Genomic DNA, 114092 nt, shown 5'->3' with positions numbered 1-114092 from the left:
ACCCACTTAGAGAATAAATTATTTTATAGTGCCCCCTTTGAGCAATCTTTTAATTAATATTAGTTGATGTTCACAAGTTGTAGTCGAGAGTCCTTATAGATTAAATGACAAATCGCCCCCCAAGCCTCCATACAATGCCACCATTTTTTTTCTAGGTCTTTTACCCTCCTTTGATACTTCAGCGCCCACTAGTGGGCGTTATCACTCACTTTGGGAAAGGCTGCCATAGAGCAACACGGAGGTATGAGTATCCATACAAAGCCGTTTCCCTCTGCCAAGGTATAAGTCCAAATGGTCCTACGCGTACAATAAAACTAGTTGCAGCCACTAGATTAAATCTAGTTGTGCGATTAAATCAACGTCCTTTAGAAAACGCTGCATTGTTCTATTTTTGCTGCAAAAAGAGATCTGAGAGCCACATCAAATTGTATTTGTTTCCAACATAGGCCGCTCGCCCTCATACAATACGAGGATCGGTCGAGCGACTGATCCGAGTCTATTTCCGAGAAGTTGCTGTCGCCGAGCGATAGTGTTGTTACCGGTTTGTTTGTAGATATTTATCGATAAAAACGGCAAAGGCAAAGGAGGAGACAGATGTATTTGAGATTCTGATTTATTTATAATATAATATTGCGAGCTTAATTTTAATATACATAGTTTTATAATAAAATTTCATTAAATGTATTACAATACGAAGACAGGGGGGAAGATCTGGAGCTTCTTAAAAGCAGAGTTTAAGCCATCGTCCCCAGTTATAAGGCCGGTTCTCAGTGAGTAACCACTGAGCGAATCTGAGCGCCTACAACTGAAAATAGCGGCACAGAGATCTCACACCACCAATTCCGTGACCGATAGCAATAAGCAAACTCTAGATACCCGCTTGGTGGCACTTTTTAATGTGTGTTTTTTATTTAGTATGTGTGTGTTTTGTAGTGACAGACGATTATTTTTGTGTGGAAATTAAATAAAGTGTGCGTGTGTGTGATTTCCCTCCGCAAAAAATGACAGACATCTTTGTATCGGTAAAAAATGCTATGCCTACTCCCCTCCGTGTTGCTCTTTATTATATATTAATGTAATGAAATGATTGTCTTATATATAAAAATGAATCGCAAAATGTGTTGCTAAGCGCAGAACTCGAGAACGGTTGGACCAATTTCGCTAATTCTTTTTTTAAAATATTCCTTGAAGTACGAGGATGGTTCTTATGGAGAGAAAAATTCTAAAAAAAAAAAAAATGTTTTTAAATTTCCTGAAAAAGTCTAAAAACAACACTTTTCTATACTCCCATACAAAAGATTTGTGATAATACTTAAAAGTCAATTTGAACTTTAATACCATACGATAAAGTTTGTGTTAGGCGATACGAAGTTCGCCGGGTCAGCTAGTTGTATAAATAGGCTACAAGCAGGACACTAACTTTTTGAAGGTTTAGTATGAGTAACTCATAAAGTGCGAGATGAACTTTTTGGTAAACTGGGTTAATAGCTTGACGATATAGTAGAAATCATCATTAACCGAATGTATCCTGGATCTTCTTATAACCAGCGCCATTGTTATGCTTCGGCCACCAGTGAATCTTATTAATACCTTCTCTTCTCCTTGTATAGGATCTACCTATACCTACTAAAAGCAACCTAAAATATTAGTTTTTTTTTTTTTTGTCTATTCTATAAGACTTTCCTGCAGTATAAAATAGTTATATTATATAGGTGTATGCAATCTTTTTATAACTAAATGTCATTACTTAAAAAAAAGTCTTCGCATATAAGTCAAATAAAATAAAACGTGTTTGTTTGTGGTGATATCTAGTAGTAACTTAAAAAATGAATTTCTATGTGTTTCGTTGCATAGTAAGTTACTTTGATTATGTTCAAGAGAATCAATTTTTTACGACCACTTGTATGTAAAATTTGTATTTCACCTGTACAGTACAAGAATTTAATACGTAAGAAATTAAATTACCTAATTTTAAATTTCTTTGTATTTAAATGATAATATATAGTATTAATGTATTTTGATGTTTATTACGTAAATTAACATTTTATTCAACATTCTAAGAAAATAATTACAATTCCAAACCTCTATTTTCGTGTTTTTATAATAGTAGACAAAATAATTTAAATGGCTCATTTATAGTATGAGAAATTATATTGGATGGGTACGCCACATTTTTTTTATTGAAAAGAAAGAATAAGACCAAAGAAAATAATAATTGGTGAAATAGCTATTTTATTAATATAGAGTTATAGACATTAAAAAGTTAAGAAAGTGTCTTCGAAAAATGCTAGTGTGGAAAAGGTCTCTTAGTATTTATAAACGTAATTTTTGTCGGCACGTCAGACAGTGATTAGGAATGACAGTGATAGTTGTTCGGCTACTATAGTTTTGATGTATTAAAAAGATTTACGATAAATTCCTCTTAGTCCAATCACTAGTTCCTACGTGACTTTTAGCCTGGATTGGATACCATGGCAGGTGTGTATTTTTTTTTTTTAAATATTCATATCAAGAAAATTAGAAAGTTTACCCATATCTGATAAGAACTTTCAAATGACTCTAATCTAAGTATAAAATATTATTTACAAGTCTTAAATTCGTATATTTTCGTGTTATAAATGGATATGATTGCTATGTATGTGTAGAAAAAGTTAATTTTATGTTTATTTAACCTTTGATCTTATGCCTTCGTTTGGTTATGATTTAGGAAGGTAATGAAATTTGAAGGTTATAAAGATGTAAAAAGTTTTTATATGTTATAGGCACTTTTTTTGGAGTAAAGCTTACATATATATGAGAAACAAATTCTTTAAAATTTGATTATATTTTATTGTTACAGTTATAATTCTATTCAATTGTAATATTATACAAATTACGGTAACCTTCCGACAAACAGAATAGTTCATGGATTCACAAGTTGAATTATTGTAACTATAAGCAACAGTAATAATATTTAATACGGTAATATGTACAATCTCGGCGAGAAATTTATGGGGATTTTAATACTATAAAATAAAGGTGTAAAATACCTATTATTAGTTTTTAAAACAAAAAACGTATGAGTAGGCATTCAGACTTGAACTTAGAAGGTTCTAAGCCTTCTATTGATGAAACAAATTTGTTGAAATTGTTCTAAACAAATCAAAAATGTATTTAAGTACACACCAAAAGCACTTCTAGATCGCCATTTTATTAAAAAAGTAACATTCTTTAAATAATTAATTACAGTAGTACGTGTGTTGAAGAATTCAAAGTAACTACACATCATCTTCCTGCCCCTATTCCACTTATGTAGTGTCGGCACATGTTTTTTTCCTCTTCCATTCCTCTCTATTCATCACTTCAGCTCTTTGTCATGTCCTCTTTTTTGGCCTGCCGATCACTCTTAGTCCTTCGACATTCATCCCTAACATTCTTTTACCAAAAGTAACTACATAATTAATCTTTTAAAAAGATATAGTGTTAAACTTTAGTATCCTGCTTTCTGATTCATGATTGTTTGTTACATTTCCGTCATGAATGTGGGTTTAATTTAAATTTAAAAAAAAAGTATCTAGCAATGTCAGTCAGATTTTTTTTACATATAAACACAAGTATTACTTTGATTATCCAAATAACACAATTATGTGTTAAACATATTTGAACATAAAAAAAATCATCATCATCGTTATTACAAAACATTTTTTAATATCATATCAAAAATCAACCATCATTCCATAGCTTAATTGGCAAGAGCACCGACACGGTCAGTCGGAGACGCAGGTTCGATCCCCGCTGGAGCGGTCAGTTTTTGATATGATATTCAAAAATGTTTTGAATTCCTAATGTATGGGTAACACAAAAATAAAATCGTACATATTAATATATATTCAGTCATATATTCGGACTTAAAGACACGTTAAGTCATTTATGTGATTTTATTGTATCTGTGAACAATTTTATCTTATGTTTGGAGCACTTGAATGCTTTCGTTATTGATTCCGAATGTTGGCTCTCTTTGCAATCATTATGTGGATCCACTATCTTCTAATATATAAAATTCTCGTGTCACAGTTTTCGTTGCCATACTCCTCCGAAACGGCTTGACCGATTTTGATGAAATTTTTTGTGCTTATCCGGTATCTATGAGAATCGGCCAACATCTATTTTTCATCCCCCTCAATGTTAGGGGTAGTCCACCCCTAAATTTTTTTTTATTTTTTAGACAAAATTTTTAATTTCTATTTTTTTATGATACAACATTAAAAAATACATACAACCCTAAATTTTCACCCTTCTACCACCAACCCCTATTTCTTAATAGCGTTTAGCGGCAAGACAACGTTTGCCGGGTCAGCTAGTCAATAATAAATTTGAGATCATTAAGATACATGGAACAACTCAGCAAATGTCGCAACATGCAAAATGCTGTTCAAATAATTGTAATTTGTTTGCAAACAAAAATAAAAACAACTTCCATTTTCGCTATGCTAAACTTCAGCCTGTAATATCCCACTGCTGGGCTTAGACCACTTTCCCCATGTAGGAGAAGGATCAGAGCTTAATCCACCACGCTGCTCTAATGCGGTCTGGCGGATAAATATGAATTGTTAATGATAACTCAAAAAGTAGTCATAAGTAGTAGTCCCATTTAAATTTGATCGAGATCTGACGACTACTTTTTGAGTAATCTTTGATAACGCGTATTTACTCGACTATTTTTTCGTCTACTTACGTTGTATTACTTGTCGATACAATTGAAGTCGTTTTTTTTTTCATTTGCGAGCAAACACAATTATGATATGATAATATTATCACTTCAGCCTATCGCAGTCCTCTGCTGGACATGGATGGTCCACTGATGGCTTTCCCAAGCTATAATATGTAAGATATGTTGTGTTCACTGTAATAAGAATGAACATTGTAACCTTTCAAATTGTTACACACATAACTTTCTTATATTGTATCATTCAATTTGTGAATCTAATAAAAAAAAATAATTATAATATATTGTTACTAAATTTAGAGAAGAGTGAAAATTTAGGGTTGTATATATTTTGCAACGCCAAATCATAATAAAACAAAAAATAAATAATTTTTCTAAAAATGAAAAAAAAAAAATTTGGGTGGACTACCCTTAACATTTAGGGGGATGAAAAATAAACTGGTCATCAAAAAAATCGGCCCACCTGCGTTTTTACCGATAATCACGTTTTTTTTAAACAAATCACAACAAAACTTTTTAGTACTGAATAATGTTTTATTGAACTTGTTTATTTACAACAATTTAATCACAATTAAAACATCAAAATGTTTTTTTTTTTAAGATTTTGATTTAAAAATCAGAATCTTTAATTTTACACGATTTTTTGATTAATTTTTAATACGCTCTAGTTTTTTAGTCTTAAATGGTATGCATACAATTGTTGCAATTTAATACTGCGTATTCCCTCCTCTTGCTCGAATGACGGCCTGCATCCGCCGTTTTAATGACCTTATCAAGATTTTAATGGTCTCTTGAGGGATTCGGTTCCATTCTTCCCTAATGGCGGTTTCCAGGTCTCCTAATGTTGTAGGGACTGGATTACGGGCTCTAACCTTTTGTTTTAGGGTGTCCCACATATGCTCTATAGGATTGAGATCGGGGCTTCTTGCTGGCCAGGACATTACCCGAATGCCAACCTCTTGAAGGTAATCGGTGGTGATGCGCGCTACGTGTGGTCGTGCATTATCATGCATTAATTCAAAGTTTTCTCCAATATAGCCGGCATAAGGCATCACATGGTCTTCTAAGATCTCTGTGATATAGCGTGCAGCAGTTAAAGCACCTCTTCGTATGAAAACCAGCTCCGTCCGTCCAGTCAAAGATATTCCACCCCAAAACATTACAGAGCCCCCACCATAACTGACAGTTTCCCTTATGCAACACTGGGTATAACGTTCACCTGGCCGTCGCATGACATTACGGCGTCCATCAGAACCGTGTAAAGTCATTCGACTCTCATCACTAAAAAGAACTGACTCCCATTGGCCTATGGTCCAGTTGATATGATTACGTGCGAATTGAAGTCTGGCTTGTCGATGAGCTGTGGTCAATTGTGGTCCTGTTGCTGGCTTATGTGGTCTTAAATTCTGCTCACGAAGTCTCCTTCTTACAGTACTGTCACTTATAGCCACCCCCCGATCTTCGCGTAAGCGTCGCTGGAGATCAACACCAAATAGGTGTCGATTCCGTAGAGCTGATAACACTATAAAGCGGTCATCTCTTTGAGTTGTCACTCTATGTCTTCCAGATCCAGACCTTCTTCGATACTGCCCAGTCTCCAGAAACCTTTGGTAAACTCGCCGAACTGCAGAACGGCTCAGATTTAACCTCCTGGCCACGATACGTTGACTTATGCCTTGTTGCAGCAAAGCCACAACTTGGGCCGCCTCAGCTTCTGTAGTGTTCATTATTTTTAGTCAAAATGAATCAAAATACAGCCACAGTAAATAAACTTAACGTTATTAACAAGTAATCCCTACAAAGGGCTCTTCCGGACTCAAAGAACGATTCGAATTTGTTACGATGTAAAACCATCAAATCAGTACTCAACAGTGTTTCTGTATAAGAAATGGTTAAGTACCTTCAAGTTCAATAAGATTTACGACAAATAAGATGCCAAACATCGTAACCGACCCTCAAAATAAAAAACAAACGTGTGAAACAGCTTATCTGTGAAACAATCGATAAATATTAAACAAAAAGTGGGTGGGTCGATTTTTTTGATGAACTGTGTAGATGTTGTTCCATTCTCAGACCTACTCAATATGCACACAAAATTTCATGAGAATCGGTCAAGCCATTTAGGAGGAGTTTAACTACAAACACCGCGACACGAGAATTTTATATATTAGATTTTGAAGTAGTGTTATGTTCCTGTGAGTAATGTGACCAGAGACCGGGGATGTGGTCCGTGACAACAGTGTAGTGTCCTGGGGATGCAAGCGTCCATAGACCACGGTAACCGCTTACCAGCAGGCGGAAAATTCGCGTGTTTGCCACCATGGTGGTATTAAAATCTTATATATAAAATTCTCGTGTCACAATTTTAGTTACAATACTCCGAAACGGGCGACCGATTTTTATGAAAATTGTTTGTGTATATCGGGTAGATCTGAGAATCGGCTAACATCTATTTTTTATACCCCTAAGTTATAAGGGTTATAAGGGGTCGCCGCGTTGGCGCAACGGTCACAGCCATGGGTTGCACCTGTCGCGCTGACGGTTGCGGGTTCGATCCCGTACATGACAAACATTTGTATTAGCCATACAGATGTTTGCCGTAGTCTGGGTGTTTTTGCAGTCCTTGTTGGTCTCACCACCGAGCCTCGGAGAGCACGTTAAGCCGTCGGTGCCGGTTGTTATCATGTGTGTACATGACTGTACTGATAGCGATCGTTACTCATAGTAGGGAACATATCCGCCAACCCGCATTGGCGTAGTTATTTAGGCTCTGATCCTTCTCCTACATGGGGAAAGAGGCCTACGCCCAGTAGTGGGATATTACAGGCTGAAGCTTATAAGGGAGGGAATTAAGGGGGGTTCATGACATATATGGCAAAACAACGTTTGCGGAGTCAGCTAGTTTTGATATATAATTTTCACATTGTATACGAAAAAAAACGTTAAAATCACATTAAAATACTTTATCGAAACAACGTATTTTAATAATATGGTCGACGTGCTGAAATCTATTGAAAATAGATTGAATCTATTAGAAAGTGAAATCTATTAGATTAATAGAATTTTGCTTAATGATTTACGTCCGTCAAGCATAAAAGACGCTATAAAGTCTGCAGTAGTTCACGCCTTGAATATAAATGAATAACTGTTCAAGAGTATTAACTCTTATTACATTACTCTTATTACATTATTATATTATTACATTAGTAAAATGAAAGAAATGAATGCTTTATCAAACACATATGTGTAATTGTTGATAATTTAGTGGATTTAAAATGAAAACTGAGGTAGGGCACAGCAGAAATTTCCTGCTCAAAATATGGAGCAGCCCGACTGGGGTAGTACCTCGACCTTACAGAAGATCACAGCAAAATAATACTGTTTTCGAACAGTATTGTGTTCCTGTTGGTGAGTAAGGTGACCAGAGCTCCTGGGGGATTAGGGATTGGGTCGGCAACGCGCTTGCGATGCTTCTGGTGTTACAGGCGTCTATAAGCTACGGTAATCGCTTACCATCAGGTGAACCGTACGCTTGTTTGCCGACCTAGTGGCATAAAAAAAAAAAAAAAAACTGTTTAGAATACAGAAAAATTGTCGGCGTGTTTTATTGAGCAACTTATCGGTACAATAGGAAGTAAGTAAAAGGGAAGAGAAAAAAAAAATGTTGCCAGCATAATACACAAAAAAATAATAACAGTTGCGTTCTCAATTACCAACAATAATCTTAACAGAATGCAAAGGAATTATTATTATTGAGTTTTTATAGTTTTAGAATAGAATAGAAAAAAAAACGAGTGTGCTTTAGACCACACGACTGAAGTAAAATTTCTTTAGCTCCATTTAATTTATATCTCTATCTCAACTTCCGTTCGCCTCGCCCGATCACACTTTTCGTAACGCACTCGTCACGCACCAGCTTACTCCCCAAATCAAGCGCGTGTAAAGAAGTTTTACTTAAAAATGACTAGTGTTCTTTATTGTATTCAAGATTTTTTGTAAAGATGGTAATCGCTTACCATCGGATGAGCCGTATGCTTGTTTGCTGTCCTAGTTGCATAAAAAAAACAACTTCTAAGATATTCATTGAAGTTTTTCACACACATTTTTTATTTATTTACAAGGAGTAATTTTTTATTGCAAATAAAAAAGTGTGTGTTTTATACACATAGCCTTATAGTAGGTAACAAATGTTCAGTTAAATACACAACTGGAATAAATAAATAAGATACAACCATTCTGTTGTAGTGGTGTGAGTGCCTAAAACCGACGGTTTACGGGTTCGATTCCCCGCTCGGGATGGATATTTGTAATTATACAAATATTTCCTTCCGGTTTCGATGTCTGTCATTGTGTGTCACCCCACCGTGTCTCGGAGAGCACGTTGTCAGGGCTGGTCGTTATCATAAATACCTGATAGCGATCGTTACTCATAGAAGGGAAAATATCCACCAACTCGCATTGGAGCAGCATGGTAGATTGAGCTCCAATCCTTCTCCTACATGGAGAAAGAGACCTATGCCCAGTTGTGGGATATCACAGGCTGAATCGTTAAATAAGATACATAGATAAGAAACTTTTCTTCTGACAGGATAAGATCCTCTGCTAGTTGTGTTTAATTGTTTCAGCATCGAACAACCCGTTCAACAGCCTGCTGAAGACGTTGGAGGTGAACGGGAAGAGCTACAAATACTATGATCTTGCGCAACTCGGCGATAAATATGGTGAGTTAGCGTGCTTTTACGCTTTGTGTGAATGTGCATATCGAAACCAGCAATATAAACTAAGCTAACTCATAAAAGTGAACTTTACAATAGAGGCTTATAAAAGGAAAAAACGTGATACCTTTTATATTAATTAAGATACTTATTTGGAATTTTGTATCTTTAATAGTTAATTTGTTCATTGCATTTTCATAATTTTTTTATTACATATAAAAGCACATTTTATCAAGTTGGCATTAAAAAAACCAACATTCATGTTGGCGTACTATAAATTGTTGGTGTCGATATATTTATGCCTAAATATTATAAGGAAAAAAATAGGTAAAAAAACTTTTTAAGTTAAACGGTTTTATGTTAAACATACATTGCAATGTTTAAGATAAATGTACTAAAAACCAAAAAATAATAAAATAGATACAGTCGTGGGAATTATAAACATATGCATAGACTAGACTAAAATAAAACCGTGGGGCACGTCAATTGTCTACAATCGTTGATTAAAATGTTTGTTTTGTAATGTTACACTATAATTAGGCAGTTGTTCAACCGACAACGATGGACGTGTGATAAGTAGGGCTAGAATGTGGAAACAAGCTAGCAAGCTCGATTATAAGCGAGTTTTAGGGTTTCATAGTGGTGAGCGAGTAGTACTTTTATCATATGTTTTGTCGATTAAAGACAAACTACGAGCAGTGAAACGATTCCTCGCCAGCCAGCAGTGTGAATGTCCAACGATAAACTAGTTGAAACATCTCTTTTATTTACATGAAGTGTATAACTATTGGAATTTCCATGAGCAAGAAAATAGTAAGTAATTTCCTCACCGTCTGCGGGCCAACTGCCTATTTTAACGACGAATTAAACGATTCTTCTATCGCACATTAAGTCGATAATTTGTAGACAATTGACGTGCCCCACGGTTTTATTTTAGTCTAGTCTATGCATATGTTTATAATTCCCACGACTGTATCTATTTTATTATTTTTTGGTTTTTAGTACATTTATCTTAAACATTGCAATGTATGTTTAACATAAAACCGTTTAACTTAAAAAGTTTTTTTACCTATTTTTATTTTCTAGTTTTTAGTTTTTATTTCGCATTCTGTTTAATTCATTTAGTGCTTCATTATTGCAAGGCCCATCTTAAATATTGAGGTTGTATAGTGCACTGTATTCTTCTTGTCAAGCCCTTTTATTTGATACCCATATTGGTGGGATTGATAAAAAATTGTTATCAGACATTTGGTACTTGTTGAGACCTTTCATTTGATACCCATGTTGATGGGATTGATAAAACCTAAGTTATCCGCCATTTTGTAGAGGCCACCATCTTGGATTTTAATTTTATATAGTACATTGATTATACTGGTTGAGCACTTTCATTTGATACCCGTATTGATGGGATCGATAAAACCTACGTTATCTGCCATTTTGTAGCGGCCGCCATCTTGTATTTCAATTTTTTATAGTATATTGTATTCTGCTTGTTGAGCCCTTTCATTTGATACCCATATTGATGGGATTGATAAAACCTACGTTATCCATCATTTTGTAGCGGCTGCCATCTTGGATTTCAATTTTTTATAGTATATTGTATTCTGCTTGTTGAGCCCTTTCATTTGATACCCATATTGATGGGATTAATAAAACATAAATTATCCGCCATTTTGTAGCGGCGGCCATCTTGAATTTATAATGATAATGAATAAACATAATTGTATTGTCACCAAAATCCAAAGTGTATACAAAATTTCAGATTAATCGGTTGACAGGAAGAGGGTGAAATTTGAATTACTAAATTTGACCCAAGAATAAAAAATAAAACAAACGGGGTGAGCTAAATAAAACCGTTTAATGACGTGAATTTTAAATAAAAGTAATGTATAAATCAAAATCTTTAGTAAATACAAAGTTACAAAGCCTGTATGTTTAGAATACTGACGTGATTCTTAAATTAAAAGTAACGTATATAGTTTTACCAACCCATAAAACATAAAAACTTAGTATAGCCAACCTTAGCTAAATGTAATAAACATTGCCATATTCAACAGAAAATAATGAAAAAAAAAAAAAAAAAACGTACAAAGCTTAGAGAAGGTCGCTGATAAGCTTAGTCTGTTCTCAAGTAATGTTGTAGGCGGTCTTAGACTACAGTAAGCGCTCACCAGGCTGACTGAAATGATTGTTTGCTATCTTTAAAAAAAAAAAGCAGCTCAAACGGCTTACACATTCCATCGATAGATGTCAGTAGATGTATTTTAAATTGACTAGCCCGTTGCCGCAGTTTGTAGTAACCCTATATTTGTCAAAAAAAATTGCTTGATGTCAGCTGTTCAAAGCCACCTTTTTTTTTTTTTTTTTCTCTAAACCCCCGATATTGTGGTCGGAGCCTGTGTCTACAATGTTCTCTTTCATACCAGTTCTATCAATCATGCCTCTCGTACTTTCATTCTTCATACTATTTTCTTCTGACATTCATCATCTTTCGCCGATCAGGGTGAGTTCCCTTACTAATTTACCTAATGCTACTCTATCTTTATTACTATATCTATTAAACACAGGGTGAAAGAAACAACTTTTTGCTGGCTTATTTCTGTTTACAATTTTCTTATTTGAATACTTGGAGTATTGGAGTAATTTTATTTTCACATTTCCCGTCGATATATACTATCGCCGTGTAAAACATTTCTTATACATTAGTTTTGTTCTTATTTTAAATACTTATCTACTACAATTTTCTTAATTCTAGATACTTAATTTTAGTGTTTTACAACTTAAAATATTTACAATTATCTAACAAGCTCTTATTCTATGTACTTATTTACCTATACTTATTACCTTATATACTACTATATAATTGTAGCATATTTGCTCGCCATTTTAGTCCGAGACATTTATAATTTCTACTATTTTAATGCGACAAGAGCCTTTCGTTCTCCTCTGCCAGAGTCCTTCCCATACATCCTTTCATAATTCCTTGCACATTATTCGGAGGACGCGCGTTATATCCCTCTTGTTCTACAGGAACTTTGTTCTGCAACAAGCTATCAAGTTTCTTCCAGATACAGAGTCCCTGCAGACTGTCTCGCGCACTCTGTGCCAGGGATGTGGAGACTTCTTTTGGTAGCGCCACTGCGTCGGCCAGCACGCCCTTAGCAATACACAACGGACGATCTCGCCAGCTCATCCCACCTCCTTCTAACTGGGCAGGAATCGCTAAAGGCATTGTGCCCAACCTCGTCGAGCTTCGCCCTCCGACAATTCCTGCAAGAAGGCGGAATTTGCCGCGAAGTCCGTGCATTGTGCCTTGAGATGCGGGCCGCCACAGCGGCTACACGCGTCTGCCGATTCTATACAAAATTTCCGGCTATGGCCGTAAGCGAGGCACCGCGAACACTGGACCAGCGGGGACTGGTCCTCGGCCTTTACCCTCTGGAGGTCAATATGTACGTACCCCGCGCTTGTGATCCGTGTCCAGAGGGGTGGCGATGTCTCCAACACCACATGAGCCGTGTGCGGGTTCCTCGCCTTACGGCGATACCGGACTTTCACCCTGCAGGTCTTCTGGTCGAGGCCGTCGAAGAGATGTCGGTTCTGGTTCTTCAGGGCCTTAAGTATGTCTTCATCGGTGTTATCCGAGATAACGCCCCGAAGAACCAGAAGCAAAGCCACCTGTTGAAATACACAGGCCGAAGACGGGCAGCAGCATCTTCGGTGTGAGAAAGTCAGCCCTGCGGTCACCAACCCGCCTGCCCAGTGTGGTGACTATGGGCAACACACGTGAGTTCACGCCATTTTTGGCTCGAATTGTGGAGGCCTATGTCCAGTAGTGGACTGCGAAAGGCTGATGTGATGATGCGATGATGATGAGTCACTTGTTACCTATAACAAGCAGTAAGTTGCTTAATTTAGGGACAGACGGTCGTGTGTGTGTGTGTGTCATCTAAAAAAATGTATTTTGACAGATTTAATTCTAAATTTCATCCCATTTCTTCCAGTTCGTCTCCCGTACAGCATTCGTGTCCTGGTCGAGTCGTGCATACGCAACTGCGACAACTTCCAAGTACTCGAGAAAGATGTCCAAAATGTCCTCGACTGGGAAACGAACCAGAACTCTGAGAACGGCGTCGAGATAGCGTTCAAACCGGCTAGAGTTATACTACAGGTAAAAATCTAACAAAATTAATAAAAAAAATAGTCGGGTTTGTTATCAATAGAAAAAAAACGAGTGTGCGTTAGACCACACGACTGAAGTTAAACTTCTTTAGCAATAGGCCTGCACTGTGTCTTAGATATATGAAACGTAACTGGCTATGAGAGGAAGGGAGAAAGAAAATGTGTGCTCAAACCTCTCTCTCTTGCTGCGTTCGCCTCGCCCGATCACACTTTTCGTAACGCTCTCGTCACGCATTCACCAGCTTACTCCCCAAGTCGAGCGTGCGTAAAGAGGTGTTACTTTAAAAAAAAAACTGTTTTTAATTCACGTCGACAAGTAGTAAAATAGGAACTTGATCTAGGTATGTAATCGTAAAAATACTCAAAAATACTCATTAGGGATAACTCGATATTGCATGTCAGAGCTTCACGAACCTTTCCTATATGGAGAAAAAATAACTATGCCGGGTAGTGGGACATTACAGTCTGAATCACTCAAAATGTGGTAGCGTGTTATTTAAGCTTTTTAGTTTTCAATTTATATGTTAAAATTGTTATTTTAAACTATTAATAATAAGAAAATTAAAATAAAAGTAGTGGACCCGGCAGACTTTGTCCTGTCTGGAAAACAGCTACCAAATTTGATTGCTTACATACCGATAGCAGCGCTACCTACCGGGTCCAATTGAGATAAAAACTACCCTATCTCCCAAGTTGGACCAAATTACAGATGCTAACAAAATGTGATAAAAAGTGGTTCAGTAGTTTCGGAGTTTACTCGACTACGACCCCGGAGGCGAAGCCCCGATGAAGAAAGCCTGGCTAAAGAGGGTAATCTCGAGGCTCGTACCCGGACAGACCCTCGGGCTTGTCAGGAAGACCCACACACACACACCAAGTGGAACCAAATTAAAGATGCTAGCAAAATGTGATAAAAATTGGATGCTAGCAAAATGTGATAAACTCTGGTTTAATAGTGTGGGCACTGCGGTGCTCGGGATGGATGTTTGTATTTTTACAAATATTTATTTCTTTTAATGAAACAACTTTTTTCGGATTTTATCGCGGTTTATTATTATCTTTTGATTCCCGACGTTTCGGATACTTTACAGCAACCATGGTCACGGGGGGACTGAGGTGTCAGACGTCCCAACGTTACAAAGTTATTCGAAACTACCCGACATACATCAATATCTTATATAGTCCTATCTACGCAGAATGTGCTAATTGAGTCTTTAATCTGTGGTGAATTATGCTTGGTTTTTGATTTAATTATATTAATAATGGGGTCCCAAGCAGGTGGTAATTGCCAGCCATCTTCTCTATTGAAATTTGGATGTTTTTTAATTTCAATAGCCTCACGGATCATCCTTGGTTGGAATCGGTGTTCTTTTGCGAGGATCTGTGGTTTATCGAATCTAATATAATGGCTAGCTGTGTCTAGACTGTGTTCACAGATTGCGGACTTAGTATAGCGACGATGTTTTAAGTCAGCTATATGTTCTTTAACGCGAGTTTTGATCGATCGTTCCCCCGTGACCATGGTTGCTGTAAAGTATCCGAAACGTCGGGAATCAAAAGATAATAATAAACCGCGATAAAATCCGAAAAAAGTTGTTTCATTAAATGAGTAAAATTCGCGTAAACATTAGAAAACAGTATATTTATTTCTTGTTTAGATGTCTGTCTTTGTGGATCTCGCCACTGTACCTCGGAGAGCACTTTAAGATGTTTTTCCCGGTTGCTATCATAAATACCTGATAGCGATCGTTACTCATAGTAGGAAACATATCGGCCAATCAGTTGTGGAAAAGCGTGGTCGATTAAGCTATAATCCTCCTACATGAAGAAAGAGGCCTATGCCCAGCAGTATGTTATAGGCTGATCGATCTAAGTTAAAAACATCTTTTCCAGGATCTCACAGGTGTTCCAGCGGTAGTAGATTTCGCTGCTATGCGTGATGCTGTCAAGGATTTGGGTGGTAATCCGGACAAGATCAACCCAATCTGTCCAGCTGACTTGGTCATCGATCATTCTGTGCAAGTCGACTTTGCTCGATCGTGAGTTCAATTTGAAATGTGCACAAAAATATTCTGATGATGATACCATATCTATAACCGACTTAAAAAAATAGAGGAAGTTATTTTTTTGTGTGTTTTTGCTGTGTGGTTACGGCAATGAAGAATATAACCACCCCCTCTCTTCCCGTGGGTGTCGTAAGAGACGACTAAGGGATAACACAGTTTCACTACAACCTTGGAACTTAAAAAGCCGACTGATGGCGGGATAACCATCCAACTGCTGGCTTCAAAAAAAACACAGGCCGAAGATGGGCAGCAGCGTCTTCGGTGCGACAAAGCCAGTACTGCGGTCACCAACCCGTCTACCCAGTGTGGTGACTATGGGCAACACACATGAGTTCACGCCATTTTTGGCGCGAACTTGTGGAGGTCTATGTCCAGCAGTGGACTGCGATAGGCTGAAATGATGATTATGATTTTTTTTGTATGTTACCTCTTAACTTTTTACTGGGTGTACCGATTTTGATTATGTCTATTAAATTTCATTTCCCAATGCGATAGTACACACTAAAATTAATTTCACATAATTGCGTTTGTCTGCAAACAACACAACCAGCTTCCGTTAACATATTAGTAACTAGCATCCCGACCCGGCTATTAGCAATCTAAAATATCTTTAATGAATAAAATTGGAGCTGTTGATTGATTATAAGTATACGAGTATATGTATGACCTTCGTTTTCAGATCTGATGCCCTCGCTAAGAACCAGGAGCTGGAGTTTACAAGGAACAAGGAGAGGTTTCAGTTTCTTAAGGTGATTGTTACAAATGTATTTGTATTTTTTGACAATTTATAAGATGCATTAATTACGCCTTATTCGCGAGAGTTATATTACAGCCTTCTTGGGGGCGTGCAATTAATCGCTGAATGTGTCGATAAACGCAGAACTCGAGAACAGCTGGACCAATACAATTATCTATACAAATAAATAAAATTGGAGTGTCTGTTTGTAATATTAAAACAACCGCTTTTTACTGAATGCACATGGATGTATACACGGTACATTATATAATAATAATATTTTTTACAATTTTTGTCTGTCTGTTTGTTCCGGCTAATCTCTGAAACGGCTGGACCGATTTCGACGGGACTTTCACTGGCGGATAACTGATATAGTAAGGAGTGACTTGGCTACTTTTATTTTAGAAATTTATTTTTGTTAAATGCCACGACGCGGATAAATTCGCGGGCCCTGCTAGTTCTTTTATAAGTTTTGTCATACTTAGTAGAATGTTATTATGAGATGGAAAAATTAAGGGAATCAGGCAAAAATTGTACAATATCAAAAAAAAAAAAAATTTTTTTCTGCAGTTTACAAGACAGAATAACGTCTTTTTTTTTAACCGACTTCCAAAAAGGAGGAGGTTCTCAATTCGACTGTATTTTTTTTTTATGTATGTTACATCAGAACTTTTGACTGAGTGGAGCGATTTCGACAAATTTTCTTTTAATCGAAAGGTGGTGTGTGCCAATTGGTCCCATTTAAATTTATTTGAGATCTAACAACTACTTTTCGAGTTATATCTAATAATGCGTTTTTACTTGACGCTTTTTTCGTCGACCTACGTTGTATTATACCACATAACTTTCTACTGGATGTACCGATTTTGATAATTCTTTTTTTGTTGGAAAGGGGATATCCCTAATTTGGTTTTCGTACCATGATAAGGAAACCAGGATCTGATCATGGGATCCCGGAGAAATTGATGGAAATTCTTGAAAATCTGCAATAACTTTTTACTGGGTGTACCGATTTTGATAATTCTTTTTTTGTTGGAAAGGGGATATCCCTAATTTAGTACCATGATAAGGAAACTAGGATCTGATGATGGGATCCCAGAGAAATCGAGGGAACTTCTTGAAAATCCGCAATAACTTTTTACTGGGTGTACCGATTTTAATAATTTTTAATTTAATCGAAAGCTGATGTTTGTCATGTGGTCACATATAAATTTTATTGAGATCTGATAACTACTTTTTGAGTAATCTTTGATAACGCGCAGTTACTTGACTATTTTTTCGTCGATCTACGTTGTACTACTCGTCGATGTAATTGAAGTCGGTTTTTTTTTTCGTTTGCGAGCAAACACAATTATTATATCACTAGTTCGGCAAACAAGCGTACGGCTTACCTAATGGTAAGCGGTTACCGTAGCTTATAGACGTCTGCAACACCAGAAGCATCGCAAGCGCGTTGCCGACCTAATCCCCAATCCCCCCAGGAGCTCTGGTTACCTTACTCACCAACAGGAACACAATACTGCTTGAAAACAGTATTATTTAGCTGTGGTCTTCTGTAAGGTCGAGGTACTACCCCAGTCGGGCTGCTCCATATTTTGAGCAGGAAATTCCTGCTGTGCCCTACCTCAGTTAAACGTCTAACGTCTATTAGTTTATCTACATAGTTATATCTAAAATATATATATTATGTATTAAGAGCAGTTCTTGAAATAATATATTTAATTAATTTCCCAGTGGGGTGCTCAAGCGTTCAACAATATGCTGATAGTTCCTCCTGGGTCTGGAATTGTTCACCAGGTGAGTGCAAATGTTCTGTTCTTGTAATTGAAATGAAATGAATTGAAAATATTTATTTCGCCATAAGGTCAAAATATTACATTGACTAAAAACTAAAAGGAAAAAAAAAACAAGGTAGCGAAACATACGTACTTTTTTGATTGGGTGGAACGATTTCGGTGATATTTTTCTAATCGAAAGTTGGTGCGTGTCATGTGGTCACATTTAAATTTACTTGAGATCTGACAAGTACTTTACGAGTTATATCTAATAGTGCGTATATACTTGACTATTTTTTCGTCGACCTACGTTGTATTATACCGTATAACTTTTCACCGGATATACCAATTTTGATGATCTTGTTTTGATCGAAAGCTCCTGCTTGTCCTGTAGTCTCATTTAAAGTCATCGAGATCTGATTACAACTTTTTGGGTAATCTTTATGTGTGTGTACTGTGTGGCTACGGGACTAAAGAATACAGCCACCCCCTCTCTTCCCGTGGGTGTCGTAAGAGGCGACTAAGGGTTAACACAGTTCCGCTACCACTTTGGAACTTAAAAAGCCGACCGGTGGCGGGATAACCATCCAACTGCTGGCTTTGAAATACACAGGCCGAGGACGGGCAGCAACGTCTTCGGTGCGACAAAGCCAGCCCTGCGGTCACCGACCCTTTTCTTTTTTTTTTTTTTTTTTTTTTAACGTGGGGAAAATCCATCATGGACACCCTCCGGTAGGGGGGGCTCGGAGGGGATTCAGACTCTTACTGAATAAAAACCGCCACGTGTGTTCTGCCGTACGCCAATGTGGCGGGGTCACAAGGACGCTGTTAGCTCTTTCGCAACCCCGCCGGCGCTTGCCCTTTCGGGCCCACCGCGGTGCAGAGCACCTCGGAGGGCGCACTCGAACACGAAGCGCACCCTCCCCTCCTTGGGGGGACCGTGCAAGTTGGACGACGAATCCCCCGACCCATCGCCCGCGTGCCCCCCCCCGCGGGCAGGGGGACACCCCCCGCCCGCATTGCGCCTGTGGGTGCTACAATCCCGCGCCGCCCCGGCGCCCCAGGCCTAGCCCGGCGTTTCGGCTCGCCAGGCACCTAGCCCGGGGCGGACAATGTCAGCCCGACGAAGCCGACAAAGGCCAGGGTGGCCGCAGTCAAGGCCCTCCAGCCGACCGCAGCCTCGGCGCGAGAAAGCGCCCTCGCACGCCTTAGGGCGGGCGAGCGAACCCGCCCACCCCGTCCTCCGCGTGGGGGAAGGAAAGACCGACCCCCACGTCACCGCGCCGTCTCAGCGCCACACACACCGCCGCGCCTCCGCGCCAACACACCCGCGCTCGCAGGACCACCCCAGTACTAGACCAGAGCGGGACCCGGAGCGCATCGTCTGGTTTTGGTCCGCGGGGATCCGAAGACCCCTACCGCCCGCAGTCGTGAAACCGCAGGCGGCACTCCCCTATCCGCCACCCGGGGGACGCGCCCAGTAGAAGTCCAGAAACTCCTCCCCTTGGAGCCCAGGTCCCAAACCTAAGTCTGGGGCCTGGGCTCCAAAGGCCTGGGGCGGTCACCGACCCGCCTGCCCAGCGTGGTGACTATTGGTAAAACACATGAGTTCACGTTATTTTTGGCGTAAACTTGTGGAGGCCTATGTCTAGCAGTGGACTGTATAGGCTGTAATAATGATGAGTAATCTTTGATAACGCGTATTTACATTACTAATTTTTCGTCTACTTACGTCGTATTACTTGTCGATGTAATTGAAATCGTTCTTTTTTTTTGCTTTCGTGAGCAAACATAATTATTTTTGTGTACAATCTACTGAACGAATTACCTCGTTACGTTTCTCGGAACGCCATCTATCGGAACCTAATAAGATTCTGATTGATGGCGTAACGACGTTTTTTAATAACGTTCCGTTAGATGGCGTTATTTGATTAGTTAATTTACCATTTGATATGGTATTAATCTGTTTCTTAGACTAGTAAGCCTTTTTTGTGCCTATTTAGAGAGTCGATCTGAAGGAGTAAACTCCAGTTGTGCGTCGGAGCTGACACACACTTTTTTAATAATATATTTGTTGTGTACAATAAAGTATAAAATGATATATAATATTTTCAGGTGAATTTGGAGTACCTAGCCCGCGTGGTGTTCACCGGTGAGCTCTTGCATCCAGACTCGGTGGTGGGGACGGACAGCCATACCACAATGATCAACGGTCTCGGAGTTGTCGGATGGGGTGTGGGGGGTAAGTATATCAGTAATAATAATGATACCAATAATAATCTTAATTTCGGAACTAAAGCTAGTACAAATATTATATAATGTTTAAAATTTTTGCATTTTTATGTTTACAACTTTAAATAATTCACTGTAGTTGATCCGAAAAAAATCATTAAATGTCAGTATGATGAGATCTGAGTTGTTTTTACAATATTGCTTAACAATGAATTCTGAAAATTTATATATACGGCACATAAAAAAATTACACATAAATTTTGGGTATGGGGGGGCGGATAGTCTAAAGCCTCGCCACATATCAAGTGGGGTCACCGATGGGGTCAAAAAGTTGGTAAAAAAAAATCGCGGAATTAATGATTGACCGCTTATGATAAAAATGTTTATTTGACAGGTATAGAAGCAGAGGCGGTAATGCTGGGTCAAGCCATCAGCATGTTGCTACCGAAGGTGGTGGGCTACAAACTGGTGGGAGAATTGGACCCGCTCGTCACCTCAACGGACTTAGTGTTGACCATTACTAAGGTAACAAGGGCTTATTATTTTTAGTGTTTTTCTTATAGGTCGGCAAACAAGAGTACGGCCCATCTGATGGTAAGCGATTACCGTAGCCTATAGACGCCTGCAACATCAGAAGCATCCCAAGCGTATTGCCGACCATATCCACGATCCCCCCAGCAGCTCTGGCCACCTCACCCACCACAGGAACACAACACCGTGACCTTCTGTGAGGTCGAGGTGCTTCCCCAGTCGGGCCGCTCCAGCTGCACTCCGGCCCAGTAATGACAGTTACAAGTGCGAGTGTGGCCCAGCACCTGCGCTCGCTGGGCGTGGTGGGCCAGTTCCTTCGGCCCAGTAATGACCGTTACAAGTGCGAGTGTGGCCCAGCACCTGCGCTCGCTGGGCGTGGTGGGCCAGTTCCTTCGGCCCAGTAATGACCGTTACAAGTGCGAGTGTGGCCCAGCACCTGCGCTCGCTGGGCGTGGTGGGCCAGTTCGTGGAGTTCTTCGGGCCGGGCGTCGCGGCGCTGAGTATCGCCGACCGCGCCACCGTCGCCAACATGTGCCCCGAGTTCGGCGCCACCGTCGCGCACTTCCCCGTCGACGGCCGCTCGCTCCAGTACCTCCGGCAGACGAGTAAGTTAAGGTCGATGCTCCCTGCCAAATATCCTTTGTCAGCACTCCCACTACCAAGGCAACGTTAAGCTGACTATACATTTATAATTACTATAAATAATAGCTGTAGTCTTTGTTTCAATAAATAATTATATTTTTTAATCTCCGTGTTCTCAATAACTTAATTAGTACGTCTATGCTTCATTATTGCTTATTTATTGCTTGTCTATTTGTTGCTTATTTGTTGCTGTCTTGTACTGCGGTCACCAACCCGCTTGCCCAGCGTGGTGACTATGGGCAAAACACATGAGTTCACGTTATTTTTGGCGTAAACTCGTGGAGGCCTATGTCCAGCAGTGGACTGTATAGGTTGTAATGATTGATGATGATATTGCTTGTCTGGGGGTTGCGTTTGATTTGTAGCATGTTGTAGTGTTTCTGTGGAATGTTAGTCTTAGACTGATATCACGTTGTAGGAAATAACAAGCTACGTATTTTTTTTTTAAATTCTTTTATTGATATTTAGAAACTTTTTTCCTACATGGACACGCCGGTCCCATTGTACCTTTTACAAAACAATCGCAACACGCAAAAAAAAGTTAAAAAAAAATACGTCAATTACTAAAATCTAGTTACATAAATAAACAAGGGATAATTTAAACTAATCAAAAATCATTCTAGCAGATTTTGATAAGGGCTTCTATAGAATACTTTGCACCATCCCAACATCGAACGAACAAAGTTTTAAAGCCCTGAACAATACTTGTCTTTGAGTCTGCAATTTGACACATTCCATCAACAGGTGATATAAATCTTCTCATAATTTTTTTCATAAGGAATCCAAAACTCTTTGATGGAACATGTCCCAACTTAAAACGATGAGCTGTAATAATATACAATCTATTAATTTTGTAATGGTTAAACCACTTAATTTTGAATTAGTTCACTTTTTTGAAGAAAAATACACTAAAACGCTACTAGATTTTAGGTATTAGAGAGACTGCACATTGTTGGTTTTTGTACTTCTAGTATTAGAGAGACTACACATTGTTGGTTTTTGTACTTATAGTATTAGAGACACCGCACATTGTTGGTTTTTGTACTTATAGTATTAGAGACACCGCACATTGTTGGTTTTTGTACTTATAGTATTAGAGAGACTGAACATTGTTGGTTTTTGTACTTATAGTATTAGAGAGACTACACATTGTTGGTTTTTGTACTTATAGTATTAGAGACACCGCACATTGTTGGTTTTTGTACTTATAGTATTAGAGAGACTGCACATTGTTGGTTTTTGTACTTATAGTATTAGAGAGACTGCACATTGTTGGTTTTTGTACTTATAGTATTAAAGTGACCGCACATTGTTGGTTTTTGTACTTATAGTATTAGAGAGACTGCACATTGTTGGTTTTTGTACTTATAGTATTAGAGAGACTGCACATTGTTGGTTTTTGTACTTATAGTATTAGAGAGACTGCACATTGTTGGTTTTTGTACTTATAGTATTAAAGTGACCGCACATTGTTGGTTTTTGTACTTATATTATTAAAGAGACCGCACATTGTTGGTTTTTGTACTAATATTATGAGAGACACCGCATATTGTTGGTTTTTGTATTTATAGTATTAGAGAGACCGCACATTGTTGGTTTTTGTATTTATAGTATTAGAGAGACTGCACATTGTTGGTTTTTGTACTTTTAGTTTAAAGTGATCTCATGTTGTTGGTTTATTGGTAGATTGTTAGTGAAGGTGAAATAATTTACTTTTTAATCGACTTCAAAAAAATAGGAAAGATCTCAATACGAATATTTTTTTATGTATGTTATCTCAGAATTTTTGACTGCTTGGACCGAAAACACTGTTGTTTTTTTTTAACATTTCAATTCGCAAGAGTGCAGAGGCAATTGCATGAAAATAAATTTAAAGTTACAAACTAAAATTTTTCTAAAATTCGGTGCAGGATTACATAGTTGATAAAGATGTGTGGACTTAGTGACGCTGTATTTCATGCAAGATATTACTAATTGTGTACTAAAACACAGTATTTTTTCTTCAAAAGAGTAACTGCTGAGTTTCTTGCCGATTCTTCTCTGCGGAATCTACATTCCGAATCGGTGGTAACTTTACTTTTAACGATGATTAATTATAATGACAGTACTGTGTGGCTACGGTACTAAAGAATATAGCCACCCCCTCTCTTCCCGTGGGTGTCGTAAGAGGTGACTAACGGATAACACAGTTCCACTACCACCTTGAAACTTAAAAAGCCGACCGAAGACGGGATAACCATCCAACTGCTGGCTTTGAAATACACAGGCCGAAGACGGGCAGCAGCGTCTTCGGTGCGACAAAGCCAGCCCTGCGGTCACCAACCTGCCTGCCCAGCGTGGTGACTATGGGCAAAACACATGAGTTCACGTTATTTTTGGCGTAAACTTGTGGAGGCCTATGTCCAGCATTGGACTGTACAAGCTGTAATGATGATGATGAATTATAATAAAATAAATTAGTTAAAACTTTATTTTAAACTGTAAAGTTATAATAATATAATAAAGTTGCATCAGTTGCTACAGGCGACCTTATCGCTTAAGCAGCGATTTCTTTTCGACAATCTTTGGGCAAAGGACCAGAATTGTTAGTAGGGCTGTGACTATTTTAAATATAATATTACAGATCGCTCGGCGGAGAAGATAAAAGTCATCGAGGAGTATCTGAAAGCGACCAAACAGTTCAGGAACTACAGCGACCCCTCCCAAGATCCCGTGTTTTCAAAGGTATGATTTTATATTGATATACGTTTTAAGTTTTCGACTCTATATATAAATATTTAAACGCCACACACTAAACACCCCCTCCCCACTATAATTCCTGTCTCGGGGGTACGGAAGCACGCAATACACAAGCAAATACGCGCAGACAACTACAAACATCTCATATGGCTAATATAAATGGTTTGCTATGAGCGGGTATCGAATACAGCTTACCTGTTTGTAAGCGATTACCGTAGCTTAAAGATTTCTGCAACACCAGAAGCATTGCCTACCCTATCCCCAATTCCCCCTCCCCCCAGGAGCTCTTACTCACCCAGTAACGCAGCACTTCTTGAAAACAGTATTATTTAGCTGTGATCTTCTGTAAGGTTGAGGTACTTCCCCAGTCGGGTTGCTCTAGACTTTGATAATGATATTTACTCCCGTCTCCTACCACAGTTTATATAAAGATCACTCTTTATTGAATTTGGAAACTGCACGTAAGAGAGACTACTGCAAGAGGAATTCAGATGTCATCACATCATGACAGATGAAAATTGTTGGGAACCTATGTCATGTATAAAATATTCTGCTTCTAAATAATTAAACTCATGCCATTTTTGGCGCGAACTTGTGGAGGCCTTTGTCCAGCAGTGGACTGCAAAAGGCTGAAATGATGAAATAATTAAATTTCGACCCGATATTTAATTCAATAAATATAATTAAAACTCGACCACGCAAACGTTTTTTTGCCATATATGTTATTAACCCCCCTATAACTTAGGGGTATGAAAAGTAGATGTTGACTGATTCTCAGATCACGGGTAGATAATATGATATGCACACAAAATTTTGTAAAAATCGGTCCGGCCGTTTCGTAGCAGTATTGTAACTAACATTGTGACACGAGAATTATGTATAAGATTAATAAGTATTATATATTTTCTTTTTTTTTTCTCATGTCGTAAAAAATTGTAAAAATATGATATATTAACCATTCCAGGTGGTGGAGTTAGATCTGTCGACAGTTGTGACGTCAGTCAGCGGTCCCAAGAGGCCCCAGGACAGGGTCTCCGTGTCCGTCATGAAGAAGGACTTCAACGACTGCCTGAGCAATAAGGTCAGGTCTTTTCTGATTTAGTGGTTCGTGTACCGTGCCGGAGCCTACACACCGGTGGTTTCCCTTAAACTAAACAATTAATACTTGTATTTCTTGTCGGTTTGAATGTCTGCCCTTTTGTGTCTCCCCACTGTGTATCCGCTAATACGCAGTTGAGCAGCGTGGTGGATTAAGCTCTGATCCTCTCCTACATGCAGAAAGAGGCCAACAGTGTGATGCTACAGGTTGAAACGTAATTTTTTTTAATAATTTTTGTGGAAATAAATAGTTTAGATGTGTTCAGATGTATGGATTTAGTGCAGTAAAGATAGACTCGGCAAACATTGTCTTGCAGCTAAACGCTATTTAAAAATAGGGGTTGGTGGTAGAAGGGTGAAAATTTAGGGTTGTATGTATTTTTCAACGCCAAATCATAATAAAATAAAGAAAAAATAATTTATCTAAAAATTAAAAAAAAAATTGGGGTGGACTACCCTTAAAATTTAGAGGTATGAAAAATAGATGTTGTTCGATTTTCAGACCTACCCGATATGCACATAAAATTTCATGAGAATCGGTCCAGCCGTTTCGGAGGAGTTTAACTACAAACACCGCGACACGAGAATTTTATATATCAGATTACTACCTGGGTGACCGAGCTTAGCTCGGTATTTTTTAGTAAATCGTGTTTTTAACCGACTTCCAAAAAAGGAGGAGGTTCTCAATTCGACTGTATTTCTTTTTTTTATGATGTATGTTACATCAGAACTTTTGACCGGGTAGACCGATTTCGACAAATTTTGTTTTAATCGAAAGGTGGTGTGTGCCAATTGGTCCCATTTAAATTTATTTGAGATCTAACAACTACTTTTCGAGTTATCTTATACTATTAAACGAGCAATTCTTGTATATATATATATAATCTGAATCTCGGAAACGGCTCCAACGATTTCCATAAAATTTAGTATATAGGAGGTTTCGGGGGAGATAAATCCATCTAACTAGGATTCATTTTTAGAAAATGACGTTTTATCCCTGTTTTTAGGGAGTGAAAAAATAGCTACAATATCGTTAGAATACGAAGGTAAATTTCGCACTTGTCATTAAAGTTGTAATAGCTCGGTGGGAAATCGGCCGGTCGGGATCAACCGAGGAGATCATGGTTCAAATCCCAATGTCTCTGATCAATTATTTTTTTCCTTTTTTTTAATTGCACTCGTTATTTTAAAAAAATATTATTCATATTTTATAAATATGTAATTCGAATTTAAATATGAATTCCAAAAAACACGATTTACTAAAAATACCGAGCTAGGCTCGGTCACCCAGGTACTATCTAATAATGCGTTTTTACTTGACGCTTTTTTCGTCGACCTACGTTGTATTATATCGCATAACTTTCTACTGGATGTACCGATTTTGATAATTCTTTTTTTGTTGGAAAGGAGATGTCCCAAATTTAGTACCATGATAAGGAAACCAGGATCTGATGATGGGATCCCAGAGAAATCGAGGGAATCTCTTGAAAATCCGCAATAACTTTTTACTAGGTGTACCGATTTTGATAATTCTTTTTTTGTTGGAAAGAAGATATCCCTAGTTTAGTGCAATGATAAGGAAACCAGGATCTGGTGATGGGGTCCCAGAGAAATTGAGGGAACTTCTTGAAAATCCGCAATAACTTTTTACTGGGTGTACCGATTTTAATCATTTTTAATTTAATCGAAAGCTGATGTTTGTCATGTGGTCACATATAAATTTTATTGAGATCTGATAACTACTTTTTGAGTAATCTTTGATAACGCGTAGTTACTTGACTATTTTTTCATCGATCTACGTTGTATTACTCGTCCATGTAATTGAAGTCGTTTTTTTTTTCGTTTGCGAGCAAACACAATTATTTGGAAATCAAATATAAATACGAATTACATATTTATGAAATATGAATAATATTTTTTTTACCGACAGTTATAAAAAATATAAAAAAAAATAAACGAAAAGAATTAAAAAATAATAATGATAAAATATGAATAAGATTTTTCGATTTTACCGATATGATAATAAAAAATAAGAACTGACTATTTAAATAAAAAATAACGAGTGCAATTAGAGAAAAAAGGATAAATAATAATTAATCTGGAAACATGAGGTTTTGAACCTTGGTCTTTTGGGTCGATCGCGACCGGCCAATTTCCCATCTGAGCTATTACAACTTTATTGACATTTGCGAAATTCACCTTCGTATTCTAACGATATTGTAGCTATTTTTCCATTGCCTAAAAACAGGGATAAAACGACATTTTATAAAAATGAATCCTAGCTAGATTTATTTATCTTCCCCGATATCCCCTACATCTCCTATTCGAGATTCAGATTCTATATATACAAGAATTGAACGTTTAATCGTATAAGATTATTTAATACTATTAGTTAGATTAAAATAAAAGTTTAAAATACCGCCTTCAAAACGAAATCGTTGTTGCCGATTTTATTATTTAATTTTATATTTTACTTTTTTTTTGTGTCTGTAATAGGTTGTTTTGTAAACTATAGTAGGACTTATTTCTAGATTAGATCAGGTAGATTATAATCAGTCAGTTCTCAGTTCAGCCTATGGTAGCCCACTGCTGAACATAGGCCTCCCCAGGTTCGCGCCAGGCAGTAGGTTCCCCTAAAATAGCCGTACACTATGCCTCACCGGCAAAAAATGCTCATAACATGAAAACTACTCGGTCGAACTGAATTGATTTTTTACGGGACCAAATAACAACTATTCCGCATCAAAAAAAAAAAAAAAAAAAACAATTACGTAATTCGGATCTTAAATCTGTAAGTAATCGGTGAACATATCGACAAGTATCGTGAAAATTACATCGTCTAACGGCCGAACCCAATATTCAGTCTATCTCTGGTTATGTCCTACTAGAGACAGAAATATCTATCTATCATTCATTTTACTGACCCAATAAACTTGTCGACGATAGGCAATCCTATCCTTCAAAGCTATCTATCGACGAGAGGGAGGATAGCTTACCAGAGATAACAGTTCGTATGAATATGACAGTATATGCGTCCCAATAATAAGTTCTATCTGTCAGTAACGTTGGTTATCTTTAGTAACAACAATATCCGATCTATAGTTTTCGGGGGATAACTAAGATTTATTAATTGCAAAAGTATTTTCTTTGTTTAAAATAAAATTAATTTCGAGTGAAAAATAATGGCAGACTCAAGTTCAAGTAGCAGTTCAAGTGATATTGCTCTTTTGCAACAACTAATTGAATAAACTGTTTAATAAAATAATTGAATAAATTGTTACTTTACTCACCTTGTAAATAAAACAAACAATTTGGTGAATGATTGTATAATTTGCGATGATTTGTATAATTTGAATTTTGATTTGTTAAAAAAATTATACAAATTCAAACGAAACGACGATTCATTAAAGCGTAATGACCTCGTAGCGTCTTTTCGTGTCATGTTAAAACGTTCCGTTACTAGATTTACCATGCATTCCATATTAAAATAATATCATTTATTATAAATTAAAAAGTCTGTGTAAAAATTATTTTTGTCCATATTTTTATAAAACAAGATTACTTTAATATGAATAAAATTTGTATGACAAATTTAAATACTACAAAACATCTGTGTAACATTACTGAGGCCGTCTGTGACGCTGCGTATACTGGAATGTAAGGGAGAGCTCAGGTAGCCGGTCTATCTACAGCTAACTGGAGATAGTAGTCCCCTATGCGAATTATTGGGACAACTACAAAGGATAGATAGTTAGTTATTAGCAGTCGATGATAACTACCTATCTCTATCTTTAGATTGAATATTGGGTTCGGCCGTAAGTTAGCGTAAAATGTTCATAGAATAAAAACTACAGCGCTAAACTGAATTAAATTTTATGAGACCGAATGGCAATTATTCCGCATTGAACAAAAAGAAAAAAAAAACACGTAAATCGGGTCAGAAATCACAGCGTACACATAAAAAAAAAAAAAAACCAAACAAATTGAGTTTCCTCCTTTTTACTTGAATAAAAAAAATGTTTACAAAAATAAAAAAAAGAAACTTAAATCACATTGACAAGTAGACGATAATAAAACAAATAAGAAAATTTTGGAAATGATACCACAAAAAATAATAAAAAATAATGGTTTTTGTCATTCTCAGTGACAGTAATCAAAACCCCAGTGACAAAATTCAAACTTGTCCACTGAGATATCGAATACTGTACCCGAATATTTGTTTCTTTATAACTATAAAACTAATCATAAATAAAAAAAAAAAATCATCTTGTTCATTTCATAAATTTAGATGAATGTCTTCCAAAACCATATATGTAGTACCAAACCAGCACGACTCGTTCATCTTGTTGTTCAATTCAATTCTTCCATACAAGGCTGTTGTTGTCATTCCCAGTGACAGTAATCAAAACCCCAGTGACAGAATACAGACGTGTCTACTGAGCAATTGATTACTATACCTGAAAATATCTGTAGTTGTAGCTAAGAAGAAATAATTGTAGCTAAAAGTAAATAAAAATATGTGAAAAAAAGTCTTCAATGTTATCACTAAGTGCAATTCGTAATTGTATTACTGTTGAAATCATTCTCAGTGACAGTAATCAAAACCCCAGTTGCAGAATACAGACGTGTCTACTGAGCCATTGACTACTATACCTGAAAATATCTGTAGATGTAGCTAAGAAGAAATAAAAATATTTGAAAAAAAGTCTTGACTGTTATCACTATGTGCAATTCGTAATTGTATTACTGTTGAAGTCATTCTCAGTGACAGTAATCAAAACCCCAGTGGCAGAATACAGACGTGTCTACTGAGCCATTGATTACTATACCTGAAAATATCTGTAGTTGTAGCTAAAAATAAATAAAAATATTTAAAAACATGTCTTCAATGTTATCACTAAGTGCAATTCGTAATTGTATTACTGTTGAAGTCATTCTCAGTGACAGTAATCAAAACCCCAGTTGCAGAATACAGACGTGTCTACTGAGCCATTGACTACTATACCTGAAAATATCTGTAGTTGTAGCTAAAAGTAAATAAAAATATGTGAAAAAAAGTCTTCAATGTTATCACTAAGTGCAATTCGTAATTGTATTACTGTTGAAGTCATTCTCAGTGACAGTAATCAAAACCCCAGTGACAGAATACAGTCGTGTCTACTGAGCCATTGACTACTATACCTGAAAATATCTGTAGTTGTCGCTAAAAATAATTAAAAATATTTGAAAAAACGTCTTGAATGTTATCACTAAGTGCAATTCGTAATTGTATTACTGTTGAAGTCATTCTCAGTGACAGTAATCAAAACCCCAGTGGCAGATTACAGTCGTGTCTACTGAGCCATTGATTACTATACCTGAAAATATCTGAAGTTGTAGCTAAAAATAAATAAAAATATTTAAAAACACGTCTTCAATGTTGTCACTAAGTGCGATTCGTAATTGTATTACTGTTGAAGTCATTCTCAGTGACAGTAATCAAAACCCCAGTGGCAGATTACAGTCGTGTCTACTGAGCCATTGATTACTATACCTGAAAATATCTGAAGTTGTAGCTAAAAATAAATAAAAATATTTAAAAACACGTCTTCAATGTTGTCACTAAGTGCGATTCGTAATTGTATTACTGTTGAAGTCATTCTCAGTGACAGTAATCAAAACCCCAGTGGCAGAATACAGACGTGTCTACTGAGCCATTGATTACTATACCTGAAAATTTGTCTCTTCTATCTCGTCTATAGTCCAACTCTTCGAAGGTTAATTTCATCGTCGTTGTTCGTTACCAGTGACAGTAACCAGAGACCCAGTGATGATTGGAAACATCCGCTGAGTGTATGAAAACTGGCTTTGATTGCTGTGTTCTTTCTTTGATTGCTTCCATTGTCCGTACTTACGCTAAAATTATACACAAAACATGAACGTGTATTGTATAAATACATTATCTTAACTCTTTTACATAATTTACTTGATATCTATGGATGTAGCTTAGTATCAAGATACTTACAGACTCGCATTAAAAAGAATAAATAAGTAACAAATAAATAATAATAAGCCCGATACATACACGTGAGGAACTCCTTATTATCGGCACACGGCTTCACTTTCTGCAAGTTTGTGTAGAAATTTTGGAACAATAATAATAAGAAAATGTTAAAAATATAGTTACTATTAACTTTATTGAAAGTGTCGTTGTATTTCAAAATTTTCACAAAGTAAAGACGCGAGTTTAAACACAGTTCACAGCTAGTTTCAATTTAATGTCTACGATGACGTTAGTTACAACCCAGTGGTAAGCATTACTGCACGTGTACACTGCCATGGTTCAGATTTTTCTTTGAATATTTTCTTATCTTTCGATTGTATGAAAATTAACTGTCCACAAAAGAGAAGCATTTAACTAAACCACTCACACATATACACAGATAAACAAATCTAATATAGCGTTGAGTTCCTGTGTGTGAGTAAGGTGTTCAGAGTCCCCGGCTAGGGTGAGGGTCGGCAACGCGCATGCTTCTAGTATTGCTGGCGTCTAAAGGCTACGGTAACCGCTTACCATCAGGTGGCCTGTACGACGATTGTTATCCCCAGCGACCGTGATCAACCACCCAGTGATAGAATACAAAACATATCTACTGAGCGAATGATCACTGTCACTGTTGGACTACTGTTTGCGATGCTGTTATTGTTATATATATAAACACAATCAAATAAAAACAGTAGATTAAGTATAGTGAAAAAAATATCTTCTGAACCATTTATGCCCAGCGTGGTGACTATGGGCAACACACATGAGTTCGCGCAATTTTGCCGCTAACTTGTGGAGGCCTATGTCCAGCAGTGGACTGCAATAGGCTGAAATGATGATGATGATGATGAAGCATTTATATGTTTTCAGTCAGGTAAAATATGTATTCATCTGGTTGAAAGTCGCCGCTGGTAGTCCTCAGAGGTAGTATTCACACACCCAGTGACATATATAAAAAGACATGTATACTGAGCGAGTGAAAACTTCCACTGACGGATGATTCTTCTTGCTGTTATTCGGTCCCTGTCTCACTATTATATCTCATACCTTATAAAATTCCACACTTAAGTATAAATTCAACATAAATACGAGTAAGCAAAAACAGTTTTTGAAATCGGTATTTATAGAATAATAAAGCTAGCGCCTTCGAACAATAAATACTCGTCAAATGTAAAAATGTAGTTACTTTACGTTATTAGTGACGAAAATCACTCACCCAGTGACAATATATGAACTGTCTACTGAGCGAGTGAAATTTGTCACCGATAACTCGTGTGCTCTCATCTTCTGAAGTGTTCTAATTTTCTCATTCGTTATCTCGACGATGTTATCTACAGCGATAGTCGTCAATGGTCCAGTGACAGAAAACAAACGTGTCGACTGAATCAGTGACAACTGTGACTGTTAGATCAATTGAACTAAACTAGAAAGAAAAAAAAGGATTAAAATATTATTTTACATAGTAATAATAATAATAATAAATAAATAAATATCATATAGGTCGTCTGTTCCTATGGTAAGCAACTTAATGCTTGTGTTACAGGTAACAGCCGACTGTTATATCTTTTTTTTGATAAATATATTTAGAAATAATACATATCGATGCCTAACAGCCAAAAAGGGTTAAGCGACATTTTTTGAGAAAATGAGATATATATAGTTAGAATCGAATACAACTATATATATATATAAACTATATATATAACTCAGTTTCTCAAAAAATGTCGCTTAACTCTTTTTGGCTGCTAGGCATCGATATATAAATATATAAATACAAATATTATATTACTTACAGTATTAATGATGCTAATATATTAATTATTAAACAAATAAATAAACAGACTTTAAAAATGATAGCAATGTATGTAATTACTTGTGATAATTCGTCTTGACAAAATTCGAAATATAAATACACTTGATGACGATTGTTATCCCCAGCGACCGTGATCATCCACCCAGTGATAGAATACGAAACATATCTACTGAGCGAATGATCACTGTCACTGTTGGACCAGTGTTCTGTCACTGTTTTCCTTTACTGTCGTACGCAGTAGCAGTAATCACAAATCGAGTGACAAAAAGAAAATGGTAACTGAACTTGGAAAACTACTTATACGATATTCTTCTGATAGTTGATTTGAATTTGTCTTCCATATTGATTTTTTATCAACAGTATCAGCTATCATTAACCCAGTGACAGATATTTACGTGTCCGCTGAATACATGACAACTCTCACTGATGACATGAACCTTTGATCAGAAATACAGCACCTTTTAATACATTTAAAATAATAAAATAACACACAATAATTTTACTGTAGTACTTTGTTTTTAAACTAACCACAACAGTTGTACAATAGATGTCAGAGTCACCAGTGTCGATGAACATCCACCCAGTGACAGATACGAACGTGTCTACTGAGAGAATGGTCACTGTCGCTGTGTGACGTATAACTCGGATCTTGATTCTTTTGACTTTAATTTGGTCAAAAGAAAATTATTACGCGTTGGAGACACACGAATATTTGCGTGTGTTTATACACATTACATACATTGAAACAATTTGAAATACATAATTACATACCTCATTCGCCACATGATAAAATCAACAGAGCTACACTCACGAATTTATCATAATGAATTGTATTTAATGTTGATGGTACAAAATCCCGAAGAGAACTGATGGACATTGAAACAAAATGTTATTATTTATACAAATCAGGACAATAGGGATAGAGTAAATATCATTAGCTAACTATGTAATAATGATCGAAATGTAATGGTTTTTTTTAGTTAATGGTTTTTTTTTGGAAGTGTCATTATTTAATTATGTATTTATAAATAATTATTATTTTATTTTGTTGATTTTTCTAATGATTTTATTATGAAATATTATAATCTATAGAAATGAATAAAACTGGAAAGTCTGTTTGTAATATTAAAATAACCGCTTTTTACTAAATGCACATGGATATGGATGTACACACGGATATGGTATACACGGTACATATACCAAAATGACATTTTATACAATTTTTGCCTGTCTGTCTATATGTCTTTTTGTTCCGGCTGATACCAATTTTGACGGCACTTTCACTGGCACATAGCTGATGTGGTAAGGAGTAACCTAGGCTAATTTTATTTTTAGAAGTTTAGTTATTTTATAACTCTGAAAACTAAATAAAAACTTTTTTGTTAAATTTCACGCGGACGAAGTCGCGGGCACAGCTAGTTGTATAACTTAACTATGTAAGTATTTAAGTATATATGTATTTTATATCACAAATGCGCTTATGAGTCCCGCGATAACATTTTCTCTCACCACCATGGGTAGACTGGTAGAGATCTCTTACAGAGATAAGTTCGCCTTGCCAACATTTTTTGTAAACTTGTAATTATGTTTTTTTTTTAAAGTGCAATAAAGAATATATATAATAATAATAATTATATACTTTATTGTACACTATTAATTTGTATCTTACAAACAAAAATAGTACAGTTAGAGGAAGATGTACACAACACAGTTCTTCTTTGAAGCGGTGATAGTTTGATGTTAATTATAGATGATTAATACTATACAATTCAAATATGACTCGTGACTAGCCCGTTGGCGCAGTTTGTAGTGACTCTGCTGCCTGCTCCGAGGGTTGTGGGTTCGATTCCCACCCCGAGTCTGGGTGTAATATAAATATTTATTTATATATGTATATATGTATTATTTATAAGTATGTTTATCGAAAAAAAAAATGTAGATATACCAGTCGGCTGTTATCTATAACTCAAGCATTAAAGTAGTAAGCAACTTACTTTAGGAACAGACGGTCGTGTGCGTATTGTGTAGATATTTATTTAATACTAGCTGACCCGGCGAACTTCGTATCGCCTAACACAAACTTTATCGTATGGTATTAAAGTTCAAATTGACTTTTAAGTATTATCACAAATCTTTTGTATGGGAGTATAGAAAAGTGTTGTTTTTAGACTTTTTCAGGAAATTTAAAAAAATTTTTTTCTTTAGAATTTTTCTCTCCGTAAGAACCATCCTCGTACTTCAAGGAATATTTTTAAAAAAGAATTAGCGAAATCGGTCCAACCGTTCTCGAGTTTTGCGCTTAGCAACACATTCAGCGACTCATTTTTATATTATAGATTTAATATATTTTCACTAAACATGTAATAAATAAAAAGATAAAACAAAAAAAAAAATGCTATATGGTGTCGCGGGACACCAGATAGGAACGAAGTTCCTCATTATAAAATATTAACTTCTAGTTCTATTCGAGGTATTAAAGAAAATAATTATTCGGGTGTACATTTTTTATTATGATTTTTTATCGATAAAAGTAAGAAAAAAAAATACAATGATTTATAAATATACGTAATAATTATCGAATGATAGGATAGGATACCCCTCCACAGCGCCCCATAAGGAACTTCGTTCCAAAATTATTAATAACTTGCTGACCCCGCAAATATTGTTTTACCATATATATTATAAACCCCCTCCCCCCTATATCCCCCCCCCCTATAACTTAGGTGTATAAAAAATAAATGTTGGTCGATTCTCAGACCTACCCGATATGCACACAAAATTTCAGAGAAAAAGAGTATTGTAACTAACATTGTGACACAAAAATTTTATATATAAGATTTTTACTGATTTTTTTTTGTTCAATCACAATAAAATATAGCCTATGTCACTCCTGAATGGTGTAGCTTTCTGTTAGTGAAAGAATTTTCATGATCGGATCAGTATTTGCGAAGATTACCCCCTACATACGAACAAAGTTAGAAACTTTACCTCTTTATAATATTAGAATGATTAATATAATTATAATTCCTAAAATGACTATTAAATACGAGTGTAGTAGCTTTTAAAGCCTAGTAAATTAAATTTTCGTTTTCATTTGTTGATGATCACAAATCGGTGATTTAGTGAAACAGCTTTATGAAAACTAATCACTCATAAGCTGAATCACCAAATGACCGAAACGTGGAGCAGTTCTGATCACCTGATTCTTCTAACCTGAAAATCTATGAATACCAGTATATATGGGTATTCCGGATATAAGGCGGATATCTTTATCCGGTTCTTCAAATTTAATAACGGAGTGACTTTACATGCAAAATGAAATTGACACAAGTAAAGATTTACTTACATAATAAAAATTAAATAATTGTGTTTGCAGGCAAACGAAGAAAAACCGACTTCAATTATATCGACAAGTAATACAATGTAGGTAGACGAAAAAATAGTCAAGTAAATACGCATTATCAAAGATGACTCCAAAAGTTGTAATCAGATCTCGATGAAATTTAAATGTGACCACATGATAAACATCGGCTTTCGATTAAATTAAAAATCATCAAAATCGGTACACCCAGTAAAAAGTTATGCGGATTTTCGAGAGTTTCCCTCGATTTCTCTAGGATCCCATCATCAGATACTGGTTTCCTTATCATGGTACCATACTAGGGATATCTCCTTTCCAACAAAAAAAGAATTATCAAAATCGGTTCATAAACGACGGAGTTATCTCCGAACATACATTTAAAAAAAAACAGTCGAATTGAGTAACCTCCTCCTTTTTTTTAAGTCGGTTAATGAAAATAGGTGCAATAGTGGATCAATGTGGATGCCAAAATTGCTATTGTCTCATATATATTTGAGTACAAAAAGCAGAAAAGCGGTTTTTCGAAGTAATACTTCTGGGGAACGTTAAGAAAAGTGTGATAGGGCGAGGCGAACGGCGGTTGAGAGGGATATATAAGTTAGTGAACGTGTTACGTTTTGTATATTACTGTATCAACTACCGAAGTATTACTTCAGTCGTGTGGTCTAAAGCACACTCTTTTTTATTATGTCGTTACTTGTAGTAACAACATTTATCAATATTTATAAATTTATCAATCACTTCAGCCTAATACAGTCCACTGCTGGGCACAGGCCTCAAGTTCGCGCCAAATATGGAGTGAACTCGTGTGTTTTGCCCAATTTATCGATGTGTAAAGATATCATACATATAGGAACATTGTTTTGTTTACTATTTATACGATAAATATGTCAAAATCAAAATCAAAAACAGCTTTATTCAAATAGGCTCCAAAAGCACTTTCGAATCGTCATTTTACAAATTAAAACTTTAAAAATCAATTATTATATTTGTAGAAGGAAAGCTACCGCCGATTCGGAATGTAGTTTCCGCAGAGAAGAATCGGCAAACAACTCCGCAGTTACTCTTTTGAAATTAATATATAAACTGTGTTTTAGTACAAAATTAGTAACATGTTGCATAAAATACAGCGTCACTAAGTCCATATATATATGTACCTACATAGAAAAAATATAGGAATAGTTGACAACTGCATTGAAGACAAGCAATGAGAATTATTAATGAGCTTACAATTAAAAATTACCTTACATTATGCTAACCCATGAAGCACAATTGCTTTTAAAAATGTAACATATTAACCTAAATAATTTTAAAAAAGAACGAAATAAAATTGAAATTCTTAAAATCAAAAAAAAAAAATATCCAAAATTAATTTAAACAATGTGAAAAAAAAATAGGAATAAACTTTTAAAAATAAAAAAAAAAGTCTGGAAAAACCATTACCGTTATGAAGATCAGTCAAATCACACAAAATATTTATTTATTAAATTATTTCTGATGTAATATATAAGAAGATAAACTCCACTAATACATTTAAATAAAAGACATCTATTCCTGAATTCGATTTGAAGAATATATTTAAATATGTACAAAAATGAGAATATAAGTATGAAATACATTACTATCAATTTTTGTGGTTAGTAATTGGTCAACCGCGCGTTGCAGTATCTTTGGAATATAGGTGAAGATCGATTAGGCCGAAAAAAAATTATGATTTTATTAATATTTTTTTTGTATGAGAAAAAATGTAACTAGCTCGTTGGCGCAGTGTAACCCTACTTTGATTCCTACTCTGAATTTAGACATACTCGTAATAATAATAATAATACTTTTTACTGTACACAATTGTACACAACAATAATCAACACAGTAATATTAACAACTAATAAATTAAACGTTTTATCATTGTGTTTGCTCGCAAACGAAAAAAAAACCGATTTCAAATACATCGACAAGTTAACGTAAGTAGACGAAAATAATATACAAACGCACTAGTCGTCACTACGATTTTCGAGGGTTTCCCTCGATTTCTCTGGGATTCCATCATCAGATCCTGGTTTCCTTATCATGGTACCACACTCGAGATATTTCCTTTCCAATTTAAAAGAATTATCAAAATTGGTTCATAAGCGACGAAGTTATACCCGAGCATACATAAATATACATATACTGTCGAATTGAGTAACCGCCTCCTTTAATGAAGTCGGTTAAAAAAGAGTGAAAAGTGTTATTTCAAATCCACCTGGATTGGCTTAACTGAAGTATCATGATTTGTAAATCCGTGTGTTGCATTCAGCCTGTAACATCCCACAGTTGGGCATGCTTTTTTAACCGACTTCTAAAAAAGGAAGAGGTTCTCAATTAGACTGTATTTTTTTTATGTATGTTACATCAGAACTTTTGACTGGGTGGACCGATTTATATCTAACTAGCTTTGCCCGCGGCTTCGCTCGCGTTGAAATTAGTGTGTCACAAAGTTTTCCCGGCAAACTTCCAGTGAAACTCTCATCAAAATCGGCTTAGCCGTTCCGTAAACCTTCCTCTTGCCAATGGTGGAACCCTCTCTCCAATGGTAAAATCGGATGAAAATCCGTTCAGTAGATTTTGAGCGAATCGATCACATACACTTTTGGGGACTTTGTTTTATAATACACTAACTGTTGCCCGCGACTACGTCCGCGTGGTTATGAAGGTATGCATTACTATTAAGATGTTTAACGCAAATTATTTTTTTATTTCAGGCACTTAAAATTCTTATCAAACTGAGTAACTTTTTAAAAGGCATAATTAAGTATAATTTAATAGTTATTTTTATAAAACCTCTCTATACACCACATTTTTAGTTTTATTTTCAGGCTGTATATGTTTCATACAAACTATTAACCCCAATTAAACTCCCTTAGCGGTGGAATATCGTAAATCCGTTCTTAGCGGACGTCTGCTAACTATAATCTACCTCCCTGCCAAATATTGTCTTTGTCCAACCTGGATGGATAGACCATCCAGCGGTTTTTGAGTTCTCGTGATGGGTGAGTTAGTGACCTTTCTCTTTTATATATATAGATTACGATGCATTATTTAGACACCTCCTCACTATCTATAGGGCATACATTTTAAATTTTAAGTCTCTTCCTTAAAAACATAAGAATTTCATACAAACTTCCGATCCCCGTTTTATCCCCTTAGAGGTCGATTTTCGTAAAATCAGTTCTTAGCGGATGTCTACGCCCTATAAGGAACCTACCTGCCGAATTTCAAGTTTGTATTTGTTATAGTTCCGGAGATTTCGTGATGAGTGAGTCAATCTGCCATCTCCCGTTTTAACTCCAAAAAAGAGTTGCTTTCTAAAGATACATTATTTGGACACCTTCTCACCATCTAAAGAGCGTACATTTTAAATTTCAAGTCTCTTACTTCAAAAACATAGGACTTTCATACAAACTTCCAACCCCCATTTTACCCCCTTAGGGGTCGAGTTTCGTAAAATCCGTTCTTAGCGGATGTCTGCGCCCTATAAGGAGCCTTCCTGCCAAATTTCAAGTTTTTAGGTGTTGTAGTTTCGGAGATTTCGTGATGAGTGAGTGACCTTTCGCTTTTATATATATTATATTATAGATTATAGATAATGCGTTTTTACTTGACGCTTTTTTCGTCGACCTACGTTGTATTATACCGCATAACTTTCTACTGGATGTACCGATTTTGATATTTCTTTTTTTGTTGGAAAGGAGGTATCCCTTGTTTGGTACCATAATAAGGAAACCAGGATCTGATGATGGGATCCCAGAGAAATCGAGGAAACTCTCGAAAATCTGCAATAACTTTTTACTGGGTGTACCGATTTTGATAATTTTTAATTTTATCTAAAGCGGATGTTTATCATGTGGTCACATTTAAATTTTATCGAGATCTGATAACCACTTTTTGAGTAATCTTTGATAACGCGTAGTTACTTGACTATTTTTTCGTCGATCTACGTTGTATTACTCGTCGATGTAATTGAAGTCGGTTTTTTTTTTCTTTTGCGAGCAAACACAATTATTCTTAAGCTTAATCCACCACGCTACTCCATTGCGGGTTGGCGGATAGGTTGAAAAAAAAAATAATTCAATAACTTAGTTTTCAATTTTATGAAAACGTGATTATTATGTTTTGAATGCATTTATTGACGATATTTTTAATGTATGTTCCTTCCATTGTACGAAAACCTTATCCGAAACACACTGTAGTTCAGTAGTTTTCGCAGTATAATAGAACAAAAAACCAGCTATCCATTTATTGGTATAGATGCTAAACTTTATATTATATGTTTATATAACTAACTAGGTCAGCAAACAAGCGTACGGTTCACCTTATGGTAAGCGATTATTGTAGCTGAAGACGTCTATGTCTTCCAATTCCGTTTAGAAGTTCTGATCACCTTACTCACCAACAGGAACACAAGGTCAGGAGGTTTGTGTGAGGAAGGATGGATGCTGGAAATTCAGATGGAATACATATGCTACTTCTTATCCCGATATTCCCACGGGATCGGAAATTACGCGGGTGGAAACGCGAGGCACAGCTAGTCCTATATTTCTGGCTAATACTGGCACTTTTCATTAGGACCTCTTTCTAATATTACTCTAACGCAGAATTTTTATAATTTTTTTTTTAAATTGTTATCGAACTGCGGTCGAAGTTACGTGTATTTAATAGTTTTACAAATTAATATCAGTTTGAGATGGATGATGTAATAGTAATACACGTTATGTTAAAATTATTTAAAAACGAGATTAGAACAAGACGTTCGTAGATAAAGTCGAAATATCGAGATCCCGTTTTTAAATAAAATTTTAGTAATAAAATTAACCATTTTAATTTAAAATCTTATCTAATAAACGTTCTAGGTGACATTCATCACTACTCTGTGTACACTTCCCTACCGCTTTCACTACTCTGTGTCCTATATGCCCGAAGGTTGTCTGAAAGAGATCGCTACTCTAGCGATAAGACCGCCTTTGTACACTGCTTTTTATTTGTAATATGTTATTGTGTTGTGTACGATAAAGAGTATTATTATTATTAATAAACTTTGTTGTACATTTAAAACAGAAATAATACACAGCAAAGAATGAAAGATTTTAAAAATATATCATTATTTACAAAGGGTGATAATCGCTAAAAAGCGATCTCTTCCAGACAAACTTAGGGAAAAGGAAATGGTCTAAAATCAGCATAGGTGTAAAAGTTACAAGAAATTCGTAAAAAATATTCAAAAATTATACATATACATACATACATATCTAATACCTTTAAACGAACAATTTCTGTATATGTATGTATAATCTGAATCTCGGAAACTGCTTCAACAAATAAATAAAAAAAGTTTCAAGCTTCTAGCTTCAAAAATGACGATACTTCCATACAATTTTTCATCTTCACCTTTCAACCCCTTACAACCCTTTTTTCGCATTAAAAAGTAGCCTGTGTCCTTTCTCGGGCTCTAGACTATCTGTGTACCGAATTTCATTTAAATCGGTTCATTAGTTTTGGCGTGAAAGCGCGACAGACAGACAGACAGAGTTATTTTCCTATTTATAATATTAGTAAGGATGATTGATAGCTCAGGTGGGAAATCGGCCGGTACCGAAACAATAAGACCCAGGTTCAAACTCACATGGCTCCAGATTTCCTTTTTTTCTATTTTCACTCGTATTTTTTTTTAAACATCACTTAATATTTTTTATTATTATGTCGTTAAGGTCGAAAAATATTATTCATATTTTATCAATATTGTCATTCGTAATTAAATATGATTTCCAAAAAACACGATTTACTAAAAAAAAATAATAATAATATCGATCTAAGCTCGGTCACCCATACTTATAAATTACTTGTGTATTGTTGAGATTAAAGAAAAATGAGATTATTATATAATTTAAATAAATCGGTGGTAGCTGTACTATTAAAGATGATAATCACATAAAAATTTAATTTCTGAAATAACGATACCAAAGTGCTTTTGAAGCTTATTTAAATAAATTTATTGGTGATTAAATTTGATTTGATATCCTTTCTTCAAATTAATGCGTGTGAAGCCGCGGGGCAAAACTAGTTAGAGATATTACTCAAAAATTACTCCTTAGACTCTTAAAATATGTGATCTCATGACCTTTAATTAATAATTTAATTTTTAAATGCCAATTCGAAAGTTTAAAACTAGTGGTCGACCAGTGCTCGAAATTCGACCATAATTAAAAATTTAAATTAAAAAATAAAAAACGAAAAATAATGAAAATAAAGAACCTTTAAAAAAAAAATCAATTTGACCACAGACTTCACAGACTGACAATCAACAAAAGAGAGATAATATGTATGCGTGTGTTTGTTAAATAGGTACATGGTAGTGTGTGTAATTTTTTTTATTGATTTAATGTATTTTTATGCATTATTTTAAGAAAATATTAGCATTCGGCACTCCTTCTCTATATAAACTATAAGTGTACGAAATTTCATACTCCTCCGTCCGCGCGTTTTTCGTAAAAAGTGGCACAAAGTTTGCACGCACAAACGTACAAAAATAACACAAATAGATATTGACAACTATTGTAGTGGTACAATACAAGAACATGCCTTAGCGTACAATTTCGATATCCGTTTCTGGACAGACATTAGAATTTAAACAATATTCCATTATTTTATAGCGATTCAACGGTGCAATGCTGCCAGCATTCTTGGGGAAATTCCATGCGGACATGATTTGTACCATATCTGTAAATATTTAGTTCTTAAGTTGTGAATTGTAAATATGTATATAATGTTTAATATTTTTCTATTATATCACTTTTATCTATTCGATACCGTACATGTCGGTCATCTTATCAGCCGGTAAAACAGGATCTAATAAATGTAATTATTTACGACTTAAAACCCATTATAAACAATTAAGCAATGGTCATTATTGGTTGTCTCATTTAGTGGATCGTTTTATAACAAAGTACATAAGCTTATCAATTGTTTGAATGGTCGTTAGTTAATGATTATTATATTCTTGGTAGAGACCCTTATTTCGAAATAACGAGTAAATAAAAATTGGAAATTGAATCGTATGGAGTGTTTTGACCGTGAGTCACCGGTTTTTATTTTACTAATATTATTGTTACATAAGGCTCTTTGAAGTAAAACTTTACGTACGCTTGACTTGGGGAGTAAGCTAGTGGATACGTACGAGCGTTACGAAAAGTGTGATCGATTCCATGCAAATTAAATTTCATGAAAATCGTTGGAGCCGTTTCTGAGTTTCGTAGAATTGATTATATCGACACCAGCAATATATACTAAGCTAACTAGGCTTATAAAAGGGAAGAACGTGATACCTTTTATATTGATTAAAAAACTTATTTGAAATTTGGTATCATTAATGGTTAATTTATTCATTGTAATTTCACAGTTTTTATTATTACATAAAAAAAAACATATTTATTCAAGTTGCATTAAGAAAACCAACTTATCGAAAATTCGAGTTGGCGTAGTATAAATTGTTGGTGTCGATTATGGAAGAATTGCTCGTTTGAAGGTCTTAGATGTAGAGATTCATACGTCATTATAGATTGCTAACTTATCACCGAGTGACATTGGCCATATTTAAGAATGAGAAAACGGAACAGACTAAAGAGGAACCTTATATTTGATTTCGACTAATGCCCATGAAATTTTTATTCTAAAATTAAAAAAAAAATACGGTTCGCTTAAACCGAAAATAAAAAATCATCATATCAAAAATTTCGATCTAGCGGGTACATCGTTCCATAGCATAATTGGCTAGAGCGCCGACACGGTCAGTCGGAGACGCAGGTTCGATCCCCGCTGGAACGGTCGATTTTTGATATGATATTCAAAAATGTTTAAAAAAACACGTATATGCTTTTTAAAATACATAGACATCTAGAGGACATCTTGACTGTAATTTAGACCAAACGACTGAAGTAAAACTTGGAAAACTTAACACCCTCTCTTTCTATCTTCACTAACTTATACCTCCTACTCAAGCTCCGTTCGCCGCGCTCGATCACCACTTTTCGTAACGCTCTCGTCACGCATTCACTAGCTTACTCCCCAAGTCAAGCGTACGTAAAGAAGTTTTGTTTTATAAAAAAAATATGACGGTACGAACTTCGCCAAGGAGTATTTATATGTAAGTAGCTACAGTACACCCTGCGCGCGTTGCTAAGTTTTTTTTTTGTCGTACCAACTCAGAAATCTTTGTGGGATCACGCACAACACTTTGCTGAAGATCATGCATCACATGATCAAGCATGACATGATCAAATGCATAGTTTACGATTCTATAAAGGACATACAGACAAATATTCATTTATATATATATATATGTATATATATATATAGATCAAACATTAACTTAGTTTGAGACCCCTTATTTTTATATATCTCGTCATTACCACATCAAAACGGAAACAATTACGTAAAAAAAATATAAATATATCGAAAAAAAAAAATACTCACAGAATATTTCAAACACGAAATTATCCCAAAAACATGACAACACAATATAAATTAAACATTACGTGTATAAGTAATTTCATTTATAACAATATACATCAAAATCAGCTGTTTTAGTTCCTATTTATTATACATATATAAAATATTGACTTGTCTGTCTGTATATAAAAAAAAAATAATTAAATATTTAAGTTTTTTTGGCTTTATTAGCAACTTCCAAAAAGTAAGTGGGGGGGGGGTTGGGTTAATCAACTTCCAAAAAAGGAGGAGGTTCTCAATTCGATTGTGTTTTTTTTTAAATGTATGTTACCTCAGAACTTTTCACTGGGTGGACCGATTTAGATAATTCTTATTCTTATTCTAATTCTTATTTTAATCGAAATCTTAGTGCCTAGTTCGAGTTTTGTTGATAGAAAAGCGTTTATACGTGAAGATTTTTTTTATGGGAATTTAAACAGTACAGCCTAGACGATAAAGAATAGTATACGATACAATCGATACAGAGCCATCTAGCGGCAAACGCGAGAACTAGGTTGCAATGTTTAAATTTCCCATACAAAATGAAGTTAAAATTTACGTCCGTTATTACGAGGCGGATTAAACAAAACTCGCACTAGGCACTCTGATGCTTGTATTGTGGTCCCCTTTAAATTTGATCGAGACCTGATGCCAACTTTGTAAGTAATCTTTGATAACGCATATTTACTTGACTATTTTTTTGTCTACCTACGTTGTATTACTTGTCGATGTAATTGAAGTCGATTTTTTTTTTTCGTTTGCGACCTAACACGATTATATGAATACTGTGATGTAATGCAGCCTATATCTACTTCTGGTTAGTGCAGTACATTCAACTTTTATAAAGTTTTTACGTCCGAAAGTTATTGTGCGATGTAATACAGCCTAGATCTTCTGGTCTGTGTGGTTTACTCAGTCGTTCTAATAATTAACAACAACAACAACGATATACTTTATTGTACACCAATACAGAAATAATACATATCAGATTGATTTTAACAGAGTATCATAAGGTACAAAGGGCGGCCTTATCGCTGAAAAGCGATCTCTTCCAGGCAACCTAGGAGTAAAGGAGATGGTATTGTGTCGGTGTAGATGTACAAATTGTGACCTAAACGTGTGAATATATTTACTTAAACACATATACAAATAGGTATATACATACATACATACATACATACATACATTAATTAATACGTAATTAATTATTAAATAGAATTAAATTGACGTACTATAAAATTTGATTAAATAAATCAATTGTCTACGCAAGGAACAGACGACCGTGTATGTAACACGAAAAAAGTAAAAAAAAAAAATAAAAAAAAAAAATTCATTACACAACCGAAACAAAGCGTTTAATATTGTATCGTAATTTCGCTAACCTTGCAAGGTCTTACGATTGCTTGCAATGGGAACAAATACATACAAACGATAAATGATCTTATGACAATGCAAATAAGTGTCAATATTGTCTGTTTCTATATGCAAGACATTTTCCGTGTTTGTTTCAATAAATATGTCACATTGATATTGTTATTGAAAACTATATTTTTAACCGACTTCCAAAAAAGGAGGAGGTTCTCAATTCTGTATTTTTTTATGTATGTTACTTCAGAACTTTTGACTGGGTGGACCGTTTTCAACAATTTTGTTTTTAATCAAAAGGTAGTGTGTGTCATTTGGTCCCATTTAAATTTATTTGAGATCTAACAACTACTTTTCGAGTTATATCTAATAATGCGTTTTTTAACCAACTTCAAAAACAGGAGGAGGTTACTCAATTCGACCGTATATATATTTTTTTTATGTATGTTCGGAGATAACTTCTTCGTTTATGAACCGATTTTGATAATTCTTTTTTTATTGGAAAGGAAATATCCATAGTTTGGTACCATGATAAGGAAACCAGGATCTGATGATGGGATCCCAGAGAAATCGAGGGAAACTTTCAAAAATCGTAAGGGTGACTAGTAAATTTAATCATGTTTTCATTAAGTACTATAAAGCATTACTATTTAATAAAGGTCTGGAGTCGATCTGATGATGGAGAAGAAAGATAGTCGAGGGAACTCTTTAACAATTTATAGCAATTACCTGGTTTTTGAACTTAATTCGTTTCTGTTGATGAGAACTTTGCACCTGTATGAGTTATAAGTGCCATTACAGTCTGGTGATGGAGACAAAAGATAGTCGAGGGAACTCTTTAACGATTTATAGCAATTACCTGCTGTTTGAACTTAATTCGTTTCTATTGATGAGAACTTTGCATATGTATGAGTTATAAGTGCTATTTCAGTCTGATGATGGAGACGAAAGATAGTCGAGGGAACTTTTCAACGACTTATACCAATTACCTGCTGTTGAACTTAATTCATTTCTATTGATGAAAACTTTGCACCTATATGAGTTACAAGTGCCATTACAGTCTGATGATGGAGACGAAAGATAGTCGAGGGAACTTTTCAACGATTTATAGCAATTACCTGCTGTGTGATCATCTGTGTCGCAAGACCAGGTTTGATGATGGAGCCCATAAACACTCGAGGGAATTTCTCAACAATTTACAGCAGTTACCTGTTGCTGTTTGACGACCGCTTTGATATAATGGTGCATGTGCCGTGTCGGCGGCGCCTAAACACCGACGGTCGCGGGTTCTATTCCCGCTCGGAGTGGATATTTATGTTTATACAAATATTTATTTCCGGTCTAGTTGTTAATCCTTGTGGTTCTCCCAACCTAGCCTCAGAGAACACGCTAGGCTGTCAGTCCCGGTTGTTATTACGTACACCTGATAGCGAACTTTACTCACAGTATGTCGACGCCTTAGCGCAGCGGTCACAGCACCGGCTGTTGCGCTGGCGTTAGTGGGTTCAATCTCCGCGCACGACAGACATTTGTATTGGCCATATAGATGTTTGTCATGATCTGGGTGTTTGTACTTGTGTATTGTGTATGTTTCCGAACCCCCGACATAACAGAAAAAGCATCTTTGTTAGGTCTACCCATCACTAAAAATTGTAAAATAAAATAATTTTTAACAAAAAAAAAAACCGACTTCAAACACTAAACTAAAAAGTGAAAAATAAATTTACCTAGTACAAAGTAATTCGTATTTTGATTTAGTTAATCAGAAATGATTAAATAAATATTTTATAATTTTGAAGTTGGTGACAAGTAAATACTACAACAACCTGGCTACAATAACAAATACAAACAACACACACACTACAAACAAGTACAAAAAATATTATTAGATATGTTAAAACAATGACAGAATAATAACAGTATTCAACCTAATAGTCAATGAAACAAATTATGAAAGAAAACTGAATACAACTTACGAGTAGATATATTATAGTTATTGTTTTACTTGGCACCGACTTCAAAATTATAAAATATTTATTTAATCATTTCTGATTAACTAAATCAAAATACGAATTACTTTGTACTAGGTAAATTTATTTTTCACTTTTTAGTTTCCTGTTTGAAGTCGGTTTTTTTTTTGTTATACTTGACACTATTTTCGTCGACCTACGTTGTATTATACTGCATAACTTTTTACTGGGCGTACCGATTTTGATGATTTTTACCCGACTGCCAAGGAAGGGTTATGTTTTTCGCGCGTATCTTGTATGTATGTATGTATATTTGTATGTAATATTCTTTACTACCTCATATTTCCAGAACCACTGAACGGATTTACATAATTGAGGTATCGTTAGGTTCGTCTTAGCTGCCCAAGTGTTTTTAGATAGGTAACATTAAAAAAAAAATCAAACATGGCGGCTGCGCGAAGCCATTGTAGTTAATGAAAAAAAAATTTTTTCCCCAAAAAATGTCGATGTAGATGATAATATGCAGTCGGAGGCATGAAATTGAAGGATAAGTCAAATCATTCTCTCTTTGTGCATGTCTCCGACTGCATGTTATGTACGACATTGCATAAAGTTTCGAAGGACTACCGTATTAATATATTTTAAATGTACAGCACAAAATGTTTGATATTGTTTCTATATATTTCGCTGACTTTGTGTGCATATTGAATTTTTATCTTGTTCCAGCTTTTTCAGTTGATTTTCTATTAGTTGTTCTTCACGCAGGCGGGTTTTGTGTTTTTTTTTTAATTATTATTTTTTAATTTAATCGAAAGCTAATATATATCATGTGGTCACATTTAAATTTCATTGAGATCTGATAACAACTTTTTGAGTAATTTTTGATAACACGTATTTACTTGACTATTTTTTCGTCTACTTACGTTTTATTACTTGTCGATGTAATTGAAGTCGATTTTTTTTTCGTTTGCGAGAAAATACAATTATTTATTACGAGCTGAACGACGAATCAATTTGAATGTTGTTTTAAAATTTATCCCCAATAGGGAAAGGCAAAGGACTATAATCCATACAGCCGAATCAATTTGATTTTGCGAATAATTTTTTTTTTTAAATTTTTTTGAAGACTAGAAGAAGGCGAAGGTTCTCAACTCGACAGATTTTTTTTTATCTATGTTATCTCAGAACTTTTTACTGGGTGGACCGATTTGGATTATTTTTTTTAATTAAAAGGCGGTGCTTGTCTTGTCGTTTCATTTAAATTTAATTGAGCTTTGACATGTAATTTTCGAGTTATATCTAATAATGCATATTTACTTGATTATTTATTTCGTCGACCTACGTTGTATTATACTGCATAGCTTTTCACTGAGTGTACCGATTTCGATGATACTTATTTCAATCGAAATCTGATGCTTCACTTGTGGTCCTAATTATAATTCTATATATTTTTTTTACGCATAACTTAAAAAAAATATTAGCATTCTGCACTCCTTCTCTATATAAACTATAAGTGTGTGAAATTTCATACTCCTCCATTCGCTCAATTTTCGTAAAAAGGGGTACAAAGTTTTTTCTTCACGTATTAACATATATAGATATAATCTGTAATACGAATTGTTATTTTTGAAGCCTCTTTCAGTATAGTAATTTTTGACTTTATTTACTTTATACATATATTATTTTCAAAAGAGTAACTGCGGAGTCACTTGCCGATTCTTCTCTACAGAATCTACATTCCGAATCGGTCGTAGCTTTACTTTTACAAATAAATAATAATCACTTTAAAATTTTAATTTGTAAAATAATAAACTACTCATGGGGCCTATTTGAATAAAGTGGTTTTTAAATTTTTAATTAAAAAAAAATATTAAAAAAAGTAACACGAAAAAAAAGTTTGTAAAAAAGACGAGTCAAAAGTGCTCTTAAACCTTTTTTTACATAGTCTTTTTTTTTAAATTTTATATAAATCCATTTGTCAACAGGTCGGCTTCAAAGGCTATGGCTTGTCACCATCCCAACTGTCCGCGTCCGGAAGCTTCTCTTTCAGTGATGGGAAGACTTACACCATCACCCACGGGTCGGTGATCATCGCGGCCATCACCTCCTGTACCAACACTTCCAACCCTAGTGTGATGCTCGGAGCTGGTATGTGAAAATAAATTAAATTATTTCATTTTTTTCCAAATAAATATTCACTAGCTGTGCTCTGCGGTTTCGCACGCGTTAATCTAGACAAATAAATAAAATTGGAGTGTCTGTTTGTGTCTAGGCTGTGACTAATATGAAGATTTTTATTTTAAACATTTTTAGTTAAAAGTTTTATTGTACAAAGTTGCAACACAGGAAATTAGTTTTTTCAACTGGTAACAAAAATGGAGACACACACACACACACACGCACACACACACGCACACACACACACGCACACACACGCACACACACACGCACACACACACGCACACAGGCACACACGCACACACGCACACACGCACACACGCACACACGCACACACACACATATATATATTATATCTATTGATATTTTCAGGTCTCCTAGCCAAGAAGGCAGTTGAGAATGGTCTAAGCGTTCTGCCATACATCAAGACCTCTTTATCTCCTGGATCAGGAGTTGTCACCTACTATTTGAGGGTGAGTTCCTTTATTTATTGTTTGACATCACAAAATGAAAAATAATCTCTGCCTTATAACAATGTGCTTTTATTGTACACTAAAATAGAAATAATATATATCGGATTGATTTTAACAGAGTGTCATAAGGTACTAAGAGCGGTCTTGTCGCTGAAAAGCGATCTCTTTCAGGCAACCTAGAGGCAGAGGAGATGGTAGTGTGTTGGAGTAGGTGTACTAATTTTGGTACCAATTGTGACACTTAACATAACGTTTAAAGTGAGACATAAACGTGTAAATATACTTACATAAACACATATATATACAAATATAGATATATAATCTTATAGATTATTTTAGTTTACTAAATTTGTAAATTTGTGGCTACGGCAGTAAAGAATATAGCCACCGTCTCTTTTTCCGTGGGTGTCGTAAGAGGCGACTAAGGGATAACACAGTTCCACTACCACCTGAGAATTTAAAAAGCTGACCGATGGCGGGATAACCATCCAACTGCTGGCTTTAAAATACACAGACTGAAGACGGGCAGCAGCGTCTTCGGTGCGACAAAGCCAGCCCTGCGGTCACCAACCCGCCTGCCCAGCGTGGTGACTATGGGCAACACACGTGAATTCACTTTATTTTTGGCGCGAACTTGTGGAGTCCTATGTCCAGCAGTGGACTGTATAGGCTGAAGTGAAATTTATAAACGACTGGCTATGCCTCGCGGTTCAACCCGCCTTATTTCCGATCTCGTGAGAATGTCCGGATTAAAAGTACCGAGTTTTGTTTACAATCAGTGCAGTTATGCGTGAAAAGATGACGAACATTCATCCTCACAGACTGGTTTTTTGGAGTTACTTGGAGTACTCCTTAATAATCGATTTTCACATGAGGCACCCGCATTCTGCATAATAGGCCTCAACTTTGTCTTAGGTATACGAAACGTAACTGGCTATGAGAGAAAGAGGGAAAGAAAATGTGTGCTCGCACATTGCTCTATTGCTCCGTTCGCCTCGCCCGTTCACACTTTTCGTAACGCTCTTGTCATACCTTCACCAGTTTAGAAAGAAGTTTTTATTCAAAAATTAAAAGCGAATCACGTGACGCTAACGCTTGGTGATGCGTAACTTGGACATTGAGAGTGTCATTTACAGCGCTTTCAAATGGTTAACATAGACATAACAGTATACCAGCATTTACTGTACATATCCTAATAGCGAGCGTCGATTTCTTTTTTACTTTGGAGTTTTACTCTAAAAGAATCGATTTTCATATAATAATAATAATAATAATAATACTTTATTTCAGACTAGATTTTAAGTCCATATTGGGTTTAGTACAACAAAACAACATTTAGAATAAAAAACAAAACAAAATTAAATTAAAAAATCAATAAGTAAAAATAAAATTAAATATAGTAAAAGTAAAATCAAAAATCAATAAAATTCAAAAATCCAAAATTCAAAAAATTTAAAAATTAAAAAAAATTAAAAATGGTGTTAGTAGACAAAAAAAAAAAAAAAAAAAAACGAAATATAAGGCTCCCAGTATGAAAAAAATATGTGGAGTAAAATTTACTGAACGACGCCATCTCGATCGATAGATGGCGTTATTTGATTCATTTATGTACCTTTTGATATGGTATTAATCTTTTTCTTAGACTAGTAAGCCTTTTTGTGCCTATTTAGACAGTCGATCTGAAGGAGTAAACTCCAGTCGTCCGTCGGAGCTGTCACATACGTTTTTTTTTTTTTTTTTTAAATTAATAATTCTATAAATATGTTTCAAGGAATCCGGCGTTGTTCCGTACTTGGAGAAGTTAGGGTTCGACATCGTCGGCTACGGTTGTATGACTTGCATCGGTAACTCGGGACCCATCGATGACAACATCGCTAATACCATTGAAAAGGTAAATTTTTATCTGTTTTTTTTTCTTTTTTTTTTTGTATAACTAGGTTGGCAAAAAATCGTACGGTTCACTTGATGTTAAGCGATTACCGTAGCATATGGACGCCTGCAACACTAGAAGCATCGCAAGCGCGTTGCCGACCCAATCCCTATGGAGCTCTGGTCACCTTACTCACCAACAAGAACACAATATTGCTTGAAAGCAGTATTATTTAGCTGTGATCTTCTGTAAGGTCGAGGTACTTTCCCAGTCCTTTCCTGCTTTGCAGTACTTCAAAACGTTTCTCCTATTCTTTTGTACATTTATTAGTCAATCGACACTGTGTCCTCAGAACGAGCTGGTCTGCTGCGGTGTTCTATCAGGCAACAGGAACTTCGAGGGTCGCATCCACCCCAACACCAGAGCCAACTACCTCGCCTCCCCACTGCTGGTCATAGCGTACGCGCTCGCCGGAACAGTGGATATCGACTTCGAGAAGGAGCCACTGGGTGAGTCCAGAAAATGTTTCAATATAGCCTAGTTCTTAATACTTGCTCGTGCATTAATATTGCCTAGTGCGTTAATATAGCCTGCCAGTTAAGATTTTATTTGGCTAACAATTTTATTCTGTAAAATGTCTGTCGTGAGCGGGGATCGAACCCGTGACCGCCAGCGCAACAGCCAGTGCCTGTGACCGCTGCGCTAACGCGTCGTATTATAACATATTTATGTGTTATAGAGATTTGTATCATACGTATGAGTTTGTATTGAACATATTTTGCAATAGTTATTGCCGCTTATAATTTTTACCCGTTTGCCCTAATACTTGACTTGGGAGAATGCACCACTAAGCATAAAGCCTGCCTTTTGTTCCAACTTTTTTTATTGTTGTTAAATAGGGCTTTTAGGGATAAGTTAAAAGTTTTACGAATATTACAAATAAATAAATAGTTTCTATATACACATTTAAAAAAAAACGAGTGTGCTTTAGACCACACCGACCGAAGTCAAACTTCTGCACAATAGGCCTGCACTGTGTCTTAGATATACGAAACGTAACTGGCTACGAGAGAAAGAGAGAAAGAAAATGTGTGTTCGCACCTCTTTCTTGCTCCGTTCCCCTCGCCCGATCAAACTTTTCGTAACACTCTCGTCACGCATTCACCACCCAATTCCCCAAGTCAAGCGTGCGTAAAGAAGTATAACTTCAAAAATATATTTTTTTATCCGTGTTACATCGTGAAGGTAAGCGAGCAGACGGATCTTCGGTGTTCCTGAGAGACATCTGGCCCACGAGGTCAGAGATCCAGGAGGTAGAAAACAGGCATGTCATACCGGGGATGTTCAAGGAGGTATTTATTGGTTTAATCAAAATAAAATACTTTTTTTTATCCAGCTTCAAAAAAGGAGGTAGTTACTCAATTCGACCGTGTATATATATATATATATATATATATATATATATATATATATTATGCATGTGCCCGCGTATCTTCGTCGTTTAAAAACCGATTTTGATAATTCTTTCTTTGTTGGAAAGGACATATCCCAAGGGTAGTACAATGATAAGAAAACCAGGATCTGATGGTAGAATTTCAGAGAAATCGAGGGAAACCCTCGAAAATCGTAGTGACGACTAGTGCGTTTGTTAATTTTATTTATATATATATATATATATATTTATTTTTTTATATTAATTTTATTTAATTTTTCGTCTACTTACGTTGTATTACTTGTTGATGTAATTGAAGTCGGTTTTTTTTTGTTTTCAAGTAAACACTATTAATTTTTATATAAATATACTACTTATAAATAATACATATATAAATAAATCATTATATTACACCCAGACTCGGGGTGGGAATCGAACCCACAACCCTCGGAGTAGAAAACAGGGTCACTACAAACTGCGCCAACGGGCTAGTCGGGTAGATTATATTAAGTATGGTTCAAATGTTCGAACCGTCAATTTGTAAATTAGAATAATATTCGTTTTTAACCGACTTCGAAAAGGTTCTCAATTCGAATTGATTTTTTTACGTGGTCCTTGCAACTTCCCTACTATGAGTAACGATCGCTATCAGGTTATGATAACAACTGACACCGCATTGGTGCAACGGTCACAGCACTGGTTTGTGGCTGTTGCGCTGGCGGTTGCGGGTTCGATCCCCGCACATGACAAACATTTGTATAGGCCATGCAGGTGTTTGCCGTGGTCTGGGTGTTTGTGCAGTCCTTGTGGGTCTCCCCACCGTGCCTCGGAGAGCACGTTAAGCCGTCGGTGCCGGTTGTTATCATGTACAGCTGATAGCGGTGGTTTTCGGACCCAGGATGCACAGTTAGCTATTTATATATTAAGGAACTGCGGTGCACAGCTATTTATCATTAATACTCACAACTAATGCTATTATGATCGGCCCGTTGGATCGACGATCTACGTAAGATTGCCGGTGTAGGCTGGATGAGGATTGCGGAAGACCGGGATGTGTGGCGCGAACTTGGGGGGGCCTATGTCCAGCAGTGGACTGCGATAGGCTGAAGTGATGATGATGATGAGTGATGATCTGTCCAGGTGTACGCAAAGATCGAACAAGGCTCGCCATCTTGGCAAGCATTGGACGTGCCACAGGGGAAGCTGTACGGCTGGGACCCCAACTCCACCTACATCAAGAAACCACCATTCTTCGATGGCATGACCAAGGTAAAAGTGAATGAAATGAACGATTGAACGAGTGATTAATTGATCAATGTTGGGTTTAAAATTGCATTTTTTATTTTATATTTTATAGAATAAATGATTAAGAGTAGAGTAAGGCGATGTACCGTTACGAATAATGAACGAAAGATAGTTTAATACAATTTGTAAGTCGATTTACTTGTGATTCTCTGTACGAAATAATATGTCTGTTTTTTTTTGACGTCCCAAAACTGTTTTTTCGTTGACTAATCTGTTATGTATGTAATGTTTAAATTTGGAATATAAAAATGCGCTCAACAATATCTTGAACAAAATGAGGAAATGAGAGTATAAGAGTTACTTGTGTAAAGTATTTGCTAAGTGCGGGCAAGTTGACTCAATCTACACCGACTTCTCTAAAGCTTTTGATCGAGTCAATCATTCCATTTTAACACATAAGTTGGCACGATATGGTGTTCATGGTAATCTTTTAAGATGGGTGGAATCTTATTTAAGCAGAAGAACTCAGTTGGTTGCTCTAAAAGGTGAACTTTCATCTGTCTTTACGGTACCATCCGGCGTTCCTCAAGGGTCACATTTAGACCCATTGTTTTTTAATATTTTTGTGAATGATCTTACGTTGTGCTTAAAAAGTACTTGTCTTTTGTATGCCGATGATTTAAAAATTTATCAGACCATTACTTGCATCAACGATGCTATGAAGCTCCAAGGAGATTTAGATACCATAGCAAGATGGTGCGAAGTGAATGAGATGGACCTTAATGTTAAAAAATGCTTTGTTGTTTCTTTTACAAAAAAGAAATTCCCTATTAATTTGAATTATTCCATAAAAAAATTACAATTTATCCCGTAAAACTGAAATCAAAGACTTAGGTGTTATTTTTGACAAAGAATTAAGTTTTCGTACGCATTATGACTTTATCAACCAAAAAGCTTCAAGTTTACTTGGATTCATTCTAAGAGTGTCTAAACCTTTTAAAAAGGCTTCATCTTATTTAGCTTTGTATCATGCTCTCGTAAGAAGCATATTAGAGTACAACACTGTGATCTGGTCGCTAAATTACTCCGTTCATGTTAACCGCATGGAAGGAATACAAAAGCGTTTTCTTAAATCGGTCTGCTTTCGTCTCGACCTGCACCGCGAGCTCCACACTTACGAAGAAAGAATGAAAAAGTTCCAAATGATATCTCTAGCCTATCGTCGTAAATATTTAGATCTTATGACACTTTACAAAATAATTAATTACTTCATTGACTCACCATACTTGCTGTCTCAACTTAACATTAACATAAACTATCGTATTAGAAGGCCTAAGGTGTTCTCTCTTGACATTTATCGTAATAATACCTCTTATTATAATCCTTTATCTCGTATGTGTCGCCAGTACAACCAGCTTGTCAGTACGTGTATCGATATAGACATCTATCACTGTTCTCTCGCTTCTTTCAAAACTAAAATTTTAATAAATATAACTTGTTAAGCAATCTTAGTTTTTAAGTTTAAATTTATATATGTATATTGCATTCCATCCACTTCTGTTCTGCTTAGTGTATTATGTTACTGTATGTCGTACACATTAAGGGTTTCAACCTAGATATAATGTTATGTATGAACTATTTCTGTATCTTTTAATGGCTGTAACCTGTTCTGTACGTAATTAAATAAATAAATAAATAAATAAATGATGAAAACTTCATAATTATGTATATTATGTGTAGTTGAATAATCGGATTAACACATATACTTTCATCCCAAAGTCTTTCCAAGATCAGGACTCAGCCGAGCAAAATCGGGGTCCATAGCTAGTAATCTCTTGATTTTAGTCCATTTTTAATACAATTTTCAGGATCTGTCACCAATGAAAAGCATATCGAACGCTCGTTGTCTACTTCTTTTGGGTGATTCCGTGACAACTGATCACATCTCGCCCGCCGGTTCAATCGCGAGGAATTCTCCGGCTGCGAGATTCCTGGCTTCTAGAGGGTGAGTGGAATACTGATGTCTCAGATTACCCAGGTATAAAGTTGAGTACGCCTGTTTCACCAGGTCCTGGTAAGGCTATAAGTTATAATGAACATTTCCGTTACACTATCAAGCTCCACATTATCCGTCAGATAGTTCTAATGACCTGTGAAACTAAAATTTGTAGTCAGAAGTTATTTAATAATCGAGGTGAAACAAGGCTTAAGATTCTATTCCATTTTTTTTGCTGATAAAAATGTTTAAGTAGAATGACAAATACATACAAACATACATACATATATTTGCACCGTGCTGGAGTCGAACCCGAGAATGAAAAAAAATATTTTTAGATGAAGGTTGATAACATCTCTGGTCTGGTCTGGTTGATAACACCATCGAACATGGATTCGATACCCGTTTCGAATAGGTATTTGTATTTATATTATGTTTGTATCCATTATAGTTGTCAGTCTCTGTGGGAATCCCCCCCACGCCTCGGAGAGCACGTTACACTATCGATTTCAGCCAGTAAATGCTACTTCCACCATTCTCAAATATCCCGTTTTTCCAGGCTAACTCCCCGAGAATTCAACTCATACGGTTCCCGACGCGGTAACGACGCGGTGATGTCCCGCGGGACCTTCGCCAACATCCGCCTCGTGAACAAACTGGCGCCGCGCCCGGGACCCCAGACCACCCACCAGCCCAGCGGGGACGTGCTCGACATATTCGATGCGGCTGACCGGTGGGTCATCATCATCATCATCATCATTTCAGCCTATCACAGTCCACTGCTGGACACAGGCCTCCACAAGTTCGCGCCAAAAATGGCGAACTCATGTGTGCTGCCCATAGTCACCACGCTGGGCAGGCGGATTGGTGACCGCAGGGCTGGATTTTTTATATAACTAGGCGGGCAATAAAGTTTACAGCGCACCTGATCACAGTCCACTGCTGGACCCAGGCCTGGCCCACAAGTTCGTGCCAAAAATGGCGTAAACTTATGTGTTTTGCCCATAGTTACCATGCTGGGCAGGCGGGTTGGTGACCGCAGGGCTGGATTTTTTATATTACTAGGCGGGCAATAAAGCTTACAGCTCACCTGATGGTAAGCGATTACCGTAGCTTCTAGACGCCTGCAACACCAGAAGCATCGCAAGCGCGTTGCCGACCCAATCCCCAATCCCCCCAAGGAGCTCTGGTCACCTTACTCACCAACAGGAACACAATACTGAAACTTAGAAGCTGAGTACTTGAAAGCAGTATTATTTAGTTGTGATCTTCTGTTAGGTCGAGGTATTTCCCCAGTGAGACTGCTCCAGATTTGAGCAGGATACTTCCTGATGTACTCTACTTCAGTTGTTGTGTGAACTGTCAAACATATAAAGCTAAAAAGTAATCGTTGTTTTCTGAAATTTTGTCCATTTTTGAAGTTAACTCCTAAAGAAATGATGTAAGGTGTCAAGAAGAAAAAAAATTATGGAGGGAAATTTAATAAAAAAAAAAAAAACACTAGTAATGCTAGAAAGTGCCGCTTTACAGCGCTTTTCGCTGTACCGAGATATAGGTATAACAGTATACCCGCGTTTACTGTATTGATGCGAATAGCAAGCGTCAAGAGCGTCTTCGTGTGCAGTGACAAATTATGTTGCGCCGATTGTGTTTAGTATCGGAAATTTCGTATTTAAATTACTAATTTTTTCGACTACCCGCGTTTTTTTTATTGAAAAATTAGCAATGCCCGCGACTTCTTCCGAATGGAATTAAAAAGAGAATATTGTTCAGTTCGCAGTTACAAAATAAATAAATTTCTAAAATAAAAGTAGCCTAAGTTACTCCTTATTATATCAGCTAGCTGCCAGTGAAAGTCCCGTCGAAATCAGTCCAGTCGCTTCAGAGTTTAGCCGGAACAAACAGACAGACAGATAAAAATTGTAAAAAATGTTATTTTGGTATATTTACCATATCGTATCCGTATGCATTTAGTTAAAAAGCGGTTATTTTAATATTAAAAAGAGTCATTCCAATTTTATTTATTTATATAGATTTACATCCACGGGCTCTAAAATGCCCATGCCTTATGCTATTTATTACGATTTATTATTCGAACTACAAATCGACTATCCTGTGACTGCCTAGTAAAGCTAGGACGTGATCCGACGCTGATGGATTTTTTTTTGACAACTCTAGTTGTATTACTTGTCAATGTAATGTTGTAAGCAAACGCAATTATATTATGTAATAATTTATTTTTTAATTTACTGCGAAATTAAATACTTTAATTTTTGTATTTTCTCTCGCCAGTTACGCGAAGGAAAACGTACCCCTAATAGCGATAGTCGGCAAGGACTACGGCTCCGGGTCTAGTCGGGACTGGGCCGCCAAGGGACCATTCTTGTTGGTGAGTGTTGGACACTGTTTGTTTTAGAGTTAACTCCTTGACAATCGAAATTCATTAAGGCACCCGGTATGAAAAACACATGAGGAGTAAAATCTAGGAACGAATGACCTCTACGTTTCTCTTAACGCCATCTATCGGAAAGATAAACTACTAAAAAAACGTCGCCGTCTATCGCAAAACTTTTGGGACGACGTTTTCTATCTACCATCGATCGATAGATGGCGTTATTTGATTCATTTATGTACCTTTTGATATGGTATTAATCTTTTTCTTAGACTAGTAAGCCTTTTTTGTGTCTATTTAGACAGTCGTGCGTCACACACACACTTTTTTTTTTTAATTTCAAGATGCATTTTTCGTAGTAGCAGCTTAATTTCAATAACCACGTTATCCTTTACCTTAACTGACTTTCTCTGAGCGGTATAATTTGGGAGTCTTCAAGCGTCGAATTCAAATCAAAAATATAAAATTTACTTCATTCAAATAGTCTTCTTCACAAGTCCCTTTGAATTATTAGTTTTAAAAATTAAAGTTGTATTGATTTTAATAAGATAATAATGATGTGAAGTTACCACCGATTTGGAATTACTATTAAAAAAAACGAGTGTGCTTTAGACCACATGACTGAAGTAAAACTTCTGCACAATAGGTCTGCACAGTTTCTTAGATATACGAAACGTAACTGGCTATGAGAGGAAGGGAGAAAGAAAATGTGTGCTCGCACCTTGCTAAAAACCTAATATACCCTCGTAAACACCCGCAGGGCATAAAAGCGGTGATAGCGGAGTCCTTCGAACGCATCCACCGTTCGAACCTCGTGGGTATGGGCATCATGCCGCTCCAGTTCCTCGAGGGGCAGAACGCTGACAGCCTGGGTCTGATGGGCACCGAGGTGTACTCCATCGACGTACCGGAGGACTTGGTGCCGCATCAAGTGCTCACTGTTAAGGTTGGTTTCGTTTTAAGTTTTTAAAACCCCACAGATGAATAAATCATTTCATTTTTTAACTTATCTATTTATACTATTTATGCTGTGTGGCTACGGCACCAAAGAATATAGCCACCCCCTCTCTTCCTGTGGGTGTCGTAAGAGGCGACTAAGGGATAAAAAGGTTTCACTACCACCTTGGAACTTTAGAAGCCGACCGATGGCGGGATAACCATCTAACCGCTGGCTTTGAAACACACAGGCCGAAGACGGGCAGCAGCGTCTTGACTATGGGCAACACACATGAGTTCACGCATTTTTGGCGCGAACTTGTGGAGGCCTATGTCCAGCAGTGGACTGCAATAGGCTGGAATGATGATGATGATAATGATTTATACTATATATAAAAAAAAAATCAATTGCTATTGGTTTGTCTCGCTTAAATTCGAGAATTTGGCTAATTTTGGTCATGAAATATTTGTGGAAGTTCGGGGAAGGTTTAAACGGCGTGAAACATAAATAATAAGTAACGGAAAATACTAATTATGACAATTTAATTTTCCAGTACATAATTTTCCTAGCTGTGAAACGTTTGATATCTTGTCTAAAAAACTGTCACTTGGTTGTCAAATATTTACAGGTGCGTTCAGAAAGTTTTTTGTCCATATTTTTCACAAATTTACGTAGGTGACCCCGCAAACGTTGTTTTGCCGTATACGTTATAAACCACCTTATCCCCCTCACCCTCCCCCATAACTTAGGGGTATGAAAAATAGATGTTGTTCGATTCTCAGACCTACCCAATTTGCACACAAAATTTCATGAGAATCGTTCAAGCCGTTTCGGAGCAGTTTAACTATAAACACCGCGACACGAGAATTTTATATATCAGATATAAATATGTAATAATCGTACTTTTCAGGTTGACAACGGGAAGTCATTCCAGGTTATAGTACGTTTCGACACAGAAGTCGACCTCACTTACTTCAAGAATGGAGGAATCTTGAACTACATGATCAGGAAGATGCTATAATGTACTTTTATATAAATAAAAAAATTACAGAACACCACAATTTATAGATTTTCCTATTAAATAATATTGAACTATATAATATATATGTACTGTTTTTCGTTATACTAGTATTGATCGATCGAGGATCTTTATCAGCAGATTGTAATATAGATATTTATTGACATACAAATTCGATTGATAAAAAATGACCCTAAGGGCCTGTTTTACCAGTTATGGGTAACGCTATTTGACGGATGACGATACAAATTGACTTTGACAGCGGGAGGTAGAATAAAGTAAAGTAGTAAACTGCAACTTAAAGATTAATGCTGCGAATAGAAATTTCTCTTAAATATGTTAGAATTAGACGGTAAAAGAGAATATTGAATTAAAACCTTTTTAATTAATTATTCTGACGCTTAATGGCTTTCAGTTGTGCCAGGGCCACTGTCATTTCGGCAATGTCACCTGTGATAGAAAAGATACGAAAGAAATGATTAAAAACTTTTTACTGTCGCTTACTGTCATCTGTCATCCATAACTGGTGGAGCGGGCCCTTAATTTTCTTAATGTTGGTATACTCATACTGAGGTGTTGACAAAAATGTTTTAATCTGTGGTGCTAAATTTTTTTAATATATCTTTTTTAATATTTAATTTAAGTCTATTTTAAATTAGGGGTTGTTTCGGGAAAGGGTTGTTCAGGGAATACTTCATTAGTTTATTATTAAGGTCTGTTTAGAACAATTAATAATTTTTATTATTAAGACTGAAGGCCCGTTGCAATGGTTTTAAAGTTTATAGTAAAAAAAGTTACGAATAAAATTTAACAGCAGGAATAGACCATTGGAGTCTGTTTCACGTCAATTACAAATTACAAATTTTAAATTTACACTTATAATAGAAATATCCCAATTATAAGTAAACTAGAGGAAGGGGCTTTGCTTTATACTATGTAGTGATTAGAATTCGATAGTAAAAAAGTAAGATACACCAAACTTTTATCTGTTGGATACGTCGCTCTTAAGATAGCTTTAATGGCAAAAGGTGAAACAGGGCCTAAGTAAGTTACAATATCTTATATTCTTTTTATATATTATTTATATTATTGCGATAACTTTATATTATAATAAAATAAATATTGACTATTGTGTTTTATTTTTGAACTATCTGACCCACTTTGCTACATTTTATTTCGGATAAATCAGTGTAATGTTGCTTTCTTTCGATTTGGTTTAAAGGCAATTTTTAAACGAAAAAAAAAAAATTTATAACAATTAAAAAAGCTCCGATAATTCTCCTAAACGGAGGAAGAGGTTTATGTCCAGCTGTGGGATGTTACGACTGAATCGTAAGAAGAAATTGAAAAAAAAACTATTACATTTTTTTAAACCTATATTTGACTAGTATTATGTAAGGAATTTAGGAAGTTTAGGAGTTTTCTTGATTTAATAACAACACATAAAATATACATATGTATTACAAATTAGCCATGCGAAGTTTATGTCACTGAAAAGAAAAGAGATATATATATCATTTTGATCTTAGGATATATATCACTCATTTAGCTCTTCAGCTCATTCAGCTCAGTGAAATAATTTTATAAATGCAACCAAAATGCAACCTAACATTGTCAACAAAAAAATACTTTTTCGCTTGTTCAAAGCAAGACGATTGAGTCTATGACCTTGTGACATATGAATAGATACAGAGCCATAGCTAACTATCTCTCTCTTTCGCATGATAAACGCCATCGTCCGATCAAGAGGCTCACTAGCTCCGTCTCGTTTACTTCCGCTCAGTACGTCAGTCTCTCGAAAGTGAATCATATGCCTAGTGAGCTGGAGATATATTTGAAACGCAAGTGAGCTGGTGAGAGACTAGCTCACTTGAAAAGATATGTTTCATTTTTACAAATAGTTGTAATTAAAATACCAAATAACAGATAAAACAATAATAATTTTTATTTATTAACTATTTTATTATTTAATTAAATAAAGGTTGTTTACAGAGCATACTGTAACAATTATCTCAAACTTGCAATACATGTGTGAATTAATAATTATCACTTTACAAAATTACAATTTTTTTCTTAAACAAAAGCAATAACATATTTTTTAGTTATTGATGCCGGTAGAGCAAGCAATTATTTATAAAATGATATATAATTTATGTGGAATAATTACGAGGCTTTTTCTAAAAAGGGAGGCAAAAATCTTAAACCTTAGCGTATTAATATATCTAAAATAAACAGACATTATTTGTTCCATTAGTAATTGCAACTCTCAATAGAAGTAACGACTTAGAAAACCTTAAAATGAAAGTCATTTCTTAATTATTTTCATATTCATAATCAATTATAAAAGTTCTTATTTGCTGCGGAACTAACAATATGGCTTCGTTTGATTTAACATCTCTTACATCATCTAATGTGTCGTTAGATAATACAGCAAGATCGTCACCATAAAAATTATTAAAATTCTTAACAAAACTGTTGTTAGTCTGCCAAAGTAATGGCGTCCAATCCTTCAAATTCATATTCGCTGATAAAACCGTTTCCGTAACATTTTTCAACTTGATATTCTCTAATAAATCATTTAAATATAATTTCTTAATTCCATCGTTAATAACATCGATTTTTTCTAAGTAATTTTCTAAACGCAGTAATAATTGATTAGCCCGCCATTTTTGTAATGTCAAAATGTGTACACCGAATGGCAATTTCGTTTTTAAATTTGTAAATTCATTTTTAAATCTAATCCAATTATTTTTATCGGTTTTTCTATTGATTTTCGATGTTATTATTTGTGGTTTGAGTTCGATTTCTTTTGAAAATTTCTTTTCGAATAGTCGATTTTTCTTATAATTTGATTTTGTTAAGTATAAGTAGTGAGTGCCTCGTACGAATATGCTGACCTCATTTTCCGTTTCATTCAAAAATGTTTGTACTCCACTGTCGTCTGTTAGTATTCTTCTGTGAAGCATCAGATCTATAGAACCATCTAGAAGAGACGTACCGCCTTGGGGACGATCGTTGAATACCGAAAAACGAATATTTTTCTGAATATCTTCTATATAAATTCTTGATGTGACTGGATAATAGTTTCCTAAAAATAGTACATATTATTTAATTATTAAAAACACAATATCATGAAACGCAAAATAAAAATATAATGATAAATATTTATTTTAAATGCATGTAATATTTTTTTTTAAAAGTAATAATTAGTTTCGCGCCAATTCTTTCCCGTAAAATCTACATTTATAATTAGTTGCTGCTTAACCACTATGATATAAAAAATTATAAAATTTCTTTTAAAGTTTACCGGAATAAAAAAGTTTTTAATTTGAATTTAACTGTTAACTAATGAAAAAAAAAAATTGACTCACCGGCAATACGATCCAAATTATACGGCTCATACAACGCTCTCCTATCTCTAATCCTTTTTATCATCTGTCTCCCATTTGCATCTGTATAGAAAGCCCCTTTATTGTCCAAATTAGTTGTGTATCTTATAAAAACCTCTTTTCCTAGACCATCACTTATCGGTACTGGGCCAACGAGCCAATCGATTTCAACAACCGGACTATCTTTGTATAGCTTTAGTGTAAGGGATGCGTATTCCGAATACTTGCAATGAATTTCGTTAACAACGTTGCTCTTCAAAACATTTATGTCAAAGTTTTCCATTATTGGTTCCGGGTGACTGTCAATCGATCGAAATATATACGCGCCAGGGTTGCGTTTACTACTGTTCAGCTTTGATGGTTCATCAGACACGTAGTAAAAAAATTGTATGTCCAAACTCACATTAATACCGTTTGATAGATTCAGACTTGATATCTTTCGATATTCGTCGATATTCACTTGGATATACTGCAAAATACACGCCTTTCATTCATAAGGAACAGATTTAGTAAAATAAGGCGTAGTAATCTAAATGTTTATTATGTAAATATTGTAAAAATAGTTTCTACGCTAATATATTTTCGAAATTTTTTAACAGAACTTAAAATTAAATTAAAGTTTACTATTACTTCTTTCTCTTTTCTCCGTTATGAACACATTCCACCAAAAAATCTTAAATATCTTCGTGAAGACCACAAATATCACAGTTAGATGAACTAACCTTCTTCATTTTCCATCCAATTTATTTCAGAAAGTGGCTCAAGTTGGTTCAGTCGTTTTTGAGTATATCGCTTAACAATACATTTTTAAGAATCCAATCATGTAATTTTGGTGACGATTCAAATGTATATTTAGAGAATACTTGAATTAATTATTATAAAGAAAATATAATAAGTATAATAAAGAAAGCGCTGATTGTTGATGAAAATGGGACAGAATTCTGTTCGTCAAAAAATTGTAATATCCTAAATACATAGTTACCTTATTGTTAATAAAATTATCATTAGATTCTATGGAATAATACGAATCTTCGTCCAAGTCATATTTCATTGAATCACTATCTCCTGTTTTATCATCAATAAAATCATTAGCATTTGTAACTTCTTGAACATTTTCACTAAGTGTTGTTATATCATAATTTTTTGTTGTTTGAGCACTTCTTGTAGGTGTAGGAGTTATCATATAATGTTCAGTAACTTTGACATCACTCATATCTCCTAATATAACGTTATTTTCTGTTTTAGAATAATCATAATCTTCATAATTCTCATCATCATTGAAATAAGTGAGATTATCTTTTGATGTTTGTCTTATGAAGTATTTCTTTTGACTGTTCTTGTTTATCTTCTTTATAAGTGATTTCTTTCTGCGATTAACTTTCACTTCTTCTACGAAGTACGATCTGTACCCTAGAGCTGGTATGTTTTCTGCTATAAATACAAGTTCATTTTCAACTTTCGATCGCCTTTTTGGTATTTTTCGTATATGGTCTGATAGTTTTGTTGTAACTGCTGTGATTTTGTTTCCTAAAATAATGAAAAAATTATAACTACATACCCACCTTTTATTGTGATTATGTTTTTCACACTAATTTCAGTTGCCTACGATTTATTTATTTATGTTCACATTTTATTGCATATAACGTTAAGAAAATAAAAATATTTTACTTAAAAAAAGCTAATCGGTCAAGTGGCGTGACTATGTGACAAAGATGACTCAGTCAGTCAGTCATTCGTGCTATGGCAGTCCACTGCTGGACATTGGCCTCTCCAAGTTCGCGCCAGACATCCTGATTGTCCGCAGTCCTCATCCAGCCTCCACCGGTAATCTTACGTAGATCGTCGGTCCAGTGGGCCGGAGCACGTCCCACGTAGCGTTTGCCAACAAACAGTCTCCACTCCAGGACATATCTGCTCCAACGGCCATCGGTCCTCCGCTCGTGGATACTCTAATTTCTAATCCTATCTTTGAGAGAGACCCGAAACGTAGCCCGTTCTATTGCATGTCGAACGACTGATGAAAGATGACTCGCTGTTTTCATAAAACGAAGAGATTTTAGCCCCTAAACGATCGCCAGTAGTAATCGAAATGTAGTGAAAATTGATTGAAAATTGAATTAAACAATAAATAACAATAATCGTGAAATATAATTATTGAAAATGCGTTACCAAATGGATCAAACACATCATACTTCTTGTTCAAAATTGGTAATCTAACTGGCATAGTGACTGGCCAAGCCAAGCTGTTGTATATAATTATCTGTAATAAAAAAAAAATATGTTTTAATTAGTTCAATCTCGCGCTCATTTTTATATAATTAGGTCAGCAAGCAAGCGTACGGCTCACCTTATGGTATGCGATTACCGTAGCTTATAGACGTCTGCAACACCAGAAGCATCGCAAGCAATTGCCCAACCTACCCCCACCCTATCCAAGAGCTCTCTACCTTAAAGCTGGGTTCTTCTGTAAGATCGAGGTACTTCTCCAGTCGGGCTGCTCCAGATTTCGAGCAGGATATGTCTTGCTGCTGCTTACGCCGCGTTGGCGCAACTGTCACAGCCATGGATTGTACCTGTTGCGCTGGCGGTTGCGGGTTCGATCCCCGCACATGACAAACATTTGTATTGGCCATCAGGTGTTTGACATGGTCTGGGTGTGCGTGCAGTCCTTGTGGGTCTCCCCACCTTGCCTCGGAGAGCACGTTAAGCCGTCGGTCCCGGTTGTTATCATAGGACAGACATCTAAACCGGAAAGAAATATTTGTACAAATACAAATGTCCATCGGGAACCAGCAAACCGTCGGTGTAAGGCGACTAGACACACCCCTACAGAGCGGCTGTTGCGGGGACTACCCAGTATGCAAATACTTACATAAAAATTTTCAACCTCCGTGTTGGGACAAGACGAGATATTGAAGTAGCACAAGCGATATTGTGTCGTTTTCGGACTGCCGCGGAATTTACTGAAATATTAATGACAATTTTATTAAACGACTAGCTGTGCCCGCGACTTCATCCGCGTGGAATTAAAAAACATATTGTTCAGTTCGCAGTTACAAAAAAAAAATCGAAAATAAAAGTAGCTTATGTTACTCCTTATTACACCAGCTATCTGCCAGTGAAAGTCCCGTCAAGCCCAACCGTTTCAGGGATTAGCCGAAACAAACAGACAGACAGACAAAAATAAAAAAAATGTTGTTTTGGTTTATGTACCGTGTATACATCCGTATGCATTTAGTAAAAACCAGTTATTTTAATATTACAAACAGACACTCCAATTTTATTTATTTAGGAGTACCTTAGTCTACTTTTATTTTAGAAACTTATTTATTTTATAACTCTGCGAACTGTAAAATAACTTTTTTATTAAATTCCACGCGTACGAAGTCGCGGGCACAGCTAGTTTATAAATATTTTACTAAAGCAAGTCCTCTTTCTATATTATCACTAATTTGAACGAAACGTTAGCGCAGCGGTTACAGTACTGACCCCATATGGCATACATTTGTACTGACCCTCTGGGCGTTTGTGCTTGTGCATTGCGTTTCCGGACCCCGACACAGGAATAAATACTACGGGAAACTGTTGAGTCTGAAGCGTTAATTTATTTATATTATACTGTTCTCAATAGGTAATATTTAGTAGAAGAACCTTCCTCACTTGATCGCCTCTGTAATCAACACGCTGGCTCCCTGAACTGCGAGATACAACTTCTTCGTATAGTATTCCTTCACGTAGGGTCGCATGGCGCCTGATAACATATTGTGGTCTTGTGCTATACCTGAGAAATAATTATTTTATGGATATGTGCTGTGCCCTAGCAGGATACATACTGCCAAAATCTCGAGTAACCTATTTGGGAAAGCACCTCAACATTACAGAAGACCACAGCTAAATCATACAGCTTTCAAAGCAGTATTGTGTTCCTGTGGTAAGTAAGGTGATCAGAGCTCCTGGGGGAATTGGGGATAGAGTCGGCAACGCGCATGCGATGCTTCTGGTGTTGCAGACGTTTATAAGCTACGGTAATCTCTTACCATCAGGTAAACTGGACGCTTGTTTACTGAACTAGTTGTATAAAAATATATGCAATACTATACTAGTATTTACACAGTTGAGCTGTTCTGGATGTTAAGTAGAATATTTCATGCTGTACCCTCTCTTAAAAAAAAAAACTTATTGGAAATGGAAAAAGAGACTTTAGTAAAATAAGAACAAGAATTTATACACTTTGAGAATTGAGCATGTTTAATTTAATAATTGGAAAAAAATATTATTATAATAAAGCTAAGAAAGAAAGAAGAAAATATTTTCAGAAAATCGACAAATCTACAGAATCTCACCCATAATCCACGAAAACTCCTCAAAAAAATCGTCATTATTTCCCAAGTCAGCTAAAACTTGTAGCTGTCTCGCGGTCTGTCAACAGGCGTAGTAAAGTATGTTAAGATTCAACTACCCAAATATCACAAGAAGGTGGGGGGTTAAGGAAATAAAAGTGACACTTTAAAAAAATTTATTATATTTTATCTGTATTTAAAGATAATATCCTGAAAATATCAATAATAATAATAAATAACTTTATTGCACACAGTAACATATAACAATTACATAAGTATAAAGCTTAAAGGGAAAAAAAATAATTACGTCGCATGCAACGGGCGGTCTTATCACTAGATGGTGATCTCTTCCAGACTACCCACCAGAAAGGAGCTTGTTGAATTTAGGGGGTTGTGCAATTTCAAAAATGCGTTCAATATATATTATGTGCCAAAAAAAAACTTCGTTTTTGGGTCATAGAATGGTAGTCTAAACTCTCACCAAACACCACCAGGAACCTCTCATGTGAAGTTAAAAAGTTGCCAAAAATAATCACGTAACTCACGACCCCTTATAATAAATCGGTCTATCTGTTAGTGCAATCTACATAAAAACCTGTTTATAAGTTTTAGGCTCCAGAAACGTTGACTTTATATTTTTGTTTATACAATTAGGTCGGCAAACAAGCGTACGGCTCACCTGATGGTAAGCGATTACCGTAGCTTATAGACACCTGCAACACCAGAAGCATCGCAAGCGCGTTGCCGACCCTACCCCCGACCTTTCCCAGGAGTTCTGACCACCACAACACTGCTTGAAAGCAGTATTTATTAGCGTAATCTTCTGTAAGGTCGAGGTATTACCCCAGTCGGGCTGCTCCAGATTTTGAGCAGTATATGAGGTAGAGCACAGCAGGAATTTCCTGCTCAAAATATGGAGCAGCCCGACTGGGGTACCTCGACCTTACAGAAGATCACAGCAAAATAATACTGTTTTCAAGCAATATTGTGTTCTTGTTGGTGAGTAAGGTGACCAGAGCTCCTGGGGGGGTTGGGGATTGGGTCGGTATACAGCTAGTTTAGCTATTGAACTCACCTGTAGGAATATATTCGCCTCTCTAACTAAGATCTTGAAAGTTGGTCGTGAGGTAAAAAATCCACTTGTATATGAGTGTTTATCGTACGCCAGGGGAAAGAAATCATCTTGTTTCGTTTCCAAAACTGGACTGAAATACAAAACATTCCATTAAAATGACTGCAAAAAAGTGTATAGCGATTACTGTGAAATTTAAACGACTTCCAAAAAAGGAGAAGGTTCTCAATCCGACTGTATTTTTTTAAATGTTACTTCAGAACTTTGGACTGGGTTGATCGATTTCAATGATTTTCATTTGAATCAAAAGCTAATACTTGTCATGTAGTCCCATTTAAGAGCCATTTCACAATTTTACGCTCTGCAAGTTTAGGTAAATTTGGTCGCATCGCGCGAGTCGTACGAGCCGCGCGATCTTTGTGCTAGTACGTATAGTGTGACAACCAAAAGACCATCGTGATCATTTTCTGATGTATAATAAAAATTATAACTATGGTATAAAATGTTTTTTACATAATTAATTTGTTAAAAATTTCAAGTATGTTATATAACAACAGTCAATAAATTTAAAATAAAATTAAAAAAATCAATTTTATGAAACAATTTTTTTAAATTGATTTAGTTTTTTCAGTTTACGAATGAATCTAATATTTACGATATGAATAAAAAAGCATTTAATGACATCGACACCGACAAACATATTAATTAACAAATAACAAGACAAACAGATTGAAATGCCTATTTGTATTGATAGTGTGAGAAAAGAAAATTAAATTATACATTTGTTTACAGAAATTATCATTATATTATTTTACAGTCATTTTCGTAATATGTTTATTTTATTTATATTTTATTATGAAAGTATCAAATGCGTTTTATCCGCTATAACAACAGGCGCTTGGCGCGTGTGAGCGAAAGAGACGGCTGCGCAGAATTTGGCGTGGACCTTACCTCTAAGAGCGCTAGCGCTCGACTGATTTACCGGGCTTGATGCGTGGCAATATATACTATATTTTTATTATTTAATATAAAATGTATTAAAAATAATTACATCTTTTAATTATTTTTTTTGTATTCCTTAATGATGTAAGTTTACTTTGATGAAGATAGTTCGTTAAAATTTCTTAGTTTTCTAAGAGAAATATCGCTTTTAAAATTGTACTTATTTGGAAAATATTCGTAACTTTAAATTTTTTTTATCGTTTAATAGAGATACAAATGGAATAAAAATCTATGATAGTGGACAACAAAATTATATTCCACATATTATGATATTTTTTTAAAATGGTTTCAACGTAGAGGTTATTGAAAAGTAGGACTTCAAAGTATACATTGCGACCGTTTACCCAGAGAGGAGGCTGATGAAAAGGTTAATAATTTTATACACATAATATAAATCAAAATTCTGATCTGACTATGGACTACAACAAAGGTTGCTCTATTATATTTCAAGAATATAAATTACATTATTGCATCCAACACTGAGATTAACGACGTCAAAATATTACAATTTCGCGGATTGTTACCGATTTTTGTGAAATGGCTCTTAAATACGAGTATATTCGAGATATAATGAGTACTTTTTGATTAATCTTTGATGACGCGAATTTACATGACGGTGCTAGGTCTTACTCGTACATGACGGTGTGGGACTTGCCTGGTTATGTTCAATATATGTCACGACGCCATCTATCAAATATAATAAATACTTTTTGAGTGATCTTTGATGACGCATATTTATGAGACGTTGCATAATATGACGCAACGCCATCTATCAGACGTCCAGTAAAACTACTTCGGTGAATATCAAATGATGTTACATGGCCACATCTACTATAACGTAGTTAGCTGTGTTACCAACTAGAGTAGCAAGTTTATTGTTTATGGATAATTTTAATCATTTTTGTTTCAATCAAAAGCTGATGCTTGTCTTGTGGTCTCATTTCAATATGACTGAAATCTGATGACTGCCTTTTGTTTCGAAAGTAATTCGAAAGTAATGTTTGATAGCGCGTATTTACTTGATTTTTTTTTTGATCCACCTACATTGTATTACTTGTCGATGTAATTGAAGTCGGTTTTTTTTTGTGAGCAAACACAAATATGAATATAGAAATATTATCTATATTAATATTATTAATCTAAAGAGTTTGTTTGTTTGATTAACGCTCTAATCATTACGTCAATCACAAGAGATATAGGTTCTAAGTGCAAATTTCTTTTTGTGTGGGTTCATCAATTGACCAAGTTATACTATAATAATATTTTTGTTTGTCTTTTCCTCATATTAACGCAGATGAAACAAGTTATATACAAGTCTAGAAGGCGAACACTCAACTTTTCCTCATGTACCGCTTTCAAGTAACAAGCTGGGCTTGAGTACATCACGTGCAATTTGCGCCCGTCTCTATAGGTCTTCTTGTTAACGTGGCTGGAATAGAAGATAAACTCTAAAAAGTATATATAAGTATGGAAAATACAAAAGTGCACGCCTCATAATCTCATTTTTTAATTTTAGTTTATTGTTAATTATAAGTAAACTATTTTGAATTTGACCGTGACCTTCGAAGGGACTTAGTTTTATATCACAGTGAAGCGTATAAAAAATAGATGGACATGATCAGTTTAGTTTTTCGGCAGTTATCGTGACCACGCCTATATTATTAAATTATTTATAGATTATTAATATACGATTATTATATAATTTCTTCCTAAAACTATACAACCAACATTAATATAATTGAGAAAGACAAAGTATTAAATTGTTTATACAAAATTAATATATGTTATAATCTCTTCCTAAAACTATATAATGATGATGCAACAATCAACATTATGTTTTAAAATTAGAACAGTTAGTTAAATGTCAAAGCAGACTTGATCTAAAACAATTTATGGTACTCTTCTAATTTTACACGATCGTTCTGGAGTAATGGTGCTTGTGCCGTGTCGGTGACGCCTAAGCACCGACGGTTGCGGGTTCGATTCCCGCTCGGAGTGGATATTTTTGTTTATAGAAATATTTGGTCCGGTCCTTGTGGGTCTCCCCACCGTACCTCGGAGAACCTGCTGAGCTGTCGGTCCCAGTTCTTATCACATACACCTGATAGCGATCGTTACTCATAATAGGAAACATATCTGCCAACCTGCGTTGGAGCAGCGTGGTGGATTAAGCTAAATCCTTCTCCTACATGGAGAAAGAGGCATATGCCCAGTGGGATATCACAGGCTGAATCAATTAATCAAATAAAAATTTGCCAAACAAAATGACCAAAGTAACCACTCACTCGATCAACTTGTCGATATTGTCGAACCATATCTTAGCGTTGAAGTACCCCATCCGCTGCCCCATCACCACCAGAACTTGATTGGTGTTGTAGCTCAGCGCTTGACGGTGGATTATGGAGTCTATGAACAGTTCTACCTGAAATTATACAACACTAGCTGACCAGGTGAACTTTGCACGCCATTTTTTTATTGGGAATCCATATTTGGGTAAACCTTCTTCTGACAATATAATATACTACGAAAATACGTATACGAAGAAAAGGAAGAATCCAATTTGTTGCAGTCGTTCTCAAGTTATGGCGTGACCAAGGGAAATAAATATTTATTTTTATGTATCTTATATATAAAATTTTCGTCACAATGTTAGTTAACATACTCCTCCAAAACGGCTGGACCGATTTTTATGAAATTATGTGTGTATATCGGGTAGGTCTGAGAATCGGTCAATATCTATTTTTCATACCCCTAAATTATAAGGGGGGGGGGGGGGGTTAAGGAAGTTAATAACATATATGACAAAACAACGTTTGCGGGCTCAGCTAGTATATGTATAGATTTTTTATTATTTTTATTAAACAAAAAATAATACAGTTTATGTGATAAGCAGTAGAGCTAAAACAAATAAAAGTTTAACAAACCACAGTTTTGGCGTAGCAGTGTCAGGTAAAGAAGGGAAAAGTTTTATTTGAATAGGCTTTATATTAACTAAGGTAACAGCAAGAAATTGCTCAAACTATGGAGCAGTCCAGTTGTACCTCTTATGAGTACCTCGACCTTACAGAAGATCACAGCTACGTAATACTGCCTCAAGCAATGTTGTGTTACTGTTGGTGAGTAAGGTGACCAGAGCTTCTAGAGGAGATTGGGGATTTGGTCGGCAACGCGCTTGCGGTGCTTCTGGTGTTGCAGGCGTCTATAAGCTACGGTAATCGCTTACCGGCAGGTGAGCCGTACGCTTGTTTGCCGACCTAGTTATATAAAATATATAAATATATAATATATATGTATGTGATAGCGTAGCCGTATACGTCGAAGACTTTTTTCTCTTTTCCACAGTATTTAATATAGAATACTAGCTGACCCGGTGAACTTCGTATCGCCTAACACAAACTTTATCATATGGTATTAAAGTTCAAATTGACTTTTAAGTATTATCACAAATCTTTTGTATGGGAGTATAGAAAAGTGTTGTTTTTAGACTTTTTCAGGAAATTTAAATTTTTTTTTTTTTAGAATTTTTATCTCCGTAAGAACCACCCTCGTACTTCAAGGAATATTTTAAAAAAAGAATTAGCGAAATCGGTCCAACCGTTCTCGAGTTTTGCGCTTAGCAACACATTCAGCGACTCATTTTTATATTATAGATGGCTAGTATACCTAAGTTATAATATATTAAACAAATAAATAATATAAATAAGTAAATGCTTTACGCTCAATATCTCTCATTATGATTTTGTCCTGTGACGAAAACATATCTAAGGCACAAAATTCCGACAGTGACAAACACCTGTAAGGCCAATAATAACGCTTGTCATGAGCGGGGTTCGAATCCGCGAGCGGAACAACAATCAGCGCTATGACCGTTGCGCCATTGCTTCGCGAATAATGTTTCAAATATAAAGGTACAAGCTCATTTTCTTTTTTAGTCAATTTCTTTTAAACTTTGCTATATGAAGCGAGATTTAATACCAATCTACAAATATTGTGCATTCTATCAACTAGCTAATCAAAAAGTTTATATAAGGCTTACCCTCTCATCAACATTACTGAAAAGGCTATCAGAAGTAATCAGAAGAGGGTCTGAACACATACTGCCGAAACAGAACCCTGGAGGTGACCAGTACCCGTCGAACAGCTTATTTGTGTAAATATCTGTTTCAATTCCTAAAAATGGTAAGCTAGTATTTTAGTATTTTACTCCTTCAGAAACTTTATAAGGCAGGTATGAAAAAAAAACCGAGTGTGCTTTAGACCACACGACTGAAGTAAAACTTCTGCACAATAGCCCTGTACTGTGTCTTAGATATACGAAACGTAAGGCTATGAGAGAAAGAGAGACAGAAAATGTATTCTCACACCACTCTCTTGCTCCATTCGCCTCGCCTGATCACACTTTCGTAACGCTCTTGTCACGCATTCAATTGTGCGCAAAGATATTACTAATTTTGTACTAAAACACAGTTTATATATTATTATCAAAAGAGTAACTGCGGAGTTTCTTGCCGATTCTTCTCTGCAGAATCTACATTCCGAATCGGTGGTAGCTTTACTTCTACAAAAATAATAAGTACTTTAAAGTTTTAATTCGTATAATGACGATTCTAAAGTGCTCTTGGGGCCTATTTGAATAAAGTTGTTTTTGATTTTTATTCACCAGCTGGCTCCCCAAGTCAATCGTGTATAAAGAGGTTTTACTTCAATAATATTGGGAATGAAGTTGCGTGAAACAGCAACGAGACCCGCCTTAATAGTGACGTTTAAAAACCGCGTAATATCTCTTGCGAGAAAGAGATTGAGGTAATCGTTCTTAAAATAAACTACATTCGCCTGTTCCCACTGTCATATCTCATTACACTAGCAGATATCCCACCAGAGCTCCTGGGGGGATTGGGGATTGGGTCGGCAACGCGCTTGCGATGCTTCTGGTGTTGCAGGCGTCTATAAGCTACGGTAATCGCTTACCATCAGGTGAACCGTACGCTAGTTTGCCGACATAAAAAAAACCTTCCTCTTATTTGGTAACTTATTTTATGGACAACGCCTTCGTAGTATAGACAGTCAAATGACTCACCCAAATCATCGCTGCCCCTCCAGATAAACTCCAATCCCTTTCTCTCCATCCTTATTATTTCGTCGTCAAAGCTTATTGGATTTATGAACAATCCGTCGTAACCCATTTGGGCGATGAGAGAAGCGATTTCCTTTGAATGTCCAAAGGTGTCAGCTTGCCACGCAACCAGCGGACGACCGCAGGTCAGAAATGTGGAGTCAATTTTTCTAAATCAGATGATACTCGGTATATATGTGTACTTGGTGAACTTCATATCACCATATTTTTTGCGAATGTATCGGCTTTTTTATTACATTAGCTATATGTATGCCAGTGAAAGTCCTGTCAAAATCGGTCCAGCCGTTTCAGAAATTAGCCGGAAAAAACAAACAGACAGACAGAGACAAAAATTGTAAAAAATGTTATTTTGGTATATGTACTGTGTATACATCCATATGCATTTAGTAAAAGCGGTTATTTTAATGTTACAAACAGACACTCCAATTTTATTTTGTTGTATTATTTGATTAATTATTATTATTATTATTATATAACAGGCAGGCAGTTGAGACAACTGATAGAAGCCTGTATCCGACTGCAAGCGACAAATTATTTTTGTAGCATATATGCATCCAGTCTATTCTTGATCTGGTTGGTAGATTGTGCAGATATCACATCTGGTGGCAACTTGCTTTAAGCCTCCACAACCCTATTAGCAAAAAAATACTAAACTACTACTAATTAATGTTGGTAAAACATGTCAGTTGCCTAAAAAAAAAGCCGTAAAAAATGTTGTGGGAATTGGTGATTAACTTTTGTATTAATTGGAAATGATAAAGAGCTCTGACCACCTTACTTACAGGAACACGACACTGCTTGAAAGCAGTATTTTTTAATTGATCTTCAGTAAGGTCGAGGTATTTCCCCAATCAGGCTGAAATTTCGAGGATATCGCATGCCGTGGTCATTCTCAATAAAATAAAATTAATGTGGATAATGAAATACCTCAAAGAATAAGTGAAGCTGTCGATAACTGACTGATAATACGAACAGGCCTCGTCCGCCATCCCCCACCCTCCCCCTACGAACATCAGACGCCCCTGTCTAATGAGCTCATACACCATACGACGTACTGAAAGTAAGCGATGACCATGTGAACTTGTTTCCGAAGCTAAATTAATTTTCGAAAATTTGCTGTTAATTTTGAAATAGAAAAAAATCGGTTATTCAGTGCTGTCTGACTTTATTTTCATACAGTAACATTGCACAATGTTTGGTTTACATATTAAAGCATAGATGTCGCTAGTATTATTTAAGTAATTAGTTATCAAATCTATACAAACGACTTCCAAAAATGAGGAGGTACACATTTTAATTGTATGTTTTTAAATGTATGTTAATAATGATTTCGATGATTTTTTTTAATCGAAAGATGCGTGTCATGTGCTGCCATTTAAATGTAATTGAGATTTGACAAATGCTTTTTGAGATACTTCTAATAATGCGCATATTTAAAAAAAATGTCTATTATTATTTTTTCATCTACCTACGTTGTATGGTTCATGAAAATTGAAGTATGGATGTATCGATTTTGATGATTCTTGTTTTAATCGAAATCTTATGCTTATCTTGTGCTTTTATTTCAATTGAATTTTTTATAAATATAATATATCAATACTTTTTGAGTAATGTTTGAATGATGAAATGACTGACGTCCGCTCTGGTCTAATGATGCGAGTGCCTTGTCGGTGGCTCCTAAACATCGACGGTCGCGGGTTCAATTCACGCTCGGACTGGACTTTGTGTTTATACAAATATTTATTTCCGGTCTGGCTGTTAGTAATTGTTGGTCTCGGACCGTGCATCGGAGAGCACGTAAAGCCGTCGGTCCTAGTTTTCATCATACACACCTGATAGCGATCGTTACTCATAGTAAGGAACATATCTGCCAGGCCACAGTGGAATAGCCTGTTTGATTAAACTCCAAGCCTTCCGACATGGAGAGAGGCCTATGCCCAGCGGTGGGATATTACAGGCTGTATGTGTTGTATGTTGTAATAGAACAACTGACCAGTATCATGTCGTCTAGACCACCAATGAAAGAAATAAGGTAGCTCACTGTCTGATAGTGTAAACCTAAAAAAAAAAACAGATATTATTCGTCCCTACAGGCTATACACACACACACATATATATATATATACATATATATGAATGTTTAAGCACGCACATTGGTCTATTCTTAACAGGGTAAGATCCCAGTTATCGGTGGAAGCTTTACAAATTTAATTTATTTTTAAAGTTTTAATTTGTAAAAAGACGATTCGAAAGTGCTCTTGGAGTTTATTTAAATAAAGTTGTTTTTGATTTTGATTTTGGTCTCCCAGACAAAATATACATAATACAGTAGAATCAGAGTGAACAGTGAACGAAGACAAATATAAAATAACTAAGGTAGGTCGCACCAAAAATGGTGTGAACTCATGTGTTTTGCCAATAGTCACCACGCTGGGCAGGCGGGTTGGTGACCGCAGGGCTGGCTTTGTCGCACCGAAGACGCTGCTGCCCGTCTTCGGTCTGTGTATTTCAAAGTACCTGATTACACTACAGGTGCTAAAATTAATGAACATAATTAATATTGCTAATCTATTCGATTACGAACGAATGTACTCTTCAGTTCAGTTCTTTGATTAATGGCTTTTAGTTGTGTCACATTGACACATATCATTTCGCTAATGTCACGTGGGGAATGTAGTCTTAATATTCTCCTAAATATCATAGTTTGTGTGTTCTCCATCCTACGTGACATTGGCGAAATGATGTGTCAAACTGACACGACAAAAAGCCACTAAGCAAAGAACTAGAAAAAATAAGCCCTTGAGTGTCAGTTGGTATTTTCGACATTTAAAGTGTCAAAATATACTTTTATGCAGATCTTCTTCTGGAAGAAAAGAGAATGGAGTAACAGGAAGCTGATGAATGGGAAGATTGAGATTTTAAAGGTTAGTGTTATAATTTACTTGATTTATTTATTTATATGTTTATTATTTATTTATATTTAATTATTATATTATTAGATTGTAGGATTCACTTTGTCTTGCCTTTTTGATGACCCTACTCTGTTTTGTTTTAAAATCTCCTCTACCCCAAGGTTCTCTGGAAGAAATCGCTTACCTAGCGATAAGATCGCCTTTGTGCATATTATTATTATGTAAGTTTTTATTTTTTAAGATACCTTTGTTCTTTAAATTTTATACACAATAAAGTATATTTCTTCTTTTTCTTTACTTCGTTTACAAACATACAGAATGTTTCTACTGTTCACTGTACCACTTTAGTCACGTCTAAAATTTTGTCTCATAGCTGAGGAGATTCTAGTTAACAGCTCAATATGACAATTACAGCACTTACGTTCTTCGTTTGTCTGCCCACAGCTCGCTAATAGTCGCGTCCAACACCTGTTTCATATTAATCTTGCTCTGTATAAAGAAATTGTCATCTAAAACAGAGATTATAGATTAACTTATGTTATAGTTTACGAGTTTTAAAATTTAACGTTAATTGGATATCTTAGTTGGTTACCTGTATGGCCAATAAATATACAATTTAAGGTTTATTAATTTATTGGCCATACAGTTGTTTGCCGTGGTCTGGGTGTTTGTGCAGTCCTTGTGGGTCTCTCCACCGTGCCTCGTAGAGCACGTTAAGCCGTCGGTCGTTATCGTTACTCATAGTAGGGAATATATCCGCCAACCCGCATTGGAGCAGCGTGGTGGATTAGCTCTGATCCTTCTCCTACATGGGGAAAGAGGCCTATGCCCAGTAATGGGATATTACAGGCTGAAGCGGGTATCTTAGAAATGTTTAAATGTATAGGAATTATGAAATAATGATCAAAATTGAAAAAAAATATATGGTAAAGTACCGTAACCTTATAGAAGATCACAGATAAGTAATACTATTATGGTTTTTTAATGTTTACGCGAATTTCACTTATTATGATGAAACAACTTTCAACTTCGGATTTTATCGAGGTTTATTAAGTTTTTTTGATGGCTAACGTTTCGAATACTTTACACCAACCATGGTTACGAGAGGATTGAAGTGTTGACGTCGTTTTTTTTTTATATCACTAGGTCGGCAAACAAGCGTACGGCTCGCCTGATGGTAAGCGATTACCGTAGCTTATTGACACGTGCAACACCAGAAGCATCGCAAGCGCGTTGCCGACCCAATCCCCAATCCCCCCAGGAGCTCTGGTCACCTTACTCACTAACAGGAACACAATACTACTTGAAAACAGTATTATTTAGCTGTAATCTTTTGTAAGGTCGAGGTACTACTCCAGTCGAGTTGCTCCAGATTTTGAGCAGGAAATTCCTGCTGTGCCCTACCTTAGTTAAACGTCGTAACGTTGTCGAAAAAGTTGTTTCAGATAATAATATTTTCAAGCAGTGTTACGTTTCTGTGGTGCTGAACGGTAGCTGGAGCTCCTGGAGAAGTGAAGTAGCTATGGTAACAAGGCTATGGTAACCACTTACCATCAAAAGTACCGTACTGTACGCTTGTCTGCAACACCAGTGGTAAACCATAGGCTATGATAATCGCTTGCCATAAGACAGAGCTTATTTATTTATTTACACAATAGTGGTAAAAAAAAACGAGTGTGCTTTAGACCACACGACTGAAGTAAAACTTTTTTAGCAATGCACTGTGTCTTAGATAGGTATACTAAAGTAACTAGATATGAGAGAAAGGGAGAAAGAAATTGTGTGCTAGCACCTTTCTCTCTTGCTCCCATCGCCTCCTGATCACACTTTTCGTAACGCTCTCGTCACGCATTCACCAACAGACTCTCCGAGTCAAGCATGCGTAAAGAAGTTTTACTTCAAAAAAGTAATTGGCAGCCATGTAATGGTCTTCTCACCTCCCGTGTAGTGTTCATCGAACGTGTTTGTGTAACCGAGTTCGGCGTGAGAGTGCGGTGCTATGTGTACGTATATCCATCCCTCTCGTAAAGCGGGACAGCTCTGATGGAGAGAACTTGATTAAGAAAGGTATGAAAACTTCATGCATAGAATATATATACATTTTAAACAAAGATACATTATTACATCGACTAGCTGGCTTGTTTATTGTTAAAGGAAAAAAAAAAAAAAAAAAAAAAACAGATATAATAAAAATTATATATTTTTTATTTAAGAAGGCTTCAAAACAACTTTTGAATTTTAATTAAAAAAATTATTATTATATTAGTTGACGAAAATGTGTTTATTGACAAACGTTAAGATATCGTCGATCCGCAATGTAGACTATGCAGAGAAAAAGCTGCAGGACTGCAAATACTTTAAAAAAATGCCGCGCCATAAAATACAGCGTCACTAAATTTGCAGTAATACAATTTAAATAATTGTGTTTGCTCGCAAACAAAAAAAAACCGACTTCAATTACAGCGACGAGTAATACAACGTAGATCAACGAAAAAATAGTCAAGTAACTACGCGTTATCAAAGATTACTCAAAATGTAGGTAGTTATCAGATCTCGATAAAATTTATATGTGACCACATGATAAACATCAGCTTTCGATTAAATTAAAAATGACCAAAATCGGTACACCCAGTAAAAAGTTATTGCGAATTTTAGAGAGTTTCCCTCGATTTCTCCAGGATTCTATCATCAGATCCTAGTTTCCTTATCATGGTACCAAATTAAAGATATCTCCTTTCCAACAAAAAAAGAATAATCAAAATTGGTACATCCAGTAAAAAGTTATGCAGTATAATACAACATAGGTCGACGAAAGTAGCGTCAAGTAAAAACGCATTATTAGATATAGCTCGAAAAGCAGTTGTAAGATCTCAAATAAATTTTAATTGACACACACCACCTTTCGATTAAAAAAAAAATTGTCGAAATCGGTCCACCCGGTCAAAAGTTCTGATGTAACATACATAAAAAAAAATTCAGTCGAATTGAGAACCTCCTCCTTTTTTGGAAGTCGGTTAAAAATCATTCACGGGAATTTAAGCTTTTGTGCCGGTAAAACTGCAAACTCAAGTTGTTCTTTTAATACTCCTGCTCAAAATATTGAGCAGCCCGACTGGGGTAGTACCTCGACCTTACAGCAGATCACAGCTTAATAACACAGTTTTCAAGCAGTATTGTGTTCCTGTAGGTGAGTAAGGTGACCAGAGCTCCTGGGGGGATTGGGGATTGGGTCGTCAACGTGCTTGCGATGCTTCTGGTATTGCAGACGTCTATAAGCTAGGGTAATCTCTTACCATCAGGTGAGCCGTATGCTTGTTTGCCGACCTAGTGATATATAAAAAAAAAAAAACTTACCTCATAGCCACATCTCTCTCCAAGCTGTTGTATCGGAGTTAACAAGTCTTTTAGCAATGGGTCCATCGCCATTACGCAGTATATGCCTAATACCATTAATATAACATTATATATAAGAAATTTATTCATATTTAAAAACAATATAACCTTCAGCTGTTTGAACTTTCGACTATCATTACTTCGTAAATGAAATAAGACTTATGAAACTTAGAAAATTCAACTATTTTAAGTAAAGACGAGTCGTTTATAGAAGTGTTCCTTAAAAATGTCTCGGATTTTATGTAGATGGTGATAGAGGTTTATTGAATTAATTCAATATGCTTATGACACTGTTTTTTAAAACATATGTTGTGTTTGATAATATTGGCTTTGCTTATAATTTGATCCGACTTTACGCGGATTTCAATAAATGTCGTTTTTGAAACGACTTCGATAAAAGGAGGTTCTCAATTCGACTATATTGTATATTTTTTATCTGTTGACTTGACTGTTGTTTGACGTCGCTTTGGCATGACGGTCACAGCACTGGTTTGTCGCTGTTGCGCTTGCGATTGCGGGCTCGATCCCCGCACATGACAAACATTTGTATTGGCCATACATATGTTTGTCGTGGCTGGGTGTTTGTGCAGTCCTTGTGGGCCTCCCCACCGTGTCTCCGAGAGCACGTTAAGCCGTCGGTCTCGGTTTTTATCATGTACACCTGAGAGCGATCTTTATTCATAGTACGGAATATATCCGCCAACCCGCATTGGAGCAGCGTGGTGGATTAAGCTCCGATCCTTCTCCTACATGGGGAAGGAGGCCTAAGCCCAGCCGTGGGATATTACGGGCTGAAGCGTTTTATCTGTTACATTTGTATTGAATGTTTTCATAACTTTTTATTGGATGTACTGATTTTGATGATTCGTTTTTAATTGATAGCTGATGCCATTTTAATTTTTATCGATATCTAACAAGTACTTTTTAATCGACTTCAAAAAAGGTTCTAAAATCGACTATATTTTTTTATGTGTGTATCGATTTGAACGATTATTTTTAACCGACTTCGAAAAAAGGAGGAGGTTCTCAATTCGACTGTATTTTTTTTTATGTATGTTACATCAGAACTTTTGACCGGGTAGACCGATTTCGACAAATTTTGTTTTAATCGAAAGGTGGTGTGTGCCAATTGGTCCCATTTAAATTTATTTGAGATCTAACAACTGCTTTTCGAGTTATATCTAATAATGCGTTTTTACTTGACGTTTTTTTCGTCGACCTACGTTGTATTATTATACCGCATAACTTTCTACTGGATGTACCGATTTCTATAATTCTTTTTTTGTTGGAAAGGAGATACCCCTAGTTTAGTACCATGATAAGGAAACCAGGATCTGATGATGGGATCCCTGAGAAATCGAGGGAAACTCTCGAAAATCCGTAATAACTTTTTACTGGGTGTACCGATTTTGATAATTTTTAATTTAATCGAAAGCTGATGCTTATCATGTGGCCACATATAAATTTTATCGAGATCTGATAACTACTTTTTGAGTAATCTTTGATAGTTTTCGTAGTTGCTTGACTATTTTTTCGTCGATCTACGTTGTATTACTTATCGATGTAATTGAAGTCGGTTTTTTTTCGTTTGTTTTTTATCGAAAGCTTGGTAGTTATGTGGTCGAATTGAAATTTGATCCAGATCCGACGAATCACGAAGACGACACGTCATGGGATACTCATCCCAACTTACCTGTCCGGTAGTTGTGGTATGGTATACGGGTATGCGACCCCGGCTTCCCTAGCTATTACTGCCCTATCCCTTGCACTCCTGGGTGGTAATATCCTACATTTCCTATTTTCCCACTCTAACTTACCAATCTTCCTTTTTCACACCACCTATCCTTTCCCTTTCCCTATTCCTACCCTCCCGCCAATCCAACGTCTGCCGCGCGGATGGATGCATGGCTAGGGGCAAGCCTAGTCGTAAGCGTGCCATATTGCCCTGGGACCGGGCGACCCAGAATAAGGCCAGCCTTACCCTGGCATGCGGGGCTCTGCCAGGGTGGACAAACTTTTCCCTAGCTACTCGTGGGAACGCAATGGATAACCGAAAAAATTTTATTCACAAAAATGGCGGCGGTGTGGTTCGCCACCCATCACGTCTCGTTTCTCGCGGGGGCGAAAAGCGGCCCATGGAGAGCCGCTTCGCTACGTTGAATGTAAGAGGAGGAATGGATGTTAAGGTAGATAAAGTATGTCAGATGATGGATGAAAGATTCATAGATATTTTGTGCGTGAATGAAACCAAGAGGAAAGGGTGTGACACCACGGTACATGGACCCTACACGGCATACTGGTCGGGAGTCCCCCAAACCAGCCGAGCCTGTCAGGGAGTCGGTGTGATCCTTTCCTCTCGAATGGTTGAATGTGTGATGGAGCATGAATGTGTAAGCCCAAGACTCCTCTGGATTAGGTTGAAAGTCGGACTCACTCGCTTGTTTATCCTTGGGGTCTATGCACCGACGGATCTGCGCGGAGGTGGGTCATTAAAAGACCAACAAGAGAGAGAGGAATTTTGGGATAGCATGAGAGAGGTCTTGAATAAATGCGGAGAAAATGAACGGATCGTAATGTTAGGGGACTTTAATGGGTGGGTTGGAGTAAAGCGTGATGGGTATGATAGAGTTCTGGGTACGTTTGGGGACGAAAGAGTGAATGACAATGGGAGAAGTCTGCTTGAAGTATGCTTGGAATGGAATCTTTGCGTGGTCAACACAATGTTTGAACACAAAAAGATCCATTTGTATACAAGAGATGAGGGTGAGTCTAGAAGTATGATTGATTTTGTAATTGTGGATGAAAGACTGAGAAAGAAAGTGCTTGACACTCGGGCATACCGCGGTGTTGGTCTCGACACAGACCACTTTCTGGTCATAGCCCGAATACGTGGCCTCTTTAAACGATGGCGCCACCGAGGGGCCGAGCCTACGAGGGTTTTAGCCAGAATAAAAGTGGAAAATCTACAAGGAAAAGAAAAGAAAGATGAGTATGTAGAGAAACTGAAAGAAAGTTTTAAAGGCATAGAAGAGATAGGTGTGATTGAGAATTTGTGGGAGGCTTTTAAGAAAGGGGTCGTGAATAGTGCTATTGAGGTGTGCGGGGTAGCTAAAAGAAGGAAAGGAAGAAAGAACTATAATGTGTGGATGGATAAAGATGTACAAAAGGCTGTGCAAGAAAAGAAGAAAGCGTGGTTGGATTGGTTAGCAACAAAAGCTAACCAAAAGGTTCAAAAGGCAACGGATGACGAGGTAAAGGAAGCAAGAACGAAGTATAAAAGATTGAAATCAGTAGCGAAAGAAGTTGTGTCTAGAAAGAAAGAAGAACGAAAGGATGATTTTGATAGGAGGCTCACTGAAGATTTCCAGTCAAACATTTAGTTTTTCTGGAAATCCATCAAAACAGCCAGAGGAAAAATTTCTCCCTCGGAGCTGAGCACAATCAGGAGTCAAGATGGGAGCGTTATAAATGGAGAAGAATGTGTGTTAAAGAGATGGAAAGAGTATTTTGAAAGTGTGTTTGAAAGAGAGGAAGTGCAGGTACAACATCCGGCACCCTCCATTGAGAGTAGTATGTCGATGAAAGTGAGATAAGCATGGATGAAATAGTGAAAGCGCTGAAAAGTATGAGATTAGGTAAGGCTGCAGGGTATGACAGGATCACCGTCGAGATGCTGAGGGCTGGACAGGGTATAGTGGCTAGCCAGCTGTACTGCCTTTTCAATTTGTGCTGGCGAAATGGGCAAGTACCGGAAGACTGGTGCAAAGCCGTAATCGTGCCGTTGTATAAGGGAAAAGGGTCACGGCAGGACTGCATAAATTACCGCGGTATAAGCCTTCTCAGCGTCGTCGGTAAATTGTATGCGAAAGTGTTGATTGAAAGGGTTGTGAATGAAACAGATGAAAAAGTATGGGATGCACAAGCGGGATTTAGAAAGGGAATGGGATGTACGGATCAGGTCTTTTCCTTGCGGTGCATAGCCGAAAAGTTTTTAGCAAAAAACAAAAAGGTCTATTGCGCGTTCGTGGATCTGGAAAAGGCCTATGATAGAGTGGTGAGGAATGAATTGTGGTCAGCATTGTCCGTGTACGATGTGAGCGGCGCACTCATGCGAGCACTACAATCTCTTTATAGGGATTCTAGTGCTTGTGTGAGGATAAACGGGGAATACACTGAATGGTTTAATATCGAAAAAGGTGTTAGACAGGGATGTGTAGCGTCACCGTGGCTGTTTAACTTGTTCATGGACAATTGCTTGACAGAGTTAAAAGAGAATGAAAGTGGGTTGAGAATGGGTGAGTTACTCGTCAAATGTCTTCTCTATGCTGATGACCAAGTATTACTTGCGTCCTCGGCCGAGGAGTTGCAGGAGATGGTAACTGCTATGAGTGGAGCTTTTGTTAGAAAGGGAATGAAGATGAATGTAAAGAAGACGAAAGTGATGGTGTTTGAAAGAGATGAGATAGTGACAGACTGTAATATCGTGATTGGAGATGAACAAATTGAACAGGTGAATGAGTTTGTGTATCTGGGTTCGAAGTTTACAGAGATGGAAAGTGTGAGAGTGATATTGAAAGAAGAGTGAATGCAGGAAACATGGTGAACGGAGCTTTGAACTCCTTTATGAGCAGTCGGAAGGTGTCTAAAAAGGCTCGTTTGGCTGTGCATGAGGGGGTGTTGCTTCCGACAATCATGTACGGAAGTGAAAGTTGGGTATGGCAGAAGAGACATGAAAGCAGAATAAATGCAGTTGAGATGAGAGCGTTAAGAAGTATGATAGGAGTTAAACTGAGTGACAGGATGAGAAATAGTGAGATAAAGAAACGGTGTGGTCTGAAAGAAGATGTAGTGACAAAAATTGAGAAAGGTATGCTGAGATGGTTTGGTCATGTCCAGAGAATGAATGAAGAACGACTGACGAAAAAAGTGTATAAGGCGAGTGTGAGTGGAAGTGTTGGAAGGGGTAGACCTAGGCGGACATTTCAAGACCAAATCGGGGACGTCTTGAAAAAAGGCCAGGTCAAGAGTACCCTAAACCGACGAGCATGTATGAAGGGAATAATGAAAGTGGATGAAGCGAAACAAGTATGTAAGGATCGTAGCAAGTGGAAAGAAGTGGTCTCTGCCTACCCCTACGGGAAAGAGGCGTGATTATATGTATGTATGTATGTATCCGACGAATTATCTCCGAGTTATCTCCAACATTGATAATTTTTTCGACTACCAACTTTGTATTACTTGTTAATGTCAATATTAATGTTTTTTAACCGACTTCTTAAAAAGGAGGAGGTTCTCAATTCGACTGTATTTTTTTTATGTATGTTACTTCAGAACTTTTGACTGGGTGGAGCGATTTCGACAAATTTTCTTTTAATCGAACGGTGGTGTGTGTCATTTGGTCCCATTTAAATTTATTTGAGATCTAACAACTACTTTTCGAGTTATATCTAATAATGCGTTTTTACTTGACGCTTTTTTCGTCGACCTACGTTGTATTATACCGCATAACTTTCTACTGGATCTACCGATTTTGATAATTCTTTTTTGTTAGAAAGGGAATATCTCTAGTTTGGTACTATGATAAGGAAACCAGGATCTGATGATGGGATCCTAGAGAAATCGAGGGAAACTCTCGAAATTCCGCAATAACTTTTTACTGCGTGTACCGATTTTGATAATTTAATCAAAAGCTGGTGTTTATCATGTGGTCACATATAAATTTTATCGAGATCTGATAACTACTTTTTGAGTAAGCTTTGATAAGGCGTAGTTACTTGACTATTTTTTCGTCGATCTACGTTGTATTACTCGTCGATGTAATTGAAGTCAGTTTTTTTTCGTTTGCGAGCAAACACAATTATTGTTCTAACATAATATAGATGTATATATATATATATATATATATATATATATATATACATCTATATTATGTTAGAACAATAATATAAATAGAACAATAATATATATATATATATATATATATATATATATATATATATATATATATATATGTGTGTACATTGTATATTAAATGTTTGTGTTGTTTTAGGTTAAGGGCTAATAAAAAAAATACCATTAATGGTTATAAAATCCTACTGAGTTTGTGATCTCAACCGCGCTGATCAATCTCTCCCGTGTCTTCTCAATTTTACGTGACATTGGCAAAACAAAACACGCAATTTTGGCACTATTGGATCTAATGAATGAATGACTCAAGCAAACACGATTACATATTCATTTTTAGCGCCAATCTCATATGACACAGATGAAAACAGATAATATAACAAAAAATAAAAAATAAAACACTCATTCAATTCTTATTAAATTATTTTATTATAATATTGAGAAACATCAATTAGATATATTTATAAGAATAAAGATAATGAATTTTACATAACATTTCACGAACTCCACATAACATTTTTGTTGACAGTTTTTGAAGTAAAACTCTTTACGCACGTTTGACTTGGGGAGTAAATTGGTGAATGCGTGACGAGAGGATTACGAAAAGTGTGATTGGGCGAGGCGAATAGATGTTGAGAGGGAGATATAAGTTAGTGAAGATAGAAAGAGAGTTACGTTTCGTATATTACTTCTTCTTCTTGTATAATGGCTTCCGTGAGGATTTGCCAATGTCAGAGTGAGTCTATGATTTTATGTTTAGAGTAAATGCTCTGCTAAGAATATTGGTGTCATGAGAGTACAAGTGTTAAATATTTATACGGTATTAAAAATGGCAGACTTTCACTGTTGAATTACCAGCACGGAGCCAAAAAAAAACCGATGTTGGTTCTTTCGTATATTACTGTAGTGGCAACTAGTTTTATTTCAGTCGTGTGGTCTAAAGTACACTCGTTTTTTTTTTTAAGTAAAGGCCTGTTAAACCTTTAGATAGATATTATCTCGCAGATAAGCTTCGATAGGTATCAGCAGGAGTTTAAACTAGGTGCTTATGAACTTGAACTTTGCTGATAAAGTGTCTGTATTATCTAACATTATATTCTATTGCGCACTCAAGGTTACCTATCTAGTAGATAAAATACACTGATATATTTTTACTATTTCACCTCACCACTTCATCTATCTAATATCTATTTTCTATCTGTAAAACCAAGTTTTATTTTATCGGTTGAGTCTCTGATAACCTATCAAGAATTTATCTCCTAAGATTGGTAGTAATAGGTCTCCCTTATTTTTCATCTTGCCGATAAGTATCTGATAACCTCATAAGTTATAGAACTTATCTACTAGATTTTATCAGTGACTTGTTGCTTAGTAAAAGATAAATAAGCTTATTTAAAGCTTCTCTTGGCTTTAGCTTCTGCCGCATCGCTGGCCGCGACAAAAGTTCTCTTCAATTTGTTCTTACGACTTTCTCTGTACTTAGCGGAAACTTTTTCGGCCAACTTGGCTATTCTCTTCATTGTTTGCGCTGGGTATCTGGAAGATAAAAATATATTTCTTATTTTATTTATTTGGGAGACAAACAATATAAACATCACATACAATTAAAATTCTTACAAAAAACATCCATCAATAAAGCTTCCACTAACAATAAACAGACAAATCATTTGAAAAGTCGAAATTTTAAATTAAATTAACAGAATGCAAATTGAAATAACTATCAAAAAGAGAGAAAAAAACAGATTAAAAAAAAATACGAATTAAAAATACATTATATCAAAAAATTAACAAATATAATTCATTCATTTATCTAGCCAGACGTGTGTCTTCCTAATAATCGCAAAAAGGATGATACAAAAATTATCTATACATATAATAAAATGGTAGGAAGGTCAAAAGTGTACATTCAATATTTAAAAAAAAAATATCTATATAAATTCATCTATTGCATATCGCTATACAGCTGGCCGCGGAGTAGGGATAAAGTGAAAGGCGCGGCAACCAAGACCAAAATGGCGGCGCCCATAGCCCGCATCAGCTGACCGTATAGCATTTATATTCTATATATTCGGGCAATGTATGAAACCACGAAGCAAGTGAACATTTGCATCGTCATTTCATATACACCACTTTGGTGTCAAACAAGCGTACAGCCCACTCGGTGATAAGCCGATCCCATAATATGAACACCTACAACACCAGAACAAGCCCGTTGACAACCATCATCCAGGAGTTCCGGTCACCTTACTCATTCTGCTTCAGAGCAGTATTATTTAACCTCATGGTTACCGTGTGGTATTTTCCAAGTCGGGCTGCTCCAGATTTTAAGTGGGATCCTGCTGTGGCCTATCTCAATATATACACAAGAGAGCATGCAAGCTAGCAAAAACTACTCGCTAGTACATTCTTGATCCGTACAGCCAAAGAATGGAACTCTCTACCAACGTCTGTGTTTCCAGAAAATTATAACCTGGGGATCTTTAAGTCGCGAGTGAATAGGTTACTTCTAGGTAAGCGTGCTCCATCTTAGACCGCATTTTCACTTATCATCAGGTGAAATAGTGGTCAAACGCAAGCCTATCATTGTATAAAAAAAAATAAAAAAAAAAAAAAAAAAAAACATTACCTGCATCCCAAAAATTCAATATTAGTGAACAGCTGAGCCAATGTGACGAGTTCCTCTACATCGAAGTCCTCTTGGTGTTCCTCCATGAAGCTACGTCGTACCTCCCACTGCTCATCTGACTCGTGCTCCGTGCGGAGAGCGTCTATGTCGATTTTGGGTTTCATGGCTAAAAATATTACAGCATTCTTGACTTCCACTTTGTGAGGCTATTTTTAGGCATTTACTTATAGAAATACTAATTTCTTTCTGATGTGAATTAGCGTATGTTTCACCTGATGGTTAGCGATTACTGTAGCTTGTAGATGCTTGCAACACCAGAAGCATCGCTAGTGCATTGCCGACTCTACCCTCCCTCTCAGGAGTTTTGGTCACCTTACTCACCACAGGAACACAACACTGTTGAAAGCATTATTATAGCTGTTATATTCTGTAAAGTAGAGGTACTAGCCCAGTCGGACTGATCCAGATTTTGAGACACATTATAACTTTTTAAATTTCATAGACTAACAGTTTAATTTTTTTTAACAGAGCCTTATACTCAACAACCTCCACTAGGATTAACTCCAGTGCTGGAGATTTAGAAACACAATACACAAGGCACAAACGCTCAGACCAGGGCAAACATCTGTATGGCCAATACAAATGTATGCCAAGTGGCAGGGATTAAAAACATAAACGCCAACGCAACAGCAAAAAGCCAGCACCACGATGACTGCACCAACACATCACTTTATAACATATTATATACTAAATTGTCACATATGAGTACAGTCATGACTGTGGGGCTTATAAAAGCGCTAAAATGTGGAGAACATAAAATGACCATCACAAAACATGATAATTTTTATATGTATAAATCAAAAATGAGTTGATATTGAAATGATAAATAAATTTTAAAGATGGTATAGTAAGAAAGTATTTGTTGATGCTTGATTTTAAGGCTAGAATAAGGCTTATTGTAAAAGAACCTTCATGAGAAGGTTCTTTTACAATAAGCCTTTTCTGTTTCTGTTAACAATTAATTATTTAATGTTCGTTTATAGTTTAAAAACACATTTAATACTACGAAGTGCTAAGGGTTGTCTTCTATATACACATATGTTATTTTTGTTCTTATATCAAGATATTAATTTCAATAAATAAAATAAGTAGGTTAATAATTTTGGCTTTTGCGTCTTTATCAATAAAAGGACACTTACATTTGAGGGTTGTGCTTTTGTTTTATATGAATGACTTTTGTGAAACTTTTTAAGACGTTTGAAGTACTTGACGAATTTTAATAACTTATTGATAAACTGTTTTTATTAAGAGCAGATTTCTCAAGTTGGCTTGTTTTCAATGTTTTGTCAAAATGTAATCATTTGTTGTTTTTAAAATTTATCCCCAATAGGGAAAGGCAAAGGACTATAATCCATACGGCCTAGTCTGAATTTGTAAGTTTCGTCCTGATCAAAATGTAATCAATATGTTTTGACAGTGCTTTTTACGAACTTTCGTTTCAGCCTTGGATACTTAAACACGAAAGTCTCATCTATTAGTGCAAATGTAAAAAAAAAAATTACGAAGCCATAAAAATTAAAATTATTATTTGAAGTAAAGATATTCTTTTCAGCTGGCTCTTAATTATTTTAATTAGCAATTAACTAAAGTTAGAATTTTTGTTTCGATTACTAACCTTCGATTGCATATTCGTACACATTCCTAACGACCGTGTCTGTACATCACTGTGTAGTGGCAATTAAGTCTTGTTATTATTTATCGATTAAATAAAAATCATATATAAATCCACTATCTTTTATTCTTCAGTAAGTTAAGAAATTACAGAATGACAATTAAATTAAATAATTCTAGTGACATGTCAAATTTCTTCTTCCATATAAAATAATTATATAAATCAACATGAAGGTTTTAATTTAAAGACTGTATATAAAAATAAAGTTTGTGTGTACGCCACACCTGTCTTTGATACATTTGACAATAGATTAAAAAAAAATATATCAAAACAATATAACCTATAATTTTAAATATTTTTCTAAGAAAAAGCAGTTGTTTTATACAATTAAGTTGCATTGTGTAAAGAAAGGTAAATTAAATATATAAAGAAAACGATTTCATAGTGATACTGTAAGGTGAAGATTATTTTTTATACAAATTCTCTAGTTTATTTATTATGTTACGTTGTCTACCTAATAAAAAGCAGCGGTTATTGTTGAATTATTGTTTGTTTCTTAATGGTCGCATACTAGTATTACAAGTAAGATAGACAGTTTTATAATATAGTTACAATTTAGCACGTAGATTGCCTTTTTTGTTTTTTATTTCTTTTTACCGCTAAATTCGACGTTAGTTGTCAGATAGTACTATTTGTTACGATTGTAACCAAGAGTTTATTAGTTGAGCGAAAAACGTCTTCATTGAGGTAGAGCAGTATATATCCCGTTCATTATCTAGAGTAGCCCAACTGGGGAACTACAAAAGGTCATTGACAAATAATATTGCTCTCAAGTAAACAGCGCTTCGCTGAATGATATGTTGGCCTCCAATAGTAATATTGATATATTCGCTATAAGTTCGATTCAATTTGTTAAATCATGTTTTAAGTATTTAGAATTGTGTTAAGCAATGTCTTGTTATTGTAGGGGTTCTGTCCCTAACTATTCTAACTGAAGACTTCTTCTTTTTATAGTTGGAGAGAAATAACACTTTTGCTGTTCAGATCGGAATGTATTTATTTTAAAAACTTACGACTATAAATACAAAATTTAAATGACAATAGAAAAGTCTTATAATAATTTTGAAATAATATTTAAAATTTGGTTGTCAAAAGAGGTTGCTTACTTTTCCACACGTAACAAGATCGTATGTAATCATATAAATATATAATGTAGGTAAACCCTACATTGTGTTAATGTGTATATTATAAGATAAATTGTTACTTGTTTAGTGTATTCTAGTATTTTGATTATGTGTTTACGTGTTTGCTGTGTATTTGTTGTAGTGTTATTTATCCTTGTTTATTGTACGCCTTGGTTTTATACTGTAAGTGCAATAAATGTTAACTGTAATAACTAAATAAATAAATAAATAAATAAAAGTATGTTGTACTTATGGCGAGTAAGGTAGTGTGAGTTCACGGCTAGGGTGAGGGATATATTTGGCAATGTGCCTGTGATGCTTCTTGTATTGCAGGTTTCCATAGGCTATGGTAATCGATTACTATCAGGTGTTCTAAACATTTTTGAATATCATATCAAAAATTGACCGCTCCAGCGGGGTTCGAACTTGCGTCTCCGACTGACCGTGTCGGCGCTCTAGCCAATTAAGCCATGGAACGATGTACCCGCTAGATCGAAATTTTTGATATGATGATTTTTATATTCGGTTTAAGCGAACCGTGGCGCCGTCTATAGTGAGCTCTTTACAAAAAACAAATTTTCAATAATCAATCAATTTTTGATATGATATTCAAAATTGTTTAGAATTCCTAATGTGTGGGTAACACAAAAATAAAATCGTAGATACTATCAGGTGATTTGTACGGATGTCCGCCATATTAGTGGTATAAATAAAAAGCTCTAAGAACAATCTCCTATCAGTCACTTATATGCTAGACAAACTTTATCAGCATTTTGAAAATAATTTTAAAATTTGTGTTTTATTATTTTATTAAATTAGTCTTAATCTTTTTCAGGAATCTCAATACAATGGAGACGTTAAAAATACTAATTCAATTCGGAGGCGGAGCAGAATTGTTATTTGATAAAATAAAAAAGAGAAATGTAGAATTGCCAGCATTGAAAAAATATTTTCCGGATAGCCAGCGTGATAATTGGACGATAAGGGACCTCCTTGTTTGGATTAAGGAAAACTTGTTGAAGGAGAGGCCAGAGCTGTTCTTACAGGTTATTTGAGTATGCTTTATCCATTCAGCCTGTAACATCCCTATTCACCCCATTGGTGGGTATTGCCATCTCCATGTAGGAAAAGGTTTCGAGCTTAATCCACCACGCTGCATGTGGGTTGGTGCATTCCCTACTATCAGTAACAGATGTCTATGATAATAACCGGGAGTTACAGCTTAACACGTTGAACACCATGGGGGTCACCAGTTGGACATCTAATATTTAGTCCCTGGAGCCAGTTTAAAAGTGCTTATTTACAAAATTCTAATGATAAGTTTTTATTGTGCTACCATACTCATTCTTAAAGAATTTATTTATTTTTCCTTACTCTATTTGTCATATTTTTTAAGTTAACTCTGGCTCGAGGTCTTGTGGTATTTCCCACAGCATCAATGGAACAATTGTGTGTCGACTACATGGTATACCCCATGACCCAAACAGAAAAATTAAAAAATCAAGGCGGCGTTTAACGTGTTAATCTCTGAGGTATGGTGGGTAGATCCAGAATAATATACCCATACCCATAAAATAAATAAAATAAATAGTCAAGTAAACACGCGTTATCAAAGATTATAAAAATAGTTGTAATCAGATCTCGATGAAATTTAAATTTGACCACATGATAAACATCAGCCTTCGATTAAATTAAAAATCATCAAAATCGGTACACCCAGTAAAAAGTTATGCAGTATAATACAACGTAGGTCGACGAAAAAACAGTCAAGTAAAAACGCATTATTAAATATAAGTCGAAAAGTGGTTGCTAGATTTCAAATAAATTTAAATGGGACCAAATGACACGCACTAACTTTTGATTAAAAACATTTTTGTCGATATCGGTCCACGCAGTCAAAAGTTTTGAAGTAACTAACATACATTAAAAAAATGCATTCGAATTGAGAATCCTTCTTTTTTGGAAGTCGGTTAAAAATGTATTATAATATATAATTGTTAGTATTAAACTAATTTTATTTTGTTTAAAATATAATTAAGGAAGGTAACGCGCGTCTTGCTCGTCTGCGGGTTGGCGGATATCTTCGCTACTATGAGTAGCGATCGCTATCTGGTATTTATGATAACAATCGAGACCGACGGTTCAACGTACTCCAAGGTCCGTTTTTCCGGTTACATCTAAACCGGAAAAAAATATTTGTTTTTCGAGAATCGAACCCGCAAACCGTTGGTGTTTTAGGCGACTACTCTCACTACTACACCAGAGCGAATGTTTAATGAAATTTAATAATTTTTTGTTACTTTCTGTAAATTCTAACATAATTTCTAACAATAAACAAATTATAGTACAGTATTGTATTTTATTTATTAACTGACTTCTAAAAAAGGAGGAGGTTCTCAATTCGACTGTATTTTTTCAAATATATGTTACTTCAGAACTTTTCACTGGGTGGGCTGATTTTGACGAAATTTTTTGTAATCGAAAGGTGGTGTGTGTCATTTGGTTCCTAAATTTATTTATTTATTTCTAACAACTACTTTTCGAGTTACATCTAATACTGCGTTTTTACTTGACTATTTTTTCGTCGACCTACGTTGTATTATAACCACATAACTTTTTACTGGGTGTTCCGATTTTGATGATTTTTTAATTTAATCGAAAGCTGATGTTTATCATGGGGTCACATTTAAATTTCATCGAGATCTGATAACAACTTTTTGAGTAATCGACTTGACTATTTTTTCGTCTACCTACGTTGTATTACTTGTCGATGTAATTGACGTCGGTTTTTATTAATAATGTGACCTTGAATTGAAGTTTAAAAAATCTATGTATAATACTTATTTTAATTTGTAACTAAATCGGTATTAAAAATTGTTGGCCTCTCAGGCACATCGTTATCTTTTCTGTACTAAAATTAACGTTATCTTTCTAGGGTTAATGCGTAAACACCAGTCGCTTGTCGAAGCTAACACGCTTTAAACTTTTCTTATTATTATTATTATTATTTCTTACAGGGCGACTCCATCAGACCAGGCATCTTAGTGCTAATTAATGACGCAGATTGGGAACTTTGCGGAGAATTAGAATATGAATTGAAAGAAAACGATGAAGTTATGTTCATATCGACGTTGCATGGAGGATGAAATAATAAAAAAATATTATATTTCAAGTGTTTTTATTTTACCTAAAATAAATTTTTATTAAATTTTTATAAACTTTACTAGCTGACCCCGAAAAAGTTGTTTTGCTATATATTTTATTAACCTTCTCAATCCCCCCCTTATAACTTAGGGGAATGAAAAATAGACGTTGGCCGATTCTCAGACCTACCCGATATGCACACAAAATTTCATAATATTTTATTAACCCATTAATATTTTATTAACCCATTATTAAGGGGAAAAGCCCCCTTATAATTTAGGGGTATGAAAAATAGATGTTCGATTCTCAGACCTACCCGATATGCACACAAAATTTCCACCATCCACTATGTTTTTTTTTTTTGATTTTTGAAGTGAAACCTTATTTAGCCACTTTGGGCACTTTTTGGTAGAGGAACATCTCGCGCGTTTGCCTCAGCGACATGCTTTAGCAGTATATATATGTAGCTATACAGCTGACGTATTGTGCGACATTAGTACTGTATACCTATATCTTATACATAAAACGGTCAATTTGTATATACTGTGCATTGTTGAAATAGTGTTAAGTTCTAAGTTTTCACTTCTATCTTTTGTCTCTTTAACTGACAATTTATTTAGTTCATTTAAGTTCTTTATCAACGTTTATTTACGACGATTTACGTTTATTTATGGATGTCATAGCCGTGAGGCATCGGCAGAATAGAATATTGCCCTCCTCAAGCGCCAGGTGTCGTAAAAGGTGACTAAGGTACTCGGAGCGGATCCCCGTAAAACACTAGTCAGGTCCTGCAATCGAACCAGCTCCACGCGTAGCAACTTGTTCCTGTGGGTCCCGCTAGCAAGGTCGAGAGGGTGGTGTAGGCAGCGGTAAAACCTGCACAACATCTGCAATAGATGTAAAGGCCAAATATAGATAGATATAGACGGGGTATATCATTAGTATTGTCTAATTAAAGTTTATCTAGACGTATGCACACAAGACTAAAATAGATTCTAGACACCACCTTAAGCTGCGTCATTAATCCGTGCAGTTCCGAGACACAGACTTACAAGGATTAACCCGTTTCGATCAAATGATCGAAACGGGTTAATCCTTGTAAGATGATGTAAGAGAAGAAGATGTTCAAGTTCTAACGTAAATTTAATTAGGTATTTTAAAATTGTATTTTTTCAATTTATTATACTAGGGGATGTCTGTAATTTTTTTTAAAGCTAGAATATTGATATATTTTAACGTAGGTACATAATACTATACATATATATACTATACATATTATATGAAATAAAGTATTAATAAATAAATAAATATTAGTTTTTTTGTGTTCTTTACTGTTCGTAACAATGTTTGTTTATAAGAAAATTAAAAAAAAAAGTACCTATTCAAAAAAAAAAACCGTGCTTTAGACCACACGACGGAACTAAACCTTCTTTATTTTAGTTGCCTCTACAGTAATATATGAGACGTAAGTCTCTCTCTTTCTATCTTCACAACTTATATCTCCCTCTCAATTTCAGTTCGCCTCGCCCGATTACCTTTTTCGTAACGCTCTCGTCAGCATTCACCAGCTTACTCCTCAAGTCAAGCGTGCGTAAGAGTTTTACTTCAAATAAATTGCGATACAAATTTAGCTGGGTCAATTCCTGTTAAAAATCTCACCTCCGGTTTTTCCAACAGTCCTTGTGTGTTGTGACTCATAACTGTGCTATTTTTAGCCGTTTTTCTCGATGATTAGGTTATTTAACTAACTTTAATACTTTCCAAGAGTTCTGAGTTTAAGAAGTTTTGTTTTAAGGATATACCAAGAGATTTGACCGGGCTGTTGGTAGTTTTTTTTGGAACGAAGTTCCTTATGGGGCGTTACGGAGGGGTACCAGAGTTAAAAAAAAGCGAAGATGTTATGAATCATCACTAATTCACTACATATTATAAACAAAGTCGCTTCCCGCTGTCTGTCTCTATGTATATATCTTTAAAACTACGCAACCGATTTTGATGCAGTTTTTTTAATAGAATGATTCACGAGGAAGATTTATACGCATAATACATGCATAATACGGTAGAGAAACACTAATAATTTTAGAGGTTTCTAATGTGATGTCGTAAATAAACATATTAATTTGCGCTTACATTGCAAACGCTGGCTGAATCCTACAAGATAGCTCAAAATAATGTACTACAGTGTTGAACACCTCTGAAAGGTATACAATAAAGTCCATGATGGTAAATAACCTATAATAAGTGTTTTTATCCTTTACTTTTTATGAGAAATAATGGCTTATTTATGAAACGATTTTAAGCAATACAGAATTAATCGTTATCCAATAAGTATCTCAACTACATTGTGTATTTTTTAATATAATATTCGGAACTGTTTGTACACTCACGATATTATAGGAGTTAAGGTGCGAAATGACTTTACTCCACGAGTGCTGTTTTTACACTGATTTATTCATGTTAATACACAATGTACTTATGTGAAACGCTGTGTAGACAAAACATAAAAGTATATATATGCTGGAGAATCAATGCAGATACCAGAAAGATATTAAAAAGTAGATTGAATTTCAATTACGCCATCTAACGTTGATTGTCGGTTTTCTTTTCATGTATCACTTTTGTTGTAATGTTTCTTTGTGGTGTACAATAAAGAGTATTTATTATTATTATTATTATTATTATTGTCGGAAACGTCAAGCAGTGTGCTCGGGTATGTTCGATACAGATCTTGGCAGATGTCAGTAGTGATTGATTTGAAGTTGACGTTTGAGTATTGAGGAAGGGGGCAGTCCAGTATATAAGTGTATAATCTATGGGGGCAGTCTTGGCTTGGCTCTAGCTTGGCACGGTGCACATGTTGTATCCTGCTAGTAGCTTAACTTAAACTTAACTCTTGCAATAAATAATTTGTGCAAACGAATTAATTGTTACATAACGATCTATAATTTGGTTAGGAAGGACGGACAACTCGAGCAGTGAAGGTGAGCGTTGATACGTATCTCAAAGGGGGCCTCCTTAAACCTACACCTAGGTCGCAAGTCCTAGGCACTGCTCTGAGTTACTCCATCTGCCACACGATGGACTCGGCACCCGCACGGTGAATCCATCGAATGCTAAGAAGTTAATCTCCGCCTCGTTAACTAATAACTATCCCGCGTTCCGTGCTGGGTGACCTTTCTGCTAAGTGATTCCTTTGTTATAAGAAATTGGTAATATTATAAATTATGGTTACTTGTGTCAAGATTGTCCACTGAAGCCCACAGTAGACCGAGTACTCTGAGACGATGAGTGAGAGAAATCTACTTCCATCCCAACATATATTATACTAAAACAAATTGAATGTACGAGTATGTATGTCTATACTCTGTACATACTGCCGACTCCAAAAAGAAAATAAGATAATTTTGTTTGCAGGCAAATGAAGAAAAACCGATTTCAATTATATCGACAAGTAATACAACATAGGTAGACGAAAAAAGCAGTCAAGTAAATACGCCTTATCAAAGATTACTTTAAAAGTTGTAATCAGGTCTCGATGAAATTTAAATGTGACCACATGATAAACATTGGCTTTCGATTAAATTAGAACATGAGTTATCAGAAATAAATTACTACAACGATATTCTTATGATTCACAATAAAAATCGTAGGCTAAAAAAAAAGGTTTGATAACGGAATTGGTTATCAAGCAAACAACTTATTTGGCGTACTCGATGACAGGTTCTTAAAACAATACGAGAAAGACATTAAGAAAATTATAATCAACGAAAGTCACTTACAAATATTGTTAAAAAACCAGACAAGTGTCATAGAGGCACAGTCTAATATTTTACGTAGAAATGAATACTTAATGAACGAACAGTTTGGTGATATTCAGGATTACGAGTATATTAGAAATATGTCATTAACATTAAATGGTGTTCCGTTACATAATAGAAATGAATTGTATATTTTATCTTCTTTTTTATCTGCTCAAATAATTATATCAGATATTAACTGTTCGACAATATTTGGTTAATACTGTAACCGATATTTGACATTTAATACAAATTACTTCCTTTTTTTGACGCCGCGTTGGTTCAACGGTTACAGCCATGGATTGTACCTGTTGCGCTGGCGGTTGCGGGTTCGATCTCCGCACATGACAAAAATTTGTATTGGCCATATGTTTGCCGTGGTCTGGGTGTTTGTGCAGTCCTCGTGGGTCTCCCCACCGTGCCTCAGAGAGCACGTTAAGCTGTCGTTGTTATCATGTACACCTGATAGCGATCGTTACTCATAGTAGGGAATATATCCGCCAACCCGCATTAGAGCTGCGTGGTGGATTAAGCTCTGATCCTTCTCCTACATGGGGAAAGAGGTCTATGCCCAGTAGTGGGATATTACAGGCTAAAGCGTATTTTATTTTAATCAGTGTCTTTTTGACCGACTTCAAAAAGGAGGAGGTTACTTAATTCGACTGTATATATATTTATTTTTTATTTATTTTTTATGTATGTTCGGGGATAACTCGTCTTTTATGAACCGATTTTGATAATTCTTTTTTTGTTGAAAAGGAAATATCCCCACTATATATATATATACTATATAGTTTGGTACCGTGTTAAGGAAACCAGGATCTGATGATGGGATCCCAGATAAATCGAGGGAAACTCTCAAAATTCCGCATAACTTTTTACTGGGTGTACCGATTTTAATAATTTTTAATTTAATCAAAAGCGGATGTTTATCATGTGGTCACATTTAAATTTTATCGAGATTTGATAATTACTTTTTGAGTAATCTTTAATAACGCGTAGCTACTTGACTATTTTTTCGTCGATCTACGTTGTATTACTTGTCGATGTAATTGAAGTCAAACACAATTGTTAACAATACATTTCATTTTTATTTACAACTAGCTATGCCTACGACTTCGCATGGAATTTAACAAAAAGGGCATTGTTAAGTTCGCAGAATTATAAAAGAAAAAAATTTCGAAAATAAAAGTAGCCTAAGTTATTTCTTACTACGTCAGCTAACTGCCAGTGAAAGTCCCGTCAAAAGCAGTCCAGCCGTTTCAGAAATTGGCCGGAACAAACAGACAGACAAAAATTTTAAAAAATGTTTTTTGGTATATGTATCCATATTATGCAATTAGTAAAAAACGGTTATCTTAATATTACAAACAGACACTCCAATTTTATTTATTTGTATTTGAAAAATCACTTTGTTTCAAAAGTAAAATGGGATTAGATATGAACTAAGACTTTATTTATTTTAACGAATGACCCTCAGGGTTCCGTGGTGTAGTGGTTATCACATCTGCTTTACACGCAGAAGGCCGCCAGTTCGATCCTGGCCGGAATCACACTTTTTCTTTTAACTAAGGTCGTTTATAGTCGTGATGTTTTTAGCAACTTTTTAACCCCATATCTCATCCCGGTAATCTTTAGTGAGGTATGATAATCCACAACTCCATACGCATAAGTTACTTGTATTTAGGTTATGGGAACTGAATTAAAATATTCAGAATATTTGGTTATTATATATGTATGTGTATTTACAGGTATCTTTAAATTATCTTCTTCCCGCGACTTCGTCCGCATGGAACAGTTTCTTTGGGCTAACTGGGGAGGCTCTCAAAAGGAAAAAAAACCCGATTTAGAATCGTTCTTCAATGGTGCTCCGCTCCTATTGATCTTAGCGTGATGATATATAGCCTATAGCCTTCCTCGATAAATGGGCTATCTACACTGAAAGAATTTTTCAAATCGGACCAGTAGTTCCTGAGATTAGCGCGTTCAAACAAACAAACTCTTCAGTTTTATTATATTAGTATAGATACAGGTAAAATTTGATTAAATTTTTAAAATTAAGGTTACACAAGTCGCTCATCTTTCTATACAAACGTATAACAGTACTTACTACAATGTTTGACGTTGACCATTTAAAATTAAGGATAATAACAATTGATCTCGTCATTATCTATGTATGTACCCAAAACCGTAAAAAGTATACATTTAAAAAATACAAGTCTCTAAATTTTCATACTTCAACACTAATCTTAGCCCAACTTTGGGCGAAAATAAAATGCATTGCGTTGCAAATTTCAAGACGTATAAAGGTTGCTGGCGCACGTTTAACGAAAAATAAGTACACGTGACGTACCATTTACCCCCCCCCCCACCCACCCCTCCTTGTGATTGTTGGACGACCTATATTATAATTTTACTAATAAAATATTATTTTTACATAATTTTTTAAGCGACTTCAAAAGAGGAGGAGGTTTCTCAATTCGATGTGGAGATATCCCAACTGTGGTACCATGATAAGGAAACCAGGATCTGATGATGGTATCCCAAAAAAATCAAGGGGAATCTTCGCAAATCGTAGTGGCGACTAGTGCGTTTGCCAATTTTTTTTTCATCTAATTTACTTACGTTGTATTATTTATCGATATGTAATATATATAATGTACTGTGTGGCAACGGTACTGTACTGTGTGGCTACGGTACTAAACAATATAGCCACCCCTTCTCTTCCCGTGGGTGTCGTAAGAGGCGACTAAGGGATAACACAGTTCTGCTACCACCTTGGAATTTAAAAAGCCGACCGGTGGCGGGATAATTATCTAACTTCTGGCTTTGAAATAGACAGGCCGAAGACGGACAGCAGGGTCTTCGATGCGACAAAGTCAGTACTGCGGTCACCAACCCGCCTGCCCAGCGTGGTGACTATGGGCAAAACACATGAGATCACGTTATTTTTGACGTAAACTTGTGGAGGCCTATGTCCAGCAGTGGACTGTATAGGCTGTAATGATGATGTAATGATGTAATGAAGTCGATGATGATGTAATTGAAGTCGGTTTTTTCGTTTGCGAACAAACACAATTAGTATTACACTGATTTATTCATGGTATAATACATATTAAATACACGATATATATGAAACGCTGTGTAGACAAAATAACATAAAAATATATATATTGAAAAAAATTGAATGTACGAGTATGTATGTATATACTCTGTACATATAACTAGGTCGGCAAACAAGCGTCCGGCTTACCAGATGGTAAGCGATAGTTGACAGTAACCCTCCTTTCAGAGTTATATTATTATTATTATTTTTTTATATCACTAGTTCGCCAAACAAGCGTACGGCTCACCTGATGGTAAGAGATTACCGTAGCTTATAGACGCCTGCAACACCAGAAGCATCTAAAGCGCGTTGCTGACCCAATCCCCAATCCCCCCCAGGAGCTTTGGTCACCTTATTCATCAACAGGAACACAATACTGCTTGAAAGCAGTATTATTTAGCCGTGATCTTCTGTAAGGTCGAGGTACTTCCCCAGTCAGGCTGCTCCATATTTTGAGCAAGAAATATCTGCTGTGCCCTATCTCAGTATACTTACTGTACAAAAACAATACGGCCAGTCAATTAAAAAAGTAATTTTTATTTTGTTTTGTTATTTTTCTCCACAGTAAAACATAACTTTTATTTATGGCCATAACAACTATAAATTACAAAATTAATTTAATTTTTTATAAAACCTCCGCGGAGCTAAGTCCGTGATTACGTTTGCTTTTTATCTGCACGTCAAAATATTTTAAAAATATTGCTCTGTAACAGTTTTTGGTAACAAAAGGAGTGTGTAAAAGATTTAATATTTTAGTAATTTAATTTTTCGTTTTGTATACAATTTTTATTTGATAAAACTTAATAAAATAAAAATATAAAAAACCGTGTGGTGTGGTGTCGTGGGACATCAGATAGGAACGAAGTTCCTTAATATAAAATATTAATTTCAAGTTCTATGAGAGTTATAAAGAAAAATGTTTTACCCATAGTCACCACGCTGGGCAGGCGGGTTGGTGATCGCAGGACTGGTTTTAGCGCACTGAAGACGCTGCTGCCCGTCTTCGGCCTGTGTATTTCAAAACCAGCAGTTGGATGGTTATCCCGCCATCAGTCGGCTTATAGTTCCAAGATGGTAGTGGAACTATGTTATGCCTTAGCTCTTACGACACCCACGGGAAGAGAGGATGTGGCTATATTCTTACTGCCGTAACCACACAGACGTCTATAAGTTACGGTAATCGATCACCATCAGGTGAACCGTAAGCTTGTTTGCCGACATTGTAGTATAATTATAACTAAAGATATTTTTACACGTGTCTATTAATTATACTTTCATTGACATTTCCAGTAAAGGACACGAATATGTGACGCCATGCTGACTTCAAATGAATAGTCTTGATACAGTAAAAAAAATTTTGAATATTCTAACAGTTAAACCTTAATTATAATGGTTAAGCTAAGCTAAGCCGTCGGCCCCGGTTGTTATCATGTACACCTGATAGCGACCGTTACTCATAGTAGGGAATATATCCGCCAAGCCGCATTGGAGCAGCGTGGTGGGTTAAGCTCTGATCCTTCTCCTACATGGGGAAAGAGGCCTATGTCCAGTAGTGGGATATTACAGGCTGAAGCGAATATTCTAAGTTTTACCTGCAACTCGTACTTTTGATCCGTGATTTTACGAATTAAAATTCTATTTAATTTAGTGACTAAATTGAACTATCAATTGAAATGGAAAACAAATAGCGTTGTTTATTAAGTTTTTTAAATGCTTGACGTTTTATGACGACGTTACCATGGTTACGGGAGGATCTCCAGTCCTCCTTTGGAGCCAGTTAAAAAGCAGTAAATGCAGTTATTTTACTTAAGCATAGTTGAGTGGTCGAGTTTGACGTTGAAGCATCACAGTTTGAATAAAAGCCAGTTAATCCGTCTAAAAAAAAATACAGTCGATTTGAGAACCCTCTTCTTTATTGAAGTTAGTCAAAAAATATCATAAAGTGCTCCAGAGAATAAAAAACAAAGAAAAAAAAAATTACACCAAAATCCGTCCGTTGACTTAAGTATAACGCCATAGAGAAACATACAAATACGCAAAAAGATACGCCAGACGTAATAACCCATTTTGCGTCAAGGTTTTAAAACAAAATCAATAATCTGAACAAATGAAAATCACGAAATGTGTTACTAAGCGCTAAATTCTTTAACGTCTAGACCAATTCAAGGTAAGTTTGTTTAAAATTTTTTTTTACTTGAAACTTCTTTAAGCACACTTTACGTGGAGAGGAGAGTAAGTTGGTGAATGCATGACGAGAGCGTCACGGAAAGCGTGATAGGCGAACGGAGCAAGAAGGAAAGGTGCGAGCACACATTTTCTTTTTTTTTATGTTACTAGATCGGCAAACAAGCGTACGGCTCACCTGATGGTAAGCGATTACCGTAGCTTATAGACGCCTGCAACACCAGAAGCATCGCAAGCGCGTTGCCGACCCAATCCCCAATCCCCCCAGGAGCTCTGGTCACCTTACTCACCAACAGGAACACAATACTGCTTGAAAACCGTATTATTTTGCTGTGATCTTCTGTAAGGTCGAGGTACTACCCCAGTCGGGCTGCTCCATATTTGAGCAGGAAATTCCTGCTGTGCCCTACCTCAGTTAACTCTTCTTGTTTCTTTTTCTCTTTCTCTCATAGCCAGTTACGTTTCATATATCTACGACACAGCGAAGGCTTATTGTACAGGCCTATTGCTAAAGAAGTTTGATTTCAGTCGTGTGGTCTAAACGTCACTCGTTTTTATTTTTAAGATTTTGTAGAAAATTGTTACGAAATAAAAAAAAAAATTGTGTAGTCAATTGTAAAATATTCAGAAAATGTAACGATAATTAAAGTTTTTATTGTTTGACAGATTGTCAGATAGTTATGACTGACAAAAATAATCAAGTATCAAATACTCTCGTCGTAGTATAATCGATATGGCCGCGCTCCACGGGTTTCCCTGAATAAATAAAAAGCCACTGTTTGTGATTGTTTTCGAATCATTTATTATTTGATTCGTGTATGAATCAATATGATTCGTCGAAAGAGAAGGTAAATCATGGTAATTGTATTGTCTCATTATATATCGTTGTGTCGGACTTCAAAATGGCGGTTTTTTTTAATTTTGCTTTTTTTAAATAGGTTTCGGCTGGATGAGGAATGCAGAAAACCGGGATGTCTGGCGCGAACTTGGGGAGGCCTATGTCCAGCAGTAGACTGCAATAGACTGAACTGACTTGCTTTTTTAAATGTTTGTCAATTTAAGTAGACAAAAATGCAGTAGATACTTAAAAATTAACAAATATACATTTTTTTTACAAATGTTATAAATTTTTTTATAAATTATGGGTAGCTATAATAAGGTGTGCTTGCAAACGAAAAAAAAAAACCGACTTCAATTTCATCGACAAGTAATACAACGTTAGTAGACGAAACAATAGTCAAGCGAATTATAAAGGTTGTAATGGGAGATGGAAATCAAACCATGTCGAATGCTTTAGTAAGACTACTTTATTAATATGTTACTCACGTAATTTATACTTAGGTTTAGGATATATGTATATACGCTAATATAATATAATACGCTATAATGAGCTAATACACTACACCTCCCATCGGGAGCAAAAAAAAAAAAAATTAACTGTACAATTTTTTTTTTTTCTAAAAACTAATCTAACATACAAGTAACCTGGATATAAAATATGTTAAAAATATGCTAACATAACATTAAACAATATCATTTTAAAATAAAAATTGAATAAATGTCACATTTACTATAATTATAATAGGTTACAATAATATATGCTTAATCTATTTTACGTCAAAATAGTTTACTTTTTTTTTCTTTATAGACACATTTTAATCATTTATTGTTATCAAACAATAATACAAAAAAACAGTGTCAAGTCTATATTAATTATATCATGCAATAATAATTAAGTGAGTCACAATTATACTTAAAGATAAACAAACATATATCGAGTCTTGTTTCTTTGTTATTCATAATAAGGCTTAGTTCGATTTTTATGAATGATGTCTAATTTTCCGTTTATTTCGACTTCTACATTTGGTGATAAATCTCTAATTACATTGTAGGGTCCAGAGTATAGAGTTTTTAATTTATTACCAGTCTCATTTTTAATAAGGATTTTGTCATTGGGTTTATATGTGAAAGTATTTGTATAAGTATCATATTTCTTTTTCCTACTAATCTTACTGTTAATTAAATTGTTACGTGCCTCCGTTTGCGATACTTGTAACCTGTATTTAAGTTCGAGGGGATAATTATCATGATTATATAAGGGTTCAATAGTTTTTGTAAGATTACTTGGCAAGCTGCATTTTTTCCCAAAAACTAGTTCATACGGCGTAAACTGGGTAGAGGTGTGGACAGTTGTATTATATGCAAAACACCAGAACGGCAACCAATAACTCCATGTTTCTGGTCTTTGTTCTGTATTGATTCTTAAAAATGAATTTAGACTTTTGTGACTATTTTCTAGTGCGCCAATACTTTGGTGATGATATGCTGTGGAATTCAATTTAGAAATATTTAAAAGTTTACATACCTCTTTAAAAGTATCTGCCATGAATTCTGTACCTCTGTCTGTTGCTATCTCTTTCGGTATACCGTACCTAAGAATAAAATCTGTAACAAAGGCTCGGGCGACCTCGAGTGATGATTTTGTCGTGAGAGGCATTGCGCATACATATTTTGACAACTCGCATTGTAATGTGAGAATATACATGTAATTATTGCTATCTCTATCAAGTGGTCCTACTAAATCTAAAAATACTTTTTCGAATGCAGTATTTGCAGTAGAAGTAATTGACATTGGCTCTTTCAGCGAAATTGTATATTTTTGCTTTTGACATTTAAAACATTTACTAACAAAATTCGTTACATCTTTTTCAATCCCAGGCCAAAAGTAATATTTTTTAATATTATTTATCATTCTTCTGATGCCCGCGTGGCCACTTGTGGGCAACAGATGAAAATCGTTTAATATTACTTTCCTATCGTCAATATTTTCAATACGCTCAACATCTTTTAAAATACATAAACGAGGGCCCTCCCAGTTTTTATAGTTTTTAATTTCGCTCACTAGCTTTTCTACAAATATATAGTTATTTTTATTTTTTAATATGTATATTTCGTCGATCGACATTTTTCTACAAAACTTACTCAGCTCTCTCGCAAATTCGGCTCGCGAAATTTGTGATTGAGAAGCTGGATTTATAAATAAATTAAACTGAGCGCTATCGTACGAAAAAATATTATTTTCATAATTTATTTTATTCTTATTCCTTAGTATATTCAAGTTATGTTTATCTATAAAGCGTAATTCTACCGAATTTTTGGGTTTTTTATGAATATCGACGACACGTGGTTGATCAGGCCAAGTGTTGCCGTTATTCGTAGTATCAATTTGGGAATTTGAATTCAGTGCTTTCATATCACTCATTCTTCGTCTTTGAGCACGCGTCATCACAAATATACTTTCATTCATCTCTTTCAATTCTTTCGAAGTCACAGTCACACGAGATAATGCATCTGCAGCTGCATTCTCTTTGCCTGTCACATATTCAATAACATAGTCATACTCTTCAAGCACGAGTCTAAATTTAAGTAATCTACTGGATGGATCTTTCATATTAAATAGATAAATTAAAGGTTTGTGATCTGTAATAATTTTGAAACTTCGGCCGTACAAATAAGGTCTAAAATGCTTAACAGCCCAAACCACCGCTAATAACTCCTTTTCAATGGTTGGATAATTTTTTTCGGCTTTATTTAGGGTTCTACTGGCAAAAGCAACAGGGCGATTATCTGAATTCGATGAAATAGCTCCAATTGCATAGCCTGAGGCATCTGTTTGGATTATAAATTGATTTTTCTCGGAAAAATCGGGATATTGTAATATTGGAGGCGATATTATATGATATTTTAAAGTTTCAAACGATTTTTGACAATTTTTGTCCCAATTAAATTTAATATTTTTACGACACAACGCGTTTAAAGGATATGCAATTTCTGCAAATTTTGGTATGAATTTTCGATAAAAATTTGCCAAAGCTACAAACCTCCTAGTCTCATCAACATTATGTGGAACCGGGTAATTTTTAATAACAGTAATCTTTTCAGGATCGGGTAAGACACCTTCACTAGAAACAACGTGCCCTAAATAAAGTAGTTGCTTTTTAAGAAAATCGCATTTAGACGGGTTTAATTTTAAATTAAAGTTCCGAATCCTTTCAAAGACTTCAATTAAATTTTTATTATGATCTTCTAAATTTCTTCCCATAATTATTAAATCATCAAGATAACAAAGGCATTTATCATATGTGAGTCCCGCCATTGCCATGGTCATCATACGTGAAAAGGAACTAGGACTAGTTTTGAGCCCCATAGGAAGTCTAGTCATTTGATATTGACCAGAAGAGAATGCGGTATATTTTCTACTATTTTCTTCTAACTCAATATTGTAAAATCCTTGATTTAAGTCCAAATGTGAAAAATAAATGCACCCCGAGAGTGAATCTAAAATTTCGTTAATATTCGGGAGTGGAAATCTGTCATCTACGATACAATTATTGAGTTTTCGATAATCTATTACCAAACGCCATTTTTTATCTCCCTCAGAACGTTTGGGTACTAAAAGAACAGGGCTACTCCATTCACTATTACATGGCTCTATAATGCCTTCTTTTAATAAATTATCTATTTGTTTTTTGACTTCTTCCTTTTGTGAATGAGGAAGTCGATAAGGCTTGGAATACACTGGTACTGTATTTGGTTTTAAAATAATAGAATGCTTATATAATTTCGTTGTGTTTAATTTATCACCTTTAATATAAAAAATATCATTGTATTTAGCACATAAGGATAAAATGCTACTTTTCTCCTCTTTGTTTAAGTGATCTAGTTGTAAGATTGACAATAACTCTTTAACTCGTTCAGAATTATTAGGTGGTTTTTCAAAAGAACAAATATGAAAATCACTAGCTAAGAATATAATGGGTTTAAAATCATTAATTTTCAATTGTAAATCTTGTTCAGTTGTATTTAAGATACGTATAGGTATTTGTCCGTCTGTCGGTTTAACTAAAGTACTAGCGATAAAAATTCCACTTTGAATTTCAGATGGACTAACTACACATTCTTCAATCATATTAGTTTGAATAAAATGTATAGATTCAGATCGCGCTGGTATATTTAACAAATTATTTTCCATGTTTATAGGTAAATTTATCTTAATACCTTGATTCCACAATGTTAATGAACAAGCATTAAAGTTCAAGATCGCGTAATATTTATTAAAGAAATCATGTCCAAGTATGCCACTAGCCTTACATGGCAATGAATCAAATACATAAAATTGATGATTTATAATTTGATCCTCAATCAAAAGATCTAGATAAACATATCCGATAGCGTTGATTTTACCTCCCAGACCGCTGACTACAAGATTCTCTTTATGGATTGGAATGTTCTGTGCAATGATATGTTTATACTTAACAGCTGAAATTGAGGCGCCAGTGTCAAGTAATAAGTTATAAGAATAATTGTTTGATGAATTAATATTTACATAACAAGTACTATTAGATGATAATATAATATTTTTAGTCACGAAAAAAATTATTAGGGTTGTCAGTATTAGAATTTTTATCATTCGAATTTGTCAAAATATGCATGGTTTGCTGTCTGCTCGACCCTTGATTCTTTTTATTGTAATTATTATAATATAACTTACTTTTATTATTATGTGGCCTTGAAGTTCCTCGAAAATTGCCGCGTCTCCAGCCTCGTTCCGCGCTTCGACCTCTAAAAGATGGATTTTGAGAATGATGCTGAAAGTACGTGCCGTGACCACGGCGACCTCTGAATTGTCCAGTGTTGAAATTCCTACGACCTCTGTAATTATAATATTGATTATAATTTTGATGACGCATAGTCAAAACGTCTCCGGAGTGAACTGATGAGGAGTCTTCGTCTAGGGCCGCTTGGACCGCGTCGTTCAAGGACGAGTAATTTCTAGCTGTAACAATAGTTCCGAGACGACGGTTTCTCAGTCCGTCAGCAAATATTTTAATAGCTTGTTTTTCATTTCTCGGTTTTAAAACTTTAAAGTCAGATTCGTTACCATCCGACTGAGATATCGTCAAGTCTACAAACATATTTGTTATTTGCCTACCATATTCTTCAATTGACAAATTATTTTGTTTAAACTGATTTAATTTAGCTTGGATAGAGGGTGCGGACTTTTTAGGTAATAAATTACATTTTATTGCCCGAATTAGACTTTCAATATTATCATAACTAGTTTCTAATTTTAATTTTGCATTTTGTGAGAGTCGATTTTTTAGTACGAAATGAATTAATTTTTTCTTTGAGTCCTCGTCGAGTTCTAACATGTAATATTCTATGCTGTCAATAAGTTGTTTGATACTGACCTCATCATCAGATGCAATCGGTAATAAATTCATAGCAATCTTAAGATCAAACTTAGCCATATTTTTGTTTATTTTTTCAGAAGACAAGCTACTACATAAATCTATGATAGATTCATACAATTCAAAAAAAACATATACTTATTTTCTCTATTCTTAAACATTCATCGACCTTAAATTTATCAGATAACTTATTTAATAATTCCAAATTTAAATTAAATCTATGAACCAAATTATCGGCCTCTTTAATTTTTCTAATAACAATTTCACCTTTTCTTCTACTTGGGCCTATTTTAATAAGATACGTCTTAATATCTTTTAACTGTGTATACAATTGATTAAGATCAGATTCAGTCATATCATATTAAATATTTGACTTAAACGTAAGTCTTAATAACATTAACAATAAAATATAGTAATAATAATCATAAAATCTAAATATTGCCGCATAATAAAAATAATGTAAACATAATTAATTCTATATACTTATGTTATATAATGTCCATAGAAATGCGCGCATAACACTCTTCATTTACAAACCCTGGGTACTGGTATTATTTGGTGTTATTGGGATCATTGCCTCGAATGCTGCACTCGTACATCTCACCAGGAGCTCTGCTTCTGTTCAGGGAATGTCGGATAATATTTCGTGAAATCTGCGCTCGAATCCAGGATTGGTGGCAATTCTTGTATTGCTTGTATAAAAAATAGCAAATTCCCAGAAATAAAATTGTACATATCACTATCAGCACGATGCTTATCGTCGATAAATGATATTTTAAGATCTCGTTGTTCGCGGAAATCACACCTCCAGCAGAATTTTGAGTGATGAACACTTCTTCTTTTTCAACCTTGGACTGGCACATTCTCAGAAGAAAATATTAAAAAAAAATTTAACTCAATAATTGCTCACAACTAAAGTCCAATGTTCAATAATATAAAGTTTCATTTTCACACACGCGACACACG

At 35.5% G+C, this 114092-nt stretch overlaps 4 protein-coding genes and 1 non-coding gene across 10 annotated transcripts; 3 read left to right on the top strand and 2 right to left on the bottom strand.

The window, feature by feature from the left end:
- The first annotated feature begins 2377 nt into the window (after positions 1-2377).
- LOC123666132 (cytoplasmic aconitate hydratase-like) lies at positions 2378-62059 on the top strand. The gene is made up of 22 exons (XM_045600339.1): positions 2378-2478; positions 9331-9426; positions 13425-13591; positions 15496-15641; positions 16348-16417; positions 18139-18201; positions 20295-20421; positions 20806-20936; positions 21376-21547; positions 24208-24308; positions 25288-25404; positions 50461-50623; positions 51026-51126; positions 52898-53017; positions 53349-53505; positions 54242-54348; positions 55569-55697; positions 57542-57678; positions 58229-58402; positions 59962-60058; positions 60822-61007; positions 61909-62059. Exons 1-22 carry the CDS (start codon positions 2472-2474, stop codon positions 62017-62019), a joined length of 2679 nt encoding a protein of 892 aa, XP_045456295.1. The 5' UTR covers positions 2378-2471; the 3' UTR covers positions 62020-62059.
- Positions 62060-64328: 2269 nt separating this feature from the next.
- LOC123665851 (lysosomal alpha-mannosidase-like) lies at positions 64329-85197 on the bottom strand. The gene is made up of 19 exons (XM_045600085.1): positions 85076-85197; positions 84952-85029; positions 83220-83322; positions 81803-81905; positions 80287-80374; positions 78947-79011; positions 77881-78007; positions 76897-77102; positions 75856-75989; positions 74105-74241; positions 73156-73248; positions 70821-70950; positions 69749-69824; positions 69066-69186; positions 68278-68368; positions 67575-67665; positions 66388-66932; positions 65388-65874; positions 64329-65104 (listed from the first exon to the last, which is right to left on the bottom strand). Exons 1-19 carry the CDS (start codon positions 85195-85197, stop codon positions 64329-64331), a joined length of 3573 nt encoding a protein of 1190 aa, XP_045456041.1.
- Positions 85198-89860: 4663 nt separating this feature from the next.
- Positions 89861-93142, bottom strand: LOC123666139 (partner of xrn-2 protein 1-like). The gene is made up of 3 exons (XM_045600351.1): positions 92988-93142; positions 91789-91954; positions 89861-90698 (listed from the first exon to the last, which is right to left on the bottom strand). Exons 2-3 carry the CDS (start codon positions 91950-91952, stop codon positions 90551-90553), a joined length of 312 nt encoding a protein of 103 aa, XP_045456307.1. The 5' UTR covers positions 91953-91954; positions 92988-93142; the 3' UTR covers positions 89861-90550.
- Positions 93143-93750: 608 nt separating this feature from the next.
- Positions 93751-97810, top strand: LOC123666137 (ubiquitin-related modifier 1 homolog). Of its 6 annotated transcripts, none has more exons than XM_045600345.1 (3): positions 93751-93871; positions 95480-95690; positions 97662-97810. In XM_045600345.1, the coding sequence occupies exons 2-3, from the start codon at positions 95493-95495 to the stop codon at positions 97788-97790; spliced, it is 327 nt and encodes a 108-aa protein (XP_045456301.1). In that variant the 5' UTR covers positions 93751-93871; positions 95480-95492; the 3' UTR covers positions 97791-97810. The 6 variants fall into 6 exon arrangements, with proteins under 6 accessions (XP_045456301.1, XP_045456300.1, XP_045456303.1 ...); XM_045600344.1 differs by having other exon boundaries at positions 93751-93917; XM_045600347.1 differs by having other exon boundaries at positions 93751-93917; positions 95464-95690.
- Positions 97811-103065: 5255 nt separating this feature from the next.
- Trnav-uac lies at positions 103066-103138 on the top strand. The gene has a single exon. It is a non-coding gene; the product is annotated as a tRNA-Val (tRNA).
- Positions 103139-114092: the final 10954 nt, after the last annotated feature.

The sequence above is a fragment of the Melitaea cinxia genome, chromosome 25, assembly GCF_905220565.1.
Source record: "Melitaea cinxia chromosome 25, ilMelCinx1.1, whole genome shotgun sequence".
NCBI classification, from domain to species: domain Eukaryota; kingdom Metazoa; phylum Arthropoda; class Insecta; order Lepidoptera; family Nymphalidae; genus Melitaea; species Melitaea cinxia.
This window is presented reverse-complemented; position numbering and strand designations above follow the sequence as displayed.

Excerpts from the sequence above, each read along its gene's own strand:
- LOC123666132 (XM_045600339.1), top strand. Across the intron at positions 9,427-13,424 it reads GCAACTCGGCGATAAATATG|TTCGTCTCCCGTACAGCATT; the intron begins GTGAGTTAGCGT and ends CATTTCTTCCAG. Across the intron at positions 15,642-16,347 it reads CAAGTCGACTTTGCTCGATC|ATCTGATGCCCTCGCTAAGA; the intron begins GTGAGTTCAATT and ends CTTCGTTTTCAG.
- LOC123665851 (XM_045600085.1), bottom strand. The coding sequence starts at position 85,197 with ATGGCACGCTTACGACTAGGCTTGCCCCTAGCCATGCATCCATCCGCG. Across the intron at positions 85,030-85,075 it reads GGTGTGAAAAAGGAAGATTG|GAGTGCAAGGGATAGGGCAG; the intron begins GTAAGTTAGAGT and ends ATTACCACCCAG. Across the intron at positions 79,012-80,286 it reads TGGGCAGACAAACGAAGAAC|GTTTACACTATCAGACAGTG; the intron begins GTAAGTGCTGTA and ends TTTTTTTTTTAG.
- LOC123666139 (XM_045600351.1), bottom strand. The coding sequence starts at position 91,952 with ATGAAACCCAAAATCGACATAGACGCTCTCCGCACGGAGCACGAGTCA. Across the intron at positions 90,699-91,788 it reads ATTGAATTTTTGGGATGCAG|ATACCCAGCGCAAACAATGA; the intron begins GTAATGTTTTTT and ends TTTATCTTCCAG.
- LOC123666137 (XM_045600345.1), top strand. The coding sequence starts at position 95,493 with ATGGAGACGTTAAAAATACTAATTCAATTCGGAGGCGGAGCAGAATTG. Across the intron at positions 95,691-97,661 it reads GGCCAGAGCTGTTCTTACAG|GGCGACTCCATCAGACCAGG; the intron begins GTTATTTGAGTA and ends TATTTCTTACAG.